Source organism: Danaus plexippus, chromosome 4, assembly GCF_018135715.1.
Source record: "Danaus plexippus chromosome 4, MEX_DaPlex, whole genome shotgun sequence".
Taxonomy (NCBI): Eukaryota; Metazoa; Arthropoda; class Insecta; order Lepidoptera; family Nymphalidae; genus Danaus; species Danaus plexippus.
The window spans coordinates 5,272,978-5,411,573 of record NC_083538.1 but is presented as its reverse complement, the minus strand read 5'-3'; the positions used below and the strand labels follow the sequence as shown (position 1 = coordinate 5,411,573).

The window sequence follows — 138,596 nt, the reverse complement described above, 5'->3', positions numbered from 1 at the left end:
ACATAATATGTATTTTTTTCTGTTTACCTACATTCCACTGCTTGAAAAACCGACGATTATATATCTTTATTTAGGAAAGAAAATTGCTATGAAAAGAATCTTCATGCTCTATGACATTCATGCAAATCATAACTTTGTCATCATATGCGTAATAATAACTTACATAGTTAATAGAGGTTAGATTAGTCTCGATTATGAAACTAACGATATGTATCTTCTTTTATTCGTTTACTTTTCTTTCAGCAGTATTGTTTGTTAATTATTGTTTTTCATAATTAAGCAATTAACTGTCCTAAGCATACATAGTCTTGATAAATATAGGTGCAAGGGTTTATGTTATATTTGACATCAATGGATGTTTCTCACCGTCTAACCGTAATCGGATTTCAATTCACATGATATAAATAAATAAAAAATATACCGTAAAATAAAGGAATGCGTGGAAGATATAATTATTGCTTAGTGTAAGAATTTTATCAATTATGTTAGTCCGAAGCCGCGGGAGGCAGCGATTCACCACAGCAGGTCGCCGTCCGCCATATTGCAGCCCTTCGTAGCCCAAATAAATTAAGTCAAGTTTGTTCACATGTCGCCGAAGCATTAGAAATACAATCTTATATAATGAGATTACCGATTACGTAATAAATATTTAGATGTGAGAAACAAATATTGCGTCCAAACTATTTATACCCTTCCTCGTGCCAACAAAACGAACAACTTGCTCAAATAATACAATGTGCCTTATTAACGTCAAATCTGATATACAAATTTGTTTATTTATGAAAATTATTTAATCTTACACCGGTTTAAACGAAAAGCAGTACACTCCAATGTTTGTAAACGAACGCTAAAAGACTGCGAGGAGCCTTGAGAAGTGCAGCCAACATGTTCCATCCTCATACGTATGCAGGGTAAATTAAACTTTCATTCCACAGCGGTAAACTCAAATTTCAAAACCAATTATTTATCCATTCCTACCTAATTATAAGGGTAAGACAAAAATCGTCAGCCTTATAATTATAAACATAAGGTTGAATTCAGCATCAAAATCTTATATCTGGGTTTGGAAGCTTCGAGATTGGGCACCTTAATCTGTTTACTCGTAAATCACGCTCATTGTTTGAACAATTTCTATTTCGAATCATTACCGTGAAGCATTTTCCGCGGGATTCGCGCTAAAAGTTGTTTCAATGTAAACGTGGGAAGTAGCCACTAACTGCGCCTCAAAGAATAGCTTCCGAATAATAACATAATTTATTATTATTGTTAAAAGGATTTCTCAACTAAAACATGCAGTAAAATTATTATTTGACTTACGTAATGTATAATACGATTATTTATTTTATATGGTAACCCCAAACATTATTTAAAAGGGTATTATATCGTAACATGAAATGTAAATTTATTTTAATATTATATTATTAATACAAAATTAAAAAAATGTGGCAGAAAAATTAGCGTGTCCTTTGTATAGTCTATAATTTCATTGAAAAAGGAATATTTTAATATAAGTTTGATAAACATTTTTCAGTCTAATCATAATTCTATATTTTTTATACAGAACTAAAAAAACTGTTAAATAACCTATTAGAGATACATTATGTTATATTCTTTATTTATTTCTCTTATATAATTCAGCACTATTATAAATCACTTTTAAGATATTCTCGAGAAAATTTTAAATTAAATCAACTTTTTTAATATAATTATTTGCAAAAGAAAGAATTCGTATTTAATTCAGACTTTATTTTACAAATTTCAACTAGAAACTCATACATATCGAAACATTTCATATCTACGTAATCACGCTTTCGTTGTTTTGAATTGATTTCGATTATACTTTTAATAATATAATAAATAAAATGTATATACCATTAAAAGACAAATACTTCAGTTATTATACCTATTGCTTTACATATATATATATATCTACATACTTTATTAAAACAAGAAGAACCGCCACTTGTATGAGATTTTGGTGGAATAAACTTTATTTATTATTACACAAATTATACACTTAAAAAATTGTAGTCGAATTTAATTTGAAAAGTATTTTTTTTTATTTGAAAGGGCATAAAATAACACAAAATGAAATTACAACTATAAGTGACAGTGTAATTATTATTTGTAATTAAATCAAGAATAAAAAAGAGATTATTATTTTTGTATCAAATGCTCCGGGACCTAGGAATGAAGTCGATTATTTATTTGAAATACTTAAAGAAAAAAATTGCGTAAAAAAATATTGAAACATTTATAATAGCAATATCTGACGTTACTGGGTGGTATTTGAAATAATTCGTTAATTTTAGTAACTTTTTTGGTATTTGATAATTTCTGATATATTAAACAATTTAATTAAAACAATAAATTATCAAAGAATCAATTTATTAAAAATAATTATAAGAATCCTTACTACTGGCTAGTCTCTCAGACCAAATAAAAAAAAAAAAATGGTCAAAACAACTGTAACCGCCACATATATAATTTAAAATTGATACCAAAAGTTTCAGTTACCAAATATTACCTATTACTTACCAATACCTTAACATCATATTACAAATAGTTATTTTAATTGTTTTCATATATTGGGTGAGGGTTAAGATATAGAAGTCAATCACCCTTCTATTTGTTTTCCCGCAATCCAATTTGTAATTTTTCTCTCTACCACAATCCCATTATTTGTTTCGTGGTTCCATAAGCTTAGGCAATAGACATAGGAGTTTTCACCTACAAAGTTAGCAATTTTGCTTTTGCAATGACATTAAAATTGCACATCGACAGGTTCAAAAAAGATTTGAATTAAAAACTCTTTGTTAACTAATACTATTTTTATTAAATTACACTTATGGTAGGTCTAATTACAAAATAATCAAAAATTTTCTTCTATCAGGAAACTTTGTACGGACTTGTTGTATCTATCTGGTAATGCTTCAACCATTTCCTTTCTTGTCAGCCAATTGGGATTTAATTTTTTACTTACTTCACCATTATTGTGATTTGCATAGTAGAAGAATACCTTGAAATTTTATTTACAATTAAATAAATGTGACAAAGGTAATTTTTAAATGTTGATATAAACAGTATATGGTTGTAAGTTATGCTCAACTTACTTTAGCACCGATTTTCCCATCAATATCATTTGGATATTTGTATTTGTAAAACCCACAAGGAGCATTTGATAAGAATTTTACTTTAAACTCTGGTCCACATTGTTCAGATATTACTCTCTCTGCAGTCTGAAATATGTTTTACATTATATATTAAATACATAACAAACACAATATCAATTACTTTCTTTAAGCTTATTCTTGTTCTTTAAATCCATTTGTATGTATTAAGTTTTTGGTTCAAATTATGTAGTTCTACTATTATTTTAGTTTTCATATAAACAAAAATTTATATATATATATATACCTTTAAAAGTCTTATATATGTGTGTATATATATATATATATATATATATAAGACTTTTAAAGGTTATTAAAGTAAATAAGTCACTAAGAAGTTGATGTCTCCATAGAATATATTACCTGTCTCAATGATTCACCCTCCTTCCATAAGCCTTGAGGCATTAATTTCCAAACCTTATTACCTAATTTGACATCAGTCACCAAAACCAAGTGTCTTTGTAAGCATCTTTCATATGTCCCTTTATCACCATTCTTATCGGCTTCTGTAAAAAATAATTTATTCTATTATATGCCTTATAACGAGATATATAAGGATGATTTTTAGTAACCTTTCTAACATATATTTCTGGAAGATATCTCACTGTGAAAAATAAAATATCTATATATTACCGGTTATTATATCAGCAAATTTAAATTTAGATAATTCTTCTTGTGAAGCGTCTTCAAAGTCTTGGGCAGTTATTTTACTTACAGCATCCAAATCTACTTCTATAGATTCATTTTTCAGAAGCTCAGCTTGCACCCTGTAACACAAATACAACAAACCTCAGAAAAAATTGTTTGATGCAAAATAGACATAAGTACTTTTAAAATGAAAATTTTTTTTTTGTAATTATACATATCGTATGTGTAAACCTGTTACTAATAGTGTTGAGCTAAATAATAGAAATTACATAGAGTGAAAACACATCCTTAAAGCTATATACTTATATAATTTTTTTTTTATTATAGCAATGAAACCTCAGTATTCCATGCATTCACTGTGCGAGTGACGGGTCCATCGCGTTGCAAGGATAGAAGCTTTAACAGTGCCTGGGACTTGCAGCCCCGGCGTAGATTAAAGTTTTGTGTTTTTATCGTTTTTGTGTCTTTATCGACAAAGTAAGAAATAAATTTTCTTTACAACAACAATGCAACTTACTTGTCATTTTCGTGTCTTAATTCGTGATCTGATTTGAGACTCTTTTCAACTTCCACTGTCCACAATAATTCTTTAAATCTCTTTTGTATATCATTTAGGGGTGGCGTTACAACTGGTAGTCGTTCGACACACACACTTGTTACTATATCCCAAGAAGACCTACCTATAATGTAGTTTATTGGAAATTAATTACTTTTCAGTACAAACAGGATAATTATTTTTAATATATCTCATAGTAATATTATACCTCTCTGAAATATAGTGCTGCCTATAGGCCCATTATTGAAAATTAATTTTCTCAGTAACATTATAGTAAGATTATTTCAATGACAACTATTTAGGTAATGTTTGAATATTATAACCTAAGATTTTGACATTGACAAGGACTATTTGATTTAGAAACACGGAATTTGGCTATATCATTTATTCATAATTTTAAAATAAATCTTTTTCTCAAATACACAAAAATATAAAGAACATGAAGTTTTTACATGACTTAAAAATTTTCTATATTCAATCTTGTAGGATCCGATCTATATATTCCAAAAGCGCCATATAAAATGTGTTAAAAATTGGAGTTTATTGAATTACTTTACGTAAGTTTTATAAAATAGTGTAGAGATATATTTAAACCATATTATACTTGATTTAAAAAATAAAATAAATTAATCAGCGTAAGAACAACGATATGTACTTTTAATTCAATGTTTATTATATTAGCACCACAATTAAGACTAATTATATAAAAAATATATAGTAAAATAAAAAAAATATTATTGCAAGTCAATATACTTTTGATTTACTTCTTTATATAAGTATTATACTTTTTAAATATATATAAATTATTATAATTAAAGTTTCATAAACTGTGCTAAAAGTTATTAAACTAAATATATGTCATCGTTGTATCCACAAGTGGCAACACCTCTCGCTCTTTTCCGGCTCTCGGTGTCATTGAAGTAAGCTACAAATTTGTTTGTTAAACAAAAATCCGAAAGAATCATAAGAATTTATTATATTTATAGTGTGTGAAAATTATTTTAAGTGCTCCTCAACGTCGTTTACACGTTTCTAAATATATTTTACATTATTTTTGTCATAAAGTTATGTTTGTGCATTGTCAAAGTTAAGTCAGGTTATGTTGATTCGTTTAATTTATTTTTAGGCCTCAAGATGAAGCAAATCGTTGCTAATCAAAAAGTGAAAATCCCTGAGGGGTTGACTGTTCATGTGAAATCTCGTCTAGTGACAGTGAAAGGTCCCCGAGGTGTTTTAAAAAGGAATTTCAAACACTTGGCAGTTGACATTCGCATGGTAAACCCTCGGTTATTGAAGGTTGAGAAATGGTTTGGTTCCAAGAAAGAGCTCGCCGCAGTAAGAACTGTATGCTCTCATGTTGACAACATGATCAAGGGTAAATTTCAAATTAACGTGTACGATTGTTGACCATGTTTTCTTTAAATGTTTCTATTTCATGAACCTGTTACAGATAGGTATAAAAAGTATATTAATAGTGTTTAGCATTTAATTTGTGTCTTGAGTGTGCGTCAGCTTTATAAATCCGTTGTCAAGCTGTTAATAGTTTACATTTCTATACTGTGAAGAGGATATTCTATCTTATGTATGATTTTAACTTCTGTTATGAAGTCAGAAGGAGAAGAATTACTATTAAAACCAGGTCTCAGTAAATAACAAGGGATTTCTTACAATATATCAATGTTTCTGTTTATTGAAGTCTTTATCCATTTATGATATAACTTCCATATAATTTTTCAGGTGTGACAAAGGGTTTCCAATACAAAATGCGTGCTGTATATGCCCATTTCCCCATCAACTGTGTCACAACGGAAGGCAACTCTGTAATTGAGATCCGTAATTTCTTGGGAGAGAAATACATCAGGAGGGTAAAGATGGCACCAGGGGTAACTGTTGTCAACTCCACAAAACAAAAGGACGAGCTGATCATTGAAGGCAATTCTATTGAAGATGTCTCCAGCTCGGCCGCCCTTATACAACAATCCACGACTGTCAAAAACAAGGATATCAGAAAGTTCTTGGACGGTCTCTATGTGTCTGAGAAAACTACTGTCGTACCGGACGAAATATAAGGACATTAAACTTGTAAGCTGATTATTGTCTATCATTTTATATCCATTACCTTATTCCCTTGAATTAATAATTGTTCTAACTATTAATATTAATGATTTGTGCGTCGGCCTCCAGACCAGACATATTTATGTATTCGCGAATCTTAAAGCGCGTTGTGATGATAGAGCTTACGGTTCCTTGGGAAACCAACATCCCCAAAGACCATACCATCAAGGTCAACAAATATTACGAGCTCACAAACGAACTCACTCGAAATAGGTTCGTTGCGGATTTATACGCGGTAGAAGTGGGAGCGAGAGGTATAACGGCTAAATCTCTCTACAACCTGCTAAAAGACTTGGGCCTGTCCAGAACTCACATCAATTCGTTCTTGGAACGTACTTCGAAGGCAGCCCTAGTAGGTTCTTTTCAAATATGGTTAGGTAGGGAGAGGAGCTTGGACAGTGGAGGTGAGCGTTTAACGCGCGTTAGTTAGGGGCCCCTTAAACCTACACCTGGGTCGCAAGTCCCAGGCACTGTTGAAGCTCCACTCCCTGCAACGCAATGGACCCGGCACCCGCACGGTGAATCCATTGAATGCTAAGAGGTTTCGTCTCATTTAAAACGACTGCCCGGAGAGTCGGGCTGACGCTGGAAAGACAGTTGACGCTGGAAAGACAGATGGCGCTGGAAAGACAGATGACTGCTGGAAAGACAGCCGAGGGTAACGGCCTAGCAAGCCCAGCCCGGGATTTACGAAGCTAAAAGTCCTATTAAGAAAAATACCCCTAGGACAGTCCGAGAGGGGGGGCGAAAGATCTGTCCACCGGTCGATATAAACGGCGAAAACGGCGCGAATACGGATTTGAAATGCCCTACGTGCGGGAAAAATTACAAGAGACGAGCCTGGTACATTAAACATCTAAAAACACATAATGGTGTTGAAGCACGACAATCGTCGGTAAGTTCTTCAACTTTCACTGCGGATAGAGTTGACCCTCATGTATCCCATGGTGAACCATTAACTGGAAACTACCAGGAGTCCATTGACATCCGGACACGTCTTAGCATTCCAAACATGAAACAATCGACTTGGAAAGTTCACGACGACAATTTAGCGGACCTGTTAGAGCATCCGGGCTCGAAGCAGGATTTGAACTCGCGAGTAGAAACTTTCCAAAATACTATTTACGACTACTTTAACGAGCAATATCCACCTCGAAATCATTACGCTCGCAAAAATAAAGACAATTCTTTCAAGATAAAAATGAGGAGGAAAAAACGGGAATTAATAAAAAATCTACGTATAGCTAAAGCCCTAGGCGACAATCACCTTAGTCATCAACTAGCTAGGGCGTTAAGATCAATTCTAAAATTAATTCAAGGAATATCGGCGCAAACCGCAGAAAATCGCGATAATTTTGACCGGGCAAAACAGGAAGTAGATTTTGATAAAAACCCTTTTGAGTATTCGAAAACCATTTTTAAGAAAGAACGCGGACAGCTTCTCTTGACCAATGAACAAATTTACGATCATTTTAAGAGCACATACGAAGTGCCTAAAAGTGTAAGACTCTATGCGGATCCCAACGATCAAAAACCTGGAATTCCTCGTTTCGATTTCCACGGCATCCCTCCAACGCTAGAAGAAATTAGTAGTCAGAGAAAGAAAAAATCGTATAAATTTGCACCGGGACCCGATGGTATCCCATATATAGTCTTCAAAAAATGTCCTTCGGTTCGTAAACATCTCATAAATATATACGATAAAATCTGGTCAAGGAAGCAAATCCCGGAGTGCTTCGGGAAAGCAATTTTTGTCCTCATTCCCAAAAAAGATCGAGTCACAGATCCGAAAGATACTAGACCGATAGCCTTAACAAATACTATATCCAAAATCTTTTTCTGCAGTTCTACAAACGAGCATGACGCGATTCATGCTCTGCAACAAGTATTTAAGGCCAAATGACCAGAAAGGGTTCTATCCGGTATTTCTGGATGCCTAGAGCATAACACTTTGCTGTCAGAGAGTTTAAAAGATGCTAGGAAAAGCGAGTTGCAAATTACAGTCTGTTGGATAAACTTAAAAAACGCGTTCGGGTCGATACAACACGAATTGATGCTATTCGCGCTGAGATGGTACAACTTTCCGCCCCTAGTTACCGATATGATCGCGTCGTACTACTCAAAATTAAAGTTTTCTATAACAACTAAAGAAGGCCATTCAAAAACTTTTAGTTACAATGTAGGACTATTTCAAGGTTGCTGTTTGTCTCCAATTGCATTTAATATTGTAATTAACATCTTAGTAGATAAATTAATCAGCAACGAGAAAAAATGGGGGTATCGGTTCAAGTTTAATAATAAATACACGGAATCCATTTTAGCCTTCGCTGACGATCTCGCAATACTGACACGTAACCCCAAACACTGTCAAGTACTATTAGATGAAGTGGATAGATTCTGTGAGTGGACCGATGGATTGAGGACAAAACCATGTAAATGTCACTGTCTGTGTCTCGGTAGGCGGAGTACAAGATACACCTCATACGATCCGGGATTATCGTTAGGCGGTCAATGCATTTCTACGGTTACAGAAAATGCACCATTTAAATTTCTCGGTCGGAAGATTGATAATATAGGTCGTACTCCATCTTTAGAAGGTATAGTAGATAGCTTTTTAACGATCTCAACAAGGTAGATAGCCAACAGATCAGTAACGTTAAAAAAGCTTGGATCTACGATAATTACCTAACTTCACGTTTAAATTGGCCTTTCCTCGTTTATGATTTCAATAAAACCCTTCTGTCAAAGTTAGATGCAGGCGTCATAAAGATGTTGAAGTTGTGGCTCGGGCTCGCGCTAACGGCTGATTCATCGGCTTTATTTAGGGATCGCAATAGTTTTGGGATGAGTCTAAAAAGGCCATCGGAGCTCTACAAACACCTGAGAGTTTCCAAGAGATACATCCTGGGGAAATCCCAGGATGACGTCGTTACATCGCTCCCAAAAGACAAAGATGCCCCAGAGCTAGAGTCAAGGCTTCAATTCCACAAGCAGTTTATGATAGGAGCGCAAAGTAACAGAGTAGGGTTAGGGTCAAGTAGGAAGGTCCAAGATACGGATATATTGAAGTCTTTTATTCGGCAAGACGAGAATGATAAATATAAGATCCATGCAATAAGTTTAGAAATGCAGAACGAGTGGTTAGACATAGGAGATTTTTGCATCCCATTAGCACTAAAATGGCGCACCTTAATCCATGATTGGTCGCCAGCATTGCTAAAATTCTATCTCAATGCGTTCCAGATGACTCTCCCAGATCAAAGTAATTTAGTGAGATGGGGTAAAGGTACCGAAAAGACTTGCTATATCTGTGGGAAGGCAGTTGGAACTGCTAGGCACTTGTTAGTGGGATGTAGGGTACTCCTCGATAGCGGTCAATACTCGCGTCGTCACGATAGGGTTCTAGAAATCATACGTGAAGCGGTTAGTCTTTCGGTAGCCAGAGCGCAAAAGGAAATAACCACAAACGAGCGATCAGTAGGTTTTGTGAGAGAGGGCACTAGGGCTATAAAAACAAATGTTAAGCCTTACTCCATCCTTAAAGCGGCTACGGATTGGACTATAATGATGGATACGTATGAAAAACAATACAAAATCCCCGAGGATATTTGTGCGTCGGCCTCCAGACCAGACATATTTATGTATTCGCGAATCTTAAAGCGCGTTGTGATGATAGAGCTTACGGTTCCTTGGGAAACCAACATCCCCAAAGACCATACCATCAAGGTCAACAAATATTACGAGCTCACAAACGAACTCACTCGAAATAGGTTCGTTGCGGATTTATACGCGGTAGAAGTGGGAGCGAGAGGTATAACGGCTAAATCTCTCTACAACCTGCTAAAAGACTTGGGCCTGTCCAGAACTCACATCAATTCGTTCTTGGAACGTACTTCGAAGGCAGCCCTAGTAGGTTCTTTTCAAATATGGTTAGGTAGGGAGAGGAGCTTGGACAGTGGAGGTGAGCGTTTAACGCGCGTTAGTTAGGGGCCCCTTAAACCTACACCTGGGTCGCAAGTCCCAGGCACTGTTGAAGCTCCACTCCCTGCAACGCAATGGACCCGGCACCCGCACGGTGAATCCATTGAATGCTAAGAGGTTTCGTCTCATTTAAAACGACTGCCCGGAGAGTCGGGCTGACGCTGGAAAGACAGTTGACGCTGGAAAGACAGATGGCGCTGGAAAGACAGATGACTGCTGGAAAGACAGCCGAGGGTAACGGCCTAGCAAGCCCAGCCCGGGATTTACGAAGCTAAAAGTCCTATTAAGAAAAATACCCCTAGGACAGTCCGAGAGGGGGGGCGAAAGATCTGTCCACCGGTCGATATAAACGGCGAAAACGGCGCGAATACGGATTTGAAATGCCCTACGTGCGGGAAAAATTACAAGAGACGAGCCTGGTACATTAAACATCTAAAAACACATAATGGTGTTGAAGCACGACAATCGTCGGTAAGTTCTTCAACTTTCACTGCGGATAGAGTTGACCCTCATGTATCCCATGGTGAACCATTAACTGGAAACTACCAGGAGTCCATTGACATCCGGACACGTCTTAGCATTCCAAACATGAAACAATCGACTTGGAAAGTTCACGACGACAATTTAGCGGACCTGTTAGAGCATCCGGGCTCGAAGCAGGATTTGAACTCGCGAGTAGAAACTTTCCAAAATACTATTTACGACTACTTTAACGAGCAATATCCACCTCGAAATCATTACGCTCGCAAAAATAAAGACAATTCTTTCAAGATAAAAATGAGGAGGAAAAAACGGGAATTAATAAAAAATCTACGTATAGCTAAAGCCCTAGGCGACAATCACCTTAGTCATCAACTAGCTAGGGCGTTAAGATCAATTCTAAAATTAATTCAAGGAATATCGGCGCAAACCGCAGAAAATCGCGATAATTTTGACCGGGCAAAACAGGAAGTAGATTTTGATAAAAACCCTTTTGAGTATTCGAAAACCATTTTTAAGAAAGAACGCGGACAGCTTCTCTTGACCAATGAACAAATTTACGATCATTTTAAGAGCACATACGAAGTGCCTAAAAGTGTAAGACTCTATGCGGATCCCAACGATCAAAAACCTGGAATTCCTCGTTTCGATTTCCACGGCATCCCTCCAACGCTAGATGAGATAAGTATTCAGATAAAGAAAAAATCGTCTAAATCTGCGCCGGGACCCGATGGTATCCCATATATAGTCTTTAAAAAATGTCCATCGGTTCGTAAACATCTCACATATATATACGATAAAATCTGGTCAAGGAAGCAAATCCCGGAGTGCTTCGGGAAAGCAATTTTTGTCCTCATTCCCAAAAAAGATCGAGTCACAGATCCGAAAGATACTAGACCGATAGCCTTAACAAATACTATATCCAAAATCTTTTTCTCAGTTCTACAAACGAGAATGACGCGATTCATGCTCAGCAACAGGTATTTTAGGCCAAATCACCAGAAAGGGTTTTTACCCGGAATTTCTGGATGCCTAGAACACAACACTTTGCTGTCGGAGAGTTTAAAAGATGCTAGGAAAAGCGAGAGGCAAATTACAGTTTGTTGGATAGACTTAGAGAACGCGTTCGGGTCGATACAACACGAATTGATGCTATTCGCGCTGAGATGGTACAACTTTCCGCCCCTAGTTACCGATATGATCGCGTCGTACTACTCAAAATTAAAGTTTTCTATAACAACTAAAGAAGGCCATTCAAAAACTTTTAGTTACAATGTAGGACTATTTCAAGGTTGCTGTTTGTCTCCAATTGCATTTAATATTGTAATTAACATCTTAGTAGATAAATTAATCAGCAACGAGAAAAAATGGGGGTATCGGTTCAAGTTTAATAATAAATACACGGAATCCATTTTAGCCTTCGCTGACGATCTCGCAATACTGACACGTAACCCCAAACACTGTCAAGTACTATTAGATGAAGTGGATAGATTCTGTGAGTGGACCGATGGATTGAGGACAAAACCATGTAAATGTCACTGTCTGTGTCTCGGTAGGCGGAGTACAAGATACACCTCATACGATCCGGGATTATCGTTAGGCGGTCAATGCATTTCTACGGTTACAGAAAATGCACCATTTAAATTTCTCGGTCGGAAGATTGATAATATAGGTCGTACTCCATCTTTAGAAGGTATAGTAGATAGCTTTTTAAACGATCTCAACAAGGTAGATAGCCAACAGATCAGTAACGTTAAAAAAGCTTGGATCTACGATAATTACCTAACTTCACGTTTAAATTGGCCTTTCCTCGTTTATGATTTCAATAAAACCCTTCTGTCAAAGTTAGATGCAGGCGTCATAAAGATGTTGAAGTTGTGGCTCGGGCTCGCGCTAACGGCTGATTCATCGGCTTTATTTAGGGATCGCAATAGTTTTGGGATGAGTCTAAAAAGGCCATCGGAGCTCTACAAACACCTGAGAGTTTCCAAGAGATACATCCTGGGGAAATCCCAGGATGACGTCGTTACATCGCTCCCAAAAGACAAAGATGCCCCAGAGCTAGAGTCAAGGCTTCAATTCCACAAGCAGTTTATGATAGGAGCGCAAAGTAACAGAGTAGGGTTAGGGTCAAGTAGGAAGGTCCAAGATACGGATATATTGAAGTCTTTTATTCGGCAAGACGAGAATGATAAATATAAGATCCATGCAATAAGTTTAGAAATGCAGAACGAGTGGTTAGACATAGGAGATTTTTGCATCCCATTAGCACTAAAATGGCGCACCTTAATCCATGATTGGTCGCCAGCATTGCTAAAATTCTATCTCAATGCGTTCCAGATGACTCTCCCAGATCAAAGTAATTTAGTGAGATGGGGTAAAGGTACCGAAAAGACTTGCTATATCTGTGGGAAGGCAGTTGGAACTGCTAGGCACTTGTTAGTGGGATGTAGGGTACTCCTCGATAGCGGTCAATACTCGCGTCGTCACGATAGGGTTCTAGAAATCATACGTGAAGCGGTTAGTCTTTCGGTAGCCAGAGCGCAAAAGGAAATAACCACAAACGAGCGATCAGTAGGTTTTGTGAGAGAGGGCACTAGGGCTATAAAAACAAATGTTAAGCCTTACTCCATCCTTAAAGCGGCTACGGATTGGACTATAATGATGGATACGTATGAAAAACAATACAAAATCCCCGAGGATATTTGTGCGTCGGCCTCCAGACCAGACATATTTATGTATTCGCGAATCTTAAAGCGCGTTGTGATGATAGAGCTTACGGTTCCTTGGGAAACCAACATCCCCAAAGACCATACCATCAAGGTCAACAAATATTACGAGCTCACAAACGAACTCACTCGAAATAGGTTCGTTGCGGATTTATACGCGGTAGAAGTGGGAGCGAGAGGTATAACGGCTAAATCTCTCTACAACCTGCTAAAAGACTTGGGCCTGTCCAGAACTCACATCAATTCGTTCTTGGAACGTACTTCGAAGGCAGCCCTAGTAGGTTCTTTTCAAATATGGTTAGGTAGGGAGAGGAGCTTGGACAGTGGAGGTGAGCGTTTAACGCGCGTTAGTTAGGGGCCCCTTAAACCTACACCTGGGTCGCAAGTCCCAGGCACTGTTGAAGCTCCACTCCCTGCAACGCAATGGACCCGGCACCCGCACGGTGAATCCATTGAATGCTAAGAGGTTTCGTCTGTTTGTTTTGATGACAAACCTTTACAGTGCATTCATTTTACTTCTCGAATGAAATTTATATATGTATATATATATTTAAATTTGGCTGTAACTGTCTTATAAAACTGAAGACCAGCTGTTTTTGAGTGAATTTTGTGTGTATTTTCATTGAGAAAACTTTATTTTGTAGAATAATATCTGCTAATTAATAGGTTTCTGAGGACCCTGTATTTTTTCTGATTAATTTATGTGTACACATAGTTTTTTTACATTAGTTGGTCAAATATGTGCTGTGAATACTGATATGTCTAAGGAGCCAAGAAAAAGCTCGAATTAGTAATAGAGTAGACTCGATAAGTCATCCTTAATAAAGAATGGTCACTTGACATTCACAGTTGTAAATGGCTCAAGGATTTTACTTGATAAAAAGTAAATTTTTAACTCTAATATTTTCAAACTTAAGTGTCTATTTACCTTGCTTATCTAATTACTGTTTTACTAGTTAAAAATGGTCTGTACATTTAATACATAAATCTCTTTAAAATATTAATAAAAACTCCCATCATTAGGCACATATTATAATAATATGACACTAAACCGCTCAAACTTCAAAAGAGTAAAATTCTCTAGGGTCGTTATCCGGGAATAGTTGTAATTGTACATAATTTGGTTATTTCCTTTAAATATAGTTCAGCAAATTGCCCTTTGAATAACCAAATTCAAATAAGTAATTTCGTAGCATATTTTTTACGTACACTTATATATTTCGGTAAGAATATCTTGATTATAGACTTTCGTTTTAAAAAGTTCGTTACCAATATGGTCCTATGTAAATTTTGTTAATTTCGGATGAGGTCGAAAAGAAATTCTCCGTCAATTTGTTTAAATATTGACTTACAACCGATAAAAATCGTCACGTAACGAAAAATATTGAACGTTTTTCAAAGTTATTATTCGAGATCCTGTGTGCGCTGACTGACATCAGACCAAATGTTTTGTGTAATGAAAACTACACCTACTATTATCCCTGAAAAAAAAGATTTAGAATTTTCCTAAAAAAAATAGAATTTCTCAAAACATGTGAAGATGGTAGATAAATCGGATTTAAACCAGCTCAATCCGCATTGCTTTTCCTAAATTTCTAGAAGTATAATCTATGATGCAACTAAGTTAAAACATTTAATGATATTTTTTATTTAAAATTATTCTATATTGAAACTAATATTTTCGGATTACTACGCGATATTTTATTGTTTGAAAAAACTACATACTCCCGACTTTTCGGTTAGTTTGCAGCAATCATCTTATCTCATCGGCCCGCGATCACTCGGTTAAACGTATTATTATAAACGCGTAGTAAATCCGAAAAATAATAGTTTTATTTTAATGAACACTCACGAAACTCTGACATTACATTATTATTATATGATATTTCAAATGCTTTTCTAAGTAATTTTTGAGAAAATTATGTTGGGAAGAAGGAAGGAAAATAAAATCCAATACTATCGGTTCTGACTGCATAAGATGTGTAAGGGCCATCTCCATATTTTCTATTATACTTACTATTTCAACCCGTAATTATAATTGCTTGAATTCCAAAATTTTCCCAGTCCTTTGGAAACACGTCGAAAATTTCCTTACCTAAAATAGAAACTCAACCCTTTAATCCGACTTCCGACCCATATCTATAATTCCTGTCTTATCAAAAGCACTGGGGTGTATAATTGACCACCAATTAAGATATTTTATTTTACTATCAAATCATAAACCCCGCCCAATAAGGTTTTCGTCGTGGTGATAGTATGACTACTGCTTTAGGTAAAACAACATATGATATGCAGGAAAGAATAGCGAAAGCGGTCACAGTATTAGTCTTAGTTGACATCAGCAATACGTTTAATACTGTGGATTTTGATACGCTGTGTTATATTTTAATTTCTCTTAAATTATCTCCTACAGTTACTAACTGATTCCTTAATTATCTAAGTTTAAGGGCTCCGGCAGAGGGTCACAACAAAAAAATCCAATTCATTGGTTAACGATTCCTAGAGGTGTTCTACAAGTGTACATAAATGCAATCTGGCAATGCAACCTTGATTGTGAAAGAGGAAGAGGAAAAGAGGAACGGGCTCTCTCACCCACCGGACGAAACGCAGTCATTAAAAGATACTTCACCTTGATCTTCTGTGAGAGGGTGGTACTTCCCCGGTCGAGCCTGCCCATGTTCGACCTGTAGCAACTTGACCACAGCTAGGCTCTACCATCTTCAAATCTTTAAGACAACTTAAACAAGTAGACCGCTGTACATTACCGGTTGTAACTTTTATAACGTTAGGTCCCTGTACAGTAACACATTTGATCAATATCTTCGCCAGTTCTTATATAACTAAGATTAGTTAAGGAATCTGCACTATTGAGCAGACTGCACAACTTTGTTTTGTATCCGTTTTATAGTTGGTCTTCGTAAAATATGACCACGTGTCTCAATTTCGCATTCTTCTTAATTTGCCTTTGCAGGAATACTGGTATTTTCAAACTTCGTTCCTGTGCGTTTCTAATATATTATATAATATTACCTAAACTCTAAAGAAGACTTGTTTTTAGGTGACCCTTATGAACGATTCTAACTTTCTGATAATAACCTTATCCCAAACATCAACGTTCATAGCTCTTCCTATGAAAAGTTAGTGAAATCTACCCAACTCTGGCAGTCCCAGCCCTTAATCGGAGTAAACATAAATTTATCGGGAAGGTATTAACCTGAAATAAATTTTTCATAAGCATTAGGATCGCATTTTGTACTTCCCTATCACGTTCTCTATCATTCGGTTTTTATTTTACCTTGAGTATAATAAAGCGTGTTCTATATTATTTAGTTGGTATACTCATAAATCTCATTTATTTTTCGTTTATCACTGTAGTATTTAGGTTCAACTGTATTTTTTTATAATTTCATTTAAAAACTCTGTAGTGACGTTTAGTGATAGTTCATATATTTAAATAGTTCATATCAGTCTGATTGTACGTAAAGCGTTGGGCTTAAATAAAACAAGGATAGAATTTTCAACGTAAATAATTTTATTCAAACTAGTCTATTGAACATCACTAATTGATAAACACTGTACATCTGCAAATATGGGATTTAGATATTTTTAATAATAACTAAATGTTAAAAACTTTAATACTTACATTTATTAATATACATAGAATTAAAACATTCAATTAATATTATATACTATTTAGCACGAAAAAATAAATACCTTTTAAAACCATTCCTTACAAATGTTATTATAGTGTAGTACTTAAAGTAAAATTATAACAACGGTCACACACATTAAGTTGATCAAACACAAATTATGGTGATGTATTAAAATTCTATAGAGTAACGCGTTGCACACAGATTAAAAATTTATTAATGTCTGTTGTTTATTTACAATCATGTAGAACTTAGAGGATCATATGAACAAACATCAAATTTTAAAACCACAACACTTTCAACATGTGCCAATTTTTTTTTCGCAGTGTCCATTGAAAATCTTTGGTAGGAAATTAAAAAAAAGGAATAAAAAAAAACAAGCATAATCATTTAACTTATCTGTCATATTATGAATAAAATTAAGTATGTGTCATGCAAATTATTATACTTAAGGCGTACAATGTCAACATACATTTAAAAATAAATTAAGTACAGATAAAATTATATTATGTAGATATATTTTTTTATTGCATTGCACTAAAATTATACAATTAAAAATAATTGTGAGTAGAGGATAATAAAGCGTTGGGACATTGTTTTTAATAGCGCCATATTTGCAGATGGTCATTACTTTAGTAAGAAAATAAAATTCTCAATAAATAAATGTCAAACACTATATGGTGAGACATTCCACACCGTATAACACAATTCCTTACTATATAAATGATTAACAAACAACTTCGCACGTAATCTACGTGCTGAGGATTTTCCATGTTGGTGTGCTATGTCATGAGATTCAATGCCTACAATACAGATTGCCACTTGAGCAAATAATATTGATTACATACTTAGCCTAGCCATGCGGGACGTGAGGTGGGTATCAACTACGATAGTTAGGTAAACTTTATAACTATTTGTCATATATTATTTTGTAACACGCCAGTACAGTAAAATATAAATATTGCTTCACAAAGATTATCTCTTCATGGGCACAAAATTCTCAATTTACTCTAGCAATCTGAGTTAACAAACGTAAACGATATTTTAAATTTCTACAATATACAATTTTACATTAAAACGATTTACAGTTAATCCAAGCATGTAAATCTGTTCTGTGAATAAATAATTTTTAATTACACAATACAATAAAAAAAAAAGATATCGTTTTGCACGAAATAATATATCTATATTAAAATTTGCACAATAAACACAAGCATAATGTTCAATAGTGAAAGCTTGATATTATAAATTAGCATTCAACTCGCATGTAATGTTTGAGACGAAACACTGTCTTATATTAAATCTGATAGGAATTTTACCGAGCGGTATAAAATATATTAAAATCAACAAGATTTTAAAAACACGCGACTATCTAATGGGTTCCTAAGGGCGGTGATAGATTGCTTATAAGTGTACCACCAACGGATTCCATATTGCTTGCAAGTTCTACGGCACTTGTGTGTAAATTGATGTTAGAGATTCTAAGATAACAATTACAACAACAGCTGTGATAGTATAGCAACATTATAGAGACTGATCCGATCAACGAAATTATAGAAAGGGTATTGGACATGATTATTTATATAGTATATTTTATGGCACTGCTAGAATATACGTCTTACAGCCAATATTGATTGAAATGAGACCAATTTTTTTATTTATTAGTCCCGCCTATCTGCTAAATTGGAGATAAACAAGCGATCCTGTCGAATACCCCATCATAATTTTTCAATAGCAAACAACAAGTTCGGCTATTTCGATTTTATCCAAATGCACTATCCTGTCCGCTTTGAAGGATTTTCCTTTCATATTTATTTGATTGTCTTCAGGATTCAACATGCCACGAGTTAATTGTCTTTACTAACTTTCGTTAACCTCACATATCCCCGACAGCGTTTAAGCATCGCATCGAATTATCCGCCGACTACACACAAACCTAAGAGCAATACAAACTTCTTGATATCAGGAATTACAGGACATTTTCAGGTACACTATAGGATGTTGGGTTCCGTGACATTCACATGGGGGCTTTCTGATTATGCGGTATACCTTCGTCGTGTTATTTGATACAGGCTCAAAGATTTTCTCTTTTCACAGCCCTGAGTCAACAATCTGTATCTTTTCATAGCCGATGTGTTCAGGGCTCAATGCTCATCGCGTTAGGTTGTCATATTCGGATATTTGATAAAGCTTCAAGGGTTTTCGCTGGAGACAGCCCTAGGTTGTTAGGTTTTAGGTATCCTTGTATGTCTAGAAGCCGATGCGTTTAGTGTCTACCCCCGGCGGGTAGAACATTAGCGGGGTAGTGGGGATAGTGTGGTAGCTGTAGGTAGTGGATATTGCTCAGAGCGGCTCCCGACGCGGCACCCACACGCTCGGCCCGCTCTCAGCCGTGATGACCGCCTTCACACGCGCGTAGATCTCTTCAGGAGTATCGCCGGTCACCACCGCTGGAATATAATTACAATATAATTGTACTTGAAGAACGCGTCTGCTCCTTAACGACCTTGAACTGCGACTGACAGTAACAGTGACAAGTAAATAATGACAACCGACCGGGTTGACAAGAGCGACAGAGACGGCACTATACGGAACCGAAGATAGCCGAGTGTCTTCTTCTAAAGCACGAGCGACTTATAACTTACCTGGTGCTGTACTATGTTTGATCGTAATATTTATAAACCTACTATTACTTTATAATTCAACTAGGAAATTTGAAATGACAAACGACACAGCATGTGACTTAAAGCGTCACGCACATGGTATTTAATTTGCTTTACCAATTAAGTTACTTTGCTTCGTTATAAACTTGTATTATTCAAGGCCGTGACGAAACATTTCTTTTTACTTTAAACATTTTTTTAGATAATTGATTGAACTGTAAGTGTTGGAAGTTGTAACAACAACATACAACGCGTACAACACTACATGTTCGCAACGCGTTAAACCGAAGCTGTTCTAACCTGTGAAATATTCTGCAAATTCTTGCTCCATTTTAAGAGCGCGTTCGTAAGTTTTCTTCGCTTGTTCTTCAGTCATTCGCTTCGTCATTTCCCTGAAAATGATACAAAAATATTAAAAACATAAGAAAAAATCATCCTATATATATATATTGTTGCGTGTTTTATACTTACAAAATTGATTCTACACTCTTTGGTTTAATAAATATGGCAATGGGATATAGTTGGGCTACTTGCAACCTCTTAATGGCGTTTCCGCTGACATCCAAAATGCAATGCTTTCCCTAGAAAATAAACAACAATAAAAAATATTAACACTGTTAAAACAAGTGCGATGAGTTAATCATGAAACAAAGACTAACCTAAATATATTTGAAGAGGTTCTTAAAACAACTACTACTAAAAAGTACTATATAAAGATGAAAATGCCTTAAAAATATTACAGTTAAATATAACCTCGAATAGATCTGTATTATATGTTACTCCATCATGCACGTTATACATCATGTTCATAGCACGTACCTTCTCGGCGACTTCCCTGACTGAGGCGACCGATGTGCCGTACAGATTCTCGTTGTACTGACCCGCCTCTATAAACAAGTGGTTCTGTATATCTCTCTCCATCTGTTCTCGACTCGACACGAAGTGGTAGTCCCGACCGTCGACCTCGTAATCACGGCGTGGACGAGTTGTATCTGAAACAATATAAAATGTATTAAATTTGATTTTTATTATATATTTTCTTTGGTAAATGTGAATTTGATGTATATCTAAATCATTAATTTTTTTTTGTATTATCTACGGTTAATGAGAATGAATTGTGCAGTTGTATATTCTGTGTTTTTTTTAATGTTTATTTTTTTTCTATAACACTTTTTTAAAGGTATACATAACCAATAATATATACTAGTATTCCTATAATATTCTTATGGCAGACAGTTACACAGTCTATACTGATACTTAGAGAATATTATTGATTCTCATATAATACAATGATTTGTAGTTTCTTAATACAACTAAACCACGATCTTGATAAATCTATGTAAATGATCACTTTACTCACGAGGCACACAGCTTCCAAACTTGTCAGGAAACTCGGATATAAGGTCATCGTTGATCCTATCCTTCAGAGGTCCAAGTATTATCACGGGCCTTGTATAATTTATGGTCAATTGCTGGACCGTCTCATACGACAACACCGCCTCGTCTTGACCTGGAAATGCACAATTTAAATAAGAATCTTAATAATATAAAAATAAAAAACTACAGTTAGAAAAAAACCTAATCTATTCTATGTCAAAATCACAATATGTTTCTATTATCTGTGGCTAATGGCTCATGACCTTGAGAAGTTTAAAGCGTCTCACTGTATACTATCTTAGCGGCTAGTTCTCATGACGGGATATATTTTTTATTTACGCTACACTCTAACTAGTGATTTGGATTCACCTTATATAGCTGTCATCGTACACTTGACAATTTTGTTTGTAAACAAAATTTAAGACTTATATAGACATATCATGTAAAACATATTCATAGCTGTCATTATTACACTACAAATTATTATAATGAAGCATAATCTCTGTTATTGGAATAATTTTCCTGTCTGTGAAATAATTGTATGTGTTGCAATTTACATAAACGGACATCTAGTGACATTTAATATTAAAATTAATATTAAAGTAGAATTCAATAGAATTACATGTTTTTTTATAGAATACCTTACCTGTTCTAATTGAAAGTATACATTTATTCACGATATAAATAATCTAACCTAGCCATTGAATAAAATCCACAAACATGCTCAACCTAATAACAGAATTAGATCTAAAGTAGATTAAGAATTTAACCTATAAAAAAAAAATATATATTTTTTATATATCTTCAATTTTTTTATAGTCGACTATAAATAACAGTAAGATAAGTACATATACAGATATTTATAAAAAATCTTAGCATTTATAAAACCTTGAAGCTATTATAAAAAAAATCTACAATCCGAATAAACCAGCCATATCTGAAAAATATTAAGCTATGATATATAATGCTTTGTTTCTGTAACATATCCGTTGATGGACAAAACACATCTCACACGTTGCACATACAATAAATAATACAGTTCAATTATTACCATGATTAGGAATACAAATGTATAGAAATAATATCTTGTATGTTATAATTATAGTGCATATTAATCTTTAATGATACACACACAGACACACATATATATATATATGTATATGTGTGTGTATCTAGTTATAACACCACCAATGGACAGTTACATGAAACATAGTCTTTATCATGCCAGTGACGTTTTGCTAAGCGGCGAGTGCTAACATGCTAGAGCTGTATTGTCCTCGTGTGCTTCCAGTGGCTCACTCCCATAAAAACTGTTTGGCTACGCGTCACATTACTAGTATGTGAATCTCGTGAGACTAGAATCATCGCGTTCATGTATTAGATATATATATGTATATAGAGAAAAAAATGACAGATAATAAAGAAAAAAATAATAATAATAAAAAAAAAATCGTGTTATTGAAATGAAAACTACATTTCTATATGATGATCATAACCATAATGCGGGAGGTAAGGTAATTCGGCTACGGCACTCTCAAGCTACGCCTCACTCCCATAACTTACAATCGTCCTCGAGATATATGAGCGTTATCTCCTCCATCATGGGAAGTTCCACTCGGTACAAGATTTCCCCTACATGTACAAAAATTAAAGTTATATACACTTAGGTTTAAATGCATCCGTATGGAGAAGATCTAGACGGTATGTGATGATAACATGAGACGTTGAAGTGTCTAAAGGAACACATCGCCGGTGTAGAGAGTAGCTGACGGATACAAGGAGCAAATAAAAATATATAATGTATATCGGATGGGTGTAAGGCTTCAGTAAGGCAACTAGAAGCACTGGACGGTAACCGGTCCGTGTGTTGAACGCCTAAGACACGGTAGGACACGTGACACATGATCGAACATCTCGCTGAACGATCATGCGGATATCGCACGGTTACACAATAAGTCCCAAACGACGCTCGTTTCTAAGCAACAGTTATAACGCATATTCGATTTAAACATTACATAATAACAAAATCACTATAATTAATGATAAAGCATTATCATGCCTCCCATATACAACTACAAGCGTTAATTTACTCACACAGATCCAATTCCCAACATTATAATAGAAAATAAATTATCTAAATACATTTCTTATAACAATATAAACTTCCCTAGATTCATTGACACATCGGATGTAGGTTTTAAAAATATTAAACAACTACTAATACAATTTTATTTTATTTTATAAGTTAAATTACATCTAACGATCGTTTGTATTTGAGACATTTTGTTCACACGTTAGATCAAGCACACAGATCCAAATCCATTTGATAGTGTTGTTAGCAGCCGCATGAAGTTGCTTTTAGCTTCGAAATCTTATCGATCATTGTACATCACTAGCCTAACGTTCATGTATGATATGTTCTGTATGATCGATAAGAAAACGCATTAACCTAAGTACAGCGATAGCGAAATTATTATACACAGTGCCCACTCACCGTCCGCGTTAGCGTCCTCCTGGGTGTAGCAAAGCATGAAAGCTGAAACAAAATTATGTATTACGTTGTGCCGTTGCGCAAATATATGATGATTGTTAGAGCGGATTTAAAATTACATGAACCTTGTTTTTTTATAGAACCGGCAAATGCAGTTTATGCGACTTAACTGTGAAATATTGAGGCATGGAATGAAATTTAAAATTTGTTTTTTTTTTCTTTGTTAGTGTTGCCACATAAAAATGTGGATCTCGTTTAATCATTTAGTTATTAAAGCGAATTTAAATTTCGAATGTGTCATATTCGAACATTTTTATGCTGCTCAATAATGTTAGCTTATATTGTCTGTGTGCGTTTATGTGCAGATATTTTTCTATACTTACGCTCCTGGTCCGAGCCGTCTTCGGACTTGCCGTCTTCTCGACTCTTCATAAAGGGGAACTTCCTGCTGAACGATAGAGTTTTCTTTTTCCTCTCTAAGGTCGACTGGCTCTGGAGTAGTAAATATAGATTTACATGAAACAGTTTAACGAATCCCAAAATTTCTTAATAAAGAGAATTGAAGCAAAAAATATTTTCTCTAAATTATTATTATCAAATAATAACTTATAATATAAAGTGTGGAAGTATAAATGTATGCACTAGATGAATTTCAATGATAAGCTTATACCGTCTAGAAAATAAAAGATTAATGTATCCAGTGCTATTAAGTTTTTAATGCGAAATTCTTCTTCATATAAGATTATATTTGATTCTACAGTAATATTATGTTAACTCACTGTGCTGACGGGTGTTCCTTGTCCTTGGAACTTGACTTGTCTATCTCTTGCTCGTTGTTTCCTTTCCCAGCGTCGCTTAGAAGGTATGATACCTACACCGTCCGCATCAGAAGAGTCCAGGCGTCTGGAAGCAATTAATTTATATACTAAGTGTCGTTTGCTACTTTAATTACTTTAGTGTAGTTTCCCAAAGTGAGCAACAACGCCTCCTTGTGAGTACCGTAGTTCTGAAAGGGGGCGGTAAGAGACAGAAAAAAAACAAAAAAATTATTTAGCTAGGACAAGCTACAGTTATTTTGCAGTAGGCAAAAAAAGGCAGCGCTAAAAAGTAATTTATTCTCAAAGTGGGCAGTGGACAAAATAAGTTTGGGAAGCGCTGCTATAGGTGGTACTTCTTATGTAAATAGGAGTTTAAGATAGTGGTATTTGAGTGTTGTTATTAATTATATATTATTATTGTTGGAAGCTAGCATTGTATGTATCATACCTCGCTTGCCACCATTCATCGTCAGAGGCGTTGGTGACGTGAAGGATGTCGCCGTAGCGGAAAGGAAGTCCTCGTGATGGTAGACCGTCATCTCTTACAGGATCGTAGTCAAATAAGGCCCTGGAATTGATGTACAACGGTTATACACTAATTTGACTAAGGAGTATACTAATGGTTATTAGAAATCATCCTATAGAATTTCTTTAATAGTCTTAACTCTTTAATATCTTTATTTCTAAATAAAGTTTTGGAAATTCATCTTTTGGTACATACATACTTTTCAATTATACTTTTTTATAGATCGATAGCTTACCTTACATACAGCGATCGCTTTTGGGAGGTTCTCAGCAGTGTGTGATGTTGTTTCAATTCATTGATCCTGGCTTCAAATTTATTATATTCCTGTGGCCTGTACACGACCGTTAGCTTGACGTTCTGCCCTGTGCTCTGTAAAATAATTATATACATATATATACATATAATTTTTAACAATATAATTTCATAAGCCATCATACAAGTGGGACAAAATATACCCCCATAATATAATTCACTTTTTAGATACAGTAAACAGCTGTATTACATATTTTCAAGTGTATAGTTTCAGATTTCTTGTTATAATTAATAAAGTACTCAATAATCACACATAGACATACAAAAACTGACAGATTTGTATAATTACTACAGAATCTCGACAAACAATTATTATTTTTAAATAATACATAAAATATGTATGTTTAAATTAATCAGCCCATCACATTGTATTTGTACAAACAAATAGGTCAGTAGACTGTGAATTCTCTCATGCGTCAACGGACCATAAAAATATTTAAATTAGTTAAATTAATTCAAAAACTAAAGGCGTATGTAAGCGTGTGTCACGGTTCTTTTAAACACACTGTTATGCAATTCAATCAGGCTCGTTGCTCTGTCAATCACGCTGTATAAACCTGTCTTTATTGATATTTAAATGTAAAGCCTCATCTTTAGTTACTACTAAAAATGTAGAAAAAAGATTTTGCGGTAATATTTTATAAGGGAAAGTTCATAAAATTTTAATTTATATATAAACTTATTATTATTAAATCATTGCGTTTTTTTTTTGTTCTGTGATTTGAATTAAAATAGGAATTCAAAAATTTTGTTAATTCGAGTTCTATTAATAGCGTGTTATTTTACGATTATTTTGTAAATTTTTTCTTTAATTTTTTTCTAAAAATTTCACATTTAAATATGAAACAAAGAAATATTTCCAGTTAAAATAGTTCAAAATCTTAATTGATAAATAGCATCACGTACCACTAGTGTCCGCAAACACGCGTGATGCATACTTAGTAACTATGAGTAACAGGCTTTATATTTGTTTAACTAAAAGATTATAGTCTATGATTAAACAATGTTACGTAGAAAATAATTTACAAAGAAAAGAGATAATAAAAAAAACTTATAAAATCCTGTACTGGAGTTTTACATCCATTTTGTTCAACAATAACTTTTGTTATCTTGGTATGCTGAATATTTTTATTTGAAATTCCTCATAAAAGAATATTACTGTGCGCAAAAATTATTAAGATTATGCGCAAAAAAATCTATGAAAAAGTGCCTAACAAAAGTTTGCACCGTCAAACTGAATACGAAGAGTTTCCAGTCCTAAACTTACATAAAACTATCACGTGTCAAGACTTAGTATGAAAACCGCTTGGAATTTAATTTTACGATGCAAACTTGTGATAACTGATAAGCCCGTAATTCACTAAGCCATTTGTACAGCACTAGTATATAGTATAGTATTTTTCGAATATTCGTAGTACGTCGCAGTTTTACTACGTAGTATATTAACCTTAATACATGTCTCAGCGGTAATCTTGATGACTAAGCTGTATTTTTTGTAGTAGAGCGTAATGCTAATGATAGAAACATAGTTATTTGATCTCGGTGTTAATAGTATTATAGTATGCATTACCTTGAGAGCCTTAGCCGCCTGTTCGTGTGTGGCGGATGTGATGTTTTCATCGTTGACGGCCAACAGGCGATCACCACGCCGGAGCTGGCCCGACCTCTCGGCAGGTCCGCCGGCGAGAAGAAACGATACATATATACCGTGGCCGTCCTCGCCGCCCACGATGTTAAAACCCAAGCCTTGCGGGCCCTTCTCTAATTCCACCACCCGCGGCTCCTCTCCGTCGACCACGTCTTCCCTTCGCAGGGAATTGGCGGTGCTTGAGGCTGGAATGTGTTTATTGTTTATTATATACAATTGTATTGACAGTATTGAAAGCTATCATTTCAATCAATAACTATTGTTGTTACTTGTCTATATTATGCTAGCAATATCCTAATTACTCAAGAATTATACTTCTATATATACATATATGTGTATGTACATTTAATGACTTATATGAGAAGTCCGTCAATTTATTTTATATGCAATTTTATTAGCAGTATTGTTATCTCACGGGTGTTTGCTCGTGATGTTCTGGGCGAGGGCTGGCCGTGTCTGGGCCCCGGTATAAGTACTAACTGCACACGTTCCCCTGAAGCCTTTAAAGCGCTCACAGCATCTTCGTGAGTCACATTGTCCAAATTCACATCGCCTTTCTGTAAATATTATATAAGCACTGTTTATATTTTGTATACCACTAAACTAGTGAGGTTTAAATATTCTCTATATATATATATATATATATATTTTCCTAACAATAACTGTTTATGCAAAGTAAAATGAATATATTGAAGTCATGGCTCAATCTATAGTGCCTTATATATGGTATTCAAATATATGCATTGACATATGCAGTGAGATATTATATGAACTTTTGTCCATGGATTTTTTATGAATAAATTCATGTTATAGTAAGGCTGTGACAGATGCTTAGGCTGAAGCCGAATAATCATATGTTTTTCATTAAAGATACTTACTGAAGTGTTTTTGACCATGAGTAATTTATCTCCGACCCTCAAACGTCCATCTCTGTGGGCAGCTCCGCCAGCCATTATCTTGGTCACATATATTCCATTATCACCAGGTATATGTTGGTTACCCAGACCACCTGCTATGCTGAACCCTAAGCCTGAACCGCCTTTAACTAGTTCAATCTCTACTGCCTCTTCTCTGTTTGATGTCGTGGACACGTTCAGAGTGTCTTCGACTTGTCGACGTCTTATTTTCTAAAAGGAGTTTCATTATTAACGATTCATATAACATAGTCTCAGTTTATATTACAAAGAGGTTTTATAGTATAATTTTATATATATATACATACGCACCAATTTAACACTACTGCCGGCCTTTTTCAACGCATCAACCGCCTCGGCGTGCGTCACGTTCTCGACTGATGTATCGTTAACCTGAGTAATGACAAACACATTAACAAGCCGTCCCCGACGTGACATAACCTATATTTATATTAAAAACCTGTAATATGGCGTCGTTGATCTGAAGTTGGCTGGCAGCGGCCGCCCCGCCTGGAATGAGCTTGGTGACGTAGATGAGTGGGTCATCCGCTATATGGGGGTTGTCGGAACCCCCAGCGATACTGAATCCCAAACCAGCTCCACCGGCGCGTGATAATACTACAGTAAGGTACAAATGACCATCGTCGCCCACCGTACGCTCAGCACCACCCTCTATCCCATTTATCTGCAACTTTTATTTCATCCTATTTATGAGTATTCACTAACACATATTTATCAATTCAACTTTTTTCATATACATATCAATCTTATGATTAAAGTCCAAAGTTATACATCCCTTGTGAATTAATCATTAAGAAATATAAGAATTTTTTGAATAGTAATATATCATATCATTACTAAAAATAATTTCAATGTCAGCTTTTGTTATTTTAAGTACTTAGAGGTTGTATTGAGTGATATTGTAAGATCGGAACCAAGTCCCCGCCCGGTGTTATATGATTACAGTGAGAAATATATAAAAATATTCTGAATATTAACTATTTTAACTGTATAAATGATAACAATATTTTTTATTATGTATTGATACAATGTTAGATCAAGAGAGATACCATATCTATTATGTAACCGACAATTGTTGTAGAGATAAAAGACATTTAATAGACAATTTTTCTGATTGTATGTTTCATAAATTCATTAAGAGTATATTATCTGTTAATAGGGACATTTTCATAACTATTTCTTTATCTGTAAGTAAACCTACTTCTTTATCTGATTAAAAATATAATGTCCTATTAACTTAATATTTCTTTAATGCTGTTTTCATATTAATACAAATTATTATACACAGATATCTCCTTTTATACAATTCTTGTTCAAATCTATACAATATTTGAAGAATTATATGCTATAATATATCTCATAACACTGTTCTTATATTTAAACAAATATTATTAAGATATTCAAATTAATAAAGAAATATAAATCACTATATGTATTTTGTCTATAAATAGCCTACTACTAATTTATTTTCTATGTTAATAATGAAAGTTAAAATCAGCAATATATATACAGTATACATATGGTCTTAAAAATATAATTACCTGTTTCATTTCAGGTGACGAAACGTGTGCCTGGAATGTAGAAATCATCCACTTTAGATAGTGTGATTTTGAGTATTTTTTGTTACAAATTAAATATATTAATAGTTTCTAGCAACATATTAGTACTCATGATATTAATGACAAACTATTTGGTATACAATGTGAGTTCTTTTGTAATAAAAACAGTTGCATTAAACTATCAATGGGTTTAAAATTACTCTTAGTATACTTATACAGATATTTAGTAACTAAATTAACTAGAATCATTTTTTAACACATTTGGCTGCTGCTTATAACATTATTAAAAAATATACTAATTGGTATTTTTATTAGTGTAGACTTGTTTTTTGTAGATATTGTGACTATGATGTACAAATACTAAAATCTAGCTGAAAATCCTTTTGATTTGTTTAATATTGATTAAATCTGGAACCTACTCACCGTGTCAAGGTTAAATAGAGAGGAGACCTTCCGTAGGAATCCATTATAGGCTTTTTTCTTCCGTCTCTCAGTCATTTTGACCAGTGTGCATAACCCTCTGATATTTATAATCAGTTTACACTATGTACACTGCATGCATGTTAGTTACACACTTGAGCCTGTTCTCAGCAACTTAGTGGCTGCTCTGCGACATGCACCATTTTCTACCTAGAACCCATTTCTAGCTTGCACCAAAACATTTTAACTGTGCATTACTTGAAGGAATGCGATCTTTTTTATGTTTACTTGTAATCCCACAGTAAAAGCTTATTATCGTGTTAGCTTACTTATAAATTACACCAGTCCTTATCTAAAGAATTATTTCGAGCCGAGCCCTTTTTGATAAGTGATTTTATTAGAATATAGGTATGAGTATGTAGTTAATTAGATGTTACCAATTTGTGTTCAATGATAGAATGGTATGAATGTCAAAGCGATGAACTTTAATTAGAATGTCCGTGTTACGTTATTTAACGTGCAATACAGACACTTGATAATATTTTAAATATAGGTAAATTGTTCAGCGAGTAACACAGCGACTTGTCAAAAGCAAAACTATCTCAGAAGTTTCATTAGTCTCACCAAAGATTTGAAAACGATCCCAAATTGTAAAATTACTAAACGTTTAAAAATAGATTAGTGTAAATTATATGGCCTTACTTGCGACGAATACGAAAAACCAGCAGTGTGAATGTCAAAATTGTATGTGCAATATCATTTCACTTGATAATCATTTACAAATAGTATTCTCTGCCTTTAGACGATGAATCGTTTATAAGTCATTCGCACAATTAAAACATTGAACAGCACAAATTCACACAACGATGATACGTTAGCGAACATATCGATGAAAACTGGTACTATATTTTAGGTTATAAATAGTACTATGAGACGCGAAACACCAACCATCCGCCATTACCGACCACTTGTTGTAAAGCGTTCGAACACCTTTAACCTACCTTCAGAGACGGCACGTCATCAAAAAGAACAAAAAAAAAACAAAACGGAATCACTACGTATCGGTAAACAGCTTATTTTTCACAAATTTCCAAAAGGTGGCGCTTATTACCAAAAATTGATTTAAGAGAATTTATATTAGTTCTTATAGTTTTGTCTTACTAACAATAATATTTGTATTATAAAGTTGTTTAATATTTCTATAATTATGATATCTGTTAAAATTAACATATGTAGTTTATTAGTCTTAGTGCACAATACAGAAGTGCACAGTGTCGCCCTCTTATTGAAAAATAAATAACAAGTTCAAGGCTTATGAAATGTTAAAGCAGCAGCCAACTGCAAAATCATTATTAACTAAATAAATGACAAATACTATGTCCTAATAATTTTTGTTTACCTTTTTTTCCTCTGTGTCTCCGGTTGGTGATATAATCGAAGGAATTGTTCCCATCTGAAAAAAAAAAAATATAAATATTTACGTACAGAATGAAAGTAGCAACTGCAGATTTAATTAATATTCTTTTGATATGAAGATCAAGAGAGTATGTTCGTTCCAGTACTAATTAATGTAATGTTATTGTTTATAAATGAACAAAGCATGTTAATTATAAAATATATATATTTTTTTTTTATTACCCTTGCCGAATCTGGAGTTTCCGCATTTCGATTCTCGGATTTCTTGTTGGTGTCTTGAAGGAAGGCATTCGATACTGATCTAAAGTCATTGTCTCCAGTCTGTGACTGAAAATGTATTATTTTGTTGGTCTCTCCGTTTTCGTTTGGTTTATTCAGAACAAGTTACGTATTTGATTTGAGAGCGATGCTTAAAATGCTCACTGTTGACCCATTTTCAATTATTGTAATCAACCAAGCGTTTTAAGCAAACCAATTTATTGAAAATGCTGTTAATTGAGGCTTCACAGTTGATTTAAAAAAATAAGGTTTGTAAAATATGCAAGTTCGTTTATTGTTTTAGTTTTTCGTTATATTTTTATTAGGTACATAGTTTTATATCAGATTCTTACTTCCCGTCGTACTCCGTCAGCCTCCCACTTGTTAGCGATTCGGATCGTCTCAGCTGTTTTCTGCTGAATGGACTTGTTGTCGTCGAGGAGAGTTAGCTCGTAGAATTCTTGAATATCTGTTGGAAAATCATGAAGTGGTACAACACTTTAACCTTTTTGAAATGTATACCGCTCTCTATGATGGCATTTGAGCACTTTTGTCATATATATAAGGTCTATGCGATAAAAACATACAACGAAACAGATAATATGATTTAAAATATATATATATATATATATATATATATATATATTCGAACGTATATATACATTTGCATTATATATTTGGTTTTGTTTCATGACCTGGTTGTAGCTAATGTTATTACAATGCTACATTATTTAAATGCGTCTTCAGGTATCGCATGTCCCAGACTTGTATGTAAAATCGATACTAAGACAGCTCGGGGAGGTGTTTTATAAGTGGATATTAAATTACATTTCAAAATGACAATCGACTTAAGACAATCATTTGCGAAACTGTATGTCTTGTTCTACAAAGGAATTAAAACAAATTCTATCAAAAATATTATATAATTTTATTACATAATATATAAAAAAACAATAATATTTGGCTGCATCTTCCCTGGCAATGAGTTGAGGTACCGATTAATATTAATTAACGGGTTATATTTGTATTGAAAAGAATGTTGTGAATGTCACAACTTTATCAAATATTTTAACTCAACTGACATTGAAATTAAATGATTAGGTAGGATTTTTAATATGTAAACTTTATGAGTTTTTTAAATCTATACTCAATGATCCGTGGCTTAAATAAAATAAAATTAATACTATCAGTAAGGTTTATTTATGGTTTGTAAAACAGTACTGACAATTTGTCCCATAAATGTACCCTCTAAAATACAACTTGGGTCCCAGGTCGATGAGATCGATATTTTTTTCTTGCTAAAATTAGCAAAATTTTGCTACAATATGAGTGCCTTTAGACCATAAAAATCTTAATAAAATCGCCTTTTGTATACTTTTATATACATTTTAAAAGAATATTTTATATAGTACTTAAGTCACCACTGCGCTTTGACAGTGGATATAGAAATGTTGTGGTAATAGTTACATTACGAATATGTGAAGTAATATTGTGTTTCATACATTTTGCATTAAATTATTTTATTCGGTTCCGACTCTAAAAATTATATCTTTAGGTATTGACTCTTATGAATCTGAACATTTATAGCTTTAAGGTTTTTATTCACAAAAACATGTTTATCAATGAAAAATATAGAAACTATGTGTTGTGAACAATCCAAATTAGCAAAAAACCCAAAGCAATCGACAGTTGATAAACATAGGTATATTTTCAAAAACTAACAAAGTAGGTAATAAATATATTTTAAGATATTAATTTTGTTAAAATTTATATATAGTTTATTCAATCTTATACTTTATGCTAACAACTACATTCACCTATACGTTCGTAGCCATCAGAGCATACAATAATCGATACTGATTGACCCAAACATATGAACTACGGTATAATACAGGCTTTGTTTCATTATTCAAAACCACATTATCGATTTAATAAAAACTATATGCGTAGTTTTAACTCTAAGGACATAGATTGTGAAAAAAATATAGGTTTATTTCAAAAAAACATTAATATTTTGATGACATTCTATTCACTAGTCTTATTCTCTCGTACATACTTCGAAACTGGGTATATTGTTTGAAAAAAACATATTCTATAAATAAAAATCATTCTTTTATACATAATAAATTAGTAATATCCGAACGTACTTTGAAAGCACCAACTTCAGACTACGCGACGTTTGGATCGATAATTTTATTTCGGGGCTGCAATCGATCTATTTTTATTAAAAAAATTAAACTTTACGATCAAAGAACAATAGGTACACAAAAACGCTCCGAGCATCTGTAGGCGCTGTATTTCTCTAATTTTATTACACGAAACTTAAATATTATGTTAATAAAGTAGGTCAGAAGTAATAATAATAGCTTTTCATGTTTCAATCAAGATAAGAAAAACGTTTTTCTTAACCGCCATTATATGTAGAAATCATTTATTTAGCACAATAGCAACGTTTTGTATTTACTATAGAACCACCTCTGATATTCAACTGTGATACATATTTATAATCTATTATTACAAACCACAAATATATTTAGTACCTTATAAGTATATATGTATTTTACAACGGGCTCTTCGTTGATTTATTTATATCGAGATCAGGTTACGTAATATATACAATTCCATATCATATTACAAAGTTTTAATATTTTGTGATTGAATAAAAAAACCTTTTTGATACTGCTGTCTATGGTTTTTGTTAGAAAAAAAATTAATCTCGTTATTTTGTCATCGCAATGTTTTTTTCGTAAAAATGCGCCATATTGTTTTTCTCTGCCATTTTTTTCCACAGGGATTAAAAGAAACGTAAAGAAATTAAAATTTTTATTTGTAAAGATTCTTAATTTTTTAAACACTTCATATTCATTTCAATAAAAATATACATGAAATTCCATTTTGATATTACGTTGTATTTAAATAGGACAAAAAATTGTTTTAGGTGTAGTAATACACAGCTAGAATTTTTCGGTAATTCTAAAATTTTCCAACATCATTTTTTTGTAATAACAACTATTTTACACAATCGAAAGCGGAGCTGTTATTTGCATGGACAAAGATTTCTTCTACTTCAATTGATAAAAGGTAGCTACATTAAAAATAAGCACGTATTTATAGCAGAAAATTCGCTTTAATTTATCAAACACCTAAACATGATATCTTAGTCAGTGTTATTATGTTCTTTAAAAAGAAATTATATCGCTTCGTCGTCTCTAAAACCTTTAAACAATATTTAATATTCATACAAAGGTTTGTACATCGTTTCCCGTTTCTTCCTCAATAACGTACCTTAATGAGATAATGTGAGAAGATATGTGAATGAAAAACTGTTAGCTCTCCGTATGTAATCTGACGATGCAAGCTTGAGGTCAACTGATAGGAGTTATATAATCAAATTGATGAAACTACTCATACTGATAACTTTGTATACAATAAAAAAGAAAACTCAAGTATAACAATTGTACTCTAACATAGATAGAATGAAATGCAGTGGAGTTTGAAATTTTTAATACCAAACAAATAGACGGGAAAAGTTGGGTTACGTATTCGATGTTTGAACAGCGTAGTTCCTATGCGAATAACAACGGAAGTTATTTTAAACTACGCTTTATAGCCAGTCTTTATTTTCAATTAAAAATGTTACGGATTTTACAAATAACGTTATCAGTGTCTGTACCGAGTTACGACCTATATTAATGTTTGCGTCAAGTAAAATGATCAGATGTGACCTACTTGCAAACTGTTTACGTTTTCTGGTCTATTGTAGTTAGTTTTGAATTAGACGTTTTGAGGACGGACGAAAGTTATTTAAATGAAAGTTACAATAATTTCAGATAGTTATCACATCGTAACATGTCTGTTACATAATGAGATCTAAGATATTTCCATCTATTCTACCCGTGATCACGGTTGCTGTAAACCGAAACGTCGGGAGTATGTTGTTTAAAATAATAAAAAACGCGCAGTAAAATATTACTTTTATTAATATGTCTATTATATGATTACGTCAATGTTTGATTGGTTCCAATATTACTACGTGTTTTGGAAGAGTTTTAATAAAGCAATAGAAAATCCGATTTATATGATCCTAGTTGTCAATCAAATAATCAACCTAGTGTTGATCACCTCGCGTTGATCTGCTGCCAACATAATAGAGAAAAACAAAGGCTTTAAAAATAGTAAATAATTATTTAGACTGGCATTACCCGGTTAAGGTAAACCTTCGTCGATCACGATTAAAAATATTTTCCTTAAGAATTAAACATGAATTTTAAAATTTTCCCGTAATGGTATATATTACAAAAAACTAAACACTAATTACTTATGGCAATAAAGGTCAACAAAATATCTTTATTCGTAATAAATTAAAAATATTAAGTATTTTTATGTTAAATGATCATACACTTTAATGTTATTAAAATATGTATCAACCAAATTTTTTCAATGCTCGCGTCTCCTTGCAATATGTAATCACAACTTCGACAAAACTTATTCGAAAATGTAGGTTATATGTATGAAAAGTAAGGAAGTTATTTTTGCTGTTGTTTATTTGTAGGTATTTCATTTAGTTCTTTCTGTTTTGAAAGTAATTTATATTGCGTAATAAAAAATAAAAATTTTAAAAAGCAAAATACCTACTGCACTTATATAAAATTTAAGAAGTTAAAAAAAAAAAATGTATGGTTACTACAAGCTTGCGTCCCCACACTACGTACTAAGTGTTTTCCGAAGCACATTCCAAAAGCTACTTCAGAGACGAAAACTTCTCAGCATTTCATGGATTCGCCGTGAAGGCGCCGGGTCCATCACGTTACAAAGCAAGGAGCTTCAACAGTGCTCGGGATTTTCGACTCAGGTGTAAGTTTAAGGAGCCCTAACGCGTATTAAACTCTCACCACCATCGTCCAAGCAATAGTTAGCTATAGCTAGCGAAGATTTACGATAGAAAAACTGGAAACGCTCCTAAAGTAGTGTGATATTGCAAACTCTTCGTTAGCATATTCTAGATGTCTTAATTCTTTGGCATTACGTATTTATTCCTTCTAAGGTCATTTTTTTTACGTTTCTATGCTTTCTGTTCTATTATGATTAAGTGGGATTTAGAACTTCTACGGTACATATAAATTTTTTTTATCCTATTATCAAACGACATAATTTATTGGTATTAGCGATATATACTCTTATATTGATATTGGTATATCTGATAGATTAGAACAACAATGTTTTTATTCCAATATTATTTTGCACAAAATAAAACAAATGTCTTAAATGTGTACCAATATTAGGGTACTCAGGCGTCAAAAATAAATCTAACGTCGTTCCATATGTCGCAATTGGGTAAAAAATAAAAATACGCCAACAGACGGAATCCAGTTTAAAAGAAAATACTACAGTTTTATTATTTTAGTGCTGGAAACACCCCTATTATACAAGAATTATTGTTTTAACTATGTTTGTGACCTAGTTTTAGTCTAATTTAAATAAACCCATTTAAATTTCCCCCCCGCATTTGCTATACAATTGTACAATACTTGTAGGTATAGGTATAACGTAATTAATGATGTGGTAGTATAGAAAATTATCAAATATATCCTAATAGCTATTTAGTTTTATACCAAATAGTAAAACCACAAATATTACAAGCCAAAGATACAAAAAAAAAAAAACGGAATTCAAATTGAGGTATTAACAAAATTAATATATTAGATAACCAATATGTTTCTTGTTTTATTTCAGTCAATAATCTCGTTTGGATTTGTGAAATAGAGAAAACGACCGCATCTTGCGAACACGTTTGTCGTGTGCCCAAGACTGAACAAAGTACACGGGAAAAATAATTTCGCACAACCCGATACAAATATTGTTTCAGACTAACTCAGAAAGATTCTTATGAAGCAATTGAATGCCATGTTTGGAATAACTAAATAATTGATGTCCCATGCTCTTATTACGACGTGGAAAGATTATGTCTGGGTTTAGCTCTGAACTTTTTTTTTTATTTAAGTAGTTCGACATTTTGAAGATGGAGTCAGGAAAATCACTCTTACTCTAGTCTTTGACTATTTCTATAACTGATAGCACAGTTTGAATTTTTAAAACCATTAAGTTAAATCATATCGACGGTAGTTAAAAAAAAAACATTAATTTCTAAATGAGGTACATTATTTGATTTAATCGAAGTGGAAAAATCGTTGTGGTTAGGCATAAATTAATGGTAACTTTTTAAATTTGAAATGAAAGTTATTTAAAATTTGCAAGGATATAACGGGAAGATGTAACAAGTGTACAATAATAACCCCTGTTTTTAAATTAAGTGCTTAAAAATCAAAAAGCCGAAATTATTCGAAGAGCTGTGGTCCAAGATTCCATATTACCCTCAATATTTCTGAGACGTTCAATATTAAATTAAACTAAGGTTTTCCGATAATACTACGCGTTTTGCAGCAACCGTGATCACTGAACTGATCACGGAACTGGAGCGTCTGCATTATGTAGTCATCAAATAATAAACCTTAGTTTCATTTAAATGAGTACGCGCGAAAATCTTATATATCGTTATGTGAATCTTGAATATTAATCTGACTTTAGTTACCGAACATTGAAATTCGGTCTAGTAGCCGATCGCGAAGCTAAATTTAATTCAACACAATGACAGTGTCGCGGTCAGACAAGACTCAGGTCTCTGACGCGATGCAGTCACGCGCCTGTTGTATTTTTAGCGCCATAGTAACACGGTTATAGTATTTAAATCATGTTTCAATAATAAATTGAATGATATTATAGAAAAGATGGAATTTATATTGTCTATTATTTGATTGAAGGAAACGGAGGGAATAACAGACATAATAACTTCTGTCATTAAAAAAGAAAAAAAATTGTCTCTGGCTATGAATTGTATCGTCCTGTTTTCATCACCTAAGCGGTACAAATAAATGTAGTAATAAAGATTTAATTGGGCGCAGCAGTTACCTGATTTAAAGATTTAAATATTAGTCCAACGCCAATACGTAAATGGGACGTGGGGGAGGAAAACTGGTAGGTGGTCAAAAAGAGGTACTACAAAATATATATGTATTTTTTTCCAGAGAACTGTAAAATATTGAAAATAATTTTGTAATGGATTTTACTCTGTATAGGAAAAAATAACTTGACATAAAAATAAAGATAAAAAATTCCACGATAGCAGAAAATCCTCGTATTCCTTTGAAAAAAAAGTCTCAAAAACATTTGAATCACCAAAAACTTAGTTTTTAATTAAGTACCCAATTTTGTTTGTATACAAAGTTGCTGTAAAAACTTATATCATCATGACCAAAACAGAAGTACTATGAACAAAAAACACTTGTATGTAATTCTATGGACTTACCAAGTAGGGCCTGAAAGAGCCTTGATTTGAATATCCTTATAACCCTTTCAATAGCTAGTCTCAGCTGTCTGTCTTGCGGCTTCACTAACTTGCTGTGATAATCTTCCAGCAGTTCCAGCGCTCGATGGGCCTCTGGAAGACGACTCATTGGTTCATTGATTGAACATTATTGGCTCTGATAGAAGTTCTTAAATTTTTCCCAAATGTTAAGCCATATATAGTAGAATATAAAATATTAGAGAATATATTATTTTTTGTACGAGTATAGAAAAGAAATTCCCAATATTTTAAGCCTATAAAAAATCCTATGTAAGTATTAATTAAGCAACGATTAAACGTGAACCATATTACCTAAATGTAAGCCAGATTAGTTCAGTTAGGCAAGGGTCGTTGAACTGAATGATTATTAGTTTTCACACGCAAGGGCTGGTTCTTAATTTAAATAATAGTTTCCTCTGTATTTATGAAATCATAAAAGAAAATGGATTTTAAGTGATGTTATGTAATAGTTATTTTATTTATATATTATATAATTTTGATTGTAGACCCAAAGATATAAACACGCGAAAACTAATTTTAATTGTGTGGAAATATTGTTAGTTTTAAAAGAGAGGATTAATAAAAAAAAAAACAAAGAGTAATTGATCGTAAAATTTTAGGTTTGTTGCGTATTATTATACAGATAAATTATAAAATTATTCATTTCATCGCCCATCTCCATAATGGAATGTGATGAACGTAATTTTTACATTAATAATGGTAAATGAAGAATTTATTACTGAATTAATTAACTATTGTCTTCACAAATTGCTAAGTCAATTATTAAATAATACATAAAATATTTAGGTATATCTAGGTTATTATACTTTGGAAAACATTCTCGAATGTATATATTGATATGTCCTTAAGTAGGCGGATACTGTTTTATTTATAGAATTGTTACCTTTCCTATAAATAAATAATTTAATAAAACAATCATGTCATATTGAACTTAATATGCAGGTCATTCTGGCAACACCGCTCATATAAATAAGCCGAGGGTGTCTTTTAGACCCTCACGGTACGACCCCTTGCATAATCTCTCCTCAGTAACTACGCAATATACTAGGCCACATTTTTACAGTTTACTACTTTAAAAAAAATCACCTTGCTTTCGCACTGGCATCACGGTACCGCCCCCTAACGTAATTTTGATACACTAATAAAAATTTCAAAGAAATCAAACTATAAACTCTTTCACGGTATTAAAGAAGTGGAAAACTTCATTTCATAATTTTGATCACATTATAGTACATAATCACACTCCCCATATGGCAGCACAACATAAACATTAAAATTATAAAGTAATACAATAAATTATGCGATAGTGATTCCGCTCATGAGAATCGTCTACAACTGTGCTTATTGGGATTGGTCGATTTTCTCTGTGACGTCAGAGGGTGAATTCATAGACAACGTGGACTTGAGTTTAGGGATGAAAGATGAAAATTTAAGGGTCGCTGTACATAATCTTGTGAATACTTGTTGTTTATGGTAATTTGAATTTAGCTCCAAGCCAACCATTTATAAAAGAAATATATTTTAATTGAAAGAAGATTGATTTTTTTTTCTTCAACGTTAAAATTATATTACAATTCTAATAATCTTACTAAATATGAGAAAAGTACTAAGTACAGATAAAAATTATATCATAATTGGTAATAACGAAAAGTTATACCAGATTATTGTTCAGATCAATCGTAAGAAGAATATATTCATAATCTTCTTTAACCCTCTTATATTGCTAAAAATGAATGAGTTACAATCACCATTTACAATTATATATATTTTTTTGCTATAAATGTTTGACTTATTAAAACTACTACAGTAATATGTCTATGAAATACGTTGGAATTGAAATATAACAAGTGAAATTTACAGTTTCTATATTATTCTAGAAAATTGACGAACAATGTTCATAGAAACTTTTGTTAACTAACATTTTGGGGCTCAGGCACTAACATAAATAATCGTGTGTATTCAACATTTAGTTTTGGGCCAAATGAAAACAGTATGTAAAGTATTTTTATTGACTACTGGACTATAAATGAATAAATTCTAAAAAAATGATCTCTGCCATCTATGAAAGCTATTAAAACAGCAACAAGTACTATTTTCTTACGTGTTTATTTCTTTTTCCTTAAGATATTTTTTTCGAAAAATGTTTTTGACTCCACAAGTACACTATAAATCAAATATTTAAAATGCATAATATCAAGTGTTTGTTGTAACCAAACATTATGAGTACGACATATTGATTTCAAACTTTGGCCCAAATTGGACCAAAACTGTAAACTTTGAATATGTAGGAAAAACTCTAATGTACAAAATTAAGTTTCATTTCAATGGAATGTTTTAAATATTTTTATTTAATCTGTTTTCATCATAAAAAGTAAGATGGGTGACTATTTTTATTCTTTATGCTTCAGTGTTCTCAGCCTAGTTTCCGTCGATAGTCTGAACGATGGTTTATAGACGTATTTGTGTGAGTTGAATAAGTTGTACCGACTGGGAGTTAAATACGTTTCAATGTATAGCGTATCGATATAGATTATAGTTAATAGGTACGTAGTCGTAGATATTTTTTAGAGTAGGGCAAATTGAATCTCTAGTGAATAAGTAAAGGCCTACACGATGCCTCTTTTTGGTAAAAAAGATTTTGGAAGGAAATCTAAAAAAGATGGCAAGGAGTCCGAAAAACAACCGTCCATTGAGGACAAGTACGTTGTTAAGGATCTCTTGGGGACAGGAGCTTTTTCAGAAGTACGTCTAATTGAAAGCAAGGAAAACGGACAATTATTTGCTTGCAAAATTATTGATAAGAAAGCTCTGAAAGGGAAAGAAGACTCATTGGAAAATGAAATTAGAGTACTTAAAAAATTTAGTGAAAACGAAAAAAGCGAAGGAGGTGATAAAAAGATGTTTTCACATCCCAATATCGTCCAGCTGCTAGAAACATATGAAGATAAAAACAAGGTTTATCTCGTTATGGAGCTAGTGACGGGTGGCGAGTTATTTGATCGTATTGTTGAAAAAGGCTCGTATACCGAGAAAGATGCATCTAATCTTATTAGACAAGTGTTGGAAGCCGTAGATTATATGCATTCACAAGGTGTGGTACACAGAGATTTGAAACCTGAAAATCTCCTTTATTATAGTGCAGAGGAGGACAGTAAAATCATGATAAGCGATTTCGGTCTGTCCAAAATAGAGGACTCGGGAGTTATGGCCACAGCATGTGGTACTCCTGGCTATGTTGCTCCTGAAGTTCTTGCACAGAAACCATACGGTAAGGCTGTCGATGTGTGGAGCATAGGAGTGATTTCATATATATTACTTTGTGGTTACCCTCCCTTTTATGATGAAAATGATGCAAATCTCTTTGCTCAGATTCTGAAAGGTGACTTTGAATTTGACTCTCCTTATTGGGATGACATCAGTGAATCTGCTAAAGATTTTATTCGTCACTTGATGTGTGTGGATGTTGAGAAGAGATATACATGCAAGTAAGTTAAATTATCAATTTAAATATTTTATCCTCTAACTGGTCTTTACATTTAAACATGTTGAATTTATGGACCTAATTATTCAAAATTTATCATTAAAGATTGATTTATTTTACAGGCAAGCTCTGGGTCATCCATGGATTTCAGGCAATGCCGCTAGTAATAAGAACATTCATGGTACTGTTTCGGAGCAGCTCAAAAAGAATTTTGCAAAATCCCGCTGGAAACAGGCTTATCATGCTACTACGGTTATCCGTCAAATGCAGAAAATGATCCTGAGCAGCAGTGGCTCAAGTCGCAATGTCCAGTCGAAGCCCCAACAATAGCTTTGCTTGTCAACAACCGCTTAATATGTGATTAAGGTACTTAAAGATATATTCCCTTATAAGTTGGTTCCCAACTAATTTAATGATAGCCATATATTACAACTCTTCAATTTAAGCCTGTAATTGATATTCATTGATGGGGAAAATGCCGGCAAGCAATATCTGGCATTTGTATTGCTAAATTTATATCATTGCATTAATAGTGGGTGTGTTTGTGACGGCTGAGTGTAATCACCCATTGTACAGTAATGGATGACAATCAACGAATTGTTAATATAATATTGGGCTAGTCAAGAAAATATATTTGAATATAAAATTATATTATACCTTCAAAATAATATCAGTTTGAAATGTATAATAAAATTTTTGCTATCCGCTTTTTTGCTCGCTATTCCTTGAATCTCACTCTTAAAGCCATGTCATTTATAATCTCTACATTTTACATGTCATTGTATATTAATGTGTATATTAAAGTATATAAGAGAATCTTCATTTACACTGACTATTAGATATTAAGAAAAAAACATTATCTTCTAAACATTCTATACTGGTAGATATGGTGAACACTTAATGCTAGGGTTTGTTGCAAGTTGTTATGAATTATAATTAATTAAATAAAATAGGACAAATATGGGCTTCAGTACATAATCATATATGAATCGTTACAAACGGTTGTCCGTGGAGTGTTTTAATACATGTTATTATCATCAAAGGACTATTAATCAAAAATTTGCTTGTTAGGAAATTGCTAGGATTTTTGATTGGCCGCTGTTTAAGGTTTATATCAATAAATTATGCAATTTGAATCATTGCACCCCATATATGCATTTGAGTGCAGTAAAATAATTCTCATAATAAAATTTTGCTGTACTTTAGTGTGTGTGCACGAGAATTCCCTATATAATCAACATTCACATATTGTTAAAGATTTTCCATACTCTCTATGTAAGTGATGTGTCTAAATCTGACTTATCTTGAATCTACAGACGTTTTAAACAAAGCTAACGTAATTTATTTTGTTATTATATACTACGAAATCGCTGTCATATCAATATTTTTAATCATAAATGATACATATTTTACAATCTAGAAAAATATTTTTTTCTGGGCCTAATGTAACAATTCAGGTGTTTTAAAACATTCAGTCACATGATGTGAATTTAATAAGTGTTCTTATTAATAAATCAATAAGATTTTACACATAATGGATTATATTTTGGCTCATAAAATATATTTTAGACACAAATTATTACAGAAATAAAACGATAATCTTGTGAACACATCTAAACGGCGAGCTACAAAATATATGTTATTCAAACTGTAGTATGTGAGTTACTATTGCTAGGTGCTGTAAGGTACTTATCTTTCATATGCCTTATTAATATTTTAACGTAACTATAAATTATCTACTCGTAATGTTGCATTTTGTGTCCCATATCTCTTCTATACTGTTCTATGTTTTATATATATTTTTTATATTTCAAACATTCCTCTAGAGGATCTGGAAATTATTGGTAACATACATTCCATTTTTCAGTATTTGCACTTTGCTATTGCGGTTAATACCTTAGTTGTGTATGGTCATAAAATATTTTTTTTTTATGTATTCCTTGATGAGATTTAGAAATGATGTAACTAATACTTTGTCATTTTACAAAAATACATTTTATTGAATATTAATAATATAAATTGTAACAAGATTTTTCCTTAATTATTTTCTTGGTTTTTTGTCTTCCGTCCACACCTTTCAAGATCATTTGAGCCCATGAAATATGTTATGAATCACCCAACGATTAATCAGACTTTAATGCTGTATTTAATTTTCCCTTAAGAAATATCCTGAAAAATATAAACGTGTCTTGTGTTCATGAAGGCTGTGACGGAAGAACTGAATTTAATATTCGTCTATTTAATAGTAATGTGATTAGGTAAAATTAAGATTTAAAAAAAAAAAGGATATATATATTCTTAAGTTTGTCGTCTAAAATTATAAAGTCTTAATAACCTTGCGAATCATGACATTGCTGTATTTCTTTACTGCCATTGCACGTAAATGATTTTATTAAAAACTCCTTCGTGCTCTCAACGAAAATAGATCGCATCATGTGTTATTGCCGATAACCTTTGATGTTTAGGTATCTTGATGTATTCGTTCCACACATGATAATTGCTTATTTTAGTTCCAAGTTACGCCGTGGCATTGTTTTCTGATTATAAAAATTAAACGAGCGTCTCGATTAATTGATTTGCTAATTAATAATCGCTTCAAGATTCATATGTAGCACTGATATTTACCGAACTGTCGACCGTGTTGTGTTCCTTAATAATTTTAGTAATAATACTTTTTTTTTTTTTAACACTCGATCTGGTCTGCTTCTAGTGATTATATCGACATTAAAATATTTTTTCTGTATCGAATATTATAGTAACATTATTATTTTTTTTAATACATTTTGTTACGTATCTGTATAATCTTTCTGTAATAATGTATTTTTTTAAAGCATCCTCGCTTTGTATTTTACGTAAATGTGTATAATTTATTTATTATAAATAAGTGTTGAATGTATAATCATATTATATGTATGTTATATATTTATTTGTGCCATTATATGTTCGTTGGAAGCCTTTTAACAATGCGTGATAAATAAATTTAGATAGCATAGGCATTACTTGTTCTTCTAAAAAAAAATATAATAAAAAATGAAATGTTAAATTTAAATTGTTGTGTATTGGAAAATAAATATATTAAGATCTATGTCGTAATAAGTATAAAAATATGCAAATTATTATGTACCTTATAATGTATCAATAAAAATATTATTTTAAATATTGTACGTAAAGTTATACAACACGTATGTTTATTTCGAAAGAGCGCACATTTGATAAAATTTAGTAAATTGTATTTTTTTCCCTTGTTCGTACGAATTTATTTTCTATACAATAAATACGAACTGTGAGACAGTGGTGTCTCTGTACAGACCTATCCTTATATATAGTAATATGCTTAGCCTACGTTTGCAACGTCGCATACATACAGACCGTTAATAGTTCTCCATTCATAAATTATAGTATTTACGTAATTTATTGAAAGATAAACGAGATATTCCACGTATGTACCGTGACGGTGCTACGTACTAAGCATACAGACAGTTCAACGATTCAAATATATAGTTGAAATAATAACAGACCTTGCCATATTTAAATGCGGGTTACTATACGAATTATATTTTTTAATCTGTAACGTTTATTTTTGTAATACAACACTCGCTCTCTTGAAGGTCATTCTATTGTTTCATTGCTGTGCCAAATCATATCATGATCAGTGATACATGTTATAATTTTTAATTAAGATAATCATATATTTGTTAGAGAATGTACTGAGATTATTTGTATCTTAATCAGATGGGATTCTGCGGTTCTGGGACTTATATATTGATGTTCCTGGACATAAGAAACTCGGTATTTCATTGTTTTTTTTTGTACATTTAATAATCGTAAGAGCATACTTAATATTACCTAACATTTACTATTTTTCGAAGGGTTATTACTTAAATGTGTTCTTAAATTGACACATTATAATTTTGTTAGCACAATAGTTTAAGGGCTGGGATAAAATTTTATTAAAATCGACAAGTCTTTATTTTATATAACCTTATAACATGACAGTTTCAACTTCCACCATAGTTTTATTTAGGTTGTGAGATTCAGTTTTGTAATAAAAATGTATTCGGAATGAAAATGCATTGTATTATGTTGTTAAAATTGACGCTACCTACTGACTTTGTAATCTTGTGATTTAGATTTTATACTTCTTGTTCTGAACAATCAAAATTTATAAGTAGATATTAGATGTTAGATCTATTTTCGATGTCATTGTAAATAAAATGCCAACTTGTTGAAAAAAAAAGCGTGTTTTATTTAGTACCATAACTGTAGTACATAAATTAAAATGACACCGAACGATTAACTATAAATATATTTGATAATTTTGTATATTTTGTATGGGAATGTTCATTGTAGTTCCTCTCCTAACAGCGACAGCTGTTTGAGGAATTGAGAAGCGTTTGGCAATGTCGTGGCACCGTAGATAATTTTTCTTGTCGTCCCACTTGCGGCTTGTTGCTGAAAATATAAGATAACGTATATAAAATTCAATTTAGGCTATTATAAGTAAGACGAATTTATTTCGTCTTTATCTATACATGCCATTGTCGTTGTACATTAGATATCGGAATGACGTGTTAGACAAAAATAAGCACTTAACGCAATTATTTTGTCATTGACATAAATATTTTTTTAGGTGAAGGGTATATTATAAACTATGGTTTGCGTTTCCGACTGGCGATCAATTGGGTGTTATAAATTTGATTTGGGAGTTTTTTTTTTCTCCAATATTTTTTAACAGTCGGTAAGATTGAAATTAGAAAATTATGCCACCTTAAAATAACCGTGTTAATTGTCGTCTAAAATTATTTTGTATGGCAACATTTGTTTGAATAAAAAATATACGAACAATACTTCTCGAGTCGAAAAACGTATAAATAAAATATATATTTAATCTAAAAATCCTGAACAGCGGAATTATAGTTTTAATGGACGTTTATGGAAAAAAAAAAATATATATATATATAAACAAAACAATTAGAGATGAAATCTTTAATATTTCAATGTTAGGATCGTAAGATATAATTGTATGTACACAAAATACCTTTGCGAAGTCTATCAGGTTATGGTATTCTATGTAACTGCCGCCGCCCACCACGAAGACGACGGCGTCAGTCGGCGGCGCGTGCTTGGCGCGTCTGGTCGCGTCAGCCCGAGCCGCTCTTGGATCCAACCACGACAACTCGCCCTCTGAACTGGTCAGCGCCGATTCCACTGAACGACTGACAGGCAGCTTCTGTTTATACAGATATTTAAAATTTCAGTAGATTGTAAATCAAAGTTTTAAAGTATACTTTGTATTAAAATATTTTCAATATATTTTTAATTCAACTAGTATTTTACACTGGAGATAAATATCGTCTTGTTTGAATATTTATTTCATACATTCTAAAGTCACGTGGTTATAGTAATACGTCATAGTACATCACCCTTCTTTAACCAGAGTATCTTGTGAAGTAGTTGTTCTAATTACTACGAAACTATGCATTAGACGTAGAATGATACATATATTTTTTTTATCTGAACAGTTGTTGATTATTCCCTACAGATACATATATGTACAGATACATATCCTGTGGAATGTTAGGTACTTCAGCATTTAATATTTTATTTATTTGAACATTTCCGTGTAGACATATAAATTCTTACACTAAATTAAAAACTGAAACTAAAAAAAAACGAAGTACATATATATGTATGTGGTTGTGTATTTTGATACAAAAAGCATTTCATAACTAAGTATATAAAAAATATATATTTTGTATACAGGTATCACTGTTCTTATTCACGCATTCGGCAAACATCTACTTTTATTTTTCAACTTCTTTTTAGCATTTTAATTTTCATTGTATCGAGTAATATTAATTTTAATTCCACTGCTACTAGTACATATTTGTCATTTTTATTTTTTAATTAATTAATGAATATAGTTTCTAAATACGAGTGTAGTAATATGACATATTAAAATTAAATATCCCGAAAAGTATTCCTATAAATCCGCGTTACATAGTCGCTACATTGACTGTTTAACTAAAATTAATATCTTACGAAGCAAGACAAAGTAAAGAAAGCAGTTTTATGGAAGGTAGACTTACATGTTTCTTAACAACCAAATTCTTAACTCCCTCCATAACGAACGACGATCCTTGTGATACTAATTTTGAAAACATTGATACGGTTTTTGTTCCGCCGCCTTCGTATTGACCCTGGCTTGACATTTTCGTAAAACCCCTGTCGGAATAATTAAATATATATAGAGAAATAACATATATTTCTATAATTGCTGAGAGAAAAATATGCATTTAACTTAATAGATTTCTAAGTAACAGAAGTAAATATTTAATACTCTTATTAAAAAATCTACCTAAATAAGTTTCAAAATAATATTTTCAAGCAATTAAAAACGAGATCACTGAGACGAGAGTTACTTCATTTACACAATTTATCTTGTCTCGCTGGACTTGTAGTATTCAATTTGAAAACTCACTTCCATCTCTTCATGTATGTCATTGGCTTGATGTCGCAATTTGCCGCGAGTAAGGCAGTTTCAAACTTCTTATATTCCTCCTCTGGTACTTGTGATGTACATAGATAATAAATAATAAATAGACGCATCTTATCTTCCTCTGTGCCAGCGCTCGTGTCAGTTATCAGATCCATCACAGCTTTACTTTCAACACCGCTGCTCTTACTCATTATCTTTTCTTCTAATTCGAAAAACGAATCTAGCCTCCTCGATTTTATTGCGTTTAGGATTGCTGAAATTGGCAAAAAAAAATTACTTTAAAAAAAGATTTTTGGTTATTCTTTCATAGTATATATAATTTTGTGATGACATTATGTAACTGTTGATAAAAAAAATATCTCAAAAGCTCAAATATTTCACGCATAAATTTTTAAAAAATCCACAAAGTGTCGGTTAACAGACGCTACTATAGGAATGGTTAGTCCGCTTGGAAATAGGTACTAGAATATTTTGCTACACGAATATTTAACGGCCTCTAAAGTAATATATATTAATATATATATATATGTACCTAAACAATAATGTGCTTATAATATATTAATTTGGCACTAGCCTGTAGCGATGGTGGTGTGCATATCAATCAGTCTCTTCTTCTCCATGAGCTGCGGCAATGAGTTCACAGCGCTGGTGAGTCGCTGAGTGTTGTCGCTCACCATACTCAAGGCGAGGTCGCTGTCAGCGTCCAGCCCCATAGAGTTCTTCAATTTCATGACCTCCGCCTCTGAACTCCTGAAAAAAAATATATACATATTCTGTTATTTATTTAGTCGTGTATAGTTGATGAGTACTTAAGATATTATTTCTCATGGTAATAAAATTTACAAGTAAAAAAAAGTCATCTGATTCTAAGTGGTTCTCGTCTCTTATAGATGAAGACGTTATATGTAACGAAGGGGAGTTGCGAATGGCTTTTCGAACTTTATTGATTTAAGAGAAACCTAAAGATAATTGAAATACACATATGGGTTTACTAAGCTAACTAAGGGTTATTACTCGATAGTAAATTTAAAGGTGGAAATACAAGTTTATTTAATGAGATCTAAGATTTTGCGAGTTTTATTCATTTAAATGAAACTAGTATTTTTAGGATAAACTACGCGTGATTTATTTTTGTAAAAATCTACATACTCCCGACGTTTCGGTTACTTTTCAACAACCGTGATCACGGGCAGACGAGATGTCAAATGTTACAAGTTGATTGTTGTGTGAGGTAGGGTCTTATGATGCTTTGGACTAGATATGATTGCATTAAAAAGTAAATGATCCTAACGCAAAAACCACTGCCATTCATAATGGCATTTCAGTAGTATTGGTCACTCAGATTTCTTAATTGAAAACTTAATACAATATTAAAAACTAAAAGTATAGAATTAAATAAAATAGCTAATAATTTTTCTTACATAGTAAAGTGTACAAAAAAATATTAACTGGCTTTATGTGATATATACATATAATGATTATAATACCTAATAATGTAATGAGCTCAAAAATTAATCAAGAAATATATATTTATATGAAATAAAATTATAGAACCTATATTTGTCTAGATCTTCTTGAATAGCTTCTGCTACTGTGGGGAACGGACTCCCTTTGTGTTCAGACCATAAAGGATCTTTAGAATCCAAGTCGCATGTTCGTGTTTTAACTTTCTGCCCTGGCATTGCTGACCCAGAGTTTTCTGGTACGACTGCTCTGAAAAAATACAATAGATAATTTATTTGTTTGTTAAAACAAAAAACAATGATATCAGGGTAACCTATGAAATGTACAAATAATGTGTTGGTTTCGTAATTTGATTGTATATTATGAGATAAAATAATTAAAGAGTTAGGTATATTAAATGTCCCGCTGTTGATTTAAAAAATATTAGTTGCATATTAAAGTATATGTCGATATATGCATATTTTTTTCATAATGTTTTATGTCAGCCTCCAAACTTGGACAAAATAAAAATTTAAATAAAGTTACAAGTGTTATAGAGGCTATCATTTTAATTGTCATGAGAAGATACATATCACACACGTAATAGGCATTGCTTGTTCTAAACATATAACATGTAATTTAATGATCTAATTCTTACAAACGTGCATTACTCAATATAAGTTTATAAATTTTATTGTTTCACGATTTGGTGAAAGTGCCATCTATCAAAAATAAAAAGAATTTTAGACTACTAGCGCCGCCTTCCAGTTAATGTGACCATAAGAGGTACTACTCGCTAGTTATTCTACATACAAATAACGACTTGGCCAATCTCGTGTTGCATGCAGAAAATATTTGTATGTACGTGTTAAAATTAAAAACCTAATCAAGTGCACAGAATACGGTGAAGCCTCGTTTAAAAAGTTATCATAATATACAATTGATTATAAAAGTATTTATATTGGCCGGTTTATTGTAAATTTCTTTTTTTTATTTTTTTTATTACCTTTCGGAGATTAAGTGTTTAATTTGTAATTCTCATTTTATTAATTCTTTATAGAAAATTTGACTTGTAAAGAGCGTGATATTATCGTACATTCTGCCTATCCTATCCAATATTTCTGTGCATACACCTAAGTGATAAGAATGAACATAAAATATTTGTAATAAAAATTGGAATTTATAAGAAATACACGTCATAGCTCAAAAAGATCAAATTATTTAATTTAAATATAAAAATTTAATATAATACAAACCTGTTCAATGATAAATCCAACACATCATGCGCCAGAGCCTGATAGGTCCATGTGTGATGTAATGGTGTTGCCATATCAATATTTCTGTCCAACAATATCAACATTGGTCTCGTGTAGCTAAAAGTTCCAGCCTGACCATGGAATAAATTATTTCTAGCATCCCAGAGATTTTCCCGCAATTTTTTGTCCAATTTCTTAGCCACCATTTCCGCTGCATTGCCTTTTGTACATCTAATTATTGGAACATTACCTGAAGATATTTATGAGAGTGTTGATATTTTTTATTTTAATTAATTGAATGACAAACAAAAGCAATGATTGCCAGTGAGAAATTTATTAAACCATACCGAGTGTGACAAAAACTGAAAAAAGACTTTCTACAATTTCATCCATGATTGCTTCCATTTCTGTATCTTTAGTATCTCCTTTATTAATTGCTGGAAAAAATACATTAAATATTTTTTTTATATTTTGTTGGCAAATAAATTCTTTTTTGAAGAACAATTGTATCATATATTTTATACATATGAAATTATACCTGTTACTTTTTGTTACAACTTTGGTTTTTAATATACAGACAAAAAAAAATATTTGTTTGAATAGCTTATAAAGAATTTTATATAGGAAAATTTATATAAAGTAAAAAAATACTCTTGTGTTACCAGTCATTACATACAACTTTTGTTTCCACAATAAATATTAAACTCACCATAGTATGACAATGAATCAGATTTCTGATGCTTCATTATGAACAGATCATCTTCCAGGCATATAAAATTTAAATACTGATCAAACACTTTATGAATACTCATAACAGAGTTAGACTGTATAGCCGAAGCAGCTAGATCTTCCAATTTTTGTCTTGTGATCGGTGATATAAAGTTTAAATGATACTGGTCATATATGCCATTGTCAAGGTCTTGGCATATTCTGCCAAGGTTTTCTTCTGTAGGCGCACAAAAGTATACTGCCGGCACTTCAGGTATAGAGTCTCGGTCAGAATGGAGTTGCCTGAATATGTGAATTACATAACCAATATTATTCATCAGCATAATGTAACATAAAATGCTACCCTATAAATTGATTACTCACACATGCAAAGTAACTCCCAATTCTCTGAGTTCTTTAATTGATATAAGGGGTGAAATAATATCTTGGCCCACTCTGTCAAAAATTAGTACTTTCCAAGTTGGTTCATTAGCCACTGCCTTTGTTAATGGCTGATTCAAGTTGAGCATCTGCTTCAACGCATCTAAAATAAATGTATAATATAGAGCGGATTGAAAATAAGTTGTATGCAACAACACAGTGTTATTATTGTAAATCTGTTTAATTCAACATAAGATTTGGACAACGGATTATTATATTCTATATTTGTCAACAATATAAAAGGAATCATCTTATTTTTAAGCGAGAATTTCCATCAAGATAGTTCAAGTATTGTATTTACTTACTGAGTTGGCGTTCCCGTAAGGTTGTCATTTTGTTGAAAAAAGTTAAATTCCATTAATTAGAATATCATTTAAGAATACCAATTTCACTATTGGCGTCTCTGTAAAGATAATTAAAGTTTTAGTTTATGCTCCTAAAAATCGCTCATTATTTTCTTAATAATTTCCATTGATGTCAAATTGACATTGACTTTAAGTGACACGTTGGCTCTGACAAGTAAAATTTATGAACAGATTTAAAGACTAAATATTAACAATAATGATTTGTGTTTTTAATTTATATATTACCTTTTGATCATAATTAAAAGTGTAGTATTTACATTATTGTTTTAAAATTATTTAAATATATCAATATCATTGATCTAGAGTCGATTGAGTAGAACTTGAAAAAAAAAATTATAAGAACATATAATTTGGCAGTGTTCTATGACTCCAGAGTAATTGAACTATGAAGCCATAGCTTAAAACAAAGTATATAGAAAGATAACACAACTTTCTTTTTCTCAGTGAATTGTCAGAAAGTATTTTCATTAATTATCGTCTAATAAATGGGAACATACGCCTATTTGTTTAAGTATACATATATATTATATTTTTCTTAAAATGTCTTTGGTATATATAAACTGAAACCACTTCTTTATTTACGGCATCACTTAAAAATGAAGGGATGGATAAATAGGACTAACATTTGTAAATAATGTTAGAAAAGTGAGAAATATTCAGATTGTTCTTTAAATAATTGTTGTAAGACAACATTTTAATTAGAGCCATTTCAACTAAATTATAAAGTTTAAAAATCTAATTGTGCTGTGTTATTTTCATGTTAATTACATTACAAATAATAGAGATTTGTCTTTTTGGTTAACAATTTTCTTTTTTTGGTTGAATAATCAAACTCGAAGTGGAAGTATATTGTTCAAAAACTTAGACACGCAAAAATGTATGCTGGCTACTTTTTACACACACATTCGAGATAATAAATAAGATTTTTATAATGTGGCAGGACTCGTGGGATTTGAACCAGGGGAATTATTTTCGTACATAAGGTTAAAGATATGAAGGCTAACCATCTCGAAACTAATTTTCTGTTGAGGCGTATCCACGTTTCACGTATTTAGGTCTGCAAAAAAACATGCCTAGCGTTGTCAACCGGAGAGGCTATAGAAAGAGTGGAAGACCTGATTTTTATCTGGATCGGAATTCTTGAATAGATTTCTAAAAACTGCGTTCTATGTTGTTCTGATATTTCAGTGCTGTCCTCTTAAGTTCAACGTATTAGAATTCCTTAAATCTGGAAAATACGTCTACATTGCACTCTAAAAGCCTGAAAAATATATTGTTGGTATTATTTTATATATGAGAGGTAATCTCTACGAATGTAACTATTTGTTCACTACAGTCCGTTACCCTAAATACCAATTTGTTTTGTGAGACTTCAAACTTGAAGCAAGTCGCATTACCAAATTTTCCATATTCACAGACGATTTAGGGGTTTTAACGTATTCGTGATCGTCACATTTGTATAACCCTATATGTGTACAAAGAGAACGTTCTGATGAGGAAATTTTAGACATTCATCATTACCCTTTGCTTAGGAAATCCTATCCTGGGATAAATGTGGGAATACAATATGGTATTTGCGTGTTTGGTATTCTTTCATCGAAGTACAAGATTTGAATTATTTTTTTCTCCTATCTTTTTCAGTCTGATTAAGACATTTTCAAAACATGTTTCATGTAAGTATGTCTGAGCCAGCTCGTCAGAAGAACTTCAAAAAGAGTGACACTTAGTCTTCTCATCAGACGCACTAAGACATTATTTTCTGTAACATAGCTAACATACAATTTCTGTCATACCAAGCCGCCAAGGGTCTCATTGTGAGAAACGAAATCTGAAGTTGAAAAGTATTTAAGTAAAGTATTTATATAATATGGAATAGAATATTAATAATGAATTGGTCTTTTAAGCCTCTATCCGCTTACAAACTTTTGTTTTCATCCTTTTTCATGACACGGCCAGCCTAAAGCGAGTTAGTAAATAAATTTCGTTTTATTGAGAAAAGTCAAGGGTTATTCAAGCTCTTTATGATAAAAAGGTCCGATATTAATATTAAGCAATGGACCTTCCCTGTCCTTGACAGAATTCTTCCTTACTAAATTTTGTAATGCTAACGCATCGCTATTTCTAGAAAAGCAGTCACAGATTAAATTTATGTTGTGAAATAAGTTGTTAGGAATATACAATATTACTTTGCTATATTTTACGTAAAGATCAAGGAATAACAAATCTTTTCTTTGGAATGCCTTAAAATTGAATTATGTATATATCTATTAAGCGAATAATGATTATTTATTATGATATATTAAATACATATTTAACATCGAGTGTTTACTTGACCATAAAGATTTTTTCAACAATCCTTTTTTACTATTAATATGAAATCTAAATATTTATACACTACCTTCCAAAAGTTTAGGAAAACCCTATTTTCATTAGATAAAAAAATTAACTCAAATAAATCTTTATTATACAAGTTCTTGTTACAGTTCATTTATTTTTACAATCGTGCTTATAGCAATTCTTATCAGTTATTCTGTACTTTGACAAAAGACACACGTGTTTTATGACCACAAAGGTTGCTGTACTGCCAATTGTTAATTTCTTAGAATTGATAGATACAAACATTGTTTTTGTTTTGAATTGTGATCAGTTTTTTAAAGTAGGTATATAATTTCATTCAGTATCTACTTTAGAGTTCAGTGTACTTTGTGAGGTTCATGTTACAGTAACATCCGTTGATAACTGCATAAAATGGCAAAAAGGAAACAAATTTCTTTTGAAGAGCGAAGTATTATTTATTCTTTGAACAAAGAAGGATATTCTATATGCCAAATTGCAAGAAAGGTTTTAATTTCATTTAAAGGTGTTCACTACACTCTTGCACGAAAGCGAGCTACAGGATAAAATCGAGATAGGAAGAGATCTGGACGTCCCAAATTCACAACAAAGCAGGAAGATCAGTTTATTAAAGTGTTATCGAAATGAGATCAACGTTTAACTGCGCCACAAATTGCTGCTATTTTAAATAAAACACGAGAAAAGCCAGTTTCAATAACAACTTTAAAGAGACGTTTACTATCTGCTGGCGTAAGAGGATGCGTTGCAGTCAAAAAACCAAGACCAACTATGAGAAAAATAGACTAGAGTGGGCTAAAGCACATGAAAAATAGACGGAAGAATACTGGAAAAAAGTCCTTTGGACGGATGAGTCTAAGTTTCAAATTTTTGGATCTACATAATAGACGTGTTTTTGTGCGCCGATCAAAAGACGAACGGACATTAGAAGCGTGTACTGTGCAGTCCGTTAAGCATGGTGGTGGTAGTGTAATGGTTTGGGGATGCTTTGGTAACAATAAACCCGGTCATTTAATTAAAATTAATGGAAAACTGAATAAAAAAGGTTATCGGAAAATACTGCAAGAAAATGCAATTTCAGCTGGAATGAATGTGATTGGCCGAAATTTCATTTTTCAGTAAGGTAACGACCCAAAACGTTCATCAAAATTATGTCAGGAGTTTTTACAGCAAGAACAAAACGAATTTTTTTTGCAAATTATGAAATGGCCATCACAATCTCCAGATCTCTCGCCTATGGAATTAGTATGGGATGAGCTGGATAGAAGAGTTAAAAGTCGGTGTGTATCGAGCTCCTCACAGTTGTGTCAACATTTACAAAATGAATGGAAGTCACTATACCCCGAATACTTCGCTAAATTAATCAAAAGAAGGAATAAAATTTGTGAAGAAATAATTTAAAACAAGGTTGGTCATTTTGATGAGGCCAAAATTTAATGAAAATTACATTATTTTTGCACTTTATGGTACTGAATATTTCTAACTTAATGTTAATCTAACGTTTGATTAAGATTTCATAGTGATAAATCATAACTTATGTGTTTTATTGTTGTTTTTATTTCAATTACCATGGTGTTTCCAAACTTTTGGAAATATATATATCGTTCTAAATTATTTTCTTGGAAAATACAAAAGAGCAATGTCCAGTTTAGATATAAAAGTATTCACCATTTTAAACCGCAAACATTTATTAAAAAAAATAACAAAAGTCACCTTTCCTATGTTCAATATATATGGTTATGAAATAATAATCTGTGTACATGCTCTAACAAAGACGTATCTAGATTAAATTTCTTGGGTTAAAATTATAAATATAAATGTTCCCGGAAATCTTGATAAGTTTAAAGTCTTGAAACTCGTGATTTCGGCTCTTTTCTTAGAAAAATGTATAAGAATGTTCAATTTGAAAAAAAAGATGTAAGGAAGATAAAAGAGACAATAATGAAGTTGTAATTTTGCTATAATTTTTCTAACCGAGTAACTTTTTATTTAAAATAACAACGTGTAACAAGTAAGGTAATAAGTGACCATCATCGTAATAAATGTCTTTGTTAAAATTATTTTACATTTTCATATTTCTGTTTTTTTTTTTTATAAACTTAATGTTAAATACATTAAGTAAATTTTATTTTAATATAAACTGAGAGCGAAGGACCACCGCTCATTCTGTCACTTATCCTGTTTGTGATTTATATTATAAACAACAAATTCTGAGACATCTGACATATTTTGAGAGATTTTCTAACTTTGTCAAGAATACTTTTATTCTCATTTTTTTTAATTTATATGTTTATTTTTATGAAGAATCTACAAAGATAAGGTCTATTCGCGATTCTTTAAAAATTAACATTGCTTTAATAATAAACGTCATTAAATTAAATATTCTCTAGATTTATATTCTTTACTTTTAAACGATGATAATTTTAATATTATTCATGGCCAGATATATTGGGTACAATTAATTCAGCCGCACAATACTCCTTTCTACATATCAATAGAGTATTGGGAAAGAGGGTGATGTCCTAATTATTATGTTAGGTCGACCGCTATAACTCACAGGTTTTGGGATTCGTTCTCACCCGTTTTCAGACAATGCGGAGATTCTTTACACACGGTCCGTGGTGATTTCCTCGTATCTTTATTATGTGTAACTAAAACTATTTTAATATGTTAGAACTTAAACAAAATATATTGTAAACACCAATTCACTTACACAAATTTTATGGCAATTTCCTTTTTAGGCTGTATCAACATCTCGTATTTTAGCTAGGTATATAAAATATATAGTATTATACATATTTCTCGGAATGTAAAGCGACTCGTAAAGTTTTACAGTATTTACTAAACAATTTTGTAACCCGTTGTTGTCATTTGGAAATTATTTATGGAATCTTAGAAAATATTATTTTATGATGAGAAGTTAAATTTTTTTAAGTAAATAATTCTAAAATAAAGTGGACGTATAATTTTTGATATATTTTCCTAATTGATATTAATGTATTCCAGTTACTTACGCAAATTTTTAGTCTACCTTCGATTCCTTCGTGGTAAATTAAAAACAAGCAAGAAAAATTATTATTTCTGAAATAAATTAAAGTGCTTATTGGATTATAAAAACTGAATATTATTTTCTGTAGAAATGTCTAAAAAAATTTAAGATGTATTTAATTACAAATCCATTCAAAAGCTTATTGTCCCAATTTTTTTTTTGTTTCTATCCTTGATTACAAAAACAATATTCGCATAAAAAGCCTCGTCTATGACAGCAGCTTTTACCAAATACTTCATTACCATATATGATTACAAACCTCAATATTAGCTTATGACTATTCAATATTTAATCAACTTGAAGGCCAATACATTAATAGAATTTTAATTTTTTGCCGATAGATGGCGTTTGTAATTGTAGGGGCTTAAATAAAAAAAAAAAAACATAAAAAACAATTTAAAAAATTAGTTAGCTAAAGAGTCGTCTTGAAACATACAAAAAGAAAAATTGAGTTTTATAAGAATTTATTTCCCAACAATAAAAGTAAAAGAAACGAGTTTTATATTGCGTAGCATATTATTTGATAACACTTCACATTATACATAAATTTAAACATACGACACTATAGATACCTATTAAAAAACTCATAATTCAACCTCAATAAGCTAATTTTGTCGAAAATATTAATTTAATTTTCCTTGATTCTTGAACTTTAGCCTTAAACTGGCAATACCGGAATGACCATGATATATAGTGATTCTTTTTGGTTGTCAAAGAAAAAACTAGATCAAACCTATTAAACCTACTTTATAAGACTAAGTCCAGCATGATTCAGAAATGTCAATTGGTTATATATAAAAATGTAACAAAATATATTAATTATACATAAATTTTAAAATTTATTTAAATTTGGTCAATAATAAATAAAAAAATATAAATATAGGTCATGTTTAATGAACATTATTTTAATATACATTAAAATGTTACATTTATTTTATGTATTTTTTAGCAAAGCGTTTACGTTAGTAGAACCGTTACATACATTACGTTTCTTATGATGTTTTTCATTTATGTTGCTAGTCTGACAAAAGAGACGGTATCTACTTCGTGTTGAAAGTTAGAAGATTTGTGAAAATTTAAAATTTTGAAAATATAGCAACTATATATTAAAATTGTATTGACTAAAGTACTGTACACATCAAAAGACTAGTATTTTTCAAGTAGGAAATCCTTTTGGTTTTGTCTGGTAAAAATTAATGTATTTTTTTTATTAAAGAACTAGTATATTGTAACATATAGGGATTTAATACTTATACATGTGAATATATGTAGAAGTGTTGTATAGCTTCGTCATTAACTATAAAATTGTTTATTTTGCTGAACCTACAAGCGTTAAAATATTTTATATGATGCCAAATTCATCGAAATCGTTTAAACAATTTCCAGAATAAAATGTTATTCAATACTAACATTATAATTATCCTTTTTTGGTTTTGTCACATTGAAAAAAAAAACTTCTTTATTTATTCTGTAGGTGGTCCATGATCAATGCTTTGTCTTCTAGAACATTTTTTTATTCAAACAACTGTTTTACTATGAGTTATCTCAGGGCATAAAAATATTGTCAAAACTAATTCAATTAAATCGTCATTTATTTCTGATTTAATGTTATTTCCAATTTTAAGGAACTAAAATTTGTTAACTTTGGAAATTGAGTCCCAATTAGACGGCGAGCGTAGCTAATAGTATTAAAGGTCTGAAACTAATCAATAACTTTACAAAAAGATTTTAACCAATTTAAGAAGCTTAAAAAATTAAATTCATTTATAATAAATATTAACTCCTGTAAGCTGACCTTAAATTGAAGGTAGCTTACTTTTAGACCATATCATGTCACACGATTTAAGATCTACCCACATAAGACTTATTAAGATACAATTAAACCGTTCTGTGTTTGACTTGAATGTCTTATAAAAGCGTCGTGCGGTTATAAATGTTCCGTAATTTTTGTAAATGATTATTGAATTGTTTGCGAAGTCTAAGTCCGGAGAAAGCCGTGCAGACGAGTTGATAGACAGTGACTTTGGTGGTGGAAGACTAGAGTCTCTCAGACCGACAGCTTGTTCTTGGCAGTGCGTGCGCGGTGGTGAAGGGCCATGTTTGTGTACCGAGTCAATATGAAACGTTGGACAAATATGACGGCCGCTTTTCGAATATTTATCTTCTGTGCCATATTTATTAACGGTTAGTTCAACAGTTTACAATATAATGTATAGATTGTATTAATATAATCATCGATATGACGTTAACGGTCAGTATTTGCGTCACGTTATGCAAGTGATTCATTGTGGTAAATATCTTAATTATTCTGTACATCGAATATAACGTAACCGTTACAACTAAATATAGTGAAAGCCATTTATAAATTACATTCGAACACGTAAGCTGTTATAGGAAGTATATTTGAGACGAACGAAACCGCAATTGCAAAATCATTGTCATAGATTTTTTTCGCTTCACACCCAATATGATCCGTTTATTGTTTAGAAAGTATTATATTTCTATTGTGTAATAGATCTTTTCTATATTTTGACATTGAGACGTGACTGGCTTTGTGTTATAGAGGATATTGACAGTTCACACGCTCGAAAGCATGTCATTACAATATATATTCTGTAGAGGTTAACTTGGCGAAAGCAAAGGTCTCATCGGTCATCAGGAATGTGTACTCAACGAGTTGATGTATGACCGCAACGAATAGGCAGACTAATACAACCTTCACTTTTAAGACGGTAGATTAATATTATCGCAATACATTAAATTAAAATACATAATTTAACATGACTTATGCAATAGAATAAGTTTAAAATGAATTACGAAATTTCTTATTTTATTCATTTCACAAAATGATTCGTTTCTAAAGTCCTTCAAATGTTTTAAAACAATTGAAACGAGATTTTAAAAATATCTACGTTGTAAATGACAAAAGAAACTAAAACTATTAAAAATAACTGTTGTTGCAATCTCTAACAATCGTGGAAGCCTGGAAAACAGAATATCTTAAAATCCATTAAAACTACATGCAGGCTAGTTGACAAAAACACTTAAAGTTTTTGCCTTGACGTAAATGTATAGTGAAGTGGTGTCCCAAGACAGGTTTATTGAGTATGTGCAGTTGCATTCATGACATTTTTTATATGCTTACAAGTTCTTGGCACCTTCTCGTAGTTTTGCGAGTGTAGCGTTAAAAGAGCACTTTTAAAATCTACACCATGTTTAGTTACCTTTTTTAATGACCCCCAACGTATTACGTACCAGGGATTTGTTTTAAAATAATAATACATATTTTTTTTAGGGTTTTATTTCCCGTAATGAAACACTCCTTTTAAAGGTTATATTTCACTAGTTTTTTCAAATTAGCCAGTTTTTTATGATGTTGTATTATATATACAGGTACATGAATATAAAGACGAAATAAGTGGTTTTCATTTTGTTTGTTTGATATTGTAACGTTTACGATATAATTGTAACACAAGTTTTGTAATACATTTATTGCATAAAAAACAGTTTCATACAGATTTATATAACTGCTGGTATTAATGGAGTTATGTTTTGTTTAATATTCGAGTCCGTATAACGCGGATTTTTAGCATAGAATATTTTATGATAAATTATCAAAAATTTGTATATGATGGAATATGAAAAGGATTTTCGCTTAGGTTCTTTTCAACTAAATAATATAATGAACAACTATTTAAAGAACAAAAATGGAAGTATAAATATATTTTTTATAATATGACCTTCCCACCAAAATTTCGTATGCTGCCTCGTAACAAGGTGCATACCAAACCGTACGCTATGTATGAATACAAATTTTAAAATGTGATGTCCATTGAAAAGATACACAAATTAAGAACTATTTTATTCAGCGTCATAAAATAGGTAATATAATAAAATTTTAACATAATTATTAAAACACATTAATTAGCAAGTGGTTTCAGGAAATGCAATGTATAAATTCAATAAAGCCTCACTTTAATTATTAAAATTAATTAAATTCAACCTATTGGTGTTGGAATTGGTGAAGAGAATGACTAACGTCCGACTTATACACGCTGACATTTAATTATATGAGGCTGGAATATTAATAGGTATATTAAATATTGATCCGCAGTAATGTTTTATATAAGATGAAAATAACCGAGTACGATTTGAAGATCGCTTAGTAAAATGTATTTGTTTGATAAAAAGATCTATTTAGGTCCAAACGACGCGTCTTTGACGACTAAGAATATTTACTTTGCGGTTTTTCATACAAATCCGCTATACCTATATAATAATATAAAGTATGTGGCAAAATGTATACAGTGAATTCATTAAGCGTTAAATAATAATAATTTTCATATTCTTCTATTTCCCAAGAGATGTCGGACGACACCTATTTATTATATTTGATTAATTGCGTAATCATCCATATTCACATAACAGGGCTTTCCGTGTCTTATATAAAAAGAGGTTTCCTTGTTAGTTTCAGGCCTCATTTTGTGTGAAATACCATAGCTTTTTTTAGTTTTTAATGGTACGTTTTTCTTCAGTATGGATAGAAAAAATGACGGATAGCTATAAAGAAGTTGTTTTGTCTTTTTCATTTTCATTATATTAATAAAACTTAAATGAGATTTATTTAAGAATAATTAAGAAGCCGAAAAAAAAATTACGTGCGCTGACAGATAAAATATTTCAATACTGAATCTAATGTTTTGGGTCAGTTGTTAAAATAAACATTAAAAATACTACCCCAATACTAATAATGATTTAGTATGTTTGTTCAGTGATGTGAAAATAACATATATAGATTGTGTTATTATAATGAATATCGGCTTTTCCGGCTCCGAATATTTGATCCGTGAAAATCTTTCTGTGATTATTTTCGGTTAATTATGTTGTATATACACAGCAGGGTTCAATTTGTATGATAACCCTATTTATACTATGCTATAAAACTAAAATCTATTACAGTGCAGATTGGATTTGATGAGTTTTTATAAATTTATTTTGTTAAATGAGATTCTATCTACAATTTGGTCGCTATTAGTATTAAAATTTATTTATACGGAACAGGTTAAACACTTTAATATAAAAAAAAAGTTAATTATAGTTATAAATAAATATGAAATATCAGTTTCTAAATTCTATTTGATAGTATTTCATCAAATGCCTATAAAGGATATAGGAGTATGATACCTTCGTCAAAAAAAAATAATTGTCAGTCTATTTGTCTGTTTGTTCTAGCTAATCATTGACTTTCACGAGCGTGTAGGTAACCTTAAAATTAATTCAAAATGTAGGTAGTTGTCAATTCGTCTATGTGCATGTTATACTATGATTTCGATTTGAGGCTGAATTTAGAAAAAAAAGTATTCGCAAGGGCGTTGTCCTGAGTTGTTCCTCTTGTCACCGAAATAGAAATTAATTAATGGATCTTCGACGAATAGAATGAAATCTTATAAAGATGATGTCTCGTACTTCGAACTCGGTTTGCTATGGAGTAAATAATATATATATATATACTTTTTCAGACAAACGAGTAGAAATCTGAAATTTTTAATAAGAATTATAAACGGTGATAACAGCGTTAAGTATATCCTTTTTATTGTGAAATATAATGATGTGTATATGATTATACTTTTTATATTAATATACTTCCAGGATATACAAAAATTATAGCAATGCAATGCTTAAAATGCTTAATTATTTGAAAACGATACAAAAATATATGCATATCGCATAGTTCATAACTGCGTACGTGAGCGAAATTGTCGGAAGCATTTAGTCTTAAACACAGCATAAACATAAGGACTTTTATATTTTTAATAATTTAATGTTACGTTACGCGTGTATGCATTTGGTATATCGATGCTTTGATAAAAAAAAATATTTCTCTCTACTTTATTACATCCACAATGAAATTTTAAAAAATGAAATTTATTTTTACATAAATGTTGTAAATTGTGGTCGTACGACAATTTCTGAGGTGTTAGAAATTTGTAAGAAGTAAGAGGCATTTATTATGCAAATGTTATGTAAAAACAATACACTTATGTTATTTTCTTTTGTAAACACAATGAAACTATGCCGTTTCGTGACACCTATAATTCACTTGAAAGTAAACATTTACTTAAATGCGTTAGCATGACCGGTTTACGTTGTTTTAGTTTTAAATTCTGAAGCTGAAACGTATCTTTAGTACATTAGTTTAGAACTAAACAAATGATAATATTGCTGTCGTAATATGTCATATAGGGTCTTAAGCAATATGGAATTGAATACAAATTGGTTGCGATATGATGAATGAAAGGTTGAAGTTTAAAATTTAAATATATCATTCTTGACTGTCCTCAGATATAAGGTCTCGAGAATAAATGAGATGCTATAAGAAAATACGACCTTAACCTATTGACTTCTTTTAATGTTTTATATTTATCTCCTGTATAGTTATTAAGCATCTAATTTGCGATTTTTATATCATATTACGTTCACAAATAGGCAATTAATATTTATAAGATAACTGATAATATTACGGTCTCCTGCTCTATTAAATATTTAAAAGTTAAATCTTAAAAGTTCAAGTACGTTTAAATCTATTTCCATATTAAATGATGTTTAATTAATTTGAATATGTCATGTCATATCTGCGTATAATTTATATCAACAGTATCAATAATGAATGTTGTCTGAGTGAAGGCGATTTTCGGCATTATTAAATTCCGGTATAATATCTTACGACGTAAAATTGTTTTGGATCATTTCACGTTTTTGATATAAATTAAAATTATTGCCGTCATGATGTTACAATTATTATTAAAAATATATTTTCAGTAAATTGTCAGAAAGAAGAAGAGGAATTCATTTGTCCCGGAGGTACTCAAGGCAACGGCAATTTTGCTGATCCGGCCACTTGCCGCCGCTTCTACCAAGTGAGTACTTCCATTAATTAAAATTTACGGTGATTAAAATTTTTTAAATTAAAAAAGTTTCTTGTACTAAGCCTCGGGTTCCGTAAAAAGAAAACACCGCTTTTGTAACATAATTTAGTTTGTTAATTGTGATAGAAAATGCGGTTATAAACTTTGAGTACTTCTGTTTAAAAATCATTTAAATTATAACGCTACAGCGACACTTTATTACATAACTTATGCTTGATTATGGATGTAAAGACGTGTTATATCTACAATCGGTGGATTTTACCACTCTAGGTTGACCGGTTTCTTTGGCCGTGCTAACTGGATTCCTGATTTCAATAATTTAATTTGTTTAACGGCGCGACTAAACCATTTGCTGCTTCCAAGTGTCTTTATAATGAACACTAAGTACATCTAAAACTATCAAAAGTTAATTTAAGGATACTTTACTGTAGTTGTATCGTCTAATTGGATACAAAATTGTATGTTTATTTATTATTGAGATAAAAAGATTTATATTAAATGTAACATTAAGAGAATAGCCTTGAAAGAGTCTGGTACGACTTCTCCGTTATAATTCCCTTTTTATTTATCATTCGACATTTTTTTGGAACGTTTAACTAAGACCAGGACTTTGTTAGGATTTCATTGTATGGAATCCCTTTTAATGCTAAATTGAATTGCTAAACGAAATGATGATGAAAAAATATTTTCTATTTTCTATGAGGTAATTACTTTCTTTTCAGTGCGTCGACGGTTTCCCTTATTTGAACAGATGTCCTTCAGGTCTTTACTTTGACGATATAAGCAAATTTTGCACTTTCAAAGCGGAAGCCAGATGTGGACCAATACCAACAAGTAAGTTCATACCTCTCAAGATATGGTCAGAAAAGTTCGATTGTAATGGACTTACAATTAAATATAAATGACAATTTTTTTTTATAAACATTTTTTTTTAATTTAAAGCTAAAGTCTTAGTGTATCAAAAATCTTGGAGAGCGTTTATTTATTTTAATACAAGTCAAGAACAAGAGTGGAGACTTCTACATTCGCGAGAAGGCTCGGATGCCAAGCATACATCGAATGCCACACACTGCTTGCAAACATGCACTATGTACTCACTACTGGGCTATTTCTAAGCGATTGTTTGAATTGTTTCTGGAGTTCACGACTTAGTAGGAAATTCTTATAATTGTTGGATTGTAGAGCATAACTTGTCGGAAATAATTTAATTGAACAATGTAATCGCAACGCGATTAAGCAATTTCCTTAGACAGTGCTACAGACTTTTTTCACTCATTGAGTCTTGCTGGGATTGCTTATATTTTTAAGGGTTCTTGTCCGTTCCATTAAATGTATGTATAATAATCAAGATTTAAATTAAAGCCGTAGCTCCTGTGACTGAAATCCCTCAGGACATAGTTACGAATTGCGACCCATCAGAATGTCAGCTGCCATATTGTTTCTGCTCCAAAGACGGCACACTCATCCCGGGTGGGCTAGACCCGGAGGAGGTAAGTCTATAATCTAGATTCTAGTGCTTACATTAATCGAATACGGTTTAGTGGATTACTTGGAATTGGTTTTCGTTAAGATTATAAAGAGATATTTAAACTGTGTTAGCTTCTAAGGATAAATATATCGATCCATTTTGTAACAAAATTGGCTTCTTTAGTCTGTGACTTTAGTAGTAAAAATCCGATAGCAAGTGAAGGGAGCATAAATTAAATTTATATAAAAGCGATAACGACGTTACTGAAGGAAAAGAAAATCGGGGAGCGGAGATAAGATGACGGAAAGAAAGGAATTAACGCAATTGATTGTTCTGGATACAATGCTATTACGATCAATAGTAAAATATATATATATTATTTGTAATGTATAACTTTTATTACTTAAATGTTTAATGAAAATACGTCATAGTGATTTTGTATGAAAAAGTTACAAGCTCTTCTCTCGTCATGAACTTTAAAGCAGTTGGTTTTTACACAGTTGGTTTTACTACTCACAGAACTAGTAACGAAAGCAAGGGAGTAATAATAATGACTTATAAAATGTTGATATTCCTGACATAAAAATCTTTTTCAATAATGGCATGATAGAATATTTTATATTTACCATATAGATCTTATTATATAACGGTCTTATATAAATCAAAGTTACGAGGTACAATATAAAAACTAAAAATATTAACGAATGTCACTTCTAATAATATTAATAACACACTTGGTGACTAAAATGTGTATTCACTAAAACCGGTATTTTTACAAATCGATTTTATTATCAAGGTAATGAAATCGTTGACGTCTCTTTTAGAATTAAAACTTAGCAATGTTAACTAATATAACTTAAGAATTGCCGGGCTCTGCATTATATAGAGATACATAAGTCAATACAATAACATCCTCGTTTTTTTTTTGGGTAAAAAGTAAACTGGCAATGGGTTAAACTATAAACCCTCATTACAATGTTTCTACAGTTTTAATTGTTAATAAACTTAACATAATTTATTTAAATTTCAGACGCCTCAGATGATAATGCTCACGTTTGACGGCGCCGTTAATTTGAATAACTTCGACTTATACAAGAAAGTTTTTAATGGGAAATTACGTAATCCAAACGGCTGTCCGATTCGGGGCACTTTCTTCTTATCTCACGAGTACAGGTTAGTGTTAAACTTTTTGATATTCCACGTTATATTGTTTTATTAAATGTATAGTGGAACTAAGTTTAATCACAGTAAAATTCTTGGCTATAATGACGTGATAATGCCTGATGGAGTCAATAGACTGTTGATTTGTGTAATAGTAAACAGTAATGTTGATTTCACTTCAATTGATTGATGATCACTATGGCTTGGAGGCGGTTTGAAAGTCGTTTAGATATTTTTAATAATAAAATAATATTAACCCTTAAATTAACAAGTATTAAAATTATAGTACATAAAAATGTAAAGTTTTGACGGTCTTATCGCTGAAGGGTGATCTCATTCAGATAACCAACGAGTATTTATGTGTAACTTACAAAGACTTCTTAGTTTACGAGTACAGTTTAAATAGTATTATAAGAGTTCTACAAATAGGTCTCAAGGCACGTGACGACGGTTAAGAAGCTTTGTTAGTATACGTGATATCCGCTCTTGTGGTTCTAGCAGTGAATTATTCCATATTATCTGTTTTATTCACTTCTTTATTCTTATTTTTTGAAATAGAATTGCAAAATATTTAACATATATAATTTTAGCATGTATCCCGTCGTTTCCACACAAAAGACTTTTCTGTTGCAAGAGAGAATAAGTAAAAAAAACAAAAACTGAAACCCGGAAATTGATAAAGGCTATTTTTCATCCTGACAAAATGTTATCTGGAATCATCTCCTAAAACGAGAGTAAAGCCTACATAAAAAAATAGTAGAGGAATATGATAAATTACGAATATTTTTTATCTTTTTAAGAACGAGAGCGAAATTGTAAAGATAAATAAATTAACAATAACCTGAAGTTATTTTATGAAAAAAGTGAACCGGGCATGTACTTTTAATAAATCTGAATTATATTCGTTAAACTAACAAAAAAAAAAACATGTCTTTACGTTAGCCAACTATAAGTGAAATAATATTAAAAATGATTCTTCCTAAAGAATTTTCTGGAACGTTTTCAATACAGATTATGTCTTAGTACGAATCGTGTAACGTAATCGAATGAGAGGTGTTTCGTTAGGCGAAACATAAGAGCCGTAAAATTGGGTTATCTGCAACTGAAGGCGATTAAGCCTTCTTGACGTCCCGTTTCCCGACACGTCAAGTCTTTGTGTATACACAGCTTTAGTCTACGTCAATTTTGTTGAAAGTAATTAGAATGTGTACTTCATATCTGTATTAATACAAACGTCTGATTATTATTTATTTAATGTATCGACGGCTCATGTTTATAACTTATAGACAAAGTGTATGGTATGTTGTAACAAAATTTTATGAATCCCTGATACAATTAAATATCTGTTCGCAGTCGTTTATAATTAATAATAAACTTTTTTCAGCAACTACGTCATGGTTCAAAGCCTCGCACACGATGGTCACGAGGTAAATTTATTATATTTTATTCGTTCATAAAACAAAAAAGAGAATGGAAATTTAAATTGAGTTGAGTTTTTATTTCGTTGTGAAATATATTTCTAGTACGTTTTTTTAATAATATGTTTGTTTTTTATTATGACAAAAAATAAATAAAAAAAGAAGTGAAATATTATATATATTATTATTGAATGCTAACAACAAAGGGAGATCTAGCATACGTTGTGAATTTATCAACAATTCAAGAGGTCTCGTGAAAGTAATACAAGTAATGGGTATGAAAATAGATTTTTGCAAATGTTTATTCTGTTATGAGAGCCTTTGTAGTGGAGGGGTTTATACAGTATGATATTGAAATCACTTGAAAATATTTTATGATGAAATTAAGATATAATATATATATAAAAATATAAATATATATATACTGAAACTTTTTGAATATTCTTTATCAGTTTTATACATGAATATAAAATAAAATATAATTTTCCTTTCTAAGTATATCTTATATTTTATATTTTCAGTCCAATTATGTCTTAAAAACACAATATATTTAAATTTGTCAAATATTTCCTATATCGCCCTGTATAAAAGGATTTATATAAATCTTCTAGATTCAATAACTTAGATGTTGCTATGAAATGTAGATTCAGATAAATCTATTAAATCACAATACGTGTATTTCGAAAATAACGACGCTCGTATGTTTGATCCAATCTTTATAATGTTTTATGTTTTGTATAAATCAAAATATTCAATATTCAAAATAGAATCACAGTACAGCCAACGGCGATTTGCTAAACTATGTGTCTACATTTATCTTTAGATCGCTACAGGCACAATATCACAGCAGCAAGGATTACAAGACAAAGGCTACGAAGAATGGGCTGGTGAGATAATTGGGATGCGGGAAATTCTTAACAAGTTCGCTAACATTTCACGCAGCGAAGTTGTAGGGACGCGTGCACCATTCCTCAAACCTGGAAGAAATACACAGTTCAAGGTATGTAGAGCAAAAATTAATTTAAAACTATAGTATCTATAAAACACGTATAAGCTCTGTTTGTGATTTTTTTTTTATAAAAAGTTCCTAAAGTAGTGAGCTCTTCGTAGTGCGTTCTTAGATATTAAGTGATTTTTATTTTGTTTATACATCGTATATTACATGTTTAATAAAGATTTGGACTAAAATATTATTAGTGAATTGAACATTAGGTTATTTCGGGCTTAAGATTTAGACAAACTGTCAGAGGTTCAAAAATTGCTTAAAGCTATTGCTCCATTAATTATAAATTCTTAGTATTTATTACAAAGGAATTTCATTAACGTAAAACTAAAAATCGATTTAGCGAGCAGTCACTGTTAAAATTTACATTTCAAAAGTTTGATACACTGTATTATGCATAAACAATAACTACTGTAAATATTGTATGTCCTCACACTATTTTGTGAAACTAGTCGCAAACATGACTTTGTATTCATGAGTATTTAATATTCAAACTGCTATGGAATATACGCATTACGTTATTTACCAAAATTAGTCGGTTCTCTTTTAACTGCTTAACTATATAACATGGCATAAAGAGTTGTCATTTAATAGTTATGAGTAAGAAAATTTAATGTATAAATTATATATTAAATATTATCGACTACAATATTTTATTATCTACTATATACTTATATATTTCATTATCTGTGTATGTTTTATTGACGTCACTTTAATACGTTCTATATGTCATTCTTGACTGCGTCATACTTTGACCGTGTATATTGTCTGTCATACTAAATACATATTTGAAGTGTAGAAGGCTTAGAATTTCGTTGGATCTTGTTCATAATAGCGAGAAATTGCTGTTGAAGCTCATACGTCAAAAGCATTCTCTGAGAGTGGCAATTTGTATCACGCATGCCGTATAATGTATGAAATTGTTTAGTCAGCCTACAAACTAATTAGTAAAAAGGTCGATAAAGAATGAAAATAATTTATATAAAAACACGAAACAATATAATTAAATAAAGTACATAATATATATTAATTAATAAATTTAATTTCCATCTGGCTGTATGATGTTTCGTGATTCCAATACCATTATGCTCCAAACACTAATGTATTATGTTCCTGTCTGTGGTTTTCGCTCTTAAGCAATTACATTTAACATCCATACACAGATACAATTTCGAAATTCAAATTTTAATAGAATAGTTAACTGTTTAATCGATATTGATTACCTGTGGTTATCGCTGTTATTATTTTATTGTATAAAAACATTAAATTCAATCCATTTAAAGGGTACATTAAAATTAATTTGACCATTGTTAAAATTTTTAGGCAGAAATATTACCAAGGATATAATGTAAACTCGATTAGGTGTATAAAAAAAATGTGTTTAGAATTATATTTTATGTAAGATTTTATAATATTTTTTTCTTCTTTGAACTACCGAGTTAACCTATTAATTGTGATCATTGAATTACAATGAATAGCAAATGAAAAAATTGTGCAATAACGATTTTCATATAATTGTTATTTGAACATCAAAAAAGCTAGATGTTTGTTTGATCTTCTCTAAAAGATACACTTATAAAGCAAAAACTATATACAAAGTTGTAATTGTTAGGTAGGCTTCAATTATTATCAAGCCACTCATCGCGATATTGACAAAGCATGATATAAAACATGCACTAATGGTAAAATAATTAAAATAAAAATTCAGATTAATATAACGAAAGAACATACGAAAGAGCATCAGGATACGAATCTATGATTTTCGCGACACTGAGTTCCAAATACAATCACTTTGTCCATGAACCTATCGTGGCCTAGCTTGAATCGGTAAATTAAGCATTCTGTAAATATCGTCTGGCCTATCCGGAAGGAAGTGCTATGCTGGTTTTAAAAAAAGAACCCTGCTAAAATGTTTGCAAAAAAACGTTAAATCAATTATAAAACTAAATTTATTTATTTATTGACTATTATAAAGTGTATAACATTTTCTAATAACATTTACTTCGATAAGGTGCTAGAAGATTTCGGCTACATATACGACAGTTCCATCGGAGTGCCGCCCCTTCCTCAACCCGTGTGGCCCTACACCCTCGACTACAAGATTCCACACGAGTGCAAATCCGGAACCTGCCCTACTAAGGCCTTCCCCGGTAATTATTGTCATGTCACCTTTATATGTTCTCTAACTTTTACTAAAAAGTGTTTTATTATATTATTGATTTATTTTATTGTATGCTATTTAATTGAGGAAATATTGTTAAATTTTATCGTTTATCTATCCACAGGTCTTTGGGAAGTTCCTTTTAATGCTCACTACGTCGAATCTTACGAAGGTGGTCATTGCCCTTACTTGGATCAATGTGTTCTTCACAATCATGATGCTGACGATGTGAGTATGATGTATTTAAACAATTATATTGACAGAAGAACATATGTTTTACTTTGTTAGTAATAACATTTCTAGAGTACTATAAATTTTTTATTGAAATTGAAGTAATTTTTATATAGTTAGTTGAATATAAAACTCATTTTGAAGATTACAAAATTTAATGCTGAATACGTTCGCAACTTTGTTTATAAGAGCTTTGAAAAGCTTATTTGAAGAAAGTTTACTTTGACTCAGCTCATATTAACATAATGACATGAAGCAAAACTTTCACAGAACAGTAAAGTATGTTATAATATATTTTATATTAAGAAAAAATCTTTTCATCGGCAACTCTGATTAATTTCCGCCAACTTCCTTCCATTGACGTTGAATATGATTCGAAGGTTGAAAATCAGAACTCATTTTAATTTAAAAAAAAAAAGGTAAAGTTGCATGTAAGATTTGAAAGTTGTTTAGCCGAGGGTTTGTGCTTAAGCGTTGCAATTTCCGATACACTAGACGGATTAAACGCCGCAAGAAGTAAAACACAGATGTGTTTTATTTGCTCCGTGTAATTGATTTCCATTCGCTGCAAATAAAATTGTTAGCTTAAAGAAAAAAAGAATGGAATGTTTATGTTTAGTTCGAAGTGAATTGTTTTTCTTGATTAAACTAGATTTTATGAATCAACTTTTTATGTTTTGTATGTTATAACTCTGTTTGTTATTAATCTCGTGTATGCCAGTGAAGAATATTGTTTTAAAATTTTATGCAGAGCTTTCGAATGTTGTTATAAATTATTTAAAAATAATGTCTAGAAGAACAGCTTATCTTGTATACGGCTGAGAGGAGATGGTTGGGTTTAACGCTCAAGTTTAGTTTTCGAACCTGTTAAGATGTGCTTAGAAGTTATCGACTGAATCCAAATAACGAGCTTATGCCAATGCATAAACATATTAAACATAATGTCTTATATGTTTCATCATATAAAATCATCAGGTACTAGAATGGCTTCAGGAAGACTTCACCAGACATTACGAACAAAACCGGGCACCATACATGATGCCGTTCCATACCAATTGGTTCCAGATCAAGCCACTGGAGCGAGGTCTCCATAAATTCTTAAACTGGGCTGCTAACTTGTAAGCAACAACAATACCTACGTTACCGCACTTATATAACGTATACCACTATTTACTGCTCACATAGTGTTTATATAAGCAATAACATTTGCTGCTAAATGTACGTATGTGTGTGTTAATGTACAGCCATTAAGGATTCTACTGTCTTCATACGTAACATTCAAATAACAATTGCAATTATAGTTTAAACTGTATGGTATAATATTATTATTATTATTCAATTGTATTAACTCTGGTTTACTTTCTATGTGGTAAATAATTATGTGGTAAATAAAGATTCATAAAAGTGTGATGAACAAAAAAAGGCAGAGAATTAATGATTAAATTCCAATCTTAAGTATTAATTATTAAAGAAAAATAATTGCGATTAAATTTCTCATAAAACGTAGAAATTAATAAAAAAATATAGAAATTGTTATCTGAAAAATATATTTTTATTTTTGCAAAAACTAAGAGTGTTAGTCAGTCGTTATTTCTTATTCTATGTGACTATGTATAACAAAATAACATCTCCAACGTCGCTCCTATAAAATCTATATAAGCTTTGAAATACTCTTGCCTTAGACAGATTATATATTTGAAGAATATCACCTGACGTTCGTTGAATATATATTTTAGAGACGACGTTTGGTTCGTAACAATGACACAGTCCCTGACGTGGATGACGGACCCTCGCTCCGTGAAATCCTTGAACAACTACGAGCCCTGGAAGTGCGATAAGAAGGAGGGGCCCAAGCCCTGTAACCTTTCAAACAAGTGTGCGCTGCCGTTCAAACTGCCAGAGACTAATTTCACAGATACCAGATATATGGAAACATGTGTCGACTGTCCTAAGCAGTAAGTTCATTACATTCGGTCCGTTATAAAAAAAATACCATTTCGTATCTTAAATTACCATTCAATGTTTAGAATCATTAACTAACTTTCATTCAATGAGTTTCAACGTAACGTAATTGGTGAACCGCCTGAGTCGTGAAAGTCGCTTGCAAGTAATAAAGATTATAAAAAAACTCACGTAACTGAATTAAGAGTCAATATTAAAAATCTATAATGTCATGCTGATTTTAAAAGGTTAATACAAGAATAACCTCAGCTTTCTGAATATATTTAAACATTTCCATTGGTTTTATATCATGTAATGTGTTTCTGGAATATTCTTTATATTAATGCAGAGGTTGTAGTGATGGACGTCAAAGATTGTATTCCTAGAATTAACTAAGATTTTCATGTACTGATTAAAATTAAAATGGGTTTTCGGATAAATTTTATTGCAATATTTCCTGACGTTTCAGCAACCATGGTCAGAGGCAGACAAGATGAAAGTTTATTAGATTGTTAATAAACGTTAGTATAAACAAATTTTATTACTTTCAGGTACCCATGGCTCGGTGATTCTGGCGGTACGGGTATCGCTGGAACTGATAATTACATCCCTGAAAGTCTTAGCAGAAAGTAATTTATATAATCTAATATTACTTCTTCCAGACAACAGACTTATTTCTATCGCATTGTTGCGTTTTTCTATAATTCTGTAATACTCGTTCGTAATCTATTTTTGTCATAAACTTCGTAAAACATAAATGTTGCCATAATTATTGATCTGTTCTATTTTCTGTTTTTATAATTTAAATATGGTGCTATATTTTTTTGTCTGTTGTTAGAAATTTCTTTAAAATTATAAGTCATAACATTGTATATATTTTTAGCAGTGACTAGTCATTGCATGTTGTGTAAAAGCTTTTGTACGACTCCGCTCTTGCTTTTCAATTTTACTTAAAAGTTACTATAGCATTTTTCACAGTTTTTTTTTTCATTTATAATGCGGATTCGTTAAAGTTTTGTACATAAATTTTATTTAGGATAAGGTATTTTGACAATTATTAAATGACAATACTTAATAATTGTTGTTTTATTTCTTGAACACGTAGCATTTATTATAAGAAATAAAAAAGAAGTCGTATTTTATAAAGTTTGTCTCTAAATAAATAAGCTCATACATATGGAAGCTAAAAAATTAATATTAAGTCCAATAGATAGAAAAACATATTTTAAGATAATGATAATAAAAATAGTTCTTTCTTTAGATTTCAGCCAGTATACAATAAGTTTATTGAATGTGGAGTCGAGGTTTTGCATCTGAGCTTTTGCTAATTTAATTTTAGAGATAGCTCGGATTTGGTTTGCAAAATAAATGACCAAAAACCAATGCACTTGTCTATGACGTTATAGCTTCTGAAATTTAAACACAGAAACGCCTTAAATTAAGAGGAATACCAGCTTATAACTAAAATAATTTCATCCCAGTACTTTTAACAAATAATATGTACATACATGGTCATACAAAAAAATATACAAATATAAAATTTATCATTGGTGAACTTAATATATATTTTGTTTTTCCTAAAAAAATATATGTTTGTTTTTTTTTTTTTAAGTTTGTTATTCTTCAATATATCGTTTTATTTTTGCAATTTACAAGCAACGGTATTTTTCTGAAGTATTTAGTTTTTTTCTGAATCGAAAATATTTTGTTGATGTTGAGACTTTTCCAATATGGCTATCGTTCTACGATTCCTGTTATAAAATCCTGTTTTAATTGTTTAAAATCGGACTAAAATTTTTAAATGTTACAGATATTTTGCTTAAGGGATTCACCTAGAACGGAAACGATGTATTGATTATGTATATGAAGAATTTTCGAAGATTCACGATTTAATTTCCGAAATATTTGTAATTTCGAAATTCCTTTATATGTTTTGTAAAATAGCTGAAATGTCTTTTATGTTTTCGATCATAAATATTAAGATGAAATATCACTATAATCGACTATTCCTTTTTTCATTAGGATAAAATTTATTACGTTTCTGTGTTGTATACAGAAGGGAGCTTATACGTGACTTCACATAAAATAAAATTATTTTATGACCCTGAAGCATCTCTTACAAGTTAAATGGAGTGAGACTTAGTATGAAACTCTTTTATGATGAGAAATTATAACAGTTGAATACATTTAATTGTTCTTTGGAATAAAACATGTACACTAGGAAGGGATTCCAAAGAAAAAAAAAATGCAATAATAAGGTACTAACAGTGAACACAACAATTAAAATCCTCTCAAAACTGCCTTTAATATGTTAATTATTAAATTAATTGTGTGAATGTCATAATATTAATATAAACATTTATATCATTACATGTTAATGTACAATTTTGACTTGGACATTACTTAAAGGAGAATATTGATGCATTTTGATTTTAGAAGGATGTAAATTAGAAAGATTTTTTTTTATTCTTGTCAGTACGCAACGGTCCAAGTAATTAAACCAACAGACATGGCAAATCGTATTCTAAAAGTGAAGTGACAATGAAAAAAGATTTTGTTTCATTAAAAGAAAACGTTGGTTTCTTAGTTTTCATTGTTCTGACTGTTCGTTTAAATTGGACGAGAATGTTCCTATTTAAAAATGGTGGAAATAGTTTTTTTTTAAGAAAATAATTAATTAAAATTGCAATTTTAGTTCAATATTTAGAATATATCAAAAACTACGTATCTTCAAGATTCCGGTCGCTTATTGTTTATTACAACAGAAAGCCTACCTACTTTTTAAGGTCTAACTTTACATCACATTACAATTACTTGAGACCTCAAAATATTTCACTACATTATATTGTTAGATAGAAAAATCTAAAAACAATACGATTTATCTTAAGATTTAATATATTAAATTCATCCTAAATTAAAAGGAACAATTGTTAATTAGTTTTAATCAGGTAAAAAATATAAAATCAAAATAATTATAAAAAAAGATGAAATTAATATTTAAAGAAAGTTAGATAGTATGGTAATTTTCAATTAAAAATGAATTCCGTTTAAATCTTTTACCATTGTATTCGTCTTTGGAGTTCGCAACTTATGTAGATACGTTTTTGTTCAGCCTATCTCAAATTCATTAAATATTCACTCGTAGATCTGGCAAATGCCAACTTGGTCCATTATGTCCAGCTTTTGTTGCGGGAATACGGAGATCCTTCTTACAAGTACTAAATTTATAATTTAATCAGAGACCGACAGTGCTATTGTATAATTAACTATTAAAACGTCAGTTTATGATATGTTATTTACAGTTATGCGGGCAAATAACATATTTTTGTAACTCACATGATGTTTTGAGACTCGGTAGTATTTTCTTTTGAATATATATTAGACGTTATTTTCAAATATTAAAATATGATACATATTTCATAACAAACATAACTGAATCAGTCACTAACAAAGGCTATGTACAACACATAAATACGAGTAGTTCCGCGGCTACATTGACCCCTTTTTCATTATGCGAGTCTTATTATATTTTATGCTCTCTTGCATGCTTCAGGGAGCCGTAATGTGCCGCTGAAAACACAAAGAGCCGCATTAACTACGTACCACACATACCTGGCCTAATATTTATTTAGGTACTTGCTTATTGGGGTTATTTGTTCTATTTGGTAATTTCTATTATACCATTACGTATAACTCTTTCATATAATAAAAATATGTGAAGTTTCATAAAAATACAGTTCTCATTACGACTCTATTTATCTGATCACGATTCTAGTAAGACCCAATCTAAAATACGTATTCTCGTTCAAGGTAACTCGGTTTCTGTAAGAAATGAAATAACAAACGTAAATAAAAGCGTACGCAATTATCTTGCTAAAACAAAACTAATTTAGCCGTTCTATGTTAACTGTTGTTGTTAATGACAAGAAAAACAAGTGGAATGATGTTGTCGAAACTGCCATCACAATATGGACATTATTGCTACTTGTATTATATTATTCTAACAGAATGTTCGGCTCAGTAAATACTTTATCACATATTATTAAGCTCACTATATTAAATTGCTACAATAACAAGTTAATCTTCATCGATCCAAATAAGTCCGCTCATTATTTTTCCTTATCAGCTTACATATGGAGATAAAACCATGGTTATTCTTATAGATGACATTTTTATGTCTTAAGAATAGGGAAATAACGAAGTCGTATATAAGACTAGGACGATAAACAAGCTGTAGCCCAGAGATAAAGAGTTTGCCAAATAATGTGAGACGAAGAGGTCTTGCATGTCTGCGAATTTATATTAACATGCATTTCAAAAACAACGCCCTTGGGAAACACACTACAAAGTATTGTATTGTTGGCTGAAGTAGCAATATGTTTTATAAAGCAACTTTGTGTATAGATATATCCATCTGGGGCTTCGAGATTATAAATATAGTTTGTATTTATATTTCTAATAACACTGGGAATTAATGAATTTTTAGGCATTTACAAAAAAAAAAAAAAAAAATACAAAATGTCATCAGAACGATATAAACAATTCCCCTTACTCCTCGTAGAAGCCTATCTGTTTATTGAAATTATTGAAATAAAATAAGAGCTATTTAGTAAAATAAAAGTACATTTTTCTGGTGAGTAATTATTGACTCTAATGCTATTGTAAAATATCAAGGATAATTTTTCATCGTCTTAAGAATCAAAACTTACCAGGAGATTGTAGACAGTCCATACTCACTTCATTATTTTCAAATATCATTTCATTAGAATACACTTATAATTTAGTTTTCAGCCATTTTGGAGAAACAACATCTTTACGTATTCAGATTCAAGTGACTGAACCGCCTGCAAAGTTTGGCTTAACTATAAAACCCACGTTAAACTATACGTATGTTTCATCTAGAATTTTAATAGGGTTGGGAGCAAGCAGAGTGTAGAATTGTGGAATGTAAAGTTTCACATGCGCTGGGTTGTAGACGAGACTCAAAGGAACTCGGTTCACAAAGGTAAGAAATTTTATATCATTTCACTAAACACAAAGAAATTTAACTATTATTAGGAATCGTTATTTGATATTTTTTAATTATATAAAAATATGCTTTCTCTTCAATGAAAAAAAAAACTTATTATTTATTTACGACGGATTCTTATGTAGCTATTGTTGTTTACGTAATATAAGCATTGATAGGCCTAAACTTAACTCTATAAAGATCTTAACAGATAAACTGGGAATTTCAATAAATACTATTAAGGGTATCAGCTGTAATCTCTGTACACGGACGAGCTAACCCTGTAACGGAAGATCAACTTGAAGTTGTTGCTTCTGCATCTTTATCGTTGGTTATCACCGTTTACCTAAAGACAAACAGTTTCAACTTCCCAATCATAAAGTGTTAGTTTACATTATTTACATTGATTTATGCATAAAAATAAAATACTTTTTTATAAATTAGTCGTTGCTGTTCACTTGTGAATGGAAATTTTAGTAGTATGCTTCACGACTGTCAGACTGTCATATAACTGTACAGAGCTAACTCAAATCCTACAACTCTTTCCTTAGAGTGATAGATAAGATCGGGATAAACATTTGTTACTGGATAAATCGATCGATGAATAATAGTGAATTTTTGTATTCGGAAAAAATTTTACATTAATTACCTCCGAAAACTTTAGTTTCTTTAAAATAAATATACGATTCATGAATAGTACATAAAAGTTAAATGTAGAAAACATGTATTTTTTTTGTTTATATTCTGTATCAACTATTGCATACTATAATTGTATAAACTTGTCATGTTAGAAATAAAAGTCGATAAAAATAATCGAGATATAATTAATAAAGTTATTTTAGGTTTATTTACTTCTCAAAACTTTTACATGTTCACAAAAGTTGTTGAAAAATTTTCAACAAAATCTGTTTTTAAGTTATTTCGTTTTTTCCTCACAATATTTTGTTGAAAGATGCAAAGCAGCCGCTTACCATTTAAATACTTTTACTTATTTCAGATCTCCTTACAAGGTAAAAAATTTAAGAGTATTTAAACACGATTTAATTTTTCTTCTTTTATCCATCCTCCAGGTATGTTATTGAATAATTAAAATTGTTGACGTATAAAAAAATTAATTATATTTCTAGGTAAATAATAACTAAAACCTGTTACAGAATAACAATTTAATTATGCTCCTTATTCAAAAGCGTTAAGACCTATTTTGTATTAAATAGTAGTTCGTTCAGCAATTCTAACACAGGGACTTAGTTTTCTTTTAGTGTTTCCCTAACAAATAACATTGTTCCATCTTTAAGAAGCGTCCGCATCGTCAACATGTCTGCCTTCACGACAAATACTTTTGTAAACGATTCAAATTATGTTTTTCTAAAACCTTTTGCTGCCTTTTTGTATTTGCTTTGAAAGGCGTATCTGTAATTGTATTATTTCTTCACTGAAGTGATGTTTTAGCTCTTTTGCAGGATGATGTGATAAGGAATAATATAATAAATTACTTCTTTAAATATTTTAAATTTATTTAAAGTTAGCGATAAATCTTTAAATTATATAATTTTCGAAAGGTTTCTGGACTGTCATATTATATATTTTTTTGTCATTATAAAGCACATTTTCATTACCACGATCTGAGTTATCTTCCTCTATTCGGCTTTGTGTAATATGAATATCTGCATTTTGTTCAAAATTTTTTAATTTATCTTCAGAAATGTATTGCTTTGGGACAAAAGCCTGTCGTGTCATTGTGGGACCAAGTCATTTAAATTCTGTGGCTGTGAGAGGGAGCAGTAGCAAATATGACTTCCTCTCGTACCATTGTTAACTAGTTTTGTTCAGTATAAAATCATGCTCTTCAACACTATGTAAAATATGAAATGTGTGAATTGCTGCTATTGTGCAACATTTGATCTTAATAATATTAATAAAAAAAAAACAAAACTTAATTTAATTAGATTCCAAGATATTTCTTTTGTTTGTTCAACGGCCGTTAGAGACGGGTTTATAGAAATTTTATTTGTATTTCCATTCTTTTCCAACCATTTCATGAAACTGTTCCCATTATTTTTAAACCTATTTTAAACCAAAAATCCAGGATTACATGGGTTTAGTTTTATAGCTATTTGTAGTGCAGGTTGCGGAGATGTATCGGTTTTAATGTTCTTTCTTTTTTTCACACTAACATTGTGACGTTCGTGTTAACCTGCATAAACTTTAAATTGTGTTCCGAATTTAGTTCCCCGGTAAAGTATCGAACTAAATTATGTCAGGGGCATTGTAAAAAGTTACCATAGCGGAATAAAACTTACATTTTAGCCGTGATATTAAATAAAATACATTACAATGGTACCTGAAAAGTTTCTATGAAAGATTTTTATTCGTATCGCATAATTTTATTGCTATAAAAAGTAAACAGAGACATTTACAGTAACACGTATAATAAAAAAGTACTTGTATGTTTTTATGTAAATAAAATTATGGTACATATTTGACATATATGGATTTTAGGAAAAGCCGGTTTTGTCCTTTAAAACTGATAGTGAATAGGTTCAAATATTCATTTATATTTCAAAAGTCTACTGAATAGCAAACTAGAGACACGCCTGTTACTCATCCTGTTTTTTGTTAAGATATTACCATTTTCTGATACGCAAAGGTGATGATAGAATTCGTACATAAAATCGGTAAAATGACTTCAAATATCACAAAAGGACAGTCTTCTACAATCTCCCCATCAATCATCAAAAGGCCGCTAGTGCTACGTGTCATCCTAATTATAATGACAAAATGATTTCTCTATTTTTTCTTAAAACTGAAGGCATTGGATTTCTTTTTATAAAAAATAATATAAAACTTTAGGAAATGCACTATAACATTAATTGTTATATTTTATTACATTTCTGCTGTAAGGACTATTAATATTTACGATCTCAGGTAAAATTGTTTAAAATGTTGAAGTTTGAATAACATGAAAACAATTTATGCAAGATGAAGGAATAAGAAACATTTCTTATAAAGGATAACAATTTTCTCCAGAGAAATTACTAATGTTTTGCTTAGGTACAAATGTAATAATTTAATTTCGTCAAATAACTATTCATTTTCACTGTTTTTATAAAGTACATAATTTCGTTATGAAACATATGATATACTCACGTGTAATGGAACGTAGTCGAAGAATTTTTTTTTTTTGCCAAAAGTAAGTATATTATAAACGTAAACATATAAAAAAATCTCAATATAAAATTGGAAGAGAACAATCGGTTAAACCCCAATTTAAATAACATTGTAAGATCTTATAACGTTTAAGATATGAAAAGAAACAAATTCTCTAAATAAATTATTAAATTTTATAAAAGGGTCGTGTTGCCGAAATTTATCGGGTCATTGAGTTGACTTTGCTTAATTTTTGCTCTATTTGCTACGAATTTTATTTGGTTGACAATGAGAATGCTCCAATAAATACCGTTTACAATATCTTCGCCATTTACCAGCTGTAAAAATACGTTAAGAAATAAATTGCTGTTCACGTTGCTTAAAAAGTTTTCAAATGCAATTTTCTAAGAGGAGACTATTGTTAAAAGATAGTATGACTGGAGTGCCACAAATATACAATTCCACATATCATACATGTTTACAACACAAGTTTTCCAATTTAACTTCCAAGTGTATAAAGAATAGCTCGTTACTTGTATAATGCATTCTGTATCTTGAGTTGTTTTGGTAGTTGAGACCCTTGTTTGTATTGGAGTTTCAAGACAAATTTGTTTAAATGTACACCAAAAGTTGTTACATTGTGTATTTCTATACACAAATTTCGTTACACATTTCATAAAAAAAAATCTGGTATGAATTAATATATGAAGTGAAAGGATTTTATTTCATTCAATGAAATTTTTTATAAAAAAACGTGTTTCCAAACAATTTTTTAAGTTTCCTTAATGGATAAAGTTCCCAATTTCAAATGTAAAGAATTTAACTCCTATATATGTGATTTGTTATTGTTTTTATATTTTATTTCAATATACAGGAAAGAATTGTGAGTGCCTAAGAAATAACATGCCAAGTGATGAACAATACATTTAATAACACGAGAAACGCAGTTCTACACTAAGTATAACTGAGTTTGTGTTTTGAAAGCAAAAATAAAAATTGAAAAATGTCTGTTTAAGTTATAAAAACTATTGACCGTGTAATTTTTATTACTCTTTGATCTTTGACTGGGAGACCATTAAGTAAACAAATTTAAATGAAAGTGAGGGCGGGTGTGCTGTCGTAGGAAATTAATTGAAAATTCATTTACATTACTTTATAATTTCTATTTCAATAATATACTTAGTCATTTAGTCAGCAATTATAACAGCACTATTTTTGAGTTCTGGGTAAGTAGCCAAACCATTATGAAGGACCATGCATGTTAAAGTCATGTGTAATACGGACTTGACCTTACTTAACTAAATTAAAACTATGTTGATACATAAAACTCTATTAGTAAATCCACGTTCTAAACTTATACAGTTCAGTTATTAGAATTAAATAATTCTGCATTAAATTTTTAAACAAAATACTAATAACATTCCGTGATAATAGTTGTGCCGTATATTTAAACTTTTATTATTAACAAGCTATTCGTGTCATACCCAAGTAGGAACCGTTGTACAGTAATTAGAAACAGTATAACAGATATGTTATGGTTAATTACATTTCGTATTTGTCATACTTGACATCGGCATGCCGTGTGTATTACAAATTATTACTATTGGCTTTAGAATATTCTACAAGCTCAATTAAGAACGTACTAGTACTATACGTGGATTTTCTCAATCAAAGTTCTTGGACAAAAATTTTATTGAATTCGCCTGGGTGGTTCATGTGGAAGGAACAAAAATATTAGCTGTATATAGTTCTGATGAAAACAATCCAACTTTTTAAACGTTTGTTTTTGGGCGACTGTCAATTCCGAGCCTGAGTCCTTTCTTCACAATAAAACAAGTTAGTACGTTAGCAGATTCTGTGAACTCACAACTGCGTAATAGTCGCGAGCACCTCACGCCGCAATATGAATTTGTGCTCTTTTGTTCACAATTTTTAATTCTTCCTGTGAAAGGTATTGTTCGCGTAACAAAAGTCTGTGGTGTCATTGTTGTTGGGCAAAGTTCATTTAAATTCCGTACCCGTGAGAGGGAACAGTAGCAAATATGAATTCCTTTAGTCCTATTGTTAAAGTGGTCTTGCTCGCAATGGATTAAAGCTTTTCAGAGTTAGATTGTGTCCCGGAATCTACGGTTGCATTGTAAAGTTTCTAGTTCAGTTAATATGTACATTTACTATGGCTATGGTTATTGGCCGTTATTTATTCATTCCGTTAATATTTATCAAAATTAATGTAAAATTAATGTTATTATTGACATTTAATTAAAATGAAAAGTAATTTCGTATCTTATTGCTATTAAAAATTGTAAAATTAATCTTTACGACAGTTTTAATAAAATTTCACATACCAAACAATAAAAGTTTTACTAAAATGTTAATATATTGTGTCTTAAATAAATGTTGATTCGTATAACGTGATATCGAATGACATTTAATTAGATTCTTTGTTTGAAAAATTAGGAAGCAAATTAAATTTCACAGTTAGGAAAGTTCCGATAAGTCAATAAGTGCTAATTAAAATCGAGTACAAAATGAACTCGAATTCAAGAATATTTAAAAAATCCATCTGATTGTAATGAAATCACACATTCAAACTAAATCATCACTGATTATAATTTATAATGTTCGCAATATGTTGAAGAAGACACGAAAATGTTGTTTCGGAAGCGGTTTGTATGGCGGAATTGTATGTTTCTAATTAAACAAGATTAAAACTTAGGTTAGTAGTACACGCAACATTTGAAATTAAGTTTACCTTATAGTTCACGTAAATGCTTTCGATTACGCATTATTTTTTACTGTAAATGAAAACAGGAATGTTTTAATAATGAACGGTCCAGTTTTTGAAATGGAAATAGCTCTAGCATTATTATTTGTTATGAAATAATCCGCATTTCACATATCTGTGTGCATTTTCAAAGCAAACAAGCTTATATAAATCTGTAAATAGAAACTTATGTAAATCTGGTTACGTATTATATGCTCGATATTATTTTTAAAACTATAATTTCAACATGTAAATAATATGATGGACTAGTGATGAATCATAAATTTTTTAAATAATAATTATAAAAATTATAAAAAAATCTTTAAGTCGGCTTAATACATAAGTCTCCGTAATTAATATAGGATTTACTCAAAAAGTTTAGATTTGATTTGCGAATGTTTGGGTTTCAGGTTTGTAAACGCATATTTAATAACAAATTACTTTTTGTTAACAAAACATGGGGATCTAATTAAGACCTCCTTATACATAATGAGATTCTTTAATAATGATGTTCGTTTAGAAGTCTTCAATTAAAATTAATTGAAAATCATGTTAATTTTAAAAGAAAAACCAACTAGATTTTAACGTTGTTTAAAAATTGCGGGAAAGCCTTAAATAACCAAACTCGGAAAACATCGGTTTTCATCGAATTCAAACTGAATTTGGTAAAGGTTTTGCTATTATGTTAAAAATTATAAGTTGTTACAAAATACGAGGGTAGAATTTATTATACTAACGATTCTATTTAAGAATTTTCCAGGTTAGTTCAATTTCAGTATGTTAGAATTCTGGCGGAATTACAACGAGAGGTTAAAGAAACAGAGGTCAGTGGAGTTCGTATAAATGCGCGATTTTGCGGAAAATTTACAACTTTTTCTCGGTCCTTGGTCTCGGATGGAGGCCGTAAACTCGGAAGCAATCTCGTCGCACCGGCTACCGAGTTATTTGCAGAATATTGCGGTGCGCGTGACTAATAAAATGACAAATAGAGGTCTCTGCGGTACGGCAACACGCCGGACTGACGGGCATTTTATGTCTTCAGATTATTCCAAGTGTATTTCCCTCTTAATTGAATAAACTTTTTTATAAAAATAAGTAAAAATAAATAATCGATACTGCATATTTTAAAATCTGCTATAAGAATATAATTTAATAATTTATTCATGACATTGTTGTAAATATCATAAATATTATGTATAATACTTTTACAGACAACAAAAATGATACGTGTGTTGCAAGGAAAGCAAATATTTATATTTAATTTTGATTCTGCTGAGTATTTCAGCAAACTTTTACTGTGTTTTATTAATTGGTGTGTAGTAAATTTCTTTCTACTAGAAATACATAACCGAAATAAACCCACGTACTTAATAATGGAATGTGTTCGTAGAAGTTTTACAAAGTCACGATTCGTATCCAGTTCAGCGGTTGGTGGATTGTAGAAAGTTAAACATAAAGAGATCATTTCACTGTAATTTAACAACTCGGTGGTTAAATTGCTTTTACGATTTAAAGCAATTTCACCGTTGAAATGTAACTTTTTCGTAATAAACTTTTGAACATCATATATACGTTTGCCTCTTTATTAACTTTACCTGTACATGGCTTGATTCTAATTCCAGTAGTCATAATTACTGGATAGTATATTACTTATAATATTCGAATTTGAAATCTAGGAATTGTGATTACTTCTGGTTAGTGATATTGTTATATATATTGTTTATATATATGTTTAATGTTTTCATAGAATAGCAGCGAATTAAATGCAATCCTCCAAAGAGAAGCTTGTTTCATTTTCTCATTTTTATAGTACAGATTTTTAATTTTTTTCTTTTCAAAGAGTATTGTCAATTTTCTTTTCATATTTTTCTGAATGTAACGCGCAGCCAGATGATTCTCGTAAACAGAGTGCAATTTCAGCGATACAACATTTCAGTGAGATTAAATTCGTAATACCGGTCCCGTACAGCTCAGGTCTGTATTCATTTCGCTTAATATATGATATATAGAGTATTTGCAGATTACGTACAAAACTTACTGAAAGGATTTATTGTATACATCTTTAACAAAGTTTGCAAATTCTCTTTGTTATTCATACCAGGCAGATATAGTTTTTGTATTGAAAAACAATATGTGTTCTTAAATAAGAAAAAGCGTTTTTATATAGAAGTAGATATATGTTTGTACTGAAGTGGATATATGAACATATATACCTAGGTGACACTGAAAATGAATAGAAAATTGAAAAAGAGTTAATGTAAAAAGTTGCCAATACTCCTATTGTTTTTCGAATAAATCTCCGTTTCTCTCTAAATATCGTCGCTTTCAATGCAACTACGGAGAAAAGCAGTGGGCCCATTCTTCCTTAGGGGTCTCTTCTGCGGCATTTTATAAGTTTTCACCGCAGATTCGAGGCGAATACCTCGAATTTCATCTTCAGTTCTTGGGAATAAATAAAAGTCGTAGGGGGCCAGGTTAGGACTGTTATAGCGGCGACTCATTATCTCCACACCTGCCATAGTCAAATATTCAGCAGTCCATTTTGTCGAGTGCACTGAAGCATTGTCGTGGTGAAGAAGAATCCTGCTTTGAGAGCGCTGCTGCCAAATTTTTTTCAAGACAACAGGCAGACAGCGATTGTCATACCAGTCTGCAGTAACTATCCCTCCATCTTCTAGCACAATTGTCGCGAAATGAGATTTCCGACCAAATAATGAAGCAATCACCTTTTTTCCTTGCCTTCCTCCTTTCTTAATCTTAGTTGGCCGATTCTTGAATGAAAACACCAACTGAGCTGATTGTCTTTTGGGTTTTTGGATTAGTAGCAATATATCCAGCTTTTATCACCTGTGCCGAAGTCAAATACAGCATTGAGTCACCGCCGTTGAACTTATCTAACATTTGGCAACACCAGTCCATGCGAAGGAATTTCTGGCCGTCGGTTAAAATATGGGGAACCCATGTGGTTCAAAGCATCCTGACGTCTAAATGTTCGTGTATACTTTTTTGAACTCGACTCATACCAATGCCTAGGCTTGCCCATATGTGCTGATAGGTCCCCCTCTCATCTTGCTTTATCATGCGTTGCACAGCACTGATGGTATCTTCAGAAGTCGCTGTCAAAGGACGTCCCTCACGCGTATTGTCATTGAGATTGCTACGTCCATGGTGAAATCGTTAAACCAATTTTATATAGTGGCACGAGATGGGGCTTCATTAAGAAATAACTATCATAGCTTTGTTTCTGAGTAAGACCACAACGTAAGTTATAAGAAATAATTGACAGAAAAATTTCTCGCGTTAGGTTAATTTTCACGCGGAACAAGAGTTTTTAGGTTTGCCGCCAATTCACAAAAACAAATGACAACTGAATGCAATATACTACGTTTGGATACCAAAGAATTCTAATATTTCAATTCAAAAAAGTTTTCATTAGCAATGTTTTTAACCTGGCCGTTCTAGACATTTTAAGTGTTACGCACATGCGTTTGTACGCATATATATACACATGCATATATCCACATGTCTACAAATGCATACATAAACAGTACCTCATTTATTGATGTACATATTTTAAATATAATTTTGTTATGCTTGTATCTTTTGAAGCCAGCTATATAGATGTTATTTTTGTCCCAGAGTCAAGGTTCAAGCATCGTCTGTCATCATCATACCAAGCACTGGTTGAGTTTGATTTGATTTACGATGACGTCGTTTCGAATAAGTTTCGCCTTTCAGGAAGTTAACATTATCCAGAATATTTTGCGAGTATTTCTGTTTACAATCACAATTACTAATTTCTTTTTTTAAAGTCACTTTAAGTTTCTTATTATCACCTACCTCGACAAGTTGCACTGTTTTACCATATTTTCTACTTACGTCTTTTCTACTTACTAAAATGAGATTATGATCAAATTCCATCAACAGAATATCTTCAAATCTGATTTCAAAATCAACAATGTTAAATTTTGACACGTGTCTGAAGTGGAGGTCTTTACATTTTTTTTAAATCAGGTTCCTTAACTTGCAGAATTTATAATATCCTTAGCCCTTTTATAATCAACCGAATTTGGGGTGTACCAACAATCGTTGGAAGTTTTGCATTATTTGATTTGCACAATTCTTTTTGTGCAATCATGAGAGATACCAAAATTTTTCGCTTCTAGGTATTTTCGGTGGATACACAATTAATTTCTTTAAATACGGCTTTAAACTTGTTCATGGTAAAGTTACGGCACAAGTCAAAGTCGCTGATGATATTCAGCTAGCGATGGGTTATCGATATGTTACAGTTTGCTGGATTTCAGTCAAGATATTAATACTGTGGATAATAAAGCTTTACTATACCGAATGCTAAGATGTGTGGCTTGAAACAAAATCCAAGCAAGTATGGTATCAGATAATTATAAGATTTACTCCCAATATCAAACCAAGGATTTTCGATAGAATATAATGTATATAATGTGTATAATAATACAAAATTATTTTCAATAATTTTCACATAGATCTTGGTGAACATTTGGATCAAATACCATTTTGTATTACACAGTTGAACGAATTTTGTGAGAAAACTTTTATGGATCTGAGCTCCTTGCGATGACTAAGATTTTTTTCTTCCAATTACAACCGAATCTATGTTAACACATTCTCTGACATTTATTTTACTTGATTATTTGCCTATGAAATATTAAACATTTTACGGAGGACAACAAAGTACTTAAAAGAATGAATAGCCGCTGTTCATATTTTACATACACACATATTATTACACATCCGAATCTCATGAAGATTTCAAATATTTTCCTATAGAGTGAATCCGGAGTTTATATGTTTTGTCTCTTCGGTACTAGATAGCCGCTTTCTTACCTAAAGGATAAATTTGGGATCTTTTAAATTCCGAGTAACTGACTATAAAATAACACCTCATTCTGTACTTACTTCGTCATGAGGCAAAATGCCTTTAACAATCTTCCAGTGTTTCAGATACAAAATTATCGAATGCCCCCCTACTAGTTAACTATTTTAATTTATAAAAAAAATATATAACTAATAATTTAAGAGATTGCATATAGACGATAAGGCCATCTGTGTTTACTAATTTATTTTGTTGCTATAGATTTTTTTGTTATTATTAAAAGTACATGTATGTAAATAAATTAATACTTCTTTATAAATTTTATCTCTTATTACATTACTAAAATAAAAAAACGTATATAAAACTTTACACATTAAACTATTTTAACTTAAAAATATTTCAAATAACATTTTTTTTTAAATAAACACCTAAAATGTCAAACTGTTCAGACTATTCCGACTAGATCTCTCTACAATTTGTTGCAGTGAACATCTGAGCAGCGCTCGTAGGAAACAAGTTTTCTAATCTAACTTGATAGCATTTAGGGGATGATATATGTAGAATGAATTGCGAGAAAATAGTGCAAGGAATTTTTTAATTAGAAGAAGTTCCTTATTAACAGTAAAAATAAATATATATAAATCTTATATTGTATGTGAAAAATATGCATTTGTATTTCTTAATGCTATTAAACCACAAAATACGGAATAAAACGTTCTTTAACCTGTAACACTAGCATTTCTATGAGAAAAGAATAATACGATATCGTAAATAACCTTAGATCTGTGAGAAAACTAAAAGTTAAAAAACTTTCAAGAGTGAGAATTCATTTTAAAACACTACATAAACTTTTTTAAGAATTAATTTAAAGAAAGTCTCTTTTCGTCCTTCACAAACGAATCTCCGGATCGAGAGTCCTGAGGTTTAACAGTTAAAATGTACTTTGTGTCTCGCAGAGGAGATCTTTTTATATTTATACTTATTAAAACACATCATATTCAAATACAACTAAGTCCAGGCGATGCTTCTTTTATTTAATTATTTTGAATATAGGATCTGTTTTGTAATAAAACACAAAATAACCTCTGATTAATTGCAAAACAGAAGTGTAGGAATAATTTGAATAGCGTTTTAAGTAGGAATATATAAAGCATACAACTTTAATTTTATTAAATTTTCCGCGCTCTTTGGCAGCCGTCGTAAATTAGGCTTAAGTTTTCGTGTAAAAGTTCTCAATTTCTCTCCAAAGCCATATTTGCAGCGCCGTTTTTAAGGCATGGTTGGTTATAGATGTTTTAAGCGTCTATTTTTACATTTCTAAATATATATTCTTTCCTTACATAACGATTTAAGAATTTTGTTCTTGAAAACCACATTTTCATTTACACATCTGCAGGATAGAAAGATATTTTCTGATAAAATATTGTCCTCTTTCCAATTAGGTTCGGAATCATTAAGAAAATAATGTATCTGAAGGAAATATCTTATAAAAAGAAAATTCTTGATCAAACGTAGTAACTTCTTTTAGGGTTCGTATAGTTAAAACAATCCTATCTGTTATTGATTAAAGGAAACGGACATGGATGGACTAGAATAGGTTTACAAATGGTCTCCAATCGTTCTAACTTTTGTACTGAATTAAGATAATTTCTATGAAGTGTGTATCGAAGTTTTTATCTTTAGATGAAAACGTAAATATTATATACAGAAAAATGCTTGAAGAGTTTCCAATATATAGGCTTTTACTAAGAGTTTATGTAGAGGTATGTCGTGTGTACATACATTTGTAGTTTATATTTGTTTAATAACATTTTATTCCTTTTTGTTTTGTAACCATAAGCAGCAAAGGAATGTTAATCTGCGAAGGAATGTCCTTGTTTAATAATGGATGGTCCATTGTATTATTATATATAAGCAAATATATAACTTGTATAAAGCAAACTTGATTCTCATAATTATTATTACAGCCCATTTTCATCATTTCTGCCATAATGGCGGGTTGCGAGGGTAAAGCAATTTTGTCAGGGGTCTACAGAAATTTGAAAAAGGAAAATTACACAATTTGCTAATAGCCACGGTACGAATAATTTTCTTGACTCTGTTTTTATTATTTCTCAGAATGTTTTGTAATTATTTTAGTTTAACCATTATTTATTCATTGTTAAATTATCTGAAGCGTTAAGAAAGTTATTATCATAGATATTTGTTGAAACCGATCTCTTTACATTAGAAAAGCGTATCGTGTTGAAAATAATTGATATCGTCCCTTTTTAGGAAATCTAGAATGTTATCAGTGTCTGAGCTATAAGTATAACAAAATGAAAATTATATTATTATATAAAATAATCAATGATGGGGATGTGATAAGAATCTTCTTTCACAGAATTATTGGGAATTTTTATTAAATTATAAAAATATATCGAGTAAAATATTAATACCGTGTTATGGCGTAAAATTACAATGAGTCATAACATAAAGAAATCCGTTAATGTTGTATCCGTTAAAATTTTATGCAAATAGTTACTAGAAACCTTATTTTCCTCTGTAAAGTAAAACAAGAAAATATTATACTTAATTAAGTTTAAAATATGACAAAAAAAGGAAAATGCTTTAAATTACAGTCGATTATTTATTCTGAATAGCATTTTTGATGATTCCGAGATGGATTACCATTTAACAAATTGCACAAACAGAGATTAGTGAAGTAATTTACAAATTGTAAAAGGAAATGGTCGCTTTTCTGTTGGGTCTTGGTAAATTTGTTTATTATAAACCGTTGTTATTATTTTTTTTTCTTGTTAAATATGCATCAAATGTGTCATTATTTTGTTAACGAAACTTAAGATAAACATTTTTAGTTAGTACTTAGATGAGATAAATAGTAGGAGACTAATTAGATGGTACTTAAGAGACTCTGTACAATATAGTTTTATCAATAAAAATTATTTAAACAAAATATTTTAGAGTTCTAAATTTTATTGAGTTTTATTTAACCACATTCTCACTTAACCTGGGTAGGTTAAGTTAGTAAAACTACAATTAATATATTTCTAAAACACGATGTCTTCCAAGTTTAAATATATTTTCTCATAATTTCATTCGATTAGAAGCAGAATCTTCATAGTTTATTGAAAATTGTTATTTCTACGTTAACGTTATACTTTTAAAATATCTTTTAATACACATATATTTTCCGTTGCTAGTTACACAATTAAAATGTTGCGGAAGACGAAATATATAACAGCGGTAGGTACATTGTTGCAACAGAAGTTTTCCAATTTAACTTTAGAGTGGATACATTAGGAACTGTTTAGAAAATATATTGCTAACTAAATGATAGTTAAAACGTATACAGTTTTGTTTTCGTGTTTCGTGTGTAAATTAGTGTAATTCTGCTTTTATTTATGAGTAACAGCTTCTTTGAAAGGTGAATACGAAACTATTCGAAATAAGAGAGATTAAAGGCGTTATTCAACATGCCAGAAAACGAAATGTTCTGTATAAATAATCCTGAATAAAGCCGTCACACAATATGGGCGACGCAAGTGGGAGGAAGGAAAGATTTATCCTCTTGAATCTAATCTTGTGGATGGCTAAAAGAGCTATTTCTACAAAAATTTTAGTCTCAGCTCTCGGGTTTAGAATGAAAGATTATTCTTCAAAAATATATATATATCTGTTACTAAGGCATCTTTTAGAGGTCTATAGAAAGTGAAAGTAAAGTGGAGCACATTTTTTTCTACAGCAAGCTGGAAATGGTTTTTCACTAATAGTTGACCTTAAATAGTATACACCTAAAAAATAATCATACGGTTATATTTGAGAAAATTGAGGTTTCAATTGTTTTATTATCTAAAAATAAGTGTTATCTGAAAAATGTACTAAAATTTATAACTATTTGGTATTTTTTAACACGATATTTGAATATTAGAAGATATGCAAGTAGTCAACGTAAATTTTTGTTTTTTTTGGCGTCATTAACGTAGTTTTTAAAATATTAAAATGTACAAGTGTTGCACCTACTGCTCTTGTTTGAACTTATTGCCTTCCTGTTAGATAAATGAGACCTGGAGATTAAATATCATAAACTGTACGAAGTTGAGAGGCAAATCAAAGCTGAATAAATTTTTGTTTAGTATATATAAGTTGAGCTGCCACGTATCAAAAGTGGTTATATTTTATATTGTTGTGATTACTTTAAGTTCATTAATCAAAGAGAAAAATGCCTCCGGAAAACGTAGCCTCCCAGTTAATTGCTACCACATTTTTCAGATTTAAAGTAATCAATTAAAAAGATTATTTTTTTATTCTTTAGAATAAACAGATACAAAGCTTATACAACCACATTGAAGCTGCCTCATACTTGTTTTATAACTTATAAATTTTTATCTTAGTTATCGGCCCCATTTCCAAGGATATGGTTATTTAAATTTCTATGTTTTCTTATGTGAAAATTACTTAGAAGCGAATTTTTTTCTATAACTTTACATATATTTTATAGTTAATCAGGGTTTTTAATAGTAACGTTTTCGCACGTTAAATGTACAAAAAATGAATAATAAAAAGCTAAACATTTTAAAAGTTATACAACTTCTATATTATATTGTTCAATTTAGATGAGTTTAAGTGTTCTAAATATACCCTGTTAATCTAAAACCCCGAGAATTGCTGAACTCAAATGTCGAGGGCCAATATGACGTAAAGGTTTTCAAATGGCGACTGCGTAGATACTTCTATTGCAGTGTAGATAAACCGCCCACTAGGCGGATTGACGGGCTGGTCAGTGCGGCGGGGTCTCGGTGATTCAGATGGTACAATACCGGAAGTCGTGGCGGAAGTCATCTAGACTGAAAATAGAGTCCATACTCTTTTTTGCAATCATTTTCATTCTACATTGTTAACAATTTTTTTTTATTTATTACATGTTAAAATTAGTTCAAAAATCTATTTTCTAACTCTTGTTTCTTTTAAATATTATATTTATTCTTTATAAGAAGATCGTTTAGGATATATGTAGAACTAACTTTATGATAAATTATGTCCTCCGGAAACTTATTTGATTCGTATAAACCCTCGTTGAGATTTATCTACTGTAGCTGTTTTGAATTCAACATAGCAGTTGAATGCGGTCGACAATATAAAGCATATAAACCTTACGTCCGTAAGGCTCGCTAACTCCCTAATCTACCGGACTTGTGGAAAACCGCGTTCAAACATACTTTAACGAGATACGTTCCTCGTGGGATCATCAGATCTTGCGAGTGGTGTACTTTACAAGATTACTCAAGATTTAATTGACTCTAATTGGTTCGTGTATACTTTTTTTTTAATCTAAAAAACGATAATATGAAAGCGATAATTAAACAGAGTGTGAAATCTCTTCAACGATTTCTGAATGACACAGTGTTTTGAAAAACTTGAATTATTTAATGTAGGGTTTATGAGTGTAGGTATTTTAAAATCATTATTGGTATATGAGCATTTAAAAATATACTATTAAGTAAATTTTTTCAATGTGAGTTGTTTATTTATTGAATTTCATTTATTTATTTTACAAATTCCCCAAAACAAATATGCTGATGAAATATTATGCCTGTATTTTAATTTATAATAGTCGACATATATATATTAAGTGTTTGTGTAGTAATAAAAATATATAAAAAATATATATTGTATGAATATTTATTTCTCTAAGTAGTAATAAATATGACCAAGTAGTATAAATGAAGTCAAAATAAAGGAGTGGGAACCAAATTTAAGTCATGTATTGAATACTGAAATTTGAATATACAAAATACATTCCAAAATAAGAAAATTCCACTTTTGTATAAATTTAAATTTTATTCGTTAAAATTAAATCTGAAATACCGATAATACTTATTTGCTATGAAGAATTCCACAGGGCCATATATTGAATACCCAAGTTTGTTGTTACAACTTGTTTCATTAAGACAGAATAAAAATAAACAAAATAGCTGAATCAAACAAATCAGAAAAAAATCATCAAATACCAAATTACAATCTATGTCATTTTTATTTAACTTGATGTACAGGAATGTTTTAAAGTGCAATATTCAACAGATACGGCAAATGGAAGGTTCTCCATGAAAGCCTTTTTTCGAAAGATATGCTAAATTTTTTTCAAGATTTAGAAGTCAAACTGTTTTATTAGTTCTTTCATGACTTTTCCACTTCAAGGGTCAAAAAATAGTTTGTATAATTATGAGACTTCCCAATACGTTGCACACACTTGTAGGTTAATTTGAAAATCTCAGTTATTTTGGTAGAAAAACGTCTTTGTTGTTTCTTATGCATCGTCCAATTTAAGACAAAGAATCATCCTTGGTTTTAGATGTTTGCCTTTTAAATTACTATGCAATACAACCAAAAAAACGTATACAGCTTACAGTAACATAAACACTCAACATTAACTTATGTCACTTTATCAGTTTACTTTTCACGAATACATAATAATCTACAACTGGTATGAAATTCATTAAGTGCTGAGTAGGTATACCTTTGCCTATCTTACTTTATATATAACATGATAAGATAAATTTCATCTTTTATGATAAAAATCAGGAGAGCTATTTGGGTGAATTATTTGTGTGTTTTTTGGTGATACTCCTCACTCATCATGAAAATCAACTTCGACGAGTGAGCATTGAAGTTACGTTATCTTTTTTCCTAATGGGTTGCCTAGATTTAAATCTTACAAACATAAGGTTCTACCAGTTAAAAAACTAATTTAAAGAAAAAATCCTCAAGAGATATTCGTACGAGAAAGTATTTTCTGCTATGGTAATGTCTCATTTACAAAATATCTTATCTGTTTCATTTCTCTTGAGGTGTGCGGCAGTTTTATCGTGGTTTATTCTACATGATCCCTAATATAGCTGTACTGAAAATTGGAAACACCCGCAATTACAACCATCATACTGTCTAACGACAATAAGTAATGCTTAATGCAAGTATGCAAAAGGATGGCAGACCTTGTTTTTACCACAACGACACGTGACGATATATATGGATATGAATTATATCATCGCTACCCTTACGCAGCCACAGAACATGCAGGTTCCTTAGCAAACGACCGTATCTTCCTTCACATACAAGCGTACCCCAGGTCGTCTATAAAAACATTCTCATGTATAGACTCGGGTTATATATTTGTGTAACCGTCAAGAAAAGAAAGGCCAATTTCGATGATATAGGTTCAATATCTCTTGACACATGTACTAGAAACGTGTAGTGGTGGTACTTGGTCGTAGCTACATATAATGAAATACAATAACAAAATAAAACTCTACCTTTAGTTTTAAAATAATATTGAATTACACATATTTTCATGATAGAATTCATAATAACCTGTAGGTAGTGATTTTTTTATATTGAATAAGAAGGTCGAAACAAATTAATTCTAGATTGTAATTGATTAAATGAAAATAACTGTTTCCTCAACTATTGACCTTTCCTCTTTTTCGTGATCATACAAAGGAATATTCAAAGTTTTTTGTAATGTAAATTTTATACTAAGTTACTTGCTTCCAGAAGCCCATTTATTTGATTCCATATTTATAAAAACATCGCTAAATTGGAATCCAAAAACTAAAAACTGATTAATCACTTTTATAAATTAACATGCACTATACTAAATTAACAAAGTAAGCTTTGTATAAGAATCGTCGTTAATGGAACAGGAAATTGATGGAACGAAAACGAATTGATACCACGTCACACAATATCGTACCTAATACAATATAGATCAGGGGATGTTACATTTAATATTTAGCTTGCATGTACGATACGGAATTTAATTAAAGATAGAAGTTGTATGAAGTCTGGAGTAAATTCATTTAATGTTAATATAACTGATAAGAATATATGAAAACTTACTAACAATAAAGAAAATGATTTACTTTTATTTATAGTTAAATACAGTATTCTTTTTCTTATAAATGGATCACTTATATTGTACAAGAGTTCAAATAAAACTAATATTTTTCGGAATATACTACGCGAATTTTATTATTTAAAAAAAAACTACACACTTCCGACGTTTCGGTTGCTTTGCAGCAACCGTGATCTAACTAAGTTATTATAGAATTGTTTGATATCGGTAATTAAAGATAGATGAAAAAAAAATATTTAGGTTTTAAAAAGTATTATTGTAACAGAAATAACAAGCGAAAAAAGAAATAGTCAAAATCAAATCTCACATCCCTCTACATCAACATTTTTGAAAAACTGTCTGAAAATAAAGCATTATGTACCTTATACAAATTTAATAATAGAATAAATTACGTTTCGTCTTAAGCTAAATATCACAAGAAAACGTTTTGCTTGTATTCTGATGTCCTTGTTTTTAAAGTTTGCTTGAATTACGGCAAACATTGCAGCAGAACTTATTTGGTCACGTAAGCTATCGTCCGAACTACTTTACAAGTTTTTATCTACTATAGAACTTGCTTTTTACTGCTCGACAAAGAGCAAACATTCTAAGAAAATAGCTGATCCATTGTGGTCTGGAATCAAAACAAAGAAAATACGCAAAAGGAAGATTATAAGGAACGCATTCATAGCTTCCATGAAAATAATTACTCACGAGTGTTTCAAATACACTAGAACTATGGTGGGATTAAAGAATTTTACATTTTATGTCTTTAGGTCAGAATATTTATATTATTACGTACTTACGTAGTTGAGAAACGTCTTAAACCAGTAAATATCACTGTTACACATTCAAAGACACGCGTGATTCTAAATGGTTTTGTGGACAAATAGAACCCTGAAAGGGAGGCTTGTGGTTATATTTGGTCACCCTTGAGTACGAAAGCGTTAAGGATGACAGTTTACTTGATTGTATTAAAACTGATTACGGCTAGTTTAAGAAAACTGTGCTATATTTATGGTAACAAATATAGAGACCTTTTAAGAAAGAAACATGATAGGATAATGTATACTTGAATCTAGTTATACCCAATTTTGAGTACAAATCAAAGAAAATAAATAAATTTGTTTTTTGTTCGAGTTATAATAATAGTGTAGACGTCAGTAGATTATAGATTATATTTTAATGTCAGAAATAGAATATAAGAACAGTTATATTATATATAGTTATAATATTTCTATAAATAAATAAGGTTCTGATAAGATGAATGATTATACGATAATTGTTTGTTGTGTTTAATATTTATTAATGAAGATATTTCTAGAAACCTCCTCTGTTATAATAATATTAATTAAAAAGATGTCAAACAGTTATTAAAAGAGCACTCTGACTAAAAGTTAATTACTGATAAGTTTAAACCGTTGTAGTCTGGCTATATATATGTTTCTCTAGTCGCGCAAATTTCTGAAAGTACTGATAAATATATACCAATATTTTTAGAATTTCTATTCCTTAGTCATGACCCATAAATTTTCGGTAAAAAAATATTGGATACAATTTATGATAACGAATGTCATAAATTGTTGCTTATTATTAAGAATGTCTACTCCAATAGTTTCTATAAAAAGCGATACAGTTACAGTAAAAATAAAGTAAGTAATAAATCTATGTGCATAAAATGGTTTTAAAGAACATAAGTGTTATTTACTACAAACTAACTACTGTCACAAAGCAAAGTCTACTTTGTTGCTAATAATTGCTAGTCTATTCCTACCATCAGATATATTGATTTATTTATTTGTAAAAAACTTTACAACGCAATTTACAGTAAACGTTGATGTCCACACTAGGCTAGGCCTGTATAAAAAGTAACTTTCACTTTTAGAAAACAAAGCTTATTTGTATAGTCTATAATTACATATTATCTGAATATAATAATAACGTAAAATAGATTAAAATATTCTATGAATTCTCAAACGATGTCAAATAAAGTCTAGATTTATCTTATTCAAATTCAATATGTAGCATGATTTAAATGAGAATATGGATCGAATTTTTTCATTTGATCATGAGCTTGGAGGTAAAAAATTATGGAATCGACTCACGATTGCGAACGTGAGAATGTAATCAAAATTTATTATTCTTTTCTTCAATTCGACGACATGAGAAGTTTTCATAAAAAAATAATTTTGATTCAGATTATATTATTCATAGAAAATATTTGTTTTGTATTGATGTCGGTTTTCATTATGTGATAATCTATAAGTTTTTTTTCTAAAAAGCAATACAGAGAAGGAGAAGGAAAGCAAATGTGTAATATATAACACTGTTTTTAAACATATTACGAATTCATACCAAATACAATTTTAATTTAGACGTGTGTGTTTGGTCGTACACTTTGTTTCAAACTTACACCTACTCCGTTTCCAGAGCAAGCATCCTATTTAATTATACAAAATGTAATAAAGCATAACTTTAAGGATTATGAAGATTAAAGTGTTGCTTGTAGGTTCATCTCAAATATTATTTTGCCTTCGTATTACGACTCGGGCAAAAGATTTAATTTTGTTGGAATGTTTATTGTATTTACGAATACGTACGACTTTGGATCTCGACGTTTGTTTCGTTCAAATATTATAAATCCCTTTGACATGGAATCGGTCGTTGATTTCATGAATAAAATTATGAGAGTCGAAATGTTTCGCATTATCTGTCGTCGGTAGAGGTCGGCTATTGCTCTACAGGGCGTAGTTACTTTCATTTTAACTTCCATAACGACGTGAAAATATTTCTCAGCGAGTTTATTGCTAGCGCGAGAGTTTCTGTGGTCTAAACGTAACTTGAATATAGCATTTAGTTGTGGTATTAAAAACACCTACTAAGCTTTCCACACGTTTTCATATATTTTACGTATATATTTATGTTATATTAGCATATGTATATTTTAATTAAGATTTTTGATGTGGATTTAGTTATAATAAGTTAGTGGTATAAGTTTCAGAGGAGCGAGAACATCACCTGTAATATATAGAGTATATAAACGATATCCACCTAACACGAATGCAAACGTACATTGTTTGCTTGAATGTTACCCTCATATCTCTGTTTATGTAGCATGTTCAGTAACTTGTACTAACAAGAAATAATTATTACCTTGTGTTAGCGGACTCATATCATGCAAGAGAGAGCACTCAGCAAACCTTAAGCATTGTGTACAAAGGACACCGGAACATAGTTGCTTTCATGCACTCGCTTGCTTTATTGGGAATTTTGGTTAGAGAAATTTAAGGCTTATACTGCGAAATAATCATGATTCTTATATAATAAAGAATTCTTATTTATTGGCAAATGAGAACATTGAATTCGATTGGTACAATAAATTTTAAATTTCATTATTTGAAGAGGAAGTCGCGAGTTGCCAATAGCTATTGGGTTTTCCGAGCACGTCTCCATACTATTGGCGAGGATATTCGAGCCACCTGTGCCCGTACTCTATGAGGCTTTAAACACGCCTCTGCTCTCTCGATAAACCGACTGTGAAATATTCGCGGTGTACGCCTCAAGCCACATTTCCTTATGAATGATACATACCAGTTCCTTCGCCGTTTTCTGGCACGACACGATCGAACTGCTTGTAGTTATTGCATAATTCTAGAATCCGTCTGCGCCAACCATGTACGTGTATGCATGATTTAAGCCCTACCAATGATCATTCTTAATAAATCTTGCGTAAAGCGAGAGCATATTGTGAAGAAGTTTTTTATATGTATTAAATGTGGACTGAAATGTACCCGTAAAAGTTGACTTAAATTTAAGAGGTGAGGTATATATACGAGTACATGGTGGTTGATTTAGTGCAGAGGTAAGGTACGTAAAAGTTGAACGAAGGAGTGTGCTTGTGACCGTATCTCAAATTAAATCTCACCAACAAATCTTCGCGGGGATGAACCTCGACCCCTACTATTGGTTTGCGTATTTTCAGTTTCATCGAATATTTAAAATACTATTATACTTTTATTCGTTAACTCGTTAGTAAATAGTTTACTATTTATATTCGGTTTCTTGAAAATTATTTCAGTTATAAATTATATGATCGTAATAACTAATACAAAGGATACCGAATCACAATTATCCATATTAATTATAACTGATTGCTTGATTTAAAACTAAAATATATGATAATCTTAAATCTTTTCATGTAACAAAATGTATGTAGATGATCTTCTTGGATTCGAATTGAATAACGGCTTGGTTGAACTCGGGGGTGGCACCAGGTCCTGGTGGCGTAAAGCTTGAATATTATCAAACTTGATGACATTATCTTCAGTACAGACTCATTGTAGAATAATAATAAAAAAATACTTCAGAAATGGTTAACAGGAATTACATAGGAAAATACAAATTTGTTTATTTAAAAACTTTCGAAATCTTATTCCATCTGTCAAATATAAATTATATTTAATGTTTAATGTCGAGTACAGAGGTAATGGTAACTCATCTCTTGGCAGTCGCGGACGCTGCGAGTCGCAATTTGTTACCCTACAGCCTTAAAAATTCGCATTTTATTGTTCCGCCTCTCATTTCTACTCGAACTGTGCTTTTTCAAGAGTCGTATTGAGTTCTATCACGCAAAGAATGGAAAATATAAGGCTATGTAATGAAGCCACACTTTTTATGTTTTCTTTATATTATTTTATACTCATATATAAACATTAATATTTATGATATTCTTTTCTTTTACAAGGCTGGAATACAAATATAATTCATAACGTAATTTGCTTTTTTTTTTAATTCATTATCTAATCATATATTTTTTGTCGCATTCTAACAACCCTTATTTAGTAAAATAATGTTTATAAGTTAAACCAAACGTGTAGTTCCAAGAAATAGCTTTTATAAAAGCGCATCACAAACGCTATTCGTCTATTGAATCGCAGTGATTGCGAAAAGGATTTAAAGGTCGGTTTAATTTGCTGAACTTTATGACGGATTAGTAGATCGGTCTACGATCGTAAACGCGGAATTTGGTCTGAAATGGAAATGGGGCAATGGCGAGAAACATTTATACAATGTTTTATGAACCAAGCAAATAAAAAAACAAATACATATATAAGAATTACATGAAACAATCTACAGACAGTTCATGTTATTTGATTCCATAACGAACAAACAATTCCTTTTAATGTGTTATATATGTTTTAAGCATTCACCGGTTCTGTAAAGGACGCCATTTATTCCGTTGTTTCCAAAACAACAACTAACATTGTATAGACAAAGATTAAACTGTTTGAAAGGGAGGATATAAATCCGTGGAATCGCACCTTGCTGACACATAAAGTGAAATAAATAGTGGCACTGGCGTTGCGTGCGATTCCTGCTGGCATTTCCAATTGTCACTTCCAATCTGCTCATTGACTTAAGATATTAATAGAATATTTATTGTTATTACCTTCGACTCGAGACAGTTCAGTTATAGATATATTTAATTTTCATTTCAAATCTAATCAATTAACCTTTGTCTGATGATCTTATTATAGAATAACAGTTAATGGTGATATAAGTGTGATATATTTGTTTATATATAAAATAAAGATTGTTTCATAAGAATATGAGTGAACCCAGCTTAGATAAGCACAATCTGGAAATAAATACGTAAATATTAGTATCGAAGCTACAATAACATGGATTCGTGACCGAAATTTCCTCAAACTAGACAAACAAAGGGATAAGACGGTATTGCCCGAAATTCAATACAGAAGTCGGTTGGATCTATTTGATATCAACTACACTGTATTACATATATTGTTTACTTTTGGTGCATTTACCTGCCGCAGTGTATTTTATTCACATTTCATTTCAGCTAATGGAACATTGTTATCATATAGTAAGTACGATTGGCGGTTAAATAGCACAGAGTAATAATGTATTGATGAATTTTGTTTATTATTGTTGTTATAAATTAAGTGAGTATTTAATTATATATAAATGAAAATATAAATCATTAGTTTATTTAAAGAACATTTAATATATTTTCAGTGATTTTTTATAAACACTTATATTTAAATTCATATACTTATACAAAATATATGAATTGTATAGTTTAACTGTTTGAGGATTTTAATAAGTTAATGAAAATAAAAGGGCAGTTGATTAAAAAGAACTTTCGCTATTTATAAGAAGGCATTGGTCGCATTCTATTTAATTCGGTCTTGTCGACTACATTAAACTGATTGCTGCAATTAGCGAATGGTGTAATTCTCGTTTTTCAATGCCCCCACGCTGTATTTTCACCTCCTCTTTCCTAAGGAAATTACTTGAGCCCCTCAGGTCACGGCGACTTTCCTCGGATTAAATAAAATTGAAGAGCTAAAGAAATTGTTTTGGATTCGCCGTTTTGATCGTCTTCGTTCTAGTATTTAGCATCGATTATTGTTGTAATTACGGTAAGTGGATTTCTAATCGTATTTATGGCAGTATTGTGGAGATTTTGGGTCGCTGTGACGACATTTCATTTGTTATAATGTGATTGCTTACTTACTATAGTGGATCCAATTTGAGCGATTGACGGGAATTTTGCACGCTCACGTCAGTAAGCAAAGTTTAGAAAATGAGTTTTGTTTGAAATAGCTTTTGAGACTTTCACTGGAATAGTTATTATAATAAACCCTTCCTTTATTACTAATATCTTAGTCTAATTAAACTATTATTTGGCAGAGATCTCCAATACTTTATATTTAGTAATTTTTTAAACAGGAAATATATTTTTCGTTATACATTATAATTTCACGGTCACTAATTACGCTTACATCGGATGTGAGCCTGCAAACAATTTTCCATACATACCTGGAAAACCATTTAACACTGACAACTAGACCATAGTGCACTCTAAAGGCGGTACACGCGATAAATCAGTCGTGTCTGAAACAATTAAGTGCGTCTGGTTTTGTACATAAACGCATGATATAGTGTTGGCAGTATAAGATAATACCATTGTGATATATTGGCTAACATTCAAAGCATTTGAATAAAATATTTGACACCCTATAATAGTTTATTAATTTATAGCGCTTTACAATCTCATATGTGAATATAATAGATGAAAGTATGTTAAAAGCGTTTAAAAGTTATTTGAATTCATATTTAATAATATATGAAATAATATTTCAGAGATGGTTTTGGAAGCGTAGTGAATGTATGCAGTTTGGAGGCTGTGAGTGGTAGTAGTTGTCGGTATTTAGTGTCGGTAACAAATAGCAAAGCTTGTTGAGTTTCAAACTATCGAAATCCGTCCTAGTCTTGCTTACATAACTGGTATGGAAATGGAATTTTGAATGAATAGCTCTACATTGAGAACTGTGAGACGTTTTAAAACATTGATTATGTCATGTAACAACTCTTATGCGTTGCAAAATTTTGATAGAGTGGTTAAAATAAACGTAACGTTAATTTTCAAATATTAATCTTATCTTGGACTTAAAATTGTAATATAACTTATGAGTCTCGAAACTTTTTCGAAATTAGTTACTTATCGTATATTTGAGTAAAGATCTTGGTGAGTTTGTAAGGTAATCTAATAAGAATGATCCTGGCACGCAATGGAGGGAATGCGAACCCCGTAAGTCTGCGGGTTAACTAAATAAATTGAACGTGATGGTCGTTTCTTAGCCACTTGTCTGCTTAGCTGTTCGAAAAACAAAGTTAGCGAACTTAAAACATGACTTTCTTTATTGTATTTTACGATTGTATTCGTAATTTTGCCTTCAACAACTATAAGCAATTACTTAAAAAAGATAATCACGTATTTTTCAATAAATTAAATTTAAAATTAGTAGCAGATTTATAACAATTAATGTTGAATCCATAAATTTTACATGTTAGAAATTTTGTACTATATTTACTATCGTGTTTATTATGCACTTCACTAACAAAACATAAAATTCTACAAATAGCACGCACTAGTAATTTGGAGTATCTAACTAAATCTTCCTCGACATATATACCCCAGAAAGGGATAGGAGTAGTAAAATAAACATTTTACGACATTTGGACGAGAAAATTGGTACATAAACCGCAATTATTCCCTGAATAAGGGTATGGTATTATAGTAAGTTGTCATGTTACATCACTCCGCATATCTGAGGTCCCTATTTAATCTAGCCATAGTACGCGCCCACTAACATTGTAACCATTCGCACATATTCTGCCCTTTTCATGAAAATGTAGACACTGTTTTGATATTGGACGCAGCGCAATTATGCGCATCAATAGTGATAAAATCGGAAACTTCTGACAGAATCCAAATAGACTGTGACGAACATGGAAACGCAATATCTATTCCGATATATTCTCATATATCGATGGCGGAAAAGTTATTCGATTTAACTAATATATATATATATATATATATATATAAATTTAAAAGTATAAAACTATTGGTTACGTATTGTAGCAATCCATATACGTATACGCTTGTTTTGAATGTGATATAAATAACTATAAAACGCAAATACAATATGTTTGTTAACAAAAACATGAACAACCCTTCTTTTTCTGATTCCATCAATCGTATGGAAAAAAAAAGTTGTGAAATTTTACGCACAATATAATAATAAAGATTTTTTATGACTTTTAATTTTTTACTTACTGCACATTTAAAATATGGATTTAGAGGCTAAGTGTTTTATATCGAAATAATTTTTTTTATTCATATGTGACATATAAATATATAATTATTGTATAATTTTATATTCTCGATATAATCTATGAAACGGATAGGTTTCAAACTGTGTAAGATTACAAACGGTTGCAATTAATAGCTTTTGTCATAAACATCACTCAGACAATAACAAAACAATGGTCTTTTAAATAAAGATACAGGAGTCGAGGCAAGTTATTATTTCCAATAATATCATGAAACAGACAGAAAGATGAATCCGAAGAATAATACCAAGAATTCAATAATATCATATATAAACTGGATAAATCGTACTAAGCTGAATGAGATACCGGTGAAGTCGTTCTCTAAAGGATATTGCGAGTCTATAGAAGTGATTTTTTGAGCTATAAATATAGGATTCGCTGCACTTAAAAATCACATATCTCAACCTTTTGTTTGTCTCAACAATAGGTAACTGAAACTGTTGGATGTTTGAAAAGAAACAATAGTGATACAAATTTATAATGCAGCTAGGAAATGAATCACGTCACGCCTTACTCCTTCGGGAACCGCTCTGAATTAAAATGAACAACAAATGCTGATACAACGGGCACATGAATATAAATACGGTACACTCATTATTATCTATTTTGTATAACATTATATTTTTTATTCTCTTTGAGTGAATATTTTATTTTTTGAACTACCCGGTTATTCTATTTGTTTACAAAAAAAAAAAAAAGTTTTGAAATATTTTTTCTTATTTTATATATTTTTTTGTTATTAGTGTAAAACCTAACGTCAAACAACGTTAAGCTTTAAAATAGTTAAAAGATTATTCCTGAATAACAATTATTGGTCCAAATACATATTTATAATATACTCTAAAGCAATTGGGACCGATTTGACACGGTTACAAATTCAATATTACTATTTGATTTTTACTTCGATAAAGCAGCTCAATATTTCTGATAACTTTAAAATATCTATTTTAATTTGAAAGTAACCAAAACTTGGTACAAACATACTTAAAATATAAGTAATGCCAATAATAAATCATATATACGTTATCAAGTTCAACGAAAATACAGTTCTTGAATGTTTGGTTTTTAAAACTGCATTAATTCACATTCCGGAGGATATTAAGGCTGGCCATTTATAACGTGTACCATGTCGCGCGACTGTCGGCGAATGGCCCATACATCTAGCTTAGTGGTGTAAACGCCCCCAATAATAATATGACAATTGCTTCGTAGTGCCGAAATAGCACTGCGCGTACAACATTACCATTCCAGAAATAATTAATTTCGCAACGTCTACGTTTTATGTAAATAGGGGTTGTGGTGGTTTTGATGTTCGTGTTCCACTTTGTGCTATCTAGCTCGTCTTTTATCTATACATATTTAAAAAAAATGTTACTTTTTATATTTTAAAATAGTGCTAAATATGTTTTTTTTTAACTCTCATCACTCATGGAAAATGCGATTCCCAAAACTTGCATTCAATATTCAGGTGATTGTTTCTTATATGGGCTTCAAAATTGGCTCCATTCTAGTGAAATGTCCAACTGTATGCAAGTTTTCCGTGGCAAACGTTTTCATAAATAAATTAATAATACATTAAGAAATAGCGTCTTCTCCATTTCCTCCATAAAATGGTGCTCTTCTCCATAAAATAATGAAAAGAGTCGTAATCTAAGAAAGTAAGTATTCTTAAAGATATTTTTTACTACTTTTTAATAATTTCTCTTTCCATAAATACTTTTGTCGGTATTCAGCGTTGCTAGGATTAGCAAATTCTTTTTAAGATGAATATAATTTGAAACCCTCTAGTTTTATATATATGAGCACTACACAAAATAAATAAAAATATGTTTGTGTATATGTACATATATTAACAAGTAAGTAAGAATTTAATTAACACGGAACAATTATTTTAAATGGTTTGATTCATGTGTCATCGATTCACAATAAATATTGTGTAACATTAAATCTCTGTAATGTCATAACTATAATACGATAATTATGTTTAAATATAATTTTATGATTTCCTATATGATAATACTTTTAATAATTTCATAATATATAACACAATGAAAAAATAACTACTTGTTTACGATAATTTAATATTCTTTAATCCGAATCGCATTACAACACATATATATTAAATTAAATTAAAATTTATATTATAAACATCAAAATAATACCTAAAATATAACTATAATTGAACCAGCTTTTTCACAGTTGTGGTTAAGAAATGTGGATTTATCTTATAAATTCTCTCGTATATTACAAGTCGTTATTCGTTGTGGAGTACCCGCAACAGCCTTCCGGAACTAACAGCCTCCGAGGCTGTAAACGTCTCCAACGCCTGACTTTTGGTGATTTACTCCGATTTTATGTGTCGCCCCTCCACGGATTTATATTAAATTTATTTTATGGCTATTTTACAACTCTATGGCATGTCGCGAGTCTTCTTGCTAGTTACGAATAAAACGTGTAATATTACGAGTATATATTAAATTGGAGTGTTGATATATTACAATTTAGACAAAAATAATAACTTGTAAACATTATGTACTACAAGAAAATATTCTTAAATATAGTTCTGTTTTGATATAAATGAAAATCAAATAAACCCGTTATTTTTAAAAATCCGCAACTCCTGTTTTTTATACCAGTTGAGAAACGTCGAGGCAGTGTTTCAGTGAAATATATCTCTTACATATTAATTGCTTTTGCAGTCGGTCTTGAAAAATACTGTTTGCTAAAGTTATAGAGAAAAATATATTGTTAAATTCCGAAATCAATGTTTAAATGTATAGAGATTATCTTGTTATTTGTCTTGTTGTTTTGCATCACATCAATCATGAGATGGTATTTAGCACACATACATACATGCATATGTTTAATAAAGTAATCATTACGATTAAAATGATTTAACCTAGGACTTTGAAGTTACAGTGCAGTAATTACTGTAGCGACAGCAATTACTAATACCAATCAGTCAATATAAAGCTATTGTTCCCTAATTATAGTTCATCAATTAATTATTTCGTGTAGGTCGTCGTGGCCTGGAGGTTAAAAGACCGCCTCTCACACGTAAGGGCGCAGGTTCGAAACCTGGCAAGTACCAATGTGATCTTTTCATATGTACTTTCTAAGAGTATTTAGACTCCACTGACAGACGGGGAAGGAAAACATAGTGAGGTAACCTGGCCTTTTAATTTCAAATTATACGATTGAAATCGACAACCCGTCTTGAGCAAGCGTGGTGATTAATGCTCTAACCTTCTCCATGTGAGAAGAGGCCTTTGCTCAGCAGTGGGCTTCGATAGACTGATGATGAGGAATTAATTATTGTATTTATTATAACTAGCACGTGTAGATGGTTTAGTAGGAAATATTTAATCGAATTCCGAAATTACTGTTTAGAAAAATATTTTGGGATGTCACAAATGGTTTTAAATTCGTATGAAATTTCAATAAAAAATAGGATGACAAGAATTATCGATATAGGATATTCTAACCTACATGTCTTTCGACATGTCAACTACATATATTTGGCTGAATACATTAAAGAGAACGAACCCAAATTTTACGTAATAAATAATGAAATATAAAAATTAAATCCCATGAAAAAAATATTAAACACAAACCTTTTATAGCCAGAGTACATTCGCCGACTAAGCTCTAAAAGGAATAAACATTCAAATAATTCTCGTCGTCGCAAAATTTTCAACGAAACTTTTTGATTCTAACGAGATGTAATATCGCATTTTCTTTTTATTATTTATTCAGAGTTATAAAACATTCAAAATCATGGACATTAAAAATATCTTATCTTCATAATAACATCCAATTGTGTTATGAATACTAGAGTATGGCTGGGGTGGAATTTTGATTAAAGGCAGCTTTAGTAGTGGGATATACATTTACTATAATAGTTATACTTATTTTCACAAAAAACTGCTGGATGAAAATCATCAAACTAAATAAATATTTTAAATTAAATCGTTATACATATTGTCTATGGATGTTAATATACTAAAATAACATTGTTTATATTTTTTGTCTGTCTGTCTGTCTCTTTGTTCCGGTTTATCTTTGAAACGAATTGATAGATAATGGAGGGACTTAATATCCAATGTATATGAGCAGGTACTTAGGCTTTTTTTATTAAAAAATTCATTTCAAATATAAAATAGTTTATAAATATCTTTTTCACGTGGACGAAGTCGCGTGCACAACTATGTAGAAATAAAAACCTAAACATGGTATTAAACGATTGATATAATTGCTGATAAATAATTTCTACGAATGTTCTTTAGTGGATTATTTTATCAGTGTTGCCATATATATGTTTGAGAATATCGCCTCATTAATTTGATTCTTTTAAATAAATTAGTTTCATCTTTATATTAAAACATTGCGGTTTCGAATGATTTATTACTTTAACTTCGCTAATAGAGGGAAAGTTCTGCAAACTGGGAAACTTGAATAGGCTTTGAAATGCTAAAGACTAGACACTTTTAACTACCATTAAAAATTAACGTCAGAACTCCAGCCATTAAAGCGGAGACCTGTCGGTTGTTTGATAGCATAATTTAATATTTTAGTGAATTTGAATAATGACCCAGTTATTGTATGCAGCGTGTTCTATTTCGAGCATTTGCGTTAAACTTACCCATGCGACGAGTGTCAGTGTCCACTGCGCAATTCAGATGCATTTGCACATCACATAATCAAAGCGAGGCTGACACTTCGAATAGAAGCGAACACTGACAATTTCTATAGCGAGGGGCAATTGAAATTGTGTCACGTTATTCTGACTGCTCCATTTTTTTAATAAAAAAAAAACTGTATGACTTGTAACGTGTGAAAATGTAGCTTTTTTGACGTGCGATAAAGCCTGTATACAAAATGAATTCTATGTCTTTTTAATGAAAGCAAATATATATATATATGTTTTGTTTGAACTTCTAAAATGTAACTTTTTTATAAAAAAGTTTCTATTTCTTAACACTTTGTAACCGTATAAAGAGCCACGTTACTTTTTTTATTCTTAGTTTTAAATATGGTGATATAATAATCGTGGTTTTGACGTCACTCAGCAAATCCAGATATTTTCATTCTTCTGTTTAAGCTGTACTTAAATTATCGAGTATCAGAAATTGAAACCATGTCTTATTACTTTACAATAGTCAAATAAAATAGGAATATCATTATTCATATGTAATACTTATAAACAAATGTTTAAAGTTCAAACAATTTCAAACTATTTGAATTTCAATTTAAATGGGTCATGATAGCATAGCAGTAGAAATAACTGTGATGAAATATCCCTAAAGTCATAGGTTTTGAATCCTGATTGAATGAATTAATTATTTATTATATACTATTCAATGCAATTTAATTAATTATTCACTTTTAAATTTAAGTTCTACTTGTATTTCAGGTTTTAATTAACAAACCTATATAGATTGTTGGCGACTTTTTGATAACGCAATAAGTTTACAAAAAGGGGTGTCTAATATTTTTAATATCATTTATAATATTATCTTACAGCCCTATAAACATCGCAAAACCAATATTATTTTGACGGAAAATTCGGATTAAATCTTGCCATTTTCAATTAATGAAATGTAATGTACTAGAATGCATACAAAAGCATTTTTAAAGCAAATAATAACAAGAGTCGTTGGCCTAGGTATGTAATGATCAAAGCAGCGGAACTAAATGAAGTGTCCGTATTTTAGTAATAGCTCTCGACTATAGTACTCTTGACATTTTACTATTGTTTGTTCAGTCCATTATGTGGAAGTAGTGGGTTGGAAAAAGTAAGGAGTTGAACGCTGTCTGTGACGGGGCGCACTCGGCATTCATTTAATCTTTGTACCTATTTGTGGTAAAGCGTATTTAAATGAAAGGTTTTTTTTTTTCTTATACTGTTATTTTATCTAAAGCTTCTTTTTATTCGTCTCAACTAGAGCCAAATTAAAAGATACGACAGAAAAGTTTGTTTTGATATTGGAAGTTTTGAAGTCAACATCACGCGGAACTCATTTAGACAAAGTTCAAAGACGTTTCAGGACGGTAAAGTTTCAATCAATTGTCCTGTGATAATAACGTGCTATTACTTTCTTTCGAAAATTAAATACTGGGGAGATAATAAAAGCAGTTGGTAGGAATACGTGACCAATATGTCCCGAGGCGGGTTAGCAAGGTTGATTTCGAAGTTTATGTGGCTCACGTGCCGCGAGTTTGCTTTGCCAACATGATGGCTACCTTATGCTTGCACGGCTCGCTTCGTAGATATCGAATCAAATATAGATTGTACTATAAATATTTACTTGTCATTGTTAGGTAAGCTTTATACTTTGAAGAAAATATTTTTTTACGTCGAATCTATTTTCAATTTATGATATGTTCGAAGTCTCATACACTCGTATGTTTGGAATTGATAAGCACATCAAAATTTTAGGCATCGATTTTCCAAATAAGCAATACGTAACTAGCGAAGCCAAACTAACCGGAATATATGACATCATAAATTATTTCATATTTTGGGTGGCAAAATATGTAAAACGTTCTATCGCCTACGTAGCATTTTAATTAAACAATTTATCACACAGGAATATCAATTTAATGAATGTGTAAGGGTCAATTCCCAAATGTAGGTATGTGATAACAATCAAAAACTTAGTTTCAATCATATCGCCCGGTGGCATGTTATATAATACGGTCCGAACATTTCATTTAGATACGGCTCTTTCATGTTCTATGTTGAGAGAGGCTTATCGAAGACTAGGATCTAACTACTTTGTGAGTTTGCCAACTACACAGATGACAATTTTCCAGAATGTAGATTTGAAAAGATCTTAGGGATAACATGAACTGAATTAAACGTATTATGTTATCTTCCTATGTAAAAAAAAAATCGTATTTGCGTTAAATTAATTTAAGTTATGGCATTCTAATTTAATAATCCATAATTATCAATTTTATGATAACGTATTTCAATTCAAATATATAATTGGACGTCAAAATTTTGTGCTTCGTTAAAATGGAAGACGGCCCAAAACGAAAAGGGTTATCCATAGGAAAAGGTTTATTTGAACTGACAGAATTTGGCATATTTTATCCTACTGACAATGCATTTACATGATAAGAATAAGTTGGAGGTAGCTTGGATTATTATAATGATGTACGTTTTTATATAATTTATTTCTTTTTAAGTTATTTATATATATTTTTCTGTGACCACTATTCTGACTATTATTAATATCTCGACGTCAGGGCCGAGGTGGTAATTATGTAGTTAATCGTAAAAGTATGGGTTGCGTATACGGGGATAGGTTGTTATGGTTGAGGATAGATTGTAGTTATAGTACCACTATCATTATCTTACTCGAATTAGTGTAACTAAATCGTTAATTATACAGTATTCAGAATAATTATATCCATGAATAGCTTATTAAAAGGAGATAATCTTTATATAATTACTAAATACTACAGATTCATCGTCATGTTTGAGATAAAGTAATGAGATATTCACTGATATAATAAGGGCATAAGTACATAATAATATCAAATAAAGTACATGACAGCAAAAAAGGAAAATTAGCGTTCCTTTATGAGAAGTAATCGTTAATTTTTAGAAACGTTTGGTATTTTCTTTTTAAAACGACATGAATACGGTTAAATAGAAATATTTAACGTTTGTCTTTTGATCCGTTCACAAAACGAATTGGTTGCTAAATTGCTTTCTAAATTGGACTGGTTCGATGTAGACAATTTGGCAAGACATTTGTATTCTTGCGGAGAAAAATAGCATGTACCGCGACCATCTGATAGCGAGGCTGGCCTGTCGGCGCTCGCATACTTGGGAATGGGCCAATGATTGGATGGAAATGAATTGCTATGTTATATATCAAGTTCTATGACTATTTTATGACTGTATACCCTATACATACAGTACCAGAACTTTTCTTGTTTGTTTTATGAGATTCCGCGCATGATGGAACTCTTAATGACTTTTAATACGTAATGAAGCATCACAGGAAATTACTGGCACAATGTAAAATGTCTTGTTGAAGCATGAAAAATTCTATTCCATTTTATTGTTTCATTGTGATATATCATATAATCAATGTCATTAGACTACATATGTGATTACAAACAATTACGTTTAGTCATTGTCAATTTGGTTACATAGCTGTGTTTGGTTTTGGTAACACAATACATTCATAGTTAATGATGTTAATATTATAATAATTAGAAGCGTATGCATCCCCTATGTTATTATATGTACCGTGTATACATTAGTAAGCAAACTATTAACAAGTTAGTTAATCTCAGTTAACTATATATTTATACATATGAGACATGACTTGAAGATAAATAACAATAAGAAATATTTGCTATATTACTTTGCTACGTCAGTGGTTAAAATCGTCTCTGCCTTGTATTAGTTGAAAATCTATGTTACATGAAAATAATATACATATTAAATTAAGAGGACGAACTCAAATAATTATATCGTAACATCTTTTTTTGGTCTCCGGTGTATTATTTATTCAATTAAAATTTCACAACCAAGTTTTTGGATGCGATAAGAAAAGCACTTCTTTTCTTATATTTACATTGCTTTTGTAGAGTTAGGCTTGAATGATCTTGCTGTTATAAATACAGATTTTTCTTTTTTTTTTGAATTATATTTTGATACCCTCACGTTTAATAAATATATATATTAATGTAACTATAACTTACTTTCTAAAAATAGATTGATCCCAGTATTATTTTTAAATAATGTTCCCCAGTTAGCACCAACGAGAGAAAATATAGTAAGGAATAAATATAGCATAAAAATTTAATGTATTTCTTTATACTCCTCAAAATGTTATATATAAAAATCGTTTATCTTTTATTTTATTTGCTCTTGCATCAGTAAATTGATAAGGAGAAGCCAAAAATCGATATTGTAATGGCAATGCGGTTCCGTTATCGTCATAATGGGTATAGCGATGTCAACAATTTTCCCTTATTGTCTATTTAAATTGCATGGCACGGTAATTTGCTCATCGTACTGTTTTTAAAACGGGTATTATATTGTGCTTTCCTTTATTTAAACTGAAATTACTCCTCATTCATTAGGAGAAGAGGGCGAGCGCACTCTATTCTGTTTTTATTTTCCTTTTCCATTGTTGGTTTTGGAAATTAAGCCTGAGCAACAATTGCTTGTTAATAAATGTATTTCGATTTTATTAATTTATTTTTTTATATCCAGAACATAATTTTATTTCAAAAGGTTCTATTTTCAAACAGATGATGAGATACTTGTATATATTAAAATACAAATCGGAACAAGCGATGTTAATTACACAAAATTGTTTATAATTCAAGAGTTCTTTTGTTTCTAAGCAAAAATTAACGAACATTTATATTACAAATATGAGCTTTTATTTATTTAAATAAGCTTCTAAAAATCTTGTTGTTTTGTTTTTAAATAATGACTCATTACGTAACTATGTCCTGTTACAAAGAGCGAGCAGATTTCAGAATAGTATTATAATTTTAAATGTATAAAAACAAAAGGTGTAAAAGGTAAATAGTCAAATTTTATAAACGGTTCTGAAACTTTTTTTATGTATATAATATATAATATAATGTTGTTTTGGAATAACTTAACCTCTTAAAGCTATATCACATATCGTCTAAGAATATTTATATTATTTCGTTATTCCCAGGTTTTCTTTAAATTATCATTTTTGTTTTCCAAGTAAAGAAGAAGGGTGTAGACCAACCTATAGCAGATAAAGATGTCGCTTAATAGCCGAGACGCCTTATATCTAGTTAAAAGACATGGAACGCAAGACCTAGGATGCCTGCTTCGAATTAAAATTAAAACCGTTACTATACTATAAAATTTACTTTAATCGAAGATTTAATTTGTTAAGGTTCATTTACTACTAGAAAAAGAAATACAATATTCATAAGATATAGAAGCCGAAGTCCGAAAAGCCAATCTTTCGTCCTTATCGCTAAAGAAACATTACTTTTTTAATCTTATTTTAAGTAGCTGCTCTTCGCGTTCTGAAAATGTGGTAATTTGTTAAGGGATTAATGTCTGAGCCCGTTTATGAGAGCGTGATGTTGCCATATTTGTTTGTTATTTCGTATAACAAAACGATGTTGTCATCTGTCAAGCTCAACTGTTGACAAAACAAGCCCAGGAGAAATAGATTATATGCCATCTATATAGCTGAATGTCATTTTATCTCATAATTTTAATGTCAATTATTTGTGACAGTAATAAATTTTGCTTAAATTTAATATAAGTAATATGCAATTATTATGATTGCACAAAGTCATCTATCAAAAAATTTTGTGCACAGATTTATTATTTTAGTTTTAGCCGTGCGTTGTAATAGGAAATTTGTTTATCGAAGCAAAGGAAGCAAAGAGCTCAAGTAAGTAACGTCCTTAGAAAAGCTCAACCATTTTTTTGACGTTTATTTTGTGAATATTGAAGGTTTTGAGCAGGAAAAACTCTTCGTTGTATGAAGATTGAATAAAAACCCTGAGGCTAAAGTTAAAAGGGTTTGAACATGATCCGATGCTCGCTAGTCCATTGTATTATATTTACCTATAATTCTTTAGGTGTAACACTTATTATATATTTTGTTTTAAGCGAATTTACTCACTATATTTTACAATTACTTTTTAGGTGCCATGTGAATGGTAATGTGCGGTGTACCAGAAATGTTTTAATAAATATACCTGGAAATAACTTTAAAATAATATTGAGATAAAAGTCTCAAAATATCCTAAAACCTTTAAAAGTATATTAAAAACACATTCGTGAATAAAACTTACCAAAAATCCATTGAAAACGGATAAAAGAGGTAACAAACATTCGATATTTGATATATAAGTTAGGGGTTTACACGGGTCAAAACTCTCAAGCCTTCAGAACTTTGTAAAAGTCCGTTTCGCCCGAACAGGAAATAATCCTTTATCTCAACCTCATTGGGTTTTAAACCACATAGAGTAAGTGTCACTTTGATCTTTAGAAACAATGAACTCCCGGACTTGAGATAGGCGGGAGTTAATACCCTAAGGGCAGGCCCTGATTTATAGCCAACTATGGGCTGAGTGGACGCTTGAATTACCAATTCCAGTTATTACTTGCCAATGTTGTGTCAGCCAGTGTTTGCTAATTTCGTGAAACTAATATAGTCTTTAGTGAATAACCTCCCTAATTTCTGTTTCTTGAAATAAAGGTGTTTGAAACATAAAAACAGAGATGATTATAAAATGTTCTGGAGAATTTAATTAAATTTAAAACATTGGTGTGTTTATCAAAATACTTTAATACCGTTGGTTTTTATTAAAATCGAATTCCTCGGGAAATGTTCAAATTAACTTCAGGGGCTACCATATCATGTTCTGAATGTATGTCGTTTTATTGGCTTATGGCTTCCGTCCCTGCCAATATGTGCTTAGTTTGCATGTCGTTTTAAATGTATTTCAATATTTATCAAATAACTCTCCATCGATATATGTCTAATATATCCAGTCCAATTTCAATTCCAACCAGTGGCTTAACCAAGACAAGGTGGCATGTAATCTAATGTAAAAGAGATAAATATCTTATACTTATATTTCGTTACTTCATTAATGTTTCTGGAGTTTTTTTTTTTTATTTAAGTCAATAATTTATTTTGCTTCTCAACCCTCAACGAAACATAAAATGTTATAAGAGTAGAAAAATGGTTAGCGTTTTAAAACTTATTTCCTTGCCATTTTATATTATAATGGATAAGGTGACTTACTTTCTTTAGAATTAGTGAGAAATTTCCTTCCAATATTACATATACAAAAAAAAAATATTACAATGTACAATGTTTCCAGCAAGATTGCCATAACGTCGTAGAAAGACTTACATAACTTTTTGCTATAATAATCGACATCGAAGGAAGCGGAGTAACGTGTAGAAACTAGTCTAAAATATACGATCTGATTCAACATGGAAGATTTAAAAATTGTTTTTGTAACTTCAAACAATATTTACTCGCAATCAAAAAGATATTCTTCTTATAACTTCGTAAATAACAGAACTAAGCCTGTAAAAGGAATTTAATAACATATTGCTTGGAAATTTACTTAATAATAAAAGTTTGAGAGAATTGCCTCGAAGTTCGTCTTTCACATCGACCGAAATGTTCAATGTTGGAAATTTGAACAATGTAATATCCATGCAGACGTATGAAATTGTTTAGTAAATACTGAATACAAAGTGACCTTATAATAGTTGGATAATGATATTTCCAAACATTAGGTAGTGATGTGATAATAGTTTGGCATCTGTAGTACGATAAATGAGTAGAAAATATTATTATAATACGTCATATCTAACCAAGGAGGTCACACGAAGATTATGTCACATTACAAATGGGTATAAAAGTTTCTCTTTTAATTATGTAATCATTACCTTCATTCTTTTACGATTTTTTATTTGAGCTATAATAGCTTATGAGTAAAAGAAATTAAGGAAGAAAGTTTAAATTTGGAAAAGTTTAATAACATTTCTATAAACAATATTAAGTTTTCGATCCTTAGTCAAAAATGAACGAGTGGGTCAACAAAAAAAAATAGCACAACGTATTAAAGAAATTGATTAAAAAAGGAGTTTTCATTAAAATCTTGCCTCCATTAGAAATTGGTCAAAATAATTAATATTTTTACGTTTTAAAAGATAAACACAACATTTAAAATAAGCGTATTGTAATATTAATTACTATATAGAAATCTCCTTTGTTTGTATCTTTGAATTCACATGGAATTCGTTATTAGAAATTAATTTGAATCAAAAAGTTTCTAACCGACTATTCAAATTTAAAATGATACCATAAAACAGCATATGAGTACTGCGTTAATCAAAGTTTATACCTTTAGATACATTTTAGAACGAAGTTAAAATTATATCATCGAGAAAATTTTTCAAGGTTATATTTCTATGTAGCAGTTAGTACTATACCGAAATTTTAATTCTTGTAAGTGTTGATTTTAAGTATTAATATCTCGTTATGTAGTGAATTAGTTATCATTTATAAGTTCGAGTTACTGCTATCATTTAGGAATTTCGTATCTATTCCATATTCAAAGCATTTTAGATAGGACAGTATAAAACAATGCTTTACTCGTTAAGGCGCCGCAAAAGAAATACGACTGTCTATTATTTACCATAACAAAACTGCCTTGAAAATTCAATTTATTTAATCCCTTACACATTAACATTTTGCAAAAAATACATTGTGATTTATAATACATTTAATTTAAGAAGGAGAAATAAAGCTATGATAAAATCGCCTTACCTTAAATCCGATTACGTGTTACGATTTTTAATGGACATTTATTACCTTATTTTCAAAATCTTCCCCGCCGTTCAGTGGAACACATTTTTTTTTTCTAAACACGTAATTCATTAATATTTTTCTTCCTCTCAAAATTACACTCCATATTCGATATGAAACAGATGTGTATTTATATAAAACTTAATATTAAAACCAATAGCGTGCATTGTAAACACTGTTTCATGTTCGCCGTTAAGTAAAAATTTGCGTTTTAAATTTATCAAGATTTAAAAATGTACGGCACTAAAATTATTATTTTAAACCAATATTTTTGTTTGTCATCGAAATATTGGTTTTCCTTTGAGCTGGTATGTGTAAAGGGTAGTTTATCTGCCATCTGCATATGCCAGTGTTCTATAAACAGATTGGGGCAAAAGATATAGGTCGCTGAAGACAGCATAAAGACAATATCGCACACGTAAGATCCGTATATTGTATAGGATATATATAAAGCTTATTTACTACAGGTAGTATATATGATAGTTGTAAATAGAACTGGAAACTAAATATGTACAATCCCCTTATAATAATAATTTATTTCCACAGGATCAATTGAGGTATTTTTAGGTAGATTTGATACACAGATATTGATATTTTCTTTGTAAAAGTGTACATGAAAATGTAAAAGCTTAATAAAAATATTTACTTTTTAACTGTACAAGAGTTATAACGTATCGATATCAAAGATATTGATTGAATATATATCTCAGTGTTCATCAGAATTTTATGTTAATTAAATCAATGTCTGTATAAAGAGCGATGGGGAACTCCCGATAAGTCGACTTACACGCAATTCGGCAATAAACTTGCAACAACGGAACTAAAATTTCAACGCAACTTTATTTTTATCGAAGGAAGTCGTTAGACGTTATCTGAACCACCTCGCACGTATTAACATACATAATTATAGGTAGTTTAACAATTGGAGCGGCGCCAACTTGATTCTGTTCGTACGACCCTTGTAGTTTTTAAATTTCATCAATACAAGATAATTTTTAGTTTAATGAAATAATTGCCACTAACATTATTTATTTTTCACAAACTTTTTTAATTATTAGAGCTGTGCGTATATGGGTATATACAAATTATATATTTTTTTGTCTGTCCATTATGATCTTATTGCTATTTGCAAGTTTCAAATACACTTATTGGAGTCATCACAATTGTAGTAGAAAAAGTTTAAAAAAGGTGGTGAAATAAAAATAAAACTAAGGATACTTCGTAAAAATAAAACGAATTTACTTAGACCCAGAAAGGTTCTCGTGCCCGTGAATCATTATGTTCATATTGCATTTCTTAGAAATGAAGGCTGGATCCAGAACGTTACTTAATAGAAAAACAAGAGAAGATAAAGATTTTCGTTCCTCAAGTTTCCTTAATTTGATTAATCAAAATGCGCGGTGTCAAGTTAATGATTTAGTTAATAGGTTGAAGTGTGTGGCGATACTCTAATATTAGTCTTGGGCTGAAGGTTAATATGGTCCACGAAGAATATTGTAACATAAAAAAGACCTTTAGATTTTAACAGCTAGATGCTTAATAATTTTCTACCTTACGTCACAAATGATTTAAATAAAAGCTTTTGTATAAGGTAGCTCCTGCGGACTCAAAAAGGAACAGTATATTTCCCTTTATTGTCAAGTACAAGGCGACTGAAAGTGACACTTCGATTTAATACCGACCCTTGGCTTCATAAAAGTACTTCCCATTATTTAAGTATTAGAAGGAAAGGGCATATACGCGAGATAAGGGATAAATGCATTTTAATCATATTTTTTTATACTCAAATTAATTATAAATATACGTTCATAATGTATATGTACATAAACTACACCAATAAAATTAATATAGAAATAAACATAGATTTTCTATTATAATGCTAACATCAAAAATTTAATATGATTGACAGAAAGAATATATTTATTTAAGTCCGTATTTGAATATTTAATAGAAATAAATATTCCATTCGTTTTTATAACTAACTCTAATATAAACCTGGGAAATTTCTAAAAGTTTATTTAGGAATAACGGTACTGTTTCGTTATGTAACAAAGACTGAAAAATACCACAGTTGTAGAAAGAAGTAAAGTAAAATCAACAATTTATTAGTGGCAAGGGCTTTATATCTGTTGCAAATGAAGACAGCGAGGTGACAATTTTCGGATGCTGGAACAAAATGACCGTTCTGGGACGAAATGAGGTCGTAGTATCGCGGTTCCCTAGTTTTATTTTTATAGACGGTATTTTAGGACTCTGTATATTAGAGGTGTTACTTGCGGCAAGCTGAGAAGAAATTTATTCTGTATCATGGGATATTTTCAGACTTAATTTAAGTTTTCTTACAAAACTTGTTTGTTTTTATGTGGCCTCAGGTGTGCAAAGTTTTATTGTGACTTTTTTGGGTTTATGTGTCCAGTTCCTTTTTGCATGTTTGAGTCAAGTAGGTTAGGTGTGAGCACTTTTTAAATGGATGAAAGTTGAAAAGGAGAAGATAGTAGCAGTTGTAACTACAGTATTATATATTATTCGGAATACAAGTAGGTACTAATTGCCAAAATATTTACCGTTTGTTTGTGAAGTTGATAATGAAACGATATAAATATGTTAATTTAATGGAACAAAATAATATTCTTTGCTTGTAGAACAAAAAATCAATATAAATATACTACAAAATTCACCGATGCCAAGTTTGAGTTTAATGTTAAAGACAGAATTATTTTTTTGTATCCATTACAGACTTTTTGTAAAAAAAACAAAGAGAATGCAAAATCAGTTTCCGACAAATGTATAATATGGTTGAAAAAGGAAAATCACCCTACATACGAGTACATATCATGCATCACATATCATTACTAGACCGTGTTTATAATAATTTCTTGAGCCGAGCTTTGTGTTGTTTATTTTGGGTACCGCGATTTCAATGTGTACACATCATCATTCTGTTTGACTTGTATTACACATCAAGACTGTCGACCAAATATTTGTAACAAAACTGATCGGTATCGTCGCTGATTACATTTAAATTATATTGAAAATGTAACTATGACTTCCAGATATAAAATGTTAAAAACGCTAAGTTTTTATTGTTTTATATTTTTAACCAACGTTTTTACTACTTTGCGGTAACTGATCACATTCATCTAGTCCCCTTTGATTACTACGAAATTACTTTAAAAATAGTTTTAAGTTCGAGTAAAAATAATAAGAACGCTAATAAAAATCCGAGTATTATTGTAGCATTTCAATTGTATATTCGCGAAAGTTTTAGTAATAATATGATTTGATTTTTTATAATTAAATTAAATTAAGAAAATGTGTGAAGATTGAAAATTATTGTTATAGTGAAGTTAGTGACTGGCTCATCCAGTTTTCTATAAAAGAGTTTATGTGGTCTAAATGGGTATTCAAAGCTACTAAGCTAATTTATAATACATTTGGTGTCAACTACACTTTGAAATCATAAATCAATCATTACCATAAAAAACTATAATTTTCGGACACCTTTTGTGTGACAAATCCTCATTGAAGAGGGCCCAACACCCTTGTGTTGATGAACAATGAACATGTGAAGGTTGAGCTGTTTCTTGTAATAAGAATACTCTTACCATCAGCAACTTACTCGTTCCTCGCGAGCATCGCAACAAGCATTACAGCAAAACTATTATATTAAGATATGTGAAGGGAAATACTGCCAGAATAGACAACATTTCAAAGGATATATCCATGCAAAATGGTAAGTCAATTCTTGAGATCGATTAAGAATGCCATTCCTTTATAACAGGCGGGTCTATACAGACTTGATTGTGTCTTATCATACATCGGACAAACGAAAAGAAGCGTCAGCAAGGGTCAAGGAAAATATCTCAGACATTAAAACTAGCGGTGGGCCGAGGTTACCTGTATGTGAATACACAGGGGACAATCAAGATATTGCATGTCGCTTTACAAACCACATATCCTCGCTCGTAAAGACAGGTATATACTAAATTTAATCCGCAAAGCTTTTATAATTAAAAAACAATCTAATTTCAATAGCGAAGGTGATTTATGATTATTTAACTCCTGGGTTTACTTTTTCATTGGTGACAAAAATTATAAGGCTAACTGACAGACATTTTATATCGTCTGGACGTGATTACAGTTGCAGTAAAGAAATTGAAAAATCGAGTGATAATGTAAAATAAAATAAGCGCAAAATATATAAATACACTTGGTGCGTCTGAAAATCGTAATTATTTAAATATCCACTCGCGAAAATCTTAGATATCATCATTATATTTTTTTTATTTGATTTAATGTACAGATCTTTTAGTATATAAATTAAATTACGATAGAAGTTAGTTTATAAAAATAAATACACCATAATGCTTATCCATTGTAATTTTTTTATAATATAGGCCAGTGTGATCTGGATAGCTTTCAGGTTTGTCTCTATCAGTATGCAATTCTCATAGTATTTGCTAGACATTCTGTTAGGTTTCCAATTCATCTGGCTGTAGCAATGACGCTACGTGCACGCATTTAGAATACATATCTATTCACCTAACACTAAATAAGCATGGTAAGCCATTCTAATTTTGCCCAATGTATTTGTTTCATTATTTATATTGTTTCATTATATTATATGGATTTTATACTATAATAACAAACATGGAATATATAATCGTCATTGCTATTAAGGAGAATACGTTAAACGTTCGGATATACGAACGCTTATGCTTATATTGATGGTTTGGCAACTGTTTGGTTTGCGTTCATGTTCTTGGTCCAACAGATTTATTTGCCTGTTTGAAGCGGGGCTGTCCCGTCCCACTGCACGCTTCATACAAATCGAAAATCAATGAACCGCGGAATTCAATTTAATATGAAATGCTGTTTTTTTGTATTTCTGTATGCAACTGTGCTTTGAAATGTGCTAACATTGGTTTCATTTGACTTTATAATTAGAGATTTTCCAGTAAAAACTTTATGTTTAGTTTGTAGTACTAAAACACTTTTAACCAATAAAAATCAAAAGAGTACTGAGATTATCGATCAATGCATATCAAAGACTTTTTTCAACAATAGTTTGTCTAATTAAAATACTTAATAGACTGGCTGTGAGTTTTAAGAAAAATATATATTTTTAATACTATATTTTATGGAATTATTAATGATGATGACTTAATAAACTTTTTTAAAGGCCACTTAATAACTATTTATATTTCTAAACAAGATTATACCTACAAGTATTCTTGCACTTATACATGCTTACGTGGACGAATACACAGACATATAAATTAATTTTTCATTATATTAGTTTCATACAAGAGAGAAACACAATTGTGAAGAAGTTTATTTTGACTTTTAAGTAGGAAAACATTCTGTTGAAGAAAGAAAAGTTATTAATTAAGTATAATAATTAAGATCTATAATTTTAGTAACAACATTTTAATGCATTTAGAAAATTAATTTTAATGAAATGTAGGAATAAATTTACACACAGTAAATCATTTTTTTGTTATTCTCAGTTTGATTCGTCATACATTTATAAACCGGATTTACTTTTCTTGTTTTAAAAACTTTTGTACGTACACAAATGATTTGTAAAAAACATCTACGAAAGCAGTAAAAACAAGAAAAACCTAACCGAAATAAATGGTTTTATTGGTATTAACAAAACATGTACCCAGAAATATGTTCGAAATGTTTTCTTGATCATTTAGCTAGAATAGAAAAGGCATTTTCAAGAGATGTGGAAAAAGGAGACAAGAATAGAATTTTGTTTATTTCCAATAAGTAAAACTTTTATAGTTTCTATTTATACACGTTTGTAAGGTTGTCAAGTTAACTTGTAATAATCTGAACATTGAATATGGCTAGATTTTTTGTAGGCTAGATTTTTATTTTGATATTGATATTAAATGTAAATAACACATGAAAGCACCTCAAAAAATTAAGGTTCTAAATCTTACGTTGTCGCTACAGTACCTTGTCGGTTTATTGGCCATTTGAAATCTACAGCACTGAGAGCAGAAGGTAAAAATATAAGTAATTTTTATTGCTAATTTTAATTTACAAAGTGGTGATAAACTTTTGCTCGATATAGAAATTGCAATGAAACAAGAAAAGATTGTTCAAGTTTGTAGTAATAATTGTTATGCTTTGGAATAATATGTAAATTAGGACTATTACTATAACATTATTTTTAATTTTTTTGGTTTTCATTTAAACTATAATGAAATAAATATTTACGAATGTAAGCTTATTTTAAAGTAAAATGTGACATTAATGGGACTTTTTTATACTGGGAGTTAATTTGATAAATATTATTAATCATATTTAAATTATAGATGTATTTAAATAATACTTTTAAATTATAATTTTTTTCTTAATTCTGATAAACCTTTTCCAATATAAGTCAAGTTTACAAAAATTTATTCATTTAAATTATGAACAAGATCTGATTACAGGAATTGTACCCGATAGCTATCAGTATAGACTAAACGAGTATACAAGATTCATTCCAACTAAAAAAAAAAGCAGCTTGTACCATTTCTAAACTAATTGGGATTTTTTCATTGCCATCATTTTAATAAACGTTTGAGTTTTGTATACATAAAGCTGAACTGCCATACTTTTTATTCTGATCTCCTTTTGATTTGAAATACTGAAAGAAGTTTCATGAATACAAAATTCTGAGCTTTATATATTTTATTTCAAATAAATTAATGTCATTTTTGAATCCGATATCAAATTATAAATATTTCTCAAACTATAATTACGAACATTTTATTAAAAAATTGTTAAGGTTTTGCGTTTTTTTATGAATCTTTTAACTATAAAAAGCGTTTGTGCAATTTATATGACTATATGAGCTTTATAATAGTATATTATAGGATGTTATTTGAATTGTTCAAGACGAGAGTGCGATAGTTCGTCAATATTGGTTAATTAAATGTCATAATTATCATTCTGTCAGGAACCCGTTCACTCTGGAGTTTCGTCACGCCCGTTTGATACTCAAAGCATGAACTGTAAGGCAATTAGACGCCTATAATTACTATGTTAATTACAGACAGAGTTCTTGTTTCTCATCTTGCTATTTCAACCGTTTCGTTGTTATTTTAACATAAATTTGTTCGAAGCAAAATAAGCTTTAATTAACAAGCGCTAGAAAGATTACAGACTATTCGTTCAGTAAATTCACGTGTTAACCTGAAACTATGTCGGTTTGAAAATGTTAAACAATTTTGATTAAATTTGTATTATAAATAAATAAAACAAGCACCTAGTGTTGTGTATATTAAGTGTATTAACATCACACGTTTGAAATTTGAATTCAACAAACACTCACATATACTGGTGCTATGAATCACGTTTCATAATAAGGTTAGAGATAAATTCACAGTGTAAATCATACACCAACTTAATCTCACCTGCATTTAGTAACACGTTAATACGTTATGATATATTATATCATCTGTTATTCGTGTGATAACCATATGTAGGTGGTGACATTGTAGGTATCACGCTCAAATCCTAACAAATGAGCCGAGCGTATCATTTTAAGTTCGTCATGTTTAATTTAGATGAAGAATGTATGAACATGGTAGTTACGAAAGCCTTTTGTTTAAATAAAAATATCGAAATAAAACGTTGTTTACTAAAATGCATACGTAAAATATATATAGGGATAGAAAAGCTAAAAAGATTCAAATTTAATTATCACAATTGTATCAGAGGTTTTAAAATATTGTATCCAAATATTTTTACAACAAAAGTAAAATCAGTATTGCTTATTAACAATATAAAATTAAATTAAACTCTAAACATGTTAGGGTCTTTAACGCCACTAAAGTACATGCCATTATTAATACTTTTGCCGGTATTGTCTTCGTCGGTATTATTTACTAGGTAACATAATACGGCTCTTGTAAACGGATGTTTGGGTTTAGCTGCCTTTAATAATAATGTTGGCGATAAAACGTACGTGTAAAGCCTACAAACGGTTTTATTGTTGCTGTAGTCCTATTTATCGGTATATCTACATTTTTGTAGTGGATTATTGGGATTATGTAGCAATAAAACCACTAAGTAATTCACTAAATATATACGTGTTGCGGTTTTTATTTTTAGTTATTTCATTTTAGTATACATGTCTTAATTATGATAGCTGTATATAGTGTTGTTTTTTTTCCATAAATGCAATATATCAACACTTAAATATTTCAAAATACATTAAATGTTACCATTAACGCTATATATATTTTGTTTGAGGATATCACCCCCCATTTCAACCAATCAATTTTTGCAGACGCATAAAATTAGTAGTTGTTTCTTACCTAATTTACAGTTTATGGCTTTTTGCTCACCGGAATGTTGATAATAAAAACAACGGAACCAAGTACGCTAATACGGTTCTAGTAAACAATAAGACTGTATACATAAATAGACACGAATATAAAATAAATGAGTGAGAATAGTAGGTAAGTATTTATAATTTTATTTTATAAGTGCTGAATAAAGTCTAGAATATTTTCAATACAATTAAATCCGTTCCCAAAAGCAGGAAACAAAAAACTTAAGAATCTCAATAGCGAACAATAAAACTAACTTTTATTACTACCATCAGATGGGATGATAATCAAGATTTAACTAAAAAAACAAGTTAAACAATAAAGTGAGTGAAACCGCGTACCATTTACAGAGAATCGTATTAAATATGGTGTTCTACGCTTTGATATTTTGCATTGAAAGCATAGACGCGGGTGGCTTAGTTATAAAGCTTAATTAAGCTCTTGCAGGGTTATTTATTCACTGCACTCATGGTTATGAGACTGATCCTTTGTTCATAATTTATAATTAAAAACTTGTATGAAATTTAGTAGTTTTTATTATTATGAAACATCACGTCAAAAAAAACGACGTTCGATACAAATGATTACATAAATAGTTATATGTAAAAATTCTAACGTATCATTTCGTATAAATAATTATGGGGAAATAGAGATTTGTTGCCATTATTTGAGAATGCCGCGTGATTACTGTATGGGAAATGTTTTGTTATAATTTGCGGCACAGCTGGCCTTTCTCACGATATTCATATTTTTAATTTCACGCTCCTCTGAATAGAAGGTAATTTTTATACGCTTTTGTATGCGAATACACCGAATGAAATAGTTTTGTTACTGAAATGAATGTTGTATTAAAATTTTTTAGCTTTTTATACATGACCGACTTAAAAAGGAAGCGTCCAAACGTTTGTTATATACTAATATACTGACAGGTGACGAATATTATTTAAGAATTGTAACGAAATCAGTCTTAAATGGAAATGAATTTGTAATTATATATTATTTCGTTAAATTTTAAGCAAAATAAATAAAAGATAAGTATCCTGCGATTTGTAACAAAAACCTTTTCTGTATTTATATTATCCAGTCTGTTGATATGTAAACAAACAAGTCTAAAACATTCCAGTAATCTGCGAAGCTAATTTATTAGTTTATTTGTTTAATAAAGAACAAACGTTGTGTACATTGAGATATAAATTACCTTTAATTTAGGCGAACGATCCAGAAAATATGATGATGTAAAGTTTTCATCAAGCCTTAATAAGCGTGGTGGCGGGCGGCGCTACGAGCCACCTATCAAGCTGCGCACCTATTATGAAAATTGATGTTCGTTCTAATCTCATAGAATACATCTAAAGTCGCTCTTACCGTCTGTTAATTAAAATTCTGTTTAACGTAACGGCGTTGCTTATATTGGAGACAATAATGGAAGATTCGAGATATAGTATATGATTATTTAGGTTTATGTTGTTAAGGAAATCCAAAGCAACAAGCATGCGGTAGTTAAATCATGTCTCCGGGTAATAGCAATCCCGACGAATATAATGACGCGAATGTATCTCTGTCGGAAAACTGCGCCTGTGGGACACACTTCTAATAAAAATTCCAGCGCATACGCTACGAGCGCGATGTCGGGGAAGTAATCCCAGAAGAAATACCGAATACTACTTCTATATTTGTAACAGGAATCTTCATTTCTCTTTGGCTTCTAGTGGTTGACTACCCCTGCAAGCTAGCACCACATTTGTAACAGGAATCTCCATTTCAGTGGTTGCAAAGCGCCTCCTCCGTCTCGAAGGCGACACTCATAAAAATTTGCCAGGCGGAAATTTCGCTTTAACGTGTGGTGGTGTGAAACAGAGCGAAGGAAATTTTCTAGCATAATTTTAAAGGTACTTCACTTTGAGAAGCACGTTCCCGTTGTTCCCCATAAGGCTCGTCTATTACAAAACGGGCGATCCTATTTAAATTACCGAACTTCTGAATTATAGTCGCTGTTAAAAGTTTAACTTCATAAATCGAATACATAAATCGACCTATTTTCGACATTTCCTACGCTATAACGGATCTTATTTATAAAGGCAAAAAATATTTAGTAAATTTGAATTTTTACCCGTTAAATATAAAGAAATTCATACACGCTTTTTGACAAAGCCGTGTATCAGTAATAGCTTTTGTCGTTTGTCCCCATTGACCCTCCGTGTTTTGTGTGTATAAAGAAAATAAATTAAAACAGGACAGCTTTGAAATAAATGAATATTTAACATTTCCCTAATTTTGTATCATTATTACAAAGTCTCTTGATATATGAGTTTTATTTACTCGGAGTTATTTATACAAACGTGTTTGTATGAGATCGAATTCAATCAGATCGTATTTTATAGATTTGTGAATTCAGTTATCGCTTTTACGCTTTTGAAGTATTTACAAAAAGTTAAATTCCAATTTAAATCTACTCTATTTAGTTTGGAAGTATCGTTTTCCTGTTTTCCAAAGCTTTAACATTGGAATGTTTTTAAATCGAATACAATAACAGTAGCTTTGTGGTTATCTTTAACATTCATCTATGATTATTTTTATCTTTTTAAATTATCTTCGAATATTAATATTTTTATTAGAGTTTTTTTTATATTACAGGAGTTTTGTTAACTATTTTTAGAGAATATTTAGATTAATTAGTTAAATTACATTATTATATAGCTCTCGGCTCGTTTTGATCCTTATAAAGAAAACTGAAACGTTTCTTGAAATTTTTTTTGACGTACATGAGATTTCGTGCTTAACATATGACAACGTGGAGATTTAATATAATAATCATGAACAAAAATTGTCTGTCTGATGAGACCTCTATGAATTATGAAAGGTGGCTACAGGGTTAGTGCTTTCTTGGCAAAGGAAATGAGAGACAATCTTAATTTTTCTTCGGACGGACGCCATAACGAGCTTTTTTAATTGCTTTCTGTAATGGGATGTTATATTTTAAATTCAAAGAAGGTGCTAATGAACCGTATAAAGAATCTATAATAACAATTAGTTTGGTCGAATGCTACAAAGTCAATTTAAAAACATACAACAACTTAGTGACATCTTGCCTTTTTTATACAATGTTTAATAATAATTTAGTGGGAGTGTTTTATTATGTATGTCATACACAATGTAAGGACTGAAGAGCCATTTAATTCTTCATCACACTATGACTCTTTGACAAAGCGTCCCAGGAAAGTCTTTATGCTGCTTATTTCGACTGCTAGCCACATATTATGAAAGCTTTGTTTGTTCAAAAGGAAAAGGCTTCCAAATTTCTAAGACTTATAAATTGTTTAAACCTAAATAAAATGGCATGTTTAATAAGTAATATATAAAGAATGTTAATATTAATGGAAAGTAAATTAATTTTTTTTAAGTGTTATGTTCAAGATTATATTATACGAACTAATATTAAAACTTTAATCTTTTAATTTAATAATTATGTTAATGAATGAACAATTTTCTCAGAAGCAATGTCAGTCTGATTATTTCATATCCAAACACATAATTTAATGTTTGTGTTGTTGCTATTTGGGGAGGTTTGTTAATAGTTAAAAGCTGAATTGTTTAAATTTAGCAAGTTTCATTTGGAACGAGGACGCTGGCGCAGTCGGTCTATTGCAGCTTTAATGTGTTGCGGTTTGGATTCGTTCCACATACAGAGGTCGCCATAAAAGTGGTCACCACCGGCGCTGTTGTTCCAATTGTTTTTAACTGACTAACTTACACGGTCTGGTTAATGCAAACGAACCACGTGTTTCATGCTAATTAAATTGTACATATTTAAATTAGACAGCAAATTTTTTTAAAAAGACTGTTAGGTAATAGATAAAAGGTAATTGAATTGAGAGTTTGGTTTAAAACCAGATTTTTTTTAACATAGTTTTTAAATTATCTATTGTAATGAATTCTGGCTTCAGTCACTAGTGATATCGGTTTTTGGTCTGTAAACAAAAACATTTTTGTTAGGTCAGTCAATAGGAACTATAGTAACACGAAGACAAACATTGTTCATATTTTTTTGGGAATGCTTCCTTAGATGACCCTTCGCACCAAAGTTTTAATATGATCTGACTAATAGCTAAAACACATACACTGATATTTATGTATATTGGTTTATATTATTTATGTCTATAATGAAACCCTCGCATTATATGATACTTGGATGCAAACACTTAATACCATATCTCTAACGCTCTACTGAACTTTGTCATTTGAATAACATTACAATTGCGCTGTGATTCTCCGACTTCAAAATTTACTTTGAAAGCTCATATACTGAGATAAACAAAGAATATTCAAATGAGTCCCTTCTTTAATAGTGCAAATAATATTCTTATTCATAAAAAAATTGCTGATTCATAATCTGTTTCAGTGACAGTCTATGATGGTAAAATATTCAAATAGTCTGACGGCACACTTGAGCCCCGAGCTTCGGTCGACATTTCAAAATGGAAATAGACCTTCATGCCTACAAGGGGAATCGTATTCGACATTTGGCACAAAATGATGATGCAAATTTCAGGAAAATGCCAAATAATATGCGCGGTTAAGTATGAATATCGGCCAGTATAATACATTCAAATTTGCGGTTATCTATTTCAATATCTATCGAATGTCGATGGTAGTGTTTTATTTAATCTTTGTTTTAATAATAATCAGCATAATCACGGATTATTTACGAGAGTTTTAAACGAGTTTTATAATTGGGTTTTTATCTTTCATTTATTAATTTTCTATAATTGAAATGTTAAATGTTTCTCATTCCTTAATTAGACCATTTTGTGAAGATGTTTTGCTTGAATGGCATTAATTGTCCTCTTAAGAAATTCAAAAAAATTTAAGAATCAATCCTGAGATAATGTTATGAGGTAAAAATATTTTAATGCCAACTTTAATAAATAACCAAGTGTAATCAAGAAACAAATTGTTATACAATGAGTATATTGAGACGAATTAGCAGTGTCCTTAAATCTCAACAGACTAAAATCACGCTCTATTATTCAATGCTATAGTTCGGACGTCTTCAGTTTGAATTCTGTGTGAATTGTTAAATTCCATTCGTGTAAAGCTATTCTGTTCCTTAGGCGTCCCTACTTCGTAACAAGAAATTAATAATGTGTGCCGAGGGACCGTGTAAAGTCGTTTTATCAACTACACGCATATTCTTGCTTTATCTCAATAGTTTAAAGCGTGGTTTAATTGTTTAGGAATTGTGACAATCAATCTCTTGTGACAATTCTTTAGAAACACTTGATTAAAAATATTTTAAACGTTCTGTGACACTAAAAATTTGTTAAAGTGTATGGCCTTGTGGTATAAATAGAGAATGTCAAAACCGATAAATAAGAGGCAACTTCCTTTAACACCAGACTTGGATTTAATTTGGAGGTTTATTTTGACTTTAATAACTATTTCAACCAATGAAACTTTTTGAACAATATTCTGCTAGAAGAAACAAGAGACAAAGAAAGAAACTAGAGACAAAGAATTAGGCAAATCCTCACTTGGGTTAGCTGCTACTGGATACTCGATATTCAGGTAATAAGTTCTTTCCCGAAGTAATCTGGACGAGCCATGAGGACAATTGTAACATGTCTCTATATATTATTCTCAAAGGTTAAAAATGTTCCTTGTTTGCGTTGATTCTAGGACCAGAAAAATTAAATACTAATACAAAACACTTCAGTTCCATTAGTTACTTAAATTATTTTTTCTGATCGGGCTAAGGAATGGAGTGCTTCTCAACATATCAATAAATAAATAAATAAATAATCAACAAATTGACATAAATCGAGAGCAGTAGGCACTCGGTAGTAGGATTGCAGAAGTGTTACGCATCAAAATGGCTAGCCTGGGCACGTTCAACATTGAGAGTTCTTTTGATAAAACGCACTCAGACTGCATAGAATTCGTTTAAAGAAAACAAAAGGAGGATTCATGTATGCCATTATAAAGTGAGCTATTTTCACATATAAAGGAGATATATGACTAGGTAGCTATATACTCTTAGAATTCATGAAAAATATTAAGGAATCTGCATGTAGGAGAAAAAATTAAATGCCAATGACTCAGAATGTTGTGTAGAAAATGATGTTATAACTGAAACTCAGTCTGCGGTTGAAGAAGTACTAGACCAAAAGGGAGCGTTAGAAGTGATTCTTTGTCCACCGTCTATTGCACAAACGCAATCAAGAAAACAAAGCGGCTTTGCAACTACGAAATTTTAAACGTTGCTATCTCTTACTACAAATCTCGACAGAGAAAAAAGAGAACCTTATGATTATTTTTGCTAATAATATAAGGGTAACAAAACAATAAGAATCTGATATGAAAAACCACATCCCATTCCAAAACGAACCGAATATTAAAGATTCCAGAGAGATCCGATTGTATGAGTTTGGAGATACTTCACTTCATAGATTATTTAAATATGAAACTTGCCGATCTGCTTGATATTCATTTTTGTTGTTCAAGCCGAGTGTGTGATGATCCAAGTATAACAAGCCATTATATGATAGGGTGGTAAGGATTTTCCTAATCTATATCATCATATAGGATCCATACAACAGTAGGTACCTCTCATCCATTGAATTATTCTTAGATTGAACGACACAGCAAGTGCAGGAGCTACGACAACATGGACGCTTTGGGTAGAAAACGCTCTTCAATGACTATTATCACACTGGAACAGGTAACAGCAATTCCTTGCTGTAACGTTCTATAGACTTATAACTTATAAGGCCTGTATTTGGATGAATAACAACAGTTGCAGACATTAAGTTTTATATTCCAATATTTTTACAAAATTTTATACGTTTGTTCTCCCTAAGGTTTTTTTTTTCAATTACAATATTAGTTGATTACTGATTTTATCAGAAGGCAAAAATTGTAAAAAAGGGTTCAGCTAATTGCTAGCATGTTTAATATACAGAATAACTCCTTGCTCTGAATGAAATATAATTAAAAGTTGATTGAAATTTCCTAAGGTGTGAAAAATATTTTAGTTTTAGTTAATTTTTGATAATAATGATTTAATTACTACTTTTTAGCCTAAACTCTGCTCTAATGATTGAATTTTACATTCGACTTTCTTTTCTCGTGATATTTAGTCGGCTAAAAAACCTTTGTATTTGTTCAAATACAATTTTTTATGGGATTTAGAAAACTTTTAACTACTTTCTTAAATATTTACATTTAACGTATTTGTTGTTTAATTTGAGAAATGATATATGCATTTATACATTTAAATTTTAACTTTAAATTTAAATATACTAGAAACGTTAAAGGGCTTAAGATATATATATATATATATGTATATATATATATATATATATTATCTTCCTTTGTTGTATTAGTATTGACATCGTCAGAACTCTAGTGCGACATATTTTTAATAATACTTGTAATGAAACAGGTATCCTTGAATTAAGCTCAATATTAATGTCATGAAAGGTTAAATTGTATAGTAAATATTATTTGAATTTAAAAATATTAAAGTAAATTGATTTACGACTCTTAAATTTTTTAGGTCACGTACCAAATTTCCCTAGCAATCAAGATTATATGCTTTATAAATATTGAAGAATAAAAATACTTCCATATTTTTTAAACAAAGCAATGTTTTATAAAATCACAAATTATTTGACATCATATATTTTTTTAACTCGACCAAATAAAAAGACCCTTAACCAACTTAGCGTTTATAGAACAATAAAGTAGAGCCCTCTTTCATAATCTAACTCTAGTGACTGAAACCGGGTGCTTATTTATAAATGAGATTCTTTAATCTTGCTGAGTTTAAATAAACCCTTGTCCCCTCTTTTAAAGCCTTTTCTATTATGGATATTAATTAGGATTTAAAAGATCTGAATAAATTTGCAGTTCTCTTGAAATTCAGCGCTGCATATTTCTATTGTCACAAAACTTAAGTCTATACTTACGTGTTCAAAGAGTTTTTTTAAGTCCACAAAATTGTTTCAAAGCAACGAAATATATATTCACGTAGTAAAGCTTTCGCTAGTAGATGTTTTGCAAATTTTGGTACATTTTTATACACGTCTAAAAATCTAAACAAAAAGTTGAATGTTTTTAGTATTGATTTATGATGAGATTGATATATAAATACTTTTTATTCTTATAAAGCAGTTATTTAACTCAATTAAATGTAGTTATTATTCCCTAGATATTTTTGAAGTCATTGTTGTATATCCTCAAAATATAGTGTTGTATTTTATATACAACCTTAATAAAAGCTACCTATTTTCGAAACATTTAATTTCCGTAGTCCAACCGTAAATTTAAGTATCGATAAAGTAAAAGTTACATTAAATTAAGTATAAATAAAAGTTGCTGTTGTTACAGAAGGTAACAAAATTCCATGAACGAAATTTTAATGTTGTTTTATTATCTCTGGCACTAAGTTTTAAAAATTATACTGTCTAATGAGCACTTTAGTTTCAACATAATTTCTACAAAGTTACTAAACAATAGTTGTAAAGATGCTTTCCATATTTTAAAATATCACAAAAACATCATCGACTTTTGAGAAATAAGAACGCTGGGAAGAAAAGCTTTAATACAAAATTGGATTTCGAGGTCCATTAATTTTCAATTTGCGTGATTGCAATTTTCGAGGTTTGCTCCTTACAGTCTTTCAAAACTACGGTCTCTAGTAGAATTATATTAAAGTAAAAGTTAAATCTCCTTGAATATTTGCCTACGACGAAAATAAAATGTTATATTGAAAAGCAATATATACACCGAATACAATTTTTGTAAAACAAAAGCAATGACATACTTATAAAATTACCTACGTGTTTTAACAATGTACACACGCACAAATACATATGTTGTGCATGATATTTCGTCCAAAAATATTCATCAGCTCCAATCATTATTATAAACGAAACATACAATCTGAAAGAATACAAACGAATAAAATTGTTAAATGATACAGTATTTCAGAATTATATCTTCGTACAAAAACTTTATTGTAATAATATAATTTGTGCTCGTAGTGAAATATAAATGGTAAGCCACACTGTACGAATATCATGTTTTTAAATATTGCATTGTCAGTTTACTTACGTTCCAAGCCATTTGTAGAAGGGACGTTTAAATGCCGAAAAAAACGTGACATGAAAATAGAACCGTCACATTAACCGTTCTTTATATCCGACGTCGCCGTTCTGTTCTCTGTGCAGATTAAAAGATAATGTTTACTACTGCGTCTCGTATGACGTCATTGTAGTTTTATACTCTGTGCACTCTTACAGTTACATAACATTTTAAAAGATCCCACAACAATCTATTGAATTATAAAGAAGGTAATCTGTTTCAGTTAAATTATTTATTTATATAATGTATCGGATCCGTCTGTTAGTAAATTATTTTAATGTTGATTTACCTAGTCCA

General features: G+C 30.8%; 6 protein-coding genes and 1 long non-coding RNA gene across 20 annotated transcripts; 4 read left to right on the top strand and 3 right to left on the bottom strand.

The window, feature by feature from the left end:
• Window positions 1-2,812: 2,812 nt before the first annotated feature.
• Window positions 2,813-4,717, bottom strand: LOC116768591 (large ribosomal subunit protein mL46). The gene is made up of 6 exons (XM_032659336.2): window positions 4,583-4,717; window positions 4,336-4,498; window positions 3,804-3,937; window positions 3,534-3,676; window positions 3,114-3,239; window positions 2,813-3,019 (listed from the first exon to the last, which is right to left on the bottom strand). Exons 1-6 carry the CDS (start codon window positions 4,641-4,643, stop codon window positions 2,873-2,875), a joined length of 774 nt encoding a protein of 257 aa, XP_032515227.2. The 5' UTR covers window positions 4,644-4,717; the 3' UTR covers window positions 2,813-2,872.
• Window positions 4,718-5,176: 459 nt separating this feature from the next.
• LOC116768593 (large ribosomal subunit protein uL6) lies at window positions 5,177-6,465 on the top strand. The gene is made up of 3 exons (XM_032659337.2): window positions 5,177-5,294; window positions 5,501-5,749; window positions 6,112-6,465. The coding sequence occupies exons 2-3, from the start codon at window positions 5,509-5,511 to the stop codon at window positions 6,441-6,443; spliced, it is 573 nt and encodes a 190-aa protein (XP_032515228.1). The 5' UTR covers window positions 5,177-5,294; window positions 5,501-5,508; the 3' UTR covers window positions 6,444-6,465.
• A 10,725-nt stretch (window positions 6,466-17,190) lies between these two features.
• LOC116768790 (disks large 1 tumor suppressor protein) lies at window positions 17,191-40,501 on the bottom strand. Of its 13 annotated transcripts, none has more exons than XM_032659616.2 (22): window positions 40,262-40,501; window positions 39,116-39,247; window positions 32,106-32,221; window positions 31,717-31,821; window positions 31,478-31,531; window positions 29,641-29,670; window positions 28,539-28,769; window positions 28,391-28,471; window positions 28,043-28,291; window positions 27,580-27,721; window positions 27,087-27,349; window positions 25,440-25,573; window positions 25,127-25,246; window positions 24,640-24,763; window positions 24,244-24,352; window positions 23,864-23,905; window positions 22,933-23,001; window positions 21,353-21,502; window positions 20,812-20,984; window positions 20,464-20,573; window positions 20,293-20,384; window positions 17,191-19,779 (listed from the first exon to the last, which is right to left on the bottom strand). In XM_032659616.2, the coding sequence occupies exons 1-22, from the start codon at window positions 40,278-40,280 to the stop codon at window positions 19,673-19,675; spliced, it is 2,652 nt and encodes an 883-aa protein (XP_032515507.1). In that variant the 5' UTR covers window positions 40,281-40,501; the 3' UTR covers window positions 17,191-19,672. The 13 variants fall into 13 exon arrangements, with proteins under 13 accessions (XP_032515507.1, XP_032515508.1, XP_032515509.1 ...); XM_032659617.2 differs by having other exon boundaries at window positions 28,539-28,763; XM_032659618.2 differs by lacking the exon at window positions 22,933-23,001.
• Window positions 40,502-41,599: 1,098 nt separating this feature from the next.
• LOC116768325 (calcium/calmodulin-dependent protein kinase type 1-like) lies at window positions 41,600-46,619 on the top strand. 2 transcript variants are annotated; one of them, XR_009753054.1, is made up of 3 exons: window positions 41,600-42,443; window positions 42,545-42,660; window positions 42,779-42,919. XR_009753054.1 is itself a non-coding variant. In XM_032659012.2 (2 exons), the coding sequence occupies exons 1-2, from the start codon at window positions 41,789-41,791 to the stop codon at window positions 42,984-42,986; spliced, it is 1,080 nt and encodes a 359-aa protein (XP_032514903.1). In that variant the 5' UTR covers window positions 41,601-41,788; the 3' UTR covers window positions 42,987-46,619. The 2 variants fall into 2 exon arrangements, 1 of the variants encoding a protein (XP_032514903.1); XM_032659012.2 differs by having other exon boundaries at window positions 41,601-42,660; window positions 42,779-46,619.
• A 259-nt stretch (window positions 46,620-46,878) lies between these two features.
• Window positions 46,879-53,498, bottom strand: LOC116778577 (protein sly1 homolog). The gene is made up of 11 exons (XM_061523881.1): window positions 53,309-53,498; window positions 52,947-53,106; window positions 52,564-52,865; window positions 52,202-52,291; window positions 51,855-52,104; window positions 50,710-50,868; window positions 49,730-49,905; window positions 49,138-49,408; window positions 48,746-48,881; window positions 47,695-47,886; window positions 46,879-47,108 (listed from the first exon to the last, which is right to left on the bottom strand). The coding sequence occupies exons 1-11, from the start codon at window positions 53,334-53,336 to the stop codon at window positions 46,998-47,000; spliced, it is 1,875 nt and encodes a 624-aa protein (XP_061379865.1). The 5' UTR covers window positions 53,337-53,498; the 3' UTR covers window positions 46,879-46,997.
• A 7,186-nt stretch (window positions 53,499-60,684) lies between these two features.
• On the top strand, window positions 60,685-76,156 carry LOC116768757 (chitin deacetylase 1). Its single transcript, XM_061526764.1, has 12 exons — window positions 60,685-60,953; window positions 65,589-65,686; window positions 66,418-66,529; window positions 67,058-67,185; window positions 68,194-68,336; window positions 69,709-69,751; window positions 70,566-70,742; window positions 72,757-72,895; window positions 73,031-73,134; window positions 74,113-74,255; window positions 74,874-75,092; window positions 75,630-76,156. Exons 1-12 carry the CDS (start codon window positions 60,866-60,868, stop codon window positions 75,709-75,711), a joined length of 1,476 nt encoding a protein of 491 aa, XP_061382748.1. The 5' UTR covers window positions 60,685-60,865; the 3' UTR covers window positions 75,712-76,156.
• Window positions 76,157-79,872: 3,716 nt separating this feature from the next.
• LOC133320117 (uncharacterized) lies at window positions 79,873-81,593 on the top strand. The gene is made up of 3 exons (XR_009753570.1): window positions 79,873-80,083; window positions 80,298-80,469; window positions 81,084-81,593. It is a non-coding gene; the product is annotated as an uncharacterized LOC133320117 (long non-coding RNA).
• The last annotated feature ends 57,003 nt before the right edge of the window (window positions 81,594-138,596 follow it).

Bases quoted from the DNA above. Each gene is read 5' to 3' on its own strand.
- LOC116768591 (XM_032659336.2), bottom strand. From the start codon at position 4,643: ATGTTACTGAGAAAATTAATTTTCAATAATGGGCCTATAGGCAGCACT. The intron at 3,938-4,335 runs GTAAGTTGCATT...TTTGTGTTACAG, and splicing joins TTAAGACACGAAAATGACAA to GGTGCAAGCTGAGCTTCTGA. The intron at 3,020-3,113 runs GTAAGTTGAGCA...TAAAATTTCAAG, and splicing joins ATGGGAAAATCGGTGCTAAA to GTATTCTTCTACTATGCAAA.
- LOC116768757 (XM_061526764.1), top strand. From the start codon at position 60,866: ATGTTTGTGTACCGAGTCAATATGAAACGTTGGACAAATATGACGGCC. The intron at 74,256-74,873 runs GTAAGCAACAAC...TATATATTTTAG, and splicing joins TTAAACTGGGCTGCTAACTT to AGACGACGTTTGGTTCGTAA. The intron at 75,093-75,629 runs GTAAGTTCATTA...TATTACTTTCAG, and splicing joins TGTGTCGACTGTCCTAAGCA to GTACCCATGGCTCGGTGATT.
- LOC116778577 (XM_061523881.1), bottom strand. From the start codon at position 53,336: ATGACAACCTTACGGGAACGCCAACTCA. The intron at 52,866-52,946 runs GTGAGTAATCAA...TCACATATTCAG, and splicing joins TTGGGAGTTACTTTGCATGT to GCAACTCCATTCTGACCGAG. The intron at 50,869-51,854 runs GTTTGTATTATA...GTATTTTTTCAG, and splicing joins TTGGATTTATCATTGAACAG to AGCAGTCGTACCAGAAAACT.
- LOC116768593 (XM_032659337.2), top strand. From the start codon at position 5,509: ATGAAGCAAATCGTTGCTAATCAAAAAGTGAAAATCCCTGAGGGGTTG. The intron at 5,750-6,111 runs GTAAATTTCAAA...ATAATTTTTCAG, and splicing joins TGTTGACAACATGATCAAGG to GTGTGACAAAGGGTTTCCAA.
- LOC116768790 (XM_032659616.2), bottom strand. The intron at 27,722-28,042 runs GTAAGTATCTTT...TAATATTTACAG, and splicing joins TCATGGTCAAAAACACTTCA to AAAGGCGATGTGAATTTGGA. The intron at 19,780-20,292 runs GTTAGAACAGCT...ATTATATTCCAG, and splicing joins ATTTGCAGAATATTTCACAG to CGGTGGTGACCGGCGATACT.
- LOC116768325 (XM_032659012.2), top strand. From the start codon at position 41,789: ATGCCTCTTTTTGGTAAAAAAGATTTTGGAAGGAAATCTAAAAAAGAT. The intron at 42,661-42,778 runs GTAAGTTAAATT...TTTATTTTACAG, and splicing joins GAGAAGAGATATACATGCAA to GCAAGCTCTGGGTCATCCAT.